General features: G+C 43.7%; 5 protein-coding genes across 8 annotated transcripts in view; 3 read left to right on the top strand and 2 right to left on the bottom strand.

Annotated features, from left to right (window-relative positions):
* BAD (BCL2 associated agonist of cell death) overlaps positions 1-4,599 on the bottom strand; it is a 6,959-nt gene extending 2,360 nt beyond the window's left edge. For both annotated transcript variants that reach the window (XM_072118400.1, XM_072118399.1), the window contains exons 1-3: positions 4,472-4,599; positions 2,981-3,125; positions 2,069-2,244 (exon numbers count right to left, since the gene is read on the bottom strand). In XM_072118400.1, the coding sequence (XP_071974501.1) occupies positions 2,069-2,244; positions 2,981-3,125 (321 nt within the window). In that variant the 5' untranslated portion in view covers positions 4,472-4,599. The remainder of the gene's footprint in view (positions 1-2,068; positions 2,245-2,980; positions 3,126-4,471) is intronic.
* A 43,352-nt stretch (positions 4,600-47,951) lies between these two features.
* KCNK4 (potassium two pore domain channel subfamily K member 4) lies at positions 47,952-84,933 on the top strand. 2 transcript variants are annotated; one of them, XM_072118394.1, is made up of 7 exons: positions 47,952-48,321; positions 50,540-50,859; positions 57,730-57,847; positions 59,247-59,407; positions 77,212-77,398; positions 81,335-81,474; positions 83,876-84,933. In XM_072118394.1, exons 2-7 carry the CDS (start codon positions 50,671-50,673, stop codon positions 84,401-84,403), a joined length of 1,323 nt encoding a protein of 440 aa, XP_071974495.1. In that variant the 5' UTR covers positions 47,952-48,321; positions 50,540-50,670; the 3' UTR covers positions 84,404-84,933. The 2 variants fall into 2 exon arrangements, with proteins under 2 accessions (XP_071974495.1, XP_071974496.1); XM_072118395.1 differs by lacking the exon at positions 47,952-48,321 and adding an exon at positions 48,392-48,693.
* Positions 84,934-112,075: 27,142 nt separating this feature from the next.
* On the top strand, positions 112,076-127,180 carry ESRRA (estrogen related receptor alpha). 2 transcript variants are annotated; one of them, XM_072118396.1, is made up of 8 exons: positions 112,078-112,316; positions 114,906-115,019; positions 117,392-117,706; positions 118,145-118,261; positions 118,359-118,487; positions 119,177-119,344; positions 121,325-121,594; positions 123,145-127,180. In XM_072118396.1, exons 3-8 carry the CDS (start codon positions 117,406-117,408, stop codon positions 123,390-123,392), a joined length of 1,233 nt encoding a protein of 410 aa, XP_071974497.1. In that variant the 5' UTR covers positions 112,078-112,316; positions 114,906-115,019; positions 117,392-117,405; the 3' UTR covers positions 123,393-127,180. The 2 variants fall into 2 exon arrangements, with proteins under 2 accessions (XP_071974498.1, XP_071974497.1); XM_072118397.1 differs by lacking the exon at positions 114,906-115,019 and having other exon boundaries at positions 112,076-112,316.
* A 2,272-nt stretch (positions 127,181-129,452) lies between these two features.
* Positions 129,453-134,438, bottom strand: TRMT112 (tRNA methyltransferase activator subunit 11-2). The gene is made up of 4 exons (XM_072118393.1): positions 134,249-134,438; positions 130,836-130,937; positions 129,725-129,817; positions 129,453-129,640 (listed from the first exon to the last, which is right to left on the bottom strand). Exons 1-4 carry the CDS (start codon positions 134,321-134,323, stop codon positions 129,539-129,541), a joined length of 372 nt encoding a protein of 123 aa, XP_071974494.1. The 5' UTR covers positions 134,324-134,438; the 3' UTR covers positions 129,453-129,538.
* Positions 134,439-134,472: 34 nt separating this feature from the next.
* Positions 134,473-143,791, top strand: PRDX5 (peroxiredoxin 5). The gene is made up of 6 exons (XM_072118392.1): positions 134,473-134,630; positions 136,238-136,372; positions 137,782-137,913; positions 141,169-141,207; positions 142,723-142,787; positions 143,517-143,791. Exons 1-6 carry the CDS (start codon positions 134,538-134,540, stop codon positions 143,620-143,622), a joined length of 570 nt encoding a protein of 189 aa, XP_071974493.1. The 5' UTR covers positions 134,473-134,537; the 3' UTR covers positions 143,623-143,791.
* The last annotated feature ends 388 nt before the right edge of the window (positions 143,792-144,179 follow it).

Raw genomic sequence — 144,179 nt, 5'->3', positions numbered from 1 at the left:
TGGAATATCTTTCTCAATAAATGATGGTGGGATGTTGCAAAGAAATTCACTGTGATATTACCAATATACTATTTCTGAGAAATTCTCAGTTTAATCCATATGCTAATGAATCAGTTGGTGCACCCAGGTTGTTTCCTTAGTAGCTGGAGCACTGCTGTTCCTCCCTTGATCACTACCCTCCCCATTAAATAGGAGATATGTCTTGTGAGAAGCATAGGGAGACACTGGGAGGAAAAGGACATCATTTAGGAAGGATAAGCAGTGCTCTGGGTGCTGAGGACCCATCCAAGGTGACCAAATGCCTAATTAGCATAAATATTAAAATGGGAATTTTTCAAAAATGGTTTAATAGACAGAAATTATAAAATGTACATTGAGCACAGCTTATAATGGTGAAGGTGGAAGTCCCTTTAATGGTGAAAATAACAGCCTGTGGTGATGGATGCCAAAGTATGGAGATTATCCATCAATGCAAATATGGATGTTAATGTGCTGGTGCCGCCCTGTAACAAATCAGGTTTGTCCAACTCAGGAGGTTTGAGACTGTTATGAGTGGTGTACCCCAGGGTTCTGTGCTTGGCCCACTACTATTTAATATATTTATTAATTATATAGAGGTAGGAATTAATAGCACTGTGTCTATTTTTGCAGATGACACCAAACTATGTAGTGTAATACAGTCTATGGAGGATGTTCACAGGCTGCAGGGTGACTTGGACAAACTGAATGTTTGGTCATCCACTTGGCAAATGAGGTTTAATGTGGATAAATGTAAGGTTATGCACCTGGGGGCCAATAATCCAAAGGCAAAATATGTACTTGGGGGAGTAAATCTGGGAGAGTCCCTTGTTGAGAAGGACCTGGGGGTACTAGTAGATCAGAAATTGAGTAACAGCATGCAATGTCAAGCAGCTGCCTCTAAAGCCAGTAGGGTTTTGTCATGTATCAAAAGTGGTATGGACTCTCGTGATAGGGATGTAATATTACCACTATACAAGGCACTGGTTCGGCCTCACCTGGAATATGCTGTCCAGTTCTGGGCACCGGTCCATAAAAAGGATGCCCTGGAGCTGGAGAGGGTTCAACGTAGAGCCACAAAAATGATAAGGGGTATGGAGGGTCTTAGTTATGAGGAAAGATTAAAACAACTAGATTTATTTAGTCTGGAAAAGAGACGACTACGAGGGGACATGATTAATTTATTTAAATATATGAATGGTCCATACAAAAAATATGGTGGTAAGTTGTTCCAGATTAAATCAAATCAAAAGACGAGGGGGCACTGTCTCCGTTTAGAGAAATCAAGGTTTAATCACCGGAGGCGACAGGGCTTTTTTACTATGAGAACTGTTAATCTGTGGAATAGCCTGCCTCAGGCGCTGGTCACAGCAGGGACAGCAGAGAGCTTCAAGAAGGGTCTAGATGCCTTTTTAAACCTAAATAACATTGATGGTTATGTTATATAGAATAGTTTCCCTTAAATCCCTTCCTCATCCAATACCTTCCTTGGTTGAACTTGATGGACACGTGTCTTTTTTCAACCATATAAACTATGAAACTATGTACGAGGCTGCAGGTGTATGCCTTGCATACTGCGCCATACCAGCTTAGTAAGGGACTGTATAGAGGATGGATCCCGTAATATGCTTATACAGTGGGACACTGTAAACGACTGTAAACGTATACGACCGTTTGTGACCCATTTCAGCACACGTTCATGTGCAAGTGTCCAATGATTGGCAGAAGCGGGTCTCGTAACCCCTGGTAACCTGCCATGAGCGCTATGGGACTTTTCAGAATTCCTGGAAACTCCCTTTAAATGATGTGTTTACATCAGGAGTTCCCCAGTGTATATACCTATGATGGAAGACACAACATTTACGTGTACCAAGTAAACACAGGCTTAGGATCAATGTTTTCCTCAGATTACCTGGACACTACTGCCTGAGGGGGCTCCAAGTACGGGGGGGGGGGGGGGGGGGGGGGGTAAGTAGCTTAAATTACACTCCTGTCTGTGTGCCTTTCAAAGCATAAACTCTGCATTTTGGATAAACAGATAAATAATTACCGTGAAGCTTTTGTCAAATTCATCGCTCATTCTCCTGAGCTCTCGGCCATAGCGAGCAGCGACCATAAGGGAAGATGGAGCAGAGCGGGAACGTGAACGGAACTGGTTCAGCTCGCCCACGTGATCCGTCTCCACGGCCTCTGAAGCGGATTCCGTCCGAGCGCGAGGTTCTTTTCCTGGAAAAGGAGGACAATGGTGTGACTATAATAACTGAAATATAGAACAAGATGTATAGGTAGGAGACCAGACAGTATACTGTATCCCTAACTGACAATGTCCATTGGATTGTAGGCGGTGGAAAAGGCTGGCCATATACATATCTCCCAAACCCACATATACAGACTGGGTATATGCCCCAATATCAAGAGGGGAGTTAGCCATTGCTAGAGAACAAAAGCATTGGGCCTGATCCTCATCTTTTCCAATATCAGTGGAGAATCAGGAATCTACTGCATAGCGGATGATACTGGAAGCAGGTGAGAGAAGCGGCCAGATGTTGGCCTCCCATCAAAATTTGTAACTCTCTACCTTCATAGAAGAATCCAACAGTAAGTTGGCCGTGTCTAGATCTACCCTGCATTTAAATTGCGTTTAGAAACACAATTCAAGCACAGCAGGAAAGAGACCTTCTCCCAATCACAGATACGTCCAGACTAAGGGTGCATTTTGGATGCGTCAGAACGCATGCATTTTTAAGTGTTACGTTGTTTTGCTGTAAGTGTAAGCAGCTGTGTAAACATTTTCACATCTGCTTACACTTTCAATGAAGAAAAACGCTTCCAGAGTATCCAAATGCATTGTAACATTTAAAAACGCATGCATTCTGATGCACGTTCCCTGATGGATGCGCCCAAAACGTCACGTCACCCTCGGGCTTAGATTATAGCAGGTTATATTACAGCGCAACGTTACCTCGGAGGCGTCTCAGGTTAGGAGAACTCCTGTTATCTTTTGCTCTTCTGTTGGATGGAGGATCTGTTCCTGGGAGAGCGGCTCCTTGTTCGTTCGGAGGAAACTCTGCTATGGAAAACATGGAGGATGGAGGAGAGTCTGCCATCTGTGTTACCAGAAACAAAACCAAAAATTTGGGGTGAAATATTTCCTTATAGGATACAGAAAGCTGGAACAGATCTGTGGGACATATAAATGTAATTGTTCAAGGATGAGGAGCATCATATGAGATATAGTTACCCCCCCCACACTCAGGTCCTACGTAACTTGCAGCTGATGGGCCGCAGTGCAAAGTCTGTGCCAGGCCCCCGGCTATAATGTATGGCAGGGGCGTAACTAGGAGAGACGGGGCCCCATAGCAGATTTCTGAATGGGGCCCCACTACCTCCTCAGAAAATATACATATCTGTATAGTCACACATACTCACATTTATATACTCTTACACGTGTTTATACACTCATGTGCACTGATATACACACTTACACAGATCTGTCCCTGTAGATGCTGACCTCATCAGGGAAGAGATCAGAGATCCCTAGTCCTGCTGTCCCCTTCCTCTCCCCCGACATTTCATGCTATATACTGGGGAGGCTGCAAACTGTTATATACATATTATGATGTACAATATGCAGCATAATATGTATATAATGGTGCACATTCTCCACTCTTTAGTGTGTCAGGCCCCCTATCACTGTGGGCCCCATAGCAGCCGCTATAGTTGCTACCCCTGTAGTTACACACCTGATGTATGGGTTATAGCACTAGTCTTATAATATAGGAAAGTGACAATTTACAGGCCCCCTAGGCCTCTTTGGCCCAGCTGCGACCGCACCAGCCTTTGCAGCCCCTATTCTCATGACGTCAGAGGCTAGAGGAAGCGCTGTCTAGCGCGAAACAGCCCTTCGCCTTGCCGCATGTGGGCGTCCAGTACCGCCTGTTTATGTATGAATAAATCTTGAAGAGTTCCCGGTGAGTGCTGCAGTCTTCTTTTCTTCACTTACCGTATTCTCATGCCCACTGGGGGTCCCCCACACCTTAAACTTGACCCTCATCTGCGATCCTGTGCATAAAATCAGTCCTGCACAATAGGATCTGGGGAGAATATAACAACGGTGATCTCTGCACTTAAAGGGATGGTCCAGGATTACAATAACACCATGGCTGTGGAGGAGTTGTGTACAGTATTATAGTCTTGGGCTGCAGTACTACACATGACCTGCGCACAGCGGGGCGCTGTGTTGTGGATAAAGCAGCCATGTTATTCTCACCCTTAGACAACCTCTCCTGTATAACCAATACATGATCAGCGCAGGGTTATGGCTCCTATAGACTAGTCCTGCGCTGTGAGGTACATATGTATGTAATACGGAGCGTCTGTCAGTCAGGAACCGTATTATCCCTGATTTTCTAGCAGGTGGTGACATCCAGTAATGGCTGCCCCGGGGTCGTACCTCCTGCGCTCCTGTTTTGCGGTGTCTCCGGTACCAGCACGGGCTCCCGGTCTCTCTCCGTCTAACTGTAGCTCCACCCACAATCCATGTTTACTTCCCCCCCCCCCCTTCCTTCCGGGTTCCTCGCGCTGGCCCCGCCCCCTGCCTCTGATTTTTTTTCTGCCTCAAACCAATCGCTGTTCGGAAATGGCATTAAGCGCCGCCCACAAGCTGCGCGTAGCCGTGACACGTGACAGGTAAACAGCCGGTCACTATGGGGACAGGGCAACGCGCGGAATGCAGACGGTTAAATGAGGTCATGTGATCAGAGCGGGACAGAATAACAGAGCGGAGACATGGAGGAGCGATCATTGTTGTCTATACACAGGATTGTCCAGTGCCAGCAAATAATGGATATTACTTGTGTAATGAAAAGTTCTACAATTCTACAATGTACTTTCTGGTTTCATGTTTTTCTAGATCTCTGCTTACTGTCAATCTATAGGAAGCAACATTGTTAATTAAAGTGGATAAAAACCATTCCCTTGTGATGTGATGTCACACAGGAGCACGGCTCGCTATATCCCTGGTCATGTGATGTCACACAGGTGCACGGCTCGCTATATCCCTGGCCATGTGATGTCACACAGGTGTACGGCTTGTTATATCCCCGGTCATGTGATGTCACACAGGTGCATGGCTCGTTTTATCCCTGGTCATGTGATGTCACACAGGTGCACGGCTCATTATATCCCTAACCATGTGATGTCATACAGTTGCATAGCTCATTATATCCCTGCTGATGTGATGTCACACAGGTACCTGGATTGTTGTATTCCTGGTCATGTGATGTCACACAGGAGCACGGCTCGTTATATCCCTGGTCTTGTAATGTCACACAGGTGCACAGCTTGTTATATCCCTGATTATGTGATGTTACAAAGGTTCACAAATGTTATGGCACACAGGTGCATGGCTTGTTTTATCCCTGGTCATGTGATTTCACACAGGTTCACGGTTGTGGATTCAGTCGATTACGTGTCTAATTGTCTCGACGGATTGTAGCCTCTCAGATTTGGGAGGTTGACACTTCCTTCTGACTTATGCAACATCAATTTTTTTGGCTGCTATCCAGGGTCTCTTCCCTCTCCATATGAAGGTCTGGAAGGCCTTCACCAGCTTATCTACATCTGTATGTTTCAACAGCACGAGTATGGTCTGTATCTGTATAACATTTTCGGGAAAGTAATCATTTTAATTAAATGGAATCTCTCGAGCATCATTTTTTTTATAAGGGGGGGGGATAGCAGGGTCGACTCCAGGTTTCAGGCGACAGAGCCTCAGTAGGCCCCTTTGCAGTAAACTCACGTGGCGGCGTTCACAATTCCTATTCGCTAGTTTATCCTACCAAACAGCCCCATCATGGTTATTTTATATGAAGCCCACCTCACACCATATGGATTGATTACATACAACCTTCCCTCACCCCCATGGATTCCTTATGTACAGATTTATGTGGGCCCCCCCAGCAGCTCTGGGCCCCGGAACTTGCCCAGGATGCCCAGTGTTGCAGCCGGCCCTGGGGGATAGTTTGGTGCATAAATTGATACTGGCTAGAAACCCATGTGAATACCTAGGTAAGTTAGATACAATGATAAATGTCGTATTTGCAAAGTCGAGAGAAGCCAAGCGGAGGTTCCTCTGCCAGGTCGAAGTTCTTAGCAGTTCACTCTTAGCAATGGTAATGCAAAAACCAGCAATGTCCCCAAAACCCCAATGCCGTCTAGGACCCCCATGAGATGCCGCTTAGGATTGGAGAGAAAAATAATGATGGGGTCAGCAAAAAGCACCATTCACCTCCTTATCTTCAACCTCATTGCCCTTTAACATTGTTGAGCCCTATACTGCCCTGGCTCGTGGTTTCGGAACCACGAGCCAAGGCATTAGAGGGCTCAACAATGAGGAGGATCAAAGAGGAGGGGCGATAGCGCACATCCTTAACGGGTACCTTTTTGCGTTTCAAACTGTTCGGACAAAACTGATGATGTTTTTAGGACGAACATTCAATATCTTGATGGATCTGTGGCCGTCACCTCACAGGCTAAGACATTGGGGCAGATTTACTAAGGGTCCGTCAGCCGCATTTCTGTCGGGTTTCCCAAATTTTTCCGTTTTGAACTAAATTTCCCCGGGTTTTTGGCGCACGCAATCAGATTGTGGCGCATCAACGCCGGCTTTCATGCCACACAAATCGGGGGGGGCGTGCCCATTGAAGAACCCGACTGATTCGTACAAACCGCAGAATTTAACCCCTAGGGGACTCAGCCTATTTTGGCCTAAAGGACGCGGCCCCATTTTTCAAATCTGTCCTGTGTCACTATAAGTGGTTATAGCTTTGGAACGCTATGAGATATCCAGGGGATTTTGAGATTGTTTTCTCGTGACACATTGTACTTCAAATTAGTTTAAAAATTTGGATGAAATCTTTTGCGTTTAGTTATGAAAAAAAAAAAAATTTGGCAAAAATTTTGAAAAATTCTTTATTTTCAACGTTCTAAATTCTCTACTTTTGATGCAGATAGTCATAGCACCCAAATAAATTCCTAACTTACATTTCCCAAATGTCTGCTTTATGTTGGCATGGTTTTTTAAGATTCCACATATTTTACTAGAATGTTATGAGGCTCAGAATTTGGGTGCCATTTTTCACATTTTTTGTAAAATCGCCAAAACCCGTACTTAGATGGACCTGCTCAACTTCTAATTGACACTGAGAGGCCTAAATAATAGCTAGACTCATAAATTACCCCATTTTGGAAACTACACCCCTCAACGTATGAAAAACTACTTTTAAGAAGTTTGTTAACCCTTTACGTGTTTTATAGGGGTTAAAACAAAATGAAGGTGCAGTTTGCAAATTGTAATATTTTTTCACAATACACTCATTTTGGGTGGAAAATTAAACATTTAAAATGGATTAAATGAAAAAAGGCTCCACAAAGTTTGATACCCAATTTCTCCCGAGTACACGGATACCCCATATGTGCTGGTAACCTGCTGTATGGGCGCACGGCCGGGCATAGAAGGGAAGGAGGCGCCATCCAGATCAGATTTGCTATGTCACATTGTACAGGCTATAATTTTTTTCTTTTTTTTATTGAGGATCTATAGGGGCTTATTTCTTTTGCCACATGAGATGCACTTTTCTAATACATAATTTTGGAGCCTCTATAGCTAATTGGTGAGATTTAATTAACTCTTTGTTGGTGGAGGAAATGAAAATCATCAATTTTTAGGAAAATTTTTATGTGTTTTTTTTTTTTGGCCGTTAACCATACCATAAAAATAGTATATTATTTTTATTCTATGGGTCGCCACGATTATGAAAATACCTCATTTATATATATTTTTAATTTTTTACCATTTTTACTGAATAAAAAGTAATTTGGCAAAATTGTTGTTAATTTTAGCATCACCGTCTTTCATATGTATAACTTTTTTATTTTTCACCTCACAAATCACTTTTTTTAGAGCATTTTTAAAGGGCATTAATAAAAAATCATCTTTTTCAGAGAGAGTTTTTTTAGGTTGTTTTTTACGGGGTTCACTTTGCGGATCTAATATCGATTCTGTTTTATTATACAGATTGTTACGGACGCAGGGATACCAAATATGTGGGGGTTTTGTGTATTTTATTCAATTGTACTGAATAAAAACTAATTTGGAGAAAATCTTATTCATTTTAGCATCACCATCTTTTTATATGCATAACTTTTTTTATTTTTTGGCTGACAAATCTTGTTAGGGGCTTATTTTTTGCGAGAACAGTTGTTCTTTTTAGTGGGCTTATTTTAGAGTGCATAAAATTTTTTAAATCACTTTTTAGAGCATTTTTTATAGGGTATTAATTAAAAATTATCTTTTTTCGGAACGTTTTTTGCGTTTTTTTCCTCCGGCGTTTACCGTGCGGGTCCATGCAGATTGTTACGGACGCGGCAATACCAAATATGCGGGGGTTTTTTGTGTTTTTATGTTTTTTATACTTTATTAAGTTTTTTTATGGGAAAGTGACATTTTAGGGGCTTATATTTTATGTATTTATTTTTTATTTATTATAATGTGTAGTGTTAACTGTTTTTGCATTTTTTTACTTATACATACTTGAACTTAAACCAGTGATGCTCTGATCACTGGTTTAAGTCCAATACACTGCTCTACAATACTATTTTATTGTAGAGCAGTGTAAACTGTCTGAGCAAGCTTGCGCATGCTCAGACAGTTTGCAGTCAGACCCGGAAGGGATCTGGCTGCCATGGAGACCGGGCAGCTCCGGGGCACATGCCAGTCCTCGGAGCTGCCCGGAAGAGGATCGGATCCCCCGGTAAGCGGCACGGGGGATCCGATCCACAGCAGGAACACCCTTACACGCCGCGGTCATGTTTGACCGATCGCGGCTGTTAGCGCAGGCTGTCAGCTGTACTAGACAGCTGACAGCCGCTGCTTCTGGTACCGTCTCCGTTTGTGAGCCGGTGCCAGAAGCAGGACGTTATAGAACGTCCCCGTGCGCTAAGCATCTAGCCCCGGGGACGTACTCTAACGTCCTGGTGCGCCTAGGGGTTAAAAATCGAATTGTGTCGCAAGATCAGCACTCACATGCATCGGGAAGAAGATGGTGAACTCCGGCGGACCTCAGCGGCTAAGCAACACATGCAGGAAATTGGACGCACGATCTTAGTGAATCGCGTCAGAGATTCGGGATCGGCGGCGTCAATGTGACGGGTAAGTAAATGTGCCCCATTACGTCCATCGATCACGTGGTCTGTTTGCAGTGCAGTGATTAAGGCTGAGCTACACTACAATAATCTCAGTAGATATTGTTGACCTATACTTCACTATTTTACTCCTCCAATAGGGTTGTCTGTGATTAGCAAATTTTCGGGCAGGGATTGTTGTTTTCACTTACCCCTCAGTCTAGTTCAGTCTTCAGACTATGTCTGTTTCGGTTTGTATGCAGACGCTGTAGTGGTGACGTCAGGTCACAGCAGAATACGGGAGGTAAATATAAGTTCCATTGTTGCTTCACAACACCTTCTGCTGCTGACCCAGAAATTTGTTGATCCCTCTAATGAGGACCTGTCACGATCTTCACACTTGCTAAACCATAGACAGCAACCATAGAGACCCAACAGCAAGTATGTAACATATCGGCTGGGAACAGGGGACAAGTCATAAGGGATCTCACTTCTGGCTTTTCCCCGTTTGGCTCTGCCAGGTAGATGGATCTCTTTGCATTGGTAAACACGTAAATGGTCGGCCATATATATAATAAAATGTTTACCAGGCTAAGTACAAAACCTTTTATACAGTGGGTACGGAAAGTATTCAGACCTCTTTACATTTTTCACTTGTTTCATTGTGACCAATTGATAAAATCAAAAATGTTTTTTTTGCTCAATAATCTGTACTCTGCACCCCAACTTCACAAAAAAATGAAATGTAGATATTTTTTGATAATTTATTAAACAAGAAAAGCTTTAATATCACATGGTGATAAGTATTCAGCCCCTCTGCTCAGTATTGAGTAGAAGCAGCTTTGGAGCTGGTGAAGCCAGGAGTTTTCTTGGGAATGATGATACAAGTTTTTCCCACCTGGATTTGGGGATCCTCTGCCTCTTCCTTGAAGATCCTCTCCAGTTCCCTCAGGTTGGATGGTGAACGTTGGTGGAAGTAATTTTCTCTCCAGAGTTGCACAGTTGGGTTTGGGTCCGGGCTCTGGCTGGGCCAGTCAGAGATTTCATATGTCTTGCACTGAGGAGAAGCTCCCTACAGCATCTCTGGGCCTCAGCCACAGTGATCTTAGGGTTCTTCTTTACCTCTCTCTTCCATTTAAAGGAAACCTACCTTCATTCCATGCATTATAAACCAAACATACCTTGAGGATGCTGTAGCTACACTGATGCAGAAACATATCTTGTTAGTCCATGTGCTGAGTGGTTTTGCTGAAAAAACAATTATGTTTTTTTTTCTTATGCTGATGGTGGGCGGCTGAACTTACCCTGGTAAAGCATTCTATATGTTGCCAATGCCTTTGAGCCAGCCTTTAAGAATAGTTAACCTATCTGGGACTGCCCACTTCATGGTGGCACTCATATAAACCCCAACACTTACATGGCATATTATGGACTTATACACAAACAGGAAGAGCATTTTAGTTTTATGGGGTTGGTGAGGAATAATGTGCTCCACAACCTTCTAGTTGTACTGTGTCATTTTTACTCTAAGCCATGATATCCTTAAAGGGGCAATATCACCATATTTTACCCCACTGAACTACTAGCCTTGTCAGGTCGGGTATGAAATGTCCTTTCTAGAATTCCTAGAATTTGTTTTTAGCTACATGTATCTCTGGTTTTGTAGCTCACAGAACCACAAACCTGATGTGAACTGAAAGCTGATATTTTTATGATTCTAGTTACTATGGAACTGAAGATAGAGGCGTCTGAACTGACCCTCCTGCAGCCTCTAAACGTGACTCAGATCTGGTAAAATATGACTCTTCTCTGCTCATTCTCTGACTTTTTTTTTATAGTTTCACATGAAAGAGGGAATTCTAGAAAGGACATTTCATCCCCTATGTGAGGGGGGATAGTAGTTTGATGAGGTAAAATCTGCTGACTGAGTAATGAAGACACAGTGCAGCTAGAAGGATGAGGCGCACACTATACCATTATATCATTTGTGACCATTAGTTCGGGCAGGGTTGCTAGGCAGCTCACATTTCTGATCTGCTTTATGGCGGCGACCATATAGTCCTGTTGTGTTAGCATCTCATACACTCGGAATGAAGACGAGATGATCATCAGACTTCCAGGATTTACATAAATTATGCTTTTAGCTACTGCTTGTCCCTTTGATGAAGACAGATCAGCCAGCCCCAAGGACTTTTAGTGGAAATCTGTGATAAGGAGAGTGTCAGCAGCATTTCACATCCATTGCAGCGGCGGAGCATGCAGCCCTGAAAATATGATTAATATATTGTTGTAGTAGCCAGGCGAAAAAGAGGTTATTTTGAGAGATACTGAGGCATCCATCATGATAAGATCCTGTGAACAGTTCAGTCACTCGGTAACATTATATCAATGCTTTTTTTATGGTGCTTTTATGGCAATGGCTGTCAGAAGTATACGTTGGGAGGATATCCTGACCAGGGGCGGCGGCAGTATCCGCCATACCTGGGCAAGTGCCAGGGCCCAGAGCCACTGGAGGGGACCACATAGCCCATTCTCAGTCCCCGGCAGACTATGTGGCTTGATATAAAATAAACCATGAGGGGGCTAATTTCTCCAAACATAGGTTTTGCGCGTGTATGCATCTCAAAGAGCTTGGTATTAGTCCAATATTGGAAAATATAGGAAAAAATCGTACAGATGGAGGCCTTAAGACCTAGACCTAGAATTGTTAAATGGTTTGGCCACCCATTGTACTGTGTAGGGGACAGGATATTAGGTAACAAATATACATTTCTTAAAAATTCTGTATGACATAGAAAAAAAAAAAAAAAAAGCCTCTTTAGTGCCTGGGTTAGTGGTGACCCCAACGCTATGCTTGGGTCTGCCAGACACGTCGATATGTCACCATGTTCTCTCCGGAAAGGATGGTAAGACGTGGTGCACCCCAATTTGAAGTAAGTCCAGAGAGTCGGGATCTGCAGAGAAGAAATTCAGGTTTAACCCCTTTCTGACATGTGACATAATAGTACATCCCACGTCGGGTGCATGAAGAGGGCTCAGGGGCTGAGCCCTCTACATAGCCGGTAAGTCTTTGCTGCATATCGGTTATCCCGTCGATCGCTGCCGGCTTAAAAAAAATGGCGATGCATCTTGGTGAGGATCGTAGCACCCCATGATGTCACCGGGGGGGGGGGGGGGGGAGGTTGTGGCGATCCGTTCTTTGGGTCTTCTCGTTTTAACCCTTTCATTACAATGTGCAATGTTTATAGGATGTCTGGATGTTGCTGACTGTCATTGGCCTATAGGTTTCTGACATGTGAGATTTGAGTAGGAATAAACTTTGCCCAGCAAGAGAGATCATAGTCAGAAAATTGGAAAGTATAATTGCTAAAAAAAAATGGCCGTAGTTTAAATCAGGGCTGTTTTTGTTATTTGTGAAAGTCATCATCTGAAAGGCAGAAAAATAGATATAGGAGCTCGATTGGGGATGTCACAGGATAGGAAATTGAAAAGCCTAGAAACAAAGTGGACCAGGAACTGGTGGGGTGAACCAGGGGTACAGTAAACAACAACCACTTGTAAGCAAAATTGGTAAGATTTGGTAAGATTCTCACGCCATGGACTTTAAAAGAAGGTAATAGAGCAGTGGTGGCGAACCTATGGCACGGTTGGGCACCCAAGCCATCAATATAGCACACGACATACAACTCAAAGAATCATCCTGCAGTCCCAGGCGACTCAAGAAATGCTGCTCTCAGTGCTATTTTAAAGCAACACATTCTTGATTGCTTGGGATTGCAGGAAGAGGTAGAACTCCTCTAGGCTTCTTCTTGTACAGGGCGACCATAGCAAGATGCTACAACAATAGTCCAAATTTGCCCTTCTTCTTTCAACTGTTTTGTTGTCCTCTAGAGGCTGATGTGATTAAAAGTTGTCGTAGAACAGGTAGCAATAAATAACTGCTTAAATTGCCGTGCTGGCACTTTGCAATAAATAAGTGGGTTTTGGTTGTAGTTTGGGCACCCGGTCTCTAAAAGGTTCTCCATCACTGTAATAGAGTATACTGGGTAATGATCTGGTAACTGTGATGTGGTGGTAGAAGTATACCTACCTCTCTACTCCATCTATACCCAAATCCAAACAACATATGCCAAAGCTTCTATTAGTTTCTGACAAGACCCTAAAAGTTTATCCAAAAATCTTTGATGATGTAGCTATCTCCATCTCTGTTAGGAACAGGTTGCTGTCAAGGCGAGCATCACCATGACCCTAACCTTATGTGAAAATCATCATGGCGTCAATGCTATGGAGGTTGGAAGTGTATGGACATGCTGGGGCAGATTTATCAAGTTGTCTGAAAGTCAGATTATTATTCTTTGCCCATGGCAACCAATCCCCTTTAAAATATTCATGAGCACTGGTAAAAATAAAGCTGAGCTGTAATATTAACAAAGAGTTAAACTGAGGTTCTCTCCTCGTGGTTTTCCAGTAAGGAATCGGAGAATGCAAAAAAAAAAATTGGTGTTCATAAGACGACTGCCAATAAAGTCAGTCACGTGTAACTGTTCTGCCTCCTGCCATAGTGGTAACATGATGGCCTACGGTTGCCAATCTACCGTGACACCAGAGCACCGTGCCATAGGAACAGGGAGGCGGAGGTAGATAAGTACTTTTCCCCATTCCTACGTACCTGTATGTTTGAGCTGTACAGAAATCCAAGTAAAATTGCCGATGAAATGGTAATTTCAGGGTGAAATACTGTAAAATGATGGATTATTCTACATTGTGTGCCTGACACTGAATAAGCTGCTCTTATGTGATGCCTCTAGGCTCCTCGGCTTTGTAGGTGTGTGTTTACATTGTACAATAAATTCTTTCACGGAATGACTCGCTGTAATGTTTTTGCAGTTCTTTCCATATTGCTGCCAACTCTTTGCTTTGTTTGATGCGGTCGTGTATAATCACTTCTCGTGTCAATTGTGGTAGCTGCCATTGCCGCTTGGCCAGGATAGCGTCTGCCGATTCCAAGTCAGTATGAATCATAATAAAACTTCAATCAGTTTCATAATGTGCAGTCCGGAGAGCTCCCCGAGCCATTCTCTTCTCAATTACTTGCTTATTTAGCACACATTGCACTATACATCATGTTGTGGTCCAGAATTTACAATACACAGAGTATAAGTCAGCCTGTCTGCTAATGCACATCCTGGGGCACATTTACTTACCCATCCCATCGCGATCCCAGAGGTACGTTGTCCGACGAGGATTCAGATTTCCTGCATGTGTCGCTTCCCCGCTCAGGTCCGCCGGAGTTCACCATCTTCTTCCTGGTACATGCAAGTGCATGGCTTATGACACAATTTTGAATGTTAAATCCCGCGCTTAGTGCGAATCAGTCTGGTTGTCCGATGGCCACGCCCCCCGATTTGTGTAGCATGAAAGTTTGCACCAAAATCTGATCACGTGTGCCAAAAGTAAATGTGCCCCCATGTTTCATATTCAGAGTTATGATATCACGTATAGAATGATAAGAACAATGAACAATACAAATAACGGATAAACATAAAGGGGTACCCAAAAGTCTTATGCTAAAGACTTGTCTTCACTGTTGGATTAATATCCTATCAGAGTTAATTCTTCTTACTCCAATTATCAGGCTCTTTTCTCCTCCTACCTTCAGCCTTAACTGATATTCATTTTAAAATCTCCGCTGAAATCTGTCTTGGTCTCCGTTAATCAAGAATTCTGTACCTCCTGGGAGAGCGGAGCCTGCGCAGCTGGGCGTAGAGCGGGCATGACAGGCTTGGCAGGGACATATAATACATGGGTGGAATTCTATTGGGGGAGGAGAATAACAGTGTTAGGGATAGGGGGAATTTAAAATGGGGGGTGGAGTTAGAGGTTATTTAGGCAGGGGCAGGAAGAGTTGGCCTCATTCCGGCCAGAAAAAATTGTCCCACCCACCCTCCCTTTAGTTTGTTTTGTATAGGGAACACATGTGTGTTTTTGGGGAGTTGGGATACAAGTAGCAAAAAGATTCTTGTAAGGGTCTTTTAGGTTAGGGAGTGAGGAGGCATGTTTTGTAAGGTGGCGGGTTCTTGGCAACAGCCAGTGGTACACTTAAAGTGTGGTTACGAAAAAGATAGCCACAAAGTATCAGTAAGGTGAGGTTATTGATGTGAGGTTGGTGGTTTTTTCCCCTTGGGATCGGTATCAAGGTGGAATGTTGGTTTTCATTGTCTCCGAGTTGGTTTGGTCTAGGGCCACATCTTCGTTTGCCATTTTGCTAGGAGGTTGGCAGCAAAGTGGAGCTGGGGGTGTGGTTCTCGTGCGCTGAGTGTGCATTTTTATGGTTTATGGAGACAATGAGGTAAAACGGTGGTTTTGGTTACGTTTTTATCTCATGCCAATTAGGGTTGTTGCCAAGAACTTTGCCGTCATTTTTTATGTTGATGTATTTTATTATTATGTTAACAAATGTTTCCTGTTTTTCAGATTGACATCCATTTGCAATAAAAGCTGTGACCATTCACCTTTCCAACTAATAAATGTGTCTGTGTTTTATTTGTAGCTAGGTGGTGGTCAGGCTAGGGGGTATTGTGGGTCCTTCCCTGGGTGCCGAACTCGGCCATTGCCTGGTCATGGATTTCATGGACCGACCACAGTGCAGTGATGTATGATGTTCAGAGACCCATCCTCTTCACTGTGGTTGCTCCATGATTCTCAGACCTATCATGGTCATGTGCAGTAAAGCTATGTTGGAAAGCCACATCCAGATTAGCCCTAATTAGGCATTATTTCTATGTGGATTGAGACATTATGGGAACTACTCTCCACCTACCTGCTCAGAGAGAACTGAACATGAGAGATAGATCCTTCAGGGGGAGATCTGATAAAAAATGCAGGATATAATCATGTATCTTAGTCATATAATGTCCAAAAGCATATTCTGGAAAGTCATCAGGTAAGGTATACTTTATTTTTCCTGCAGTCTAAAGTTTGCTCCTACAGGTCCTGTCTTTCCCTCTGGAGAGGTAGTGAAATGTAAGGAAACAGATGCTGGAACTGATCCCAGTTTATTTAGTAGGATACTTCTGTTCCATTAGTTTTGATGGTGGATTTTGCTCTGAGAGAAATGCATTGTGTGCAATGTTTTTATGTTCCGCTATAGACCTTACATGTTGCAAAGAGTTTACCAAAATGTTATTAGATATATCCAACAACAGACCTGACACGACTAGAGATGAGCGAGCACTAAAATGCTCGGGTACTCGTTATTCGAGACGAACTTTTCCCGATGCTCGAGTGCTCGTCTCGAATAACGAGCCCCATTGAAGTCAATGGGAGACTCGAGCATTTTTCAAGGGGACCAAGGCTCTGCACAGGGAAGCTTGGCCAAACACCTGGGAACCTCAGAAAAGGATGGAAACACCACGGAAATGGACAGGAAACAGCAGGGGCAGCATGCATGGATGCCTCTGAGGCTGCTTAATCGCACCATTATGCCAAAATTATGGGCAACAGCATGGCCATGACAGAGTGACCGAATGAGGCTAGATAGCATCTAAAACATCCAATAATTGACCCTGACACTATAGGGGACGGCATGCAGAGGCAGCGGCAGCAGTGGCAGGCTAGAGAGTCTCATGGCGACATACCCTAAATGGACTTAGGTTTCACCAAAGGAGGTGAAATGATTTCCTATGTGAACAAAAGGTTGACGGTATATTTAGTCGATAACACAGCATGGTGGCGACATAGTGACCAAGTTCCATAACGTATCTGGTGAAACACCCGAAAAATGAGCCTGACACAGCTCTTTTGATAAGGGGACGACATGTGGAGGCAGCCATGGAGACGACTTCCATGATTAAGAGCGACAGTATGGGGCATTCATATTGCGCTGCTATGATTGCAACTTCAGGTCTCCAGCATGGCGGCGACAGATGGGCCGAGTTCCACTATGTATCTGGTGAAACACCTGAAAATTCTGCCTGACACAGCTCGTTTGATAAGGGGATGATGTGCTGCATATCCTCTCGTGCTCCAGCGTCTGGGGTATAGAGAGTTGAAATGAGACATTGGTGGACGCTGTGGAGGATCGTGGAGGCAAAATGGACACGAAACAGCAGGGGCAGCATGCATGGATGCCTCTGAGGCTGCCTAATCTTGGGATGGAGCTGGCGGTCCACTGCCAGGCGAGCTTTCGCCTGTCCAAGCCCCTGTCTCTCGGCTCCTCCCCACCCAAAATGGGCCTGGGGGCCAGAAGCGTTTACTTTGAAAAAATTATAATTTTCAAATCAGGCCGGGTCGTTTGAAAATTTCACCTAGGAATAATGGAATAGCATAGTTGTTCTATTTTTAATTGTTTTTACGGAAATGGTTCCATGATTAAGAGCGACAGTATGGGGCATCCATATTGCGCTGCTATGATTGCAACTTCAGGTCTCCAGCATGGCGGCGACAGATGGGCCGAGTTCCACTATGTATCTGGTGAAACACCTGAAAATTCTGCCTGACACAGCTCGTTTGATAAGGGGACGATGTATGGAGGCAGTGAACTAGTAGTAGATTAACCCCTTAATGACCGCCCTATCGGGATTCTACGGCGGTCATTAAGGGTACTTCTTCTGACGCGACGCCTTTCTACGGCGCCGCGTCAGAAGAAGATTTCGGGACATCGGGTCAGTTTAGTGCCGGTGTCGGGCTGTGATATCACAGCCCAGACCCGGCACTAACACCCGGGATCGGAAAAACTCCGATCCCGGGTGTTTAACCCCTTACACGCCGCGGTCAAGCATGACCGCGGCGTGCAAGTGTGTCCCCCGTGGATCGGACCCCCCCGGTGTGCTTACCGGGGGATCCGATCCCTCCTGCCGCTGCCCCGGGTCCCGGCGAGTGACCCGAGGCTGTCGGCTCCTCTTCTCACCGGGTCCTGCCTTCCTGGCAGGACCCGGCTGTAAGTAACTGAGCATGCGCAGCATGCTCAGTTACTTACACTATACACTGCAATACAAGGTTATTGCAGTGTAGAGGCTTGAATAAGTGATCGGATGATCGCTTATTCAAGCCAAAATGTGGAAAATGTAAAAAAGTAAAAAAAAAAAAATTAAAACTTTTTATAATATAATTAAATAAATAAATAAAATAAAAGTCCCATAATCTCCCCAGTAACACATAAAATGCATATACAGTAAATAAAACACAAAAACATACATATTTGGTATCACCGCGTCCGTATTAATCTGTACAATAAATCTAAATCAATATTGAACCCGCTCGGTGAACTACGTAAAAAAAAAAACTCGGAAAACTTCCCATAATATAACATTTTTCATCAAACACCATCACAAAAAATGTTCAAAAAAAGTGATCAAAAAAAGTTACGTTCCCTAATATGATACGACTGAAAAGAACAACTGTTTTCGCAAAAAATAAGCCCTCAACCAGATCTGACAACAGAAAAATACAGAAGTTATGGCCCTAAAAAGTTGTCAATAGTAAAAACAATGCGATTTTCTCCAATATTGGTTTTGCTCAGGAAAATTAAGCAAAAATAAGAAAAACTATATAAATGAGGTATCACCGCAATCGTAGTGAACCAGAGAATAAAGATAAAATATTATTTTTACGTTACGGTGAGCGGGGGAAAAAATGCTAACAATCCAAAATAAAAATTGATGATTTTGTTTGTGTCCCCCTTGAAATAGTTAATAAAATCTCAAGAATAAGCTTTAGACTCCCAAAATAAATTATCTATACATTGTATCTCATCCCGTACATAATAAGCCCTCATATGTTTGTATTACCAAAAAAAATTTAAATTTATAGGTCGTACAATGTGACAATACAAATCTGCAGTGAATGGCGCCTCCATTCATTCTATACTCGGCCGTGCGCCCGTACAGCAGTTTACCACCACATATGGGGTATCAGTACACTCGGGAGGAATTGGGCATCAAGCGTTGCAGTGCGTTTCATCATTTAATTTATTCTGAAAATTTCAGTTTTGGCCTAAATGAATGTATTTTCCAAAAAAATTCAATAGTTTCTAAATCGCAGGTCCATATTTTTTAACCCATGTGAAACACTTAAAGGGTTAATAGACTTAATAGAAGTTGTTTTACATACGTTGAGGGGTGAAGTTTCTATAGTGAGGTAATTTATGGGGTTTTACTATTATTTAGGCCTCTCAAAGTCACTTGAAAGCTGAGTTGTCCCTCAAAATGTGAGTTTTGGCAATTTTCATGAAAATAAGAAAAATCGCACCTAAAGTTCTGCACCTCATAACATCCTAGAAAAATGACCGGAAGCATAAATTATCATCCCAACATAAAGCAGATATTCTGTAAATGTTAATTATCAAACTTTTTGGGTAGTTTTACATCTTGTCTGGAAACCAGAACATTTCAAACTTGGAAAATGAAGAATTTTTACAAACTTTTGCCAAATTTTCACTTTTTTTCAGAACGAAATGCAAAACTTATCACTTAAATTTTATAACTAACATGAAGTACAATGTGTCACGAGAAAACATTCTCAAAATCACCGGGATATGTTAAAGCGTTCCGAAGTTATAACCAATTATCGTGAGACTTGTCAGATTTGAAAAATCGAGTCTGGTCATTGAGCTGAAAACTAGTGTCGGTGATAAGGGGTTAAAGGTGCTGCAGTTAAAACTATGTTAGTTGGATCTTGAGATGGAGCTGGCGCTCCGCTGCCAGGCGAGCTTTCGCCAATCCAAGCCCCTGTCTCTAGGCTACTCCCCAAACAGCACTTCTAAGAACCTTTTGTATAAGATCAAGTGTAGTAGCGTTCTTATAAGTTTGGGATATGGTGGGTGAGGGGAATGTAAACAGATGCGCAAGAAGCACTGAAATAATATTGGTAAATGATAAAAGTTTGCCAGTATATTTTGTGGATTACACAGCAGGGTGGCGACAAAGTTAACAAGTTTGATGTGGAATCCATGAAAACAACCCAAAATTCTGCCTGACACAGTTCGTTTGATAAGGAGACAATGTATGGAGGCAGCTATATGGACGACTTTTGGAGGCAGCTATGGCGATGACGTGTGGAGGTAGCAATGGAGACAATGGGGCACATTTACTTACCCGGCCCATTCGCGATCCAGCGGCGCGTTCTCTGCACAGGATTCGGGTCCGGCTGGGATTTAAGATGGTAGTTCCTCCGCCGTCCACCAGGTGGTGCTGCAGCGCCGAAAATAATCTTAACGCCCCGGAATGCACCATCCCATAGAAGGTGAAGGTGAGCGCTCCCCAAGCGACACATTTTCGGTTTTTAAATGCGGCGTTTTTTCCGAATACGTCGGGTTTTCGTTCGGCCACGCCCCCCCGATTTCTGTCGCGCGCATGCCGGCCCCGATGCGCCACAATCCGATCGTGTGCGCCAAAAACCCGGGGCAATTCATGTACAAGCGGCGCAAATCGGAAATATTCGGGTAACACGTCGGGAAAACGCGAATCGGGCCCTTAGTAAATGACCCCCAATGTGTGGAGCCAGCTAAAAAGACGACATGTGGAGGCTGCTATGGAGACAATTTAATTTGGATAGTGCCTGTATGTGGCAGTCCAAAAAAGTTTTCAAACCAGAGGAGCAGGTAGGTGGTCCTCCAGAAAAATTAAATAAATTGAGTGCCTGTATGTGGCAGTCCAAAAAAGTTTTCAAACCAGAGGAGCAGGTAGGTGGTCCTCCAGAAAAATTAAATAGATTGAGTGCCTGTATGTGGCACTCCCAAAAATTGCTTAAAACAGAGGACCGGGTAGGTGGCCCTCCAGAAAAATTAAATACATAGAATAGCTAGAGCCAGTTGGCCCTGGCAAAAAATAGCCAGTTTCCTATGCTTTAGTGTACAAAGAGGAGGAGAAGGAGGACAATGAGGAGGAGGAGTGCATACATTATTCAGGTTGAGCTTCTTTCACCTGGTGGAGAATGAAAATCCGGAGAAATCACGGCTTTATTCATCTTGATAAGCGTCAGCCTGTCAGCGCTGTCAGTCGACAGGCGTGTACGCTTATCGGTGATGATGCCACCAGCTGCACTGAAAACCCGCTCGGACAACACGCTAGCGGCAGGGCAGGCAAGAACCTCCAAGGCAAACAGCGCCAGTTCGTGCCACATGTCCAGCTTTGAAACCCAGTAGTTGTAGGGAGCTGTGTGATCATTTAGGACGATGGTATGGTCAGCTACGTACTCCCTCACCATCTTTCTGTAAAGATCAGCCTTACTCTGCCGAGACTGGGGACAGGTGACAGTGTCTTGCTGGGGTGACATAAAACTGGCAAAGGCCTTGTAAAGCGTACCCTTGCCAGTGCTGGACAAGCTGCCTGCTCGCCTACTCTCCCTCGCTACTTGTCCCGCAGAACTACGCACTCTGCCGCTAGCGCTGTCAGAAGGGAAATACTGTTTCAGCTTGTGCACCAGGGCCTGCTGGTATTCATGTATTCTCACACTCCTTTCCTCTCCAGGGATGAGAGTGGAAAGATTTTGCTTGTACCGTGGGTCCAGGAGAGTGAATACCCAGTAATCCGTGCTGGAATAAATTCTTTGAACGCGAGGGTCACGGGATAGGCAGCCTAGCATGAAATCTGCCATATGTGCCAACGCGCAAGAATACACTCCCCTCACTGGCCTGACTGCCCATTTCCTCCTCCTCCAACTCCTCTTCTTCTGCCCATACACGCTGAACAGTGAAGGACTGAACAATGGTCCCCTCTTCTGTCTCGCCAACATTCTCCTCCTCTTCCTCCTCCTCCACCTCCTCCGATATGCGCTGAGAAGCAGACCTAAGGGTGCTTTGGCTATCAACAAGGGAATCTTCTTCCCCCGTCTCTTGTGACGAGCGCAAAGCTTCCGACTTCATGCTGACCAGAGAGTTTTTCAACAGGCCAAGCAGCGGGATGGTGAGGCTGATGATGGCGGCATCGCCACTGACCATCTGTGTTGACTCCTCAAAGTTACTCAGCACCTGACAGATATCAGACATCCACGTCCACTCCTCATTGTAGACTTGAGGAAGCTGACTGACCTGACTACCAGTTCTGGTGGAAGTTGACATCTGGCAGTCTACAATCGCTCTGCGCTGCTGGTAAACTCTGGATAACATGGTTAATGTTGAATTCCACCTCGTGGGCACGTCGCACAACAGTCGGTAAACGGGCAGTTGGAGGCGGCGCTGCGCTGCCCTGAGAGTGGCAGCATCTGTGCTGGACTTCCTGAAATGCGCAAATCAGACAGATTGGGGTATGTCTTGAGGAAACGCTGAACTATGAGATTTAACACATGGGCCAGGCATGGCACATGTGTCAGTCTGCCGAGTTGCAGAGCCGGCACCAGGTTACGACCATTGTCACACACAACCATGCCTGGCTTCAGGTTCAGCGGTGCCAGCCACAGATCAGTCTGCGCCGTGATGCCCTGTAATAGCTCTTGGGCGGTGTGCCTTTTATCGCCTAGGCTCAGCAGTTTGAGCACCGCCTGCTGTCGCTTAGCGATGGCACTGCTGCTGTGCCTAGAGCTACCGACTGATGGCGCCATGCCCACGGATGGTAATTCGGAGGAGGAGGAGATGGAGGAGGGGTGGGAGGAGGAGGAGACATAGTAGGCCTTTGAGACCTGGACCGAGGTAGGCCCCGCAATCCTCGGCGTCGGCAGTGTATGAGCAGCCCCAGGGTCAGACTCGGTCCCAGCCTCCACCAAGTTAACCCAATGTGCCGTCAGCGATATATAGTGGCCCTGCCCGGCAGCACTCTTCCACGTGTTCGTGGTCAGGTGGACCTTGTCAGAAACGGCGTTGGTCAGGGCACGGATGATGTTCTCTGACACGTGCTTGTGCAGGGCTGGGACGGCACATCGGGAAAAGTAGTGGCGGCTGGGGACCGAATACCGAGGGGCGGCCGCCGCCATGAGGTTTCGAAAGGCCTCGGTCTCTACCAGCCTATAGGGCAGCATCTCCAGGCTAAGCAACTTGGAGATGTGGACGTTGAGGGCTTGGGCGTGTGGGTGGGTTGCGCTATACTTCCTTTTGCGCTCCAGTGTCTGGGGTATGGAGAGCTGAATGCTGGTGGATGCTGTGGAGGATCGTGGAGGCGAAGATGGGGTTTTCGCACGGGAGGTGTTTGGGCCGTGGTGCTGGGCAGGGGGCTGACTAGCAGATGACACAGGGGAAGGAGCAGTGGTGTGCCCGGCCGGAGGTGAACGGGCTTGGTGCCATTGAGTGGGGTGTTTAGCATTCATATGCCTGCGCATACTGGTGGTAGTTAAGCTAGTAGTGGTGGAACCCCTGCTGATCCTGGTTTGGCAAAGGTTGCACACCACAGTCCGTCGGTCATCCGGTGTTTCTTCCTCCAGACTTCTGAAAATCTAGCCCTCGCCACGGGAGCTTGACTACGGGCAACATTTGGCGCTGATGCACCAGCTCTGGCCCTGCCTCTCCGTCTGGCCCCACCACTGCCTCTTCCAACCTGTTCTGCTATAGGACTCGCCTCCGTCTCAGAAGCACTGTGTTCACCCGGCCTATCAACCCAGCTTGGGTCTGTCACCTCATCATCCTCCGATCCCTCAGTCTGCTCCCCCCTCGGACTTCCTGCCCTGACAACAACTTCACCACTGTCTGACAACCGTGTCTCCTCATCATCCGACACCTCTTTACACACTTCTTCCACTACGTCAATAATGTCATCATCACCCACAGACTGCGACTGGTGGAAAACCTGGGCATCGGAAAATTGCTCAGCAGCAACCGGACAAGTGGTTTGTGACTGTGGGAAGGGTCCAGAAAACAGTTCCTCAGAGTATGCCGGTTCAAATGCCAAATTTTGCTGGGAGGGGGCAGACTGGGGGGAAGGAGGCTGAGGTGGAGGAGCCGGAGGAGTGCTGATTTCGGTGACATGGGTGGACTGCGTGGAAGACTGACTGGTGGACAAATGGCTAGAAGCATTGTCCGCAATCCACGACATCACCTCTTCACACTGTTCTGGCCTCAACAGTGCTCTACCACGAGTCCCAGTAACTTGAGACATGATGAACCTAGGGAGTGTAGCTCTGCGGCGTTCCCCTGCTCCCTCATCAGCAGGTGGTGTCTCACCCCGCCCAGGACCACGGCCTCTGACCCCTGCAGTAGTTGGACGCCCACGTCCACGCCCTCGTCCTCTACCCCTAGCCCTCGGGTTAAACATTTTCCAAATTAAAGTGTAAACTTTAAATTTTTTTTTATTTGTGTTTATTTTATTTTTTTTTTTAACAAAACGATGCTATCCTATTGCTATGGCTATTTTCTAACCTACACTGACAGCACACAACTGGATTTTGTGCTGTGCCTGATGACTTTGAGCTATAAAATGAAATAAAGGTAAAAATAAAATAAATCAGCAGACTCTGCCTAATTCTAATCAAACCCCTAATAAATTGTCCCACTTCGGTGTTTGAGGTGGATATGCGTGTCACTAAGAGCTAAACACAACGGTCGCAGGTCTCCCAGCAAATTCCTCACAATATGGTACTAGCTGCACTACTAATGCCAGCAACCCCAGCCACAAGCAAACAAAAAAAAGGAAAATATAACGCTATTGTAGGCCTAAGTAAGCCGTTGGGGTTCTCCTATGGCTATTTTGTTGCCTACATTGAGAGCACACTGCTTTGCAAGATGAGTTTGAGCTATAAAATGAAATAAAGGTAAAAAAAAATAAATCAGCAGACTCTGCCTAATTCTAATCAAACCCCTAATAAATTGTCCCACTTCGGTGTTTGAGGTGGATATGCATGTCACTAAGAGCTAAACACAACGGTCGCAGGTCTCCCAGCAAATTCCTCACAGTATGGTACTAGCTGCACTACTAGTGCCAGCAAGCCCAGCCACAAGCAAACAAAAAAAAAGAAAATATAACGCTATTGTAGGCCTAAGTAAGCCGTTGGGGTTCTCCTATGGCTATTTTGTAGCCTACAATGAGAGCACACTGCTTTGCAAGATGAGTTTGAGCTATAAAATGAAATAAAGGTAAAAAAAAAATAAATCAGCAGACTCTGCCTAATTCTAATCAAACCCCTAATAAATTGTCCCACTTTGGTGTTTGAGGTGGATATGTGTGTCACTAAGAGCTAAACACAACGGTAGCAAATCCCCCTGCAAATTCCTCACAATATGGTACTAGCTGCACTACTAGTGCCAGCAAGCCCAGCCACAAGCAAATTAAAAAAAAAATGTATAACGTTATTGTAGCCCTAAGAAGCGCTGTTGGGTTCTTGTAGAATCACTCCTGCCTAACACTATTCTAATAGAACAGCCTAACGCTTTCCCTGACCAGCAGCAGCTCTCTCCCTAGCGGCATCCAGACACAGAATGATCCGAGCAGCGCAGGCAGGGGCTAGTCTATTCCAGGGTCACCTGATCTGGCCAGCCAACCACTGCTATCGACGTGTAAGGGTACCACGTCATGCTGGGTGGAGTGCAGAGTCTCCTGGCTTGTGATTGGCCCTGTTTCTGGCCGCCAAAAAGCAAAACGGCGGGAGATGCCATTTTCTCGAGCGGGCGAAGTATTCGTCCGAGCAACGAGCAGTTTCGAGTACGCTAATGCTCGAACGAGCATCAAGCTCGGACGAGTATGTTCGCTCATCTCTAGACACGACAGATGTAAGGTCCAAATCTCCTGTTGGACTAGAACCAACTTGATTAGAGCCCTTTACAAGATCCGACTTTTACATCAAGAGCTGCTACACGGAAAAAAATCTCCCTAATGTTGCCCATCAACCTAGTATGCCCATATTGTGAAGCCCCCACTTACTAACTCAAAAGTTTCTTAAAGAGGACCTGTCACCCCAACCCGCCCCCTCATGAATACTTTGGACAGCTTTGCAAGCGGTCCGATGATAACATTGTACCCCACCGCAGTGTTTGATAGCGTTACCGGAGGTTTCCGGTAACGTTATCCTTCTAACACTGGGGCGTTTGTTCAAGCACTAGGAAGCAGCTCCTAGTGCCCAAAATTTGTGTGACAGGTCCTCTTTGAGCCTTAAAGATGTTGTCTGGGATTTTTGTTCATTTTTTTTATTAATTAGTGGCCTTTGTTGGGGGTAAGAAAATGAAATAACCAAATAAAACTAAATAACGAATATTTATCTCTTGTCTTCGTTTTGGTCCTGCATGGACTGAGAGGTAGGTATTGTTTTTTTTTTTACTGCACCAAATATCCTAGATCACTAACTTATGGCTGGGTCCCACAAAATGCTGAATCCTCCTCTACTCATACTACCGATGTCTGGATGGGCACACATAGGGAAGGAGCTATTACATATCCTAGTCTCCCTGCCCAGTCTTGTGGAAAGAAAGGATCTCAGGTCAGATTAGTTCCACCATCAGAATATGTTTTCCCAGCAATGTGAGAGCGCTCCATCAGCCAGGTCCAGGACTATGGGTAATAACACACGGGGGCTCGTGAAGCCGTGATACTAACATCCATGCATGACATTAAAGAGCATCCCTCCATTTACATATCAGGCGTGCCACCTTGCTGACAGCTCGTGTCTACTTCTTGCCAATCTCGGCCTTCAGCGTCCCTAGCTGGAGCTTGACAGGTTGGCGAAGCATGACTCCCCCATGCTGCAACGGCAGATCTACTTTTTTTTTCATACCCATTGTGCTAAAACTGCAGGACCGAGCACTAAAAAGTGTCACAAATCTTCTTTTCTCATATGATCGTAGATGTTAGGGGGTTATTAGTATACCTCTAATGTGCCGTCAGTATCACCCCTTCTACTGTATATACAAGTAGCGACCACCCAGGCCTGGATATTAAACACACAGCTTTACAGCTATGGAGCACCAATATATTTTCATATGTAGGATGTAAGTCTGTCTTACCCGTCTAAACTGTCATCAGTTGTGTCCAGCAAAAAAAAATGTTTACACACCTTCACAGAAGAAGCTTTCTATACTTAGGCTACATGCACACAAGACCACCTGTGCATTCTGTGGTGGATCTGTATTTGGCGGGCCATTCAGGGGTGTTAATACAGCTGCTATGGGGCCCGCAGTGTCAGGGGGCCTTGGAAACCCACCACACCAAAGAATGGAGGATATGCACCAATATATACATATTATGCTGCACATCTTACACAGAACTCAGTATGAATTGGCAGCTTATAAAAGAAATTACAGCAAAACGATAGGACTCTAATCTCTAATTTCTGCCGTCTACTTCCTCCATGCGGTCAGCAGCTACTGGGACAGATCTGTGTAAGTGTATAAATGTATAAATAGTGTATAAATGTGTAAGTATACAAATATGGATATTTTCTGAGGGGATAAGAGGGCCCCATTCAGAAGTCTGCTATGGGGCCCTGCCTCTCCTAGATGTGCCCCTAGGCTTCGGGCTCCTACTGCCCTACTGAGTTTTTCTCTTTTGCAACTGTTTATAATTCCACCATTTTAATGCCCTGTCTTTATTAGGTTTCATTTTCTTTGGGACCCCTCAAATTTTTTTTTGCTGTGAAAAAGTAAAAAAAAGAGAGAGTCATCTTTCCCAGTTCCACCACAGCAGTCTCCGCTGTAATCTTCTCTGGCGCTGCTATAGGCAGCTCTGAAGCTGATAGGGACAATGACATCATCTCATCACATCTGCCGCACGCAGCAGCTGCATTACATTCAGTACAGTTGTATATTGTATATAGTTGTACATAAATGGACTCGAAAATCTGGGGCTATCCGGCTCAACCAGGAATAATTGGTATGGAATTATTAAGAGGACCCTTACCCAGCCAGCAGTTATTTTCTATGCCGAATAGAACCCTTCACCCATGAATTCCTTGTACATCTGTTCCTGCACTCAATTACAGGACCTTTGTAGGTCATCCAAAGGTCCTGAAACCACAAATAGAAAGCAGCAGAAGGGTCACATCCTCCATTCCCCAAGAAGCTGATTCTAGTATGTAGGAAGTGATTCCAGACTTGTAGGGGCTATAATATTCATACAGGGTCCATGGTGGTCTTAAACCACCCCTGGTTCCCCCTTAACAACCCTCCACGCTCACATGGAGGTGGCATAAAGAGGGGAAAACCCCAATTACTGGTGGTTTCCTGGTAATTGCCATTGTTTCAGGGCTTACCGTATATACTTGAGTATAAGCCGACCCAAGTATAAGCCGAGGCCACTAATTTTACCACAAAAACCTGGTAAAACCTATATATTTTTTACTCGAGTATAAGCCGAGTTTGGGTTTTCAGCCTAGGAAAAACTAGACTTATACTCGAGTATATATCTATATATATATATGTATATATATATATATATATATATATATATATATATATATATCCTCCATAAAGTTTTGTGATGCTTTTTTAGCCAACCAAAAAAAAAAAGAAAAAGTATAAAGCAAAATCTAATACTTCCCTTTTCTTCTGCAAATATTCCTGCGTCGTTTTCAGTCTCTTCTTTTTCTTAAAATTTTCAGCAGCATTTCAGAATCATTTCAGGTCATATCCTACATTTTGTTGCATTTAGAAGAAAGTCGCTCCAGTACACCTTTAAGAGAGATTAAGTAGCTCATTTTCAGCTAAATTGGTTTTCATACATGTTTTATGTGAAAAACGGTGCCCCATTTATTAACCAATTATGTCCAGTGCCTGAGGGGAGGTAGTGGCGTCTTACTTATTCTGCATTGCAGCGCCATCTGCTGGCTAACAGTTGTGATAGTTCACATGTGAGCGAATGTGAATGATCCAATATTCCCGGGATTAATCAATTTTCCTTTTCTTTTCTCTCTCCAGTGATCCCTGAAGATTACTACATGGGACTGCAGACAAGATCCCTATAGGGTCTCTCTATACTAATATATGCTGTGTGATGTAGACAGCATTCTGCAGTGTCTGGTTATCCAAATCACTGAGTATCACATTATTACAACCTGAATGGCCTTTCATGTGACATGTAACCAGGAGCGGCTCCAGGTGTCAGTAGGCCCCTGGACGACAGAGCCTCAGTGGGCCCCTTTGCAGTGAATTCAAGTGGAGGCATTAAACATTCAGTGACTAGAACAGTCTCCTGTTCCCTAAAATATTCCATAGTTTATAATCCCAAACAGCCCCCTCACCCCATGGCTTCCCATGTACAGCCTTATGTCGACCCTCTCCATATGCTACACATAGGCCGTATTCACACAGTATTGAGGTTCTCTTTTAATAGGGACTTAAATAAAGATATGTGGATCCTCTATCACATCTTCCTGCAATTTCAGAAGATTTTAGACATTTATGTTTTTGGACTATTTTCACCATCTGGTTTTAGTTACAGAAAATATCTGGGCCCCTTTATTATTTAATATTGATATATGTAGAATGGGGCGGACAAGGCATTTTGGGGGCTGGACTGTGTAAGTCCAGCCTTGTTGTCTTGCTGACACACTCCCTATAACCATGATATAAAGTTGTACCTCACATCATGTTTCATAATATCATAGTTGATACGGTTGAAAAAAGACACCTGTCCATCAAGTTCAACCAAGGAAGGGAAGGGATTGGATGAGGAAGGGATTTAGGGGAAACAATTCTATATAACATAACTATCAATGTTATTTAGGTGTAAAAAGGCATCTAGACCCTTCTTGAAGCTCTCTGCTGTCCCTGCAGTGACCAGCGCGCCTGAGGCAGGCTATAGACATAGATTGACAGTTCTCATAGTAAAAGAGCCCTGTCGCCTCTGGTGATGAAACCTTGTTTTCTCCAGACGGAGACAGTGCCCCCTTGTCTTTTGATTTGATCTAATCTGAAACAATTTACCACCATATTTTTTGTATGGACCATTCATATATTTATATAAATTAATCATGTCCCCTCGTAGTCGTCTCTTTTCTTCACTTATCTATCATGAAACATTTGTAATGACCTGAGTCTGGATTACACTTGTACAATTCTTTTTTTAGGTCAGAACTAAATTAGAACAGAATAATCCAGGAATAATGTCATATTAGTCTTCCTCCCCAAAAATAGATTGAGGAGTTTGATTAAAATGGGATGTGCTACTAATGATACTTATCCCCAAATTTACTTTAAAATGTCCACATATTAGGCCACAACCTCAAAGGGGTAAATAACACGCTTGTTATTTGTAATGTGTATGTAAGATATTAGGTAATTTACCAATATACATCAATTACAAGTTTTGATCCTCTCTCTTGATATGTAAAGTGAAGCCTTCCATGTTCCCCTTTTTCAGAGGAGTTGGAAAACTGCCTAAAAATGGTCTAAAACTTTCTATAAATGAATTTCAGGTGCAAATTACTCAAGTTATCTGACATAGACAGATTGATACTGTGTGGGTTTGGAATCAATAGTAAGTAATGTTGATCAGGATGTAGATGCCTTTCAAAAATGTGTTTGTTAATTCAGGGAGCCAAATATAGCAGAGGATCAGTTAACGAGCGATGCACCTGTGTGACCTCACATGACCAGGGATATAACAAGACCTACACCTGTGTGATATTGCATGACCAGAGATTTAATGAGCCGTGCACCTGTGTGACATCACATGATTAGGGATATAACGACCCCTGCACCTGTGTTACACGACATCACATGAACAGGGATATAATGAGCCAGGTGCAACATCCCCCACCGGGGCCTAGTCTTTTCTCGGGGCTTGGGGGAAGCCAGGGCCCAGAATACCGGAGTGGCTGGCTATTGCGGCCTGGGGCGTGCTGATGTCATGGTGCCTGGTATGGGGACCGGGGGCTGTCCTACAGCCTGGCAGGTTTCCAGCAGGTGGTGTCTGCAAGAAATATGGAGGAAGAGGCTGATGTACTGTGGCAACCCCTAAGGTGTCTGTAGGATGAGTCCCTGGATAATGGATGGGGAGCCCGTGGTAGTAACAGCCAAATCCAGGGATCAGACGGAGGCAACGTTGTGCAAATCATTTCAAATTGTCATGCGGTTCTTTATTAAACAACAGGTAGCAGGCTACAGGCCAAAATGGTCAAACAGCAGATTCGGATTCTGGTACTGAAGTGGTCATGGAGATTGGTCAGCAGGAATAGCGCACCAGCCTGGTAGTAGATGCCAGCTGGGAGAATTGAGATGGAGCTGTGTCCAAACTGTGGAAGCTGCAGCTCTGGATTAGAGTCTCCTGACTCAGTTCCTGGGATTGGTTTCTGTGACAGCACTAAAGGTGTGCTCCACACTATAACTCTCTCTTCACTCAGTCCATGTGCTCTAAGACTCTGAAGACTGGACTAGCCCTTCTCCCTGCATTATCCTCTGTGTGAGTTGTGCAGGCTCACCAGATGGATCCTGACAGGTAGAGGGCCCTATTCGCAAATACCCCCTTTCCTATACATTGGCAGGGGTGTTACACATGTACCTGTGTGACATCACATGACCAGGAATCAGTGTTTAACCACAGGAAGTAAACAATGAAGCTTCCTATAAAATGACAGGAGAAACCATGAGGAACATATACAGAAAGTATAGAATGATAGAACTTTTCATTATACAAACAATAACAAATATTTAGGGAAAACTGGACAGCCCCTTTAAAACATAAGAAAACCTATATAAAAATGAGATCTCAGTGAATGCACTGACCCGAAGAATAAAGGGGATGTGTCATTTGAAGCCCTAAAAACACAGCCTATTTTCTGCTTCTTAGTAGATTGTGTCGATATTAAATGGTTCCATTACAAAGCAGAACTGTATATAAAAAAAAAGTTATAGTATATAATAAGATAGTATAAATTGCAATTTTTGCGTCCTTATTGGGATAAAAGTAAGACTCACTTATGTGTTGCGTATGTAACATAGAGAACGCACTTTTTCCATTTCATGCAGCTTTGATGTGTTTTTGACGGCACAGTCTGAATACGCGCTTAGGGTAAGCTCAGGACAAGGTGTATCTGTATAAGGAGTGCTGACAGATAAGCATTTAATGCATAATGTATCTCTCTCCACTTAGCCCTCAGACCCACACTATTACTTATAGGCAGAGTGTGCATGTTCTCTCTGATGGAAAACTGACCAAAGGGATTCTAGGGAGCGTTTATATGTTTGATCCAATATTTCATGTTACCTTACGCTGTTGGTAACATTCCTGGTGGTCTAGTGTAATTAAAACTTTGATGGTCTAGGGCAGTGGTGGCGAACCTATGGCACGGATGCCAGAGGTGGCACTCAGAGCCCTTTCTGTGGGCACCCATGACTTCACCCCAACACAGAGTTTGCCAGATATGACTCCTGTGGTCCAATACAGCCCAGGACGTGCCATGCTCCGCTCTATTTTAAAGCGGCATCCTTGGCTGCCAGGACTACAGGAGAAGCGAGAAGGTGTGGATATAGATGGATTGTCATTTGAGCTCCTGCTCTGGGTCCCCTGATTCTTCCTCTTCAGGGGACCCTGGAGGGAAGCTACAATCCAAATTTCTCCACCAACTTTCTATTGTATTGGTGAACTCAGGACGCCAATACGATTAAAACCTGTGATAGAGCAGGGATCAATAAGTTACTGCTTAAATTGTCATGTTGGCACTTTGCAACATACAAGTGGGTTTTGGTTTTAGCTTTGGCACTCTGTCTCCAAAAGGTTCACCCTCACTGGTCTAGGGTATTTAAGGGGGTAGTTGTTATTTGAGGTACAGTAGTATCTCACCTTTCTAGGTCTTCACAGCCTGTGCTATTACACTATACACTTTTTTTTACAATAAAATCCGCTGAGACACCTTATTGTGTTGTGATCAGCATAACCCAACTTTCCCAAAACTTCTACTATCAACCTAGATAAAATACTATCACAGTCAGTTTCCTGGTCCTGTTTAAGATCTTGCTTTCAAAGTAAAATAAACATTTTGGAGCATCATTTTTAGGAGGTTGATGTGTGTCACCCCCCTGTTATTCCTCCTGGAAAATGTATGATTGACAACTAGATGTTGCTATTCCACGGATCTATAGGGCGTGTCTGATAGTGTCCGCTTTGAATAATACTGTATAGGGAGCAATAATGAGGTATAATATAAGTGGTTTAGGGGGGGACCCGTGCCCCAAGTTTTTAGGGGGCCCAATGGCCATCCAAAACACCCACCACATTTTATACTGGGAATGAGCTTCACCCATGAAATCCTTATCTCAATACACATGTACACAAGAGCCACTTTATTAGGTACACCATGCTAGTAACGGGTTGGACCCCCTTTTGCCTTCAGAACTGCCTCAATTCTTCGTGGCATAGATTCAACAAGGTGCTGGAAGCTCCTCAGAGATTTTGGTCCATATTGACATGATGGCATCACACAGTTGCCGCAGATTTGTCGGCTGCACATCCATGATGCGAATCTCCCGTTCCACCACATCCCAAAGATGCTCTATTGGATTGAGATCTGGTGACTGTGGAGGCCATTTGAGTACAGTGACCTCATTGTCATGTTCAAGAAACCAGTCTGAGATGATTCCAGCTTTATGACATGGCGCATTATCCTGCTGAAAGTAGCCATCAGATGTTGTGTACATTGTGCTCATAAAGGGATGGACATGGTCAGCAACAATACTCAGGTAGGCTGTGGCGTTGCAATGATGCTCAATTGGTACCAAGAGGCCCAAAGAGTGCCAAGAAAATATTCCCCACACCACGACACCACCACCACCAGCCTGAACCGTTGATACAAGGCAGGATGGATCCATGCTTTCATGTTGTTGACGCCAAATTCTGACCCTACCATCCGAATGTCGCAGCAGAAATCGAGACTCATCAGACCAGGCAACGTTTTTCCAATCTTCTACTGTCCAATTTCGATGAGCTTGTGCAAATTGTAGCCTCAGTTTCCTGTTCTTAGCTGAAAGGAGTGGCACCCGGTGTGGTCTTCTGCTGCTGTAGCCCATCTGCCTCAAAGTTCGATGTACTGTGTGTTCAGAGATGCTCTTCTGCCTACCTTGGTTGTAACGGTGGCGATTTGAGTCACTGTTGCCTTTCTATCAGCTCAAACCAGTCTGCCCATTCTCCTCTGACCTCTGGCATCAACAAGGCATTTCCGCCCACAGAACTGCCGCACACTGGATGTTTTTTCTTTTTCGGACCATTCTCTGTAAACCCTAGAGATGGTTGTGTGTGAAAATCCCAGTAGATCAGCAGTTTCTGAAATACTCAGACCAGCCAGACTTGTAGGGGCTGTAATATCCATACAGCCCAGGGCCCATGGGAGTCTTACTCTGCCCCTGGTAGGGCCACACCCCTATGACAAGAGGAACAGTAATGCCCTGTAGCCAAACTATTTATGCACTTCCAGGAGGAATAACAGAGAGACAACACAGTAACAAATGTTAATTCACAAGACACCTCAGCAGAGGTGACAGCTCTTCTTTTATACCATTTTGACCACTCTCTGAGTCTTTGTCCGGAATATTTACTATCACTGATAATTTTCCCATAATTGATGAGTGTGATGATATATGGAGGCAGCCATAAGTAGCTGAATGCGTCTGCTCATCCTCTTCTTGTTCTCTCCTTCCTCTACAAGACGCTGACATCGTCCTTTAATGACACAAAGACAGATGAATCTGAAGGGATTGAAGAGATGAATCTGGTACAATGGATTCTGACCACATGTTCTCACTCTTAAGAGACAATTCATTTGCCCTGTAATAATGTTTTTTTTCTTTGCCCAAGAAAACCATCAACAAACAGAATTGGAATTTAAACGGTAGCTGCCAATTCTATTCTATTAGCGCCTTCTAGTGGTCTGAAATTAATTTACTAGCATACGTGACAGGATCAAGAGGAGCGGAGGTGAGTATTTTTAGGGTTTTTTGTTTATTTTTTTCAAATGGTTAAAAAGCAAGGTGCAATCTCCAAAAAAAAAACGAACGTTTTTTTCTTTCATTTTTCGCTCCCCACCTTTAAAACTTTCTTTAATTTTTCCGTGTGCATAACAAATTGCACTTCGCAGTGATGGTATTTATTATTCCATGCCTTGTACTGGGAAGCGGGAAAAAAACTTCCAATGCAGCGCAATCGGTGAAAAAATGCATTTGCACCATTTCCTTGTGGCTACGTTTTTTACGACTTTCACTGTGCATCACAAATAACACCTCTACTTTATTCTTTGGTTTGGTAAGATCACGGGGATACTACATTTATACAGGTTTTATTGTGTTAATACATTTTAAAAAAATAAAACCTTGTGTACAAAATTTTTTCATCTTCTGATGCTAATAACTTTTTCATACTTTGGTGTACGAAGCTGTGTAAGGCTACATTCACACGGCCGTTGGGGGACGTATATACAGCGGCCATATATACGTCCCCCATTGGCCGGCGATGGGCGCACGGTGCAGCACACATGCGCAGAGCGAGCATGCGCTACGTTACGGCGGGAACACCTTTGTGTGAATTCGTCCTTATGTGTTATTTTTTGTTGCCAAATGAGCTAAGATTTTCATTGCTACCATTTTGAGGATTGTGAGAAGTGGCATTTCGGACATTGGGACGCTATTTTCTGTTACGGGGTTCAACGCCAGGAATAACTATATTTTGATAGACCTGACATTTTGGAACATGGTGATACCTAACATGTTTATGTTTTATTTTTATATCAGTTCTAAGGAAAGGGGGTGATTTTAACTCTTAGGTTTTATTAATTTTTTTAACCTTTTGAAATTTTTTTTTTTTTTACTATTTTTCAGACCCCCCTACGGTGCTTTAACCCTAGATTTTCTTATTGATCCTGCCATATACTGCCATACTACAGTATAGAAGTATGTAGGGATTTTCCTCATCATCTATTACAATGTGCAAATTTTCTGAAGCCGGCGTGCGGCCTTGGAGACGGGGATGCGTGCGCTGGCTTCAGAAAATGTAAAGGGCCAGCGCTGGCCATTGCTATATAAACCAGCCACACCCTGCCGGAAGCTTTGTCTCATGCCCTACGCTGTTATTGTAATTTCCCATTGTGACCCCGGTTCTGTTCCTGACTACGCTCTTCTTCTCCCAGCCTTGACCTGATGCTACGTTCATGAACATTGTAATGATTCCATTATCAAACAGGAGCTTACCTCTACGCTAAAGAGAATCCTATTGGATATTATAGCGGGAGGATCGGGAATAGGAGAGGGGACAGGTAAGAGGCGCTGGCGGCTCGCTTGCGAATACTGAGGGGACAGGTGAGCACCCGTGAAAGTACCCCCCACCACCACCACTTTGGCCTCCCCCTCTGCTTGGGCTAGAGAATTCTCCGCAGGAGCTCATGGTCCAGGATATTGTCCTCAGGTTCTCAGGACCTCTCCTCCGAACTGAACTCCTTTCAGTCGACAAGATAGAGTCACTTCCCTCTGCCATCTTCATATTAAGGACTTCTTTCACCTCTAAGAAGTCAGTAGGATCTGCTTCAGGAGCAGGAGGAGATACTTGCTGGGAGAAGCGATTCAGGACAACAGGTTTCAGCAGGGAGACGTGGAAGGAATTTGGGATGCTAATGGTGGGCGGAAGACGGGGCTTGTAAGCCACAGGATTAATGCGTTTTAATACCTCGAACGGGCCCAGGAAGTGAGGACCGAGCTTGTAGCTGGGAATCTTCAGCCGGACATACTTGGATGACAGCCACACTTTATCCTCTGGAGAGAAAATCAAAGGGGTCCTGCGCTTTTTGGCGACCTGTGTTTTGGTTCGGGCAGACGCCTGAAGAAGGGAGAGACGAGTCTGTTCCCAGATAGACATAACATTGGAAGTCACCGACAGCGGTAAGGTGGACGAGGACGAGGAGACTGACCATAGACAACGAAGAAGGAGGCGGAGTCGGCAGATTAGGAATCCAAGGAATTATAGGAGAATTCTGACCAAGGCAACAGAGTAGACCAGTCGTCCTGACGGGCAGACACAAAATCATGGTGGTTACATCCCAGACGGTTATATGAATCAAGAAATTAAAACGTGAAAAGAAGAGTGACCAGCGGGCTTGCCGTGGGTTGAGGCGCTGAGCAGTCTGGAGGCTTTTATGATCTGTATACACACAGACCGGATGGTGAGTTCCATCCAGAAGATAACGCCATTCTTCTAGAGCAAGTTTAATGGCCAGTAGTTCTCTGTCTTCTATGGAGTAATTCCTCTCTACGGAGGAGAAAGTCTTAGAGAAAAACCTGCAAGTTAGAGTTCGACCTTTGGGCCCTTTCTGGGTAAGTACCAACCTAGCTACTACTGAGGAGGCATCAACTTCCAGTTGGAAAGGCTTCTCTGTACCAGGTTGTGAGAGAACTGGGGCCGAGGCTAAAGCAGACTTTAATTTAGAGAAGGCCTCTTCAGCTGGCTGAGGCCAGAGTCGGGATTGGCGCCCCTTCTTGGTGAGTGCCCAGAAACCTCTGTATTGCATGTAGTCGTACTGGGCAGGCCTTTGAAGAACCGCACTCAACTTGGCAGGATCCATCTGTAGACCCGTGTCAGAGATAATATAGCTGAGAAAGGGGAGACTGCTCTGATGGAGCTGGGACTTGCCGTCCGTGGGACTGGTGGGACTCAAGGTCCAGAGAGAGTGAGAGAGAGAGAGTGTATATACCCGACCCCGAGGAGAAGAAGGAGAAGCAGATCAACAGGGCAGTCGTAGGGGCGGTGCGGTGTCAAAGTCTCGGCTTGCTTCTTTGAAAAGACGTCTGCAAAGTCTTGATAGAAAGCTTTGAGACCCTCCAGAGGCTTGGAGACCACAGAAGAGACCATGACAGGTGGAGGAGGAGGAACCACCATGCAGCGAGACTGGCAACCCCCAACAAAGAATCTCCCCCATCTTCCAGTTAAGCACAGGTGCGTGTAGCTGCAACCACGGAAGACCCAACAGGAGGGAAGATGTGGACTGGGGTAGCACATAGAAAGACAGTCTCTCTTTGTGTAGTGCTCAAACTTGCAGGAACAAAGGCTCAGTGCGGTACCGGACTGGACTGAATTTACCAGAGGCTTCTCAAGGCGGACCACAGGGAAGTGCTGCATGGAGACCAGAGTAGCATCCACGAAGTTTCCTGCAAAACCGGAGTCCAAGAAGGCAGAAACCTGGAACTGAGCACCTGTCCATGAGCTGAGCAGAACGGGAAGGTTCAGACATTGAGAAGCTTTGTTCTCACCTAGGGACACTTCTCACAAGAACCCTAGGTGTGAGCGTTTCCCAGACGCTGAGGATGGCAGAGGTTCTCAAAGCGTCGCCTGGAACGTTCCTGAGAAGATAGCTGAGTTCTCTCCACCTGCATTGGTTCCTCTGCAACTGTCACGGCAGGAGGCTAAACCGGTCTTTGGAAGGCCGGAGCCAAGCGAGGCAACCGTCAAACCTGGACTTGTTCGCTTGTTCAAGATGTTGCTCCTCAGTGTGCTCCATTAAGCAGATATCAATCCGAGTGGCCAGAGAGATGAGCTTACTCAGAGTAGATGGCAGGTCACGTGCGCGTCTTTAACTTGTCCTGAAAGTCCCTTTTTAAAGGTCACAGTCAGGGCTGCATTGTTCCAGGCTAGCTCAGAGGCCAGAGTATGGAACCGAACCACATAGTCACCAACAGATGACACACCGGAATTCAGTGAAGAAGAGATCATGTCAGCTTTAACCGGGTCTTTTCTGTCCCAGCGAGGAGCAGCCCAAGCAAGGGCCTTCCCGGAGAGGAGGCTGATGATGAATGCCACCTTGGAGCGTTCCGTGATTAATTGAGTCTGCATGGAGCACTGCGTATCATCATACTTTGACAACATATAGAGCAATGGTGGCGAACCTATGGCACGGGTGCCAGAGGTGGCACTCGGATCCCTGCTGTGGGCACCCAGGCCATCACCAAAGAGGACACAAGGGATCTTTGTGGATTCCCATACAGCCCAGGACTTGCTGCGCTCAGCGCAGTCTTAAAGTGACAGTGCTGCCTGAGACTACAGGATGAATGGGAAGGTGTGGGTTGATGTGGATTATCATTGTAGCTTCAGCTCCAGGCCCGAAAATTCTTCCTATTCAGGGGAACCCAAATTTGTCACCCTTTCTTTCTACTGTATTGGTGTTCTTTGGTACTGATACAATTGAAAGCTATAACAGAGAAGGGAGCAAGAAGTTACTGCTTAAATTGTACTTAAAATGTTGACACTTTGGGATAAATAAGTGGGTTTTGGTTGTAGTCGGGGCACTCCGTGCCCAAAAGGTTCGCCATCACTGATATAGAGTCTCAGTCTAGGTTCAGTGGCAGGCAGGCTAACCAGATTAACAGGAGATGCCCCAGGCACTTGACGCTGTTGCTGAGTATCCATCAGTTGCTGCAACATGGCGGTGACTTAACCAAGCTGTTCACCTTGCGCGGCAATCTGCTGGGACTGCTGGACCTCATTGGTGGTAGGATAAGCCAGTTTTGACACTGTGACCTTGGTGGGGTCCATGGCCGGATCTTACTGTCAGGCTTCAGGGGTAGTGGACCCACTGGACCACCGCGGACGATGATGTAAGCCGTCACTTGGGACCGGAATCTAAGTCATACACGGTTTTCACCAGAGCCCGCCGTAAAGCGGGTTGCACTTGCTGTGGCGTGGTACCACCAGGTCGTTCCACAGGTGCGACTTTGTCTGCGGTGGCAACCAAGAGGAGTTACAGTGACGTTGAGCAGAATCATAGTCAGGGACAGGCAGGAGGTCAGGACAGGCAGGACGGGATCGGGTCGGGATCATAGCAATAGGTCAAGGCAGGCAGCAGAGAAGCGTAGTCAGGAACGGAACCGGGGCTACAACGGGAAATCTCAATAACAGCGCATGGCATCAGACAAAGCTTTCTCTAAGGCAAAGGGCACGAAGATCCGGCAGAATGTGCAGGGAGAGGCAGGTTTATACAGATTCTGGGAAATGGCCAGCGGCAATTAAAGGTGCGCTGCGCCTTGAAATTTTCTGAAGCCAGCGCGCGCTCTAGTAGACGGGGCCGTACTACGCGGCGGGAGGATCAGGCACAGGTAAGAGGCGCAGGCGGCGCACTTGCGAATATGGGGGGTCGTGTGACAGAGAAATAGAACTTGGTAGATTTCTAAATTGCGCCAAAAAAGGGTCTGAGAAACTGGAAGAACAGGAAAAGTGTTGGGATTCACAAGTTGCACCCAAATTGAATGACAAAAAATTTGTCATTGAATTGTGGCACCAACAAATAAATAAGGCAGACATGGTGCAGCAGCCAAAAAAAGTGGCCTAATCCACCTGGTGGATATATTTTCATAAATGACCCCCCCCCTGGAGGTGAAAACTTTCCCCTAGTAGTGTTAAGTTTTTATTTACATGATCTATTTACGTCTTAGGATCTATTATATGATGGACATCGGAGGCACCTGGGTCTGTGAATTGTTTATTGTGAATATGAACACCGCCAGAACATGATGGGGGACATTAATCATAGTGGGTCTCAGGTTCACCTATTTTTGCGCCTGGTTTGTTCTTTTTTTTTTTTTGGCTTGTGATTTATGATGTCTCTAGTTCTGCCTTAGTATATGCGTTTTGGAATTGTCGCATGTCCGATTCATTAGCGCCTAATTTTGAGTAAATTTGTCTCTTATTTTTACCCTACAAAGTAGATCTCATTTGAGAATAATAATGGAACAAGATTCAAAAAAGGTGAAAGAACGTTCAGGGCTTTATTTTTACACAAAACAGTCTCATTGTGATGCAAATGCAGGGACTAAAAGTTACAAATATGTTAAAAAAAAATTCTTGCTCAAATGAGTCTTTGCCTTTTTTATTATAATGTACAGGAAATGGAGTCTGATAATATTATCATATCTGTACAATAAGACAATAATCACTCACAGAGATGATCCTATTTTGTTTACCTATTTTAAAACTGCTCCGAAGTATTTTCCATGTTGCATAGAGATCAATTTTAATTTGGCAAACGAAAAACTTTGTTTTTAGTAATGAAAGTGAAGTTTTTTTGAACTGCTCAGAGTAGGTGCATTTTTACGCCTTTTTTGCAACTTTTTAGGTGCAAAATTAGTGATAGATGCTGTGCAAACATCTGTATAGCAGCCGCTCACTATGTCAGATAAGGCGCAGGGACTGAAACCACTAAGTGCTGAACCTTGACGTGTGCCTGAAAATGCCACAAAAATTCCCCAAATTAAATAACTGCACTGTGTTTTAGCGTAAAAAAAAACACCGAAAACACCAACAAACTATAATCAAAGTCCCCCGATAGGATCTTTAGTAGTTTCTGACCAAAGCATCTTGTAGTAGATTTAAATTCTAGAATATTCAATTTTTGACAAGTAGATTCAGATTTAAAAATTGGGCCTAATAAGGCTCAAAAATGGCTAGCATTTGACAAAGAGCCAAAACGACAAAGACAAATGAGGGCCACAAAATAGACTCACAAAAGGCGTTAAAAGAGCTCAGAGAAGGGGAAATAAGACAAATGAGACCCTATGTATACCATGGGCCACTGTTCCGCGTTTAAGTGCAGTTGTTGTGCCTTAATTCTGGTGCATTGTTGCGCCAGAATTATCACAAGCTACAACCATCTGTGACGAGTTGAGTTCCTGCCACTTATTATTAATCAGTTTACTTTAGGCGAAATCTTATATTTGGGCACTTACATAAGATCCTGCTACAAACTGCTCTCTGCTTCTCTCCTGCACCCTAGTGTGGAATAACCCTCACAGCAGAGCCCAGGTGTGTGGCACCCTGCACCCAGTGATCCTCCTCAGCAGGGGCTTCTCCTGGAGGGTATCCCTCAGTGCATATCTCCTGCTGCCCCCTGTAATTCTGGCCTGTATTTTCCTCAGACACCAGTGTGGTCATCCTGCTACACTTCTCTGTCCTGTCTGCAGCTCCCACTCACTTCTCTTCTGTCCTGCTCTGAGCTGCTGCTTTTGTAGATTGTTTGTAAATAGAAGGTAAACAGAGGCTGCAGGTAGTATCTGTAGTGTCTGCTGAGCTCTGTTGCTGGGGATACATGTCTCTGCACAAGAGCTCAGTGCTTGCTTCTCAGTTTACGCCACCTTCAGGCTGGAGTGTTTTTGTGCCTAAATTGGGCCTAAATGAACAAGTCTGGATTGGTAGGATAAATGAGGAAAACGTGTTTTTTTCTGCTGTGCGGCTAGTTTGGTGTTTAGTTGCAAAACTCAAAAATAGTGCGACAATATGAGAAGGCGCAAAAACAACAGAAAAAACAAGTAATACATCTATTTATGTTTTATTACCCATTTATCTATTGACTACATATCAATCTCATATCTATCCATCTATTGGATATCTATGCATACACACTCATCTCATATAAATCTATATAATATCCTATCTATCTACCTATCTATTATCTATCTATCAATCATCTATCCGTCTACTATTTCATATCTTCATATTTATCTACAACTCATATCTATTTGTCTTTCTATCTCCGTCGTAAGTACATGTGTAAATATCAGGAAAGTTAATCACCTGTATATTAAAGTATATCAATCTCCACTGATAATAAGGCTATTGATCTCTATTGACAGTGATCAATTATTTGTCTTTTTCTATCTACCATGTCATATCTATCCATTTCTCTAGCTGCAATGGGTGAATAAAGCCATCACTATATTTCACCATATTCATCTTCGTGGGTCTGCCTACTTCTATCTATATTTAGAGCTTATATCTTTCTATCTACTATCTGTCTATGTACCATATCTATCTCAAATCTATCTATCTGTCTCATATCTATCTATCTATCTATCTATCTATCTATCTCATATCTATCTATCTATCTATCTATCTATCTATCTATCTATCTATCTCATATCTATCTACAGTATCTATCTACAGTATCTATCTATCTATCTATCTATCTATCTATCTATCTATCTATCTATCTATCAGTGCATGTGTAAATATCAGGATATCTATGTAATAAAGTATATTGCCTGTCCCCAGACACTCCCTGCTGATAATATGGCTATTGATCGCTATTGACTGTGATCCTTTATCTGGAAACGCTGATGGGGCAGGGACGTGGGTTAACCCTCCAAATACCGCGGGTCAGCTGAGAACCGTCATTGGCGCTGCCTATTCTCTCGGTGAGCTGGGAGTAGATTTTGGGAAGTGGTATTGGTGAAGTTGGGCAGGACACTTTCACTATTGATCTACTTTTGCAGGATAGACTAGATCTGTATGGCCATGTGCAGAATGGAGTCCAGCAGGAGTGAGGTTAATCCAGTGAGCAGAGTACTCTCTATATAGACTAGGAAGATGTTTTAGGAATACGGTAAAGCCCTGCGCAGGTAGGAAAGGGGTTAAGGCTGCCCTCAGCACTATGATATTATATATTATGCTCTGTGTCTGTCCGTCTGTGTCCGAGAGAAAGCAGAGCATCGCAGAGAGTGCACAGCCTGCGGAGGGGACCGCACAGCAGCACAGAGCAAGTGAGCACTCCCTGTCACTCCCCTCCTCGCCTTTACTACCTCTTCCCACTCTAATTGATTAACTTTCTTGCTGACTTTCTTTCCCACCATTGTTTTCGCCTATCTCCTTTATTACACCTATAGACATAGCAGGGCTGAGTGTGTGAGATGTAGCGGCGCTGAGTGTGTCAGATGTAGCAGGGCTGAGCGTGTCAGATGTAGTAGGGCTGAGCGTGTCAGATGTAGCAGTGTTGAGTGTGTCAGATGTAGCAGGGCTGAGTTTACCCCTTTCATCTCATGATTTATAGGGTAAACCTTATGCATTATCTTATAAGTGTTATATTTTACAAAGAACCCCCAATGTGTGCATTAGCCGCTTCAGCTCTGCTACATCGGGGTACAGCTGTCAGCAAGAGCAAGCGTTGTAGACGCTACTATTTCTTGTATCTCCATGTAAAACAGATATTAGATCTATATGAGACATGATGTTTCATCCTAGTCGTCCTCCTTGACTCTTAGGAATGTTCAGGTTTTTGATGTCATATTATAACAGGGAAGAAGATATATTGGATCAGTGATATTTCTCCTCCTAATACTTTTTGGTTTTGGCTCCCAAAACTGCAACAAAAAAAATGAAATGTGGATATCCTCGAAATGGACAAGGGGGTTGGGAAGTATTGGGGTGGAGGTGTTCAGTAATGGTGTATATATGTTATATGGAGAGATCTATTCAGATTATTAGCAACACATCAAGGAACCGTCTCCAAAAGATCACTACTTTACGAATAATAATAATTCCTTATCTATATAGCGCCTACAGATTACGCAGCGCTGCACAGAGCTTGTCAAAGCGGTCCCTGTCCCCATGGGGCTCATAATCTAATCATACAACGCCATCAAATATTATGTATACAAGTGCTATGGATAAAAATTATCATAGTAGTTCATACGGTTGAAAAAAAGACACATGTCCATCAAGTTCAACCAAGGAAGGGAAGGGATTTAGGGGAGAGGAGGGGATTTAGGGGATAAAGAAATTAATTTTGGTTTATGGACATAAGGTGTGGCCACCCGGCACGAGCCATCCCCAACCGTGCCATATACTTATTCTGTACCATATATGGTGGAAACCACGTTAATTAGGATTGTTTTGTATCTTCATAGAACTGAGGAGCCTATGTTGCCTTTGTAGACTCCCATTATGACACCTTATAGGAAGTCTAGTAACTCACAATTAACCCCACAAGTAAAATAAGCATTATATAAGGCTCTTTATAAGCTTTCCGTAATCAATCTGTCAATTTAGAGAAAATTATGATTGCCTATTTATGCAAATTAGCTTCTCGGTGCACCAGGAGCGGAGTCATGTCCGCCGTCGTAACTGTTTTCTACTTTCTACGCCTTCTTTATGCAAAGAATAGAAATTATTCCAAAAAAAGCAGAAAACAGATGCACCCACTAGCCCCGTCCCGCCTATTGCATCTATAAGCTAATTTGCATAAAGATAAAAAACTGATGGTATGCCTGGAGAGCTTAGATAGTTCTCTGTACAATGTTACTTGTACTTGTTTTGGTGATTTGGTAGATGCTAGACCTTTAATAGAAACCTGATAGACTCAATGGGGTCCGTCTGATGACATAGGATTTCCTTTATCTTAAGGTTTATTTACTTTTTCCTGTAATTTCTATAATAGAAATGGAAGAGAATGGGACCTTACAGGAGCAGTGAATCTATATTATATTCTGTTTGATGTTTATGTGAATTTAAACAATTTACGCTATTGCTTCCTGTTATCAGCCAATCAGGGGAACCAATCTGTTTGTCGGTCTATCTATTTCACTAGAGCTTTGAGAAAGACTCAACACTAGAGCTGAACCGTTGCTGCTAACATGGAATAAATCTACCTGATCACTTTACATCCTTGGATTGCTACTATTTTTTATTTTTCTTAAATCTGGAGAACCTGTTGCCTGGCCTTCAATAATAAAAATAAAAATAATAATTCTTTATTTATATAGCGCAAACAGATTCCGTAGTGCTGCCCAAAGCATGACAAATTGGTCCCTGTCCCCATGGGGCTCACAATCTCACAATGGTGGTCATTTACTAAGGGCCCGTGCGATTCCGTCGGGTATTCCAATGATTTCCGATTTGCGCCGAATTCCGCCGGGATTTTGGCGCACGCGATCGGATTTCGGAGCCAGGTTGCATGCGACGGAAATCGGGGGCGTGGCCGTCGGAGAACCCGACGGATTCAGAAAAAACGCTGAATTTTTTTTTAAAAAAGCGCTGCTTGACACGCACTTACCTGCACCAAGTAATAAAAAAAGTGAACTCTGGTGAACTCCAGCGGACTTCAGCGCAGCAGCGACACCTGGTGGATATCGGCGCACGGACCCTAGTGAATCCCGGCAGAACTCGAATCAGCTTCGGAGAACCCACCGCTGGATCGCGAATGGACCAGGTAAGTAAATCTGCCCCAGTAAGTTTTGGAGTATGGGAGGAAACCGATTGACCCGGAGAAAACCCACGCAAACACGGAGAGAACAAACAAACTCTTTGCAGATGTTGATATATCGTGCACCTACCATTTTCTTGCATCTATTTGTGCTGGTGAAGATTTTTATTTTGTATTTTTTTCACTATCTATATATAAACTTTATCATCAAGTTTCTGAGGTAAAACTGTTCTAGTTGCCCATGGAAACCAATCAGAGCTCAGCTTTAATTTTATAAACAGCTGTTGGAAAATGAAAGCTGAGCTCTGATTGGTTGCCATGAACAACTAGAACAGTTCTGCTCTAATAGACTTATAATAAATCTTCCATTTCTCTAGTCAGCTCAAATCTATGCATACTATACCTATTAATCAATTCAAGAAAGGAAGCACACCCTCAGCAATCCACACTCAGTGGACACTTTAATGTTTCCTTAAAACCACTTTTCTTTATTCCGATATGCAAAAAGAGACAACAACATGATACACTGGCAGATCAGCGCTTTTCGACATTTCATGTCTTAATAATAATTCCTTTATTTATATAGCACACACACATTATGCAGCACTGCACAGAGCTTGTCAAATCACTCCCTGTTCCCAATGGGGCTCACAATCTAATCAACCTGCCAGTATGTTTTTGGAGTGTGGGAGGAAACCAGAGGACCCAGAGGAAACCCACACAAACACAGAGAGAACATACGTCTTATTCATGATCCTACATGTAAATGGAATACACAGACATTTAACTCTTCCGGGTAGATATAAATGTCAGTGTACGGAGGAGGCATGTAAGATGCTCAGCTTCTGGGATGACTCTATGGTTGTCCTCCAGTCACTGACATGTTCCTCCTGGGCCTCGTTTATCAGCTCCATGATTTTTGCTTTTGTCAACTGTGACTGGTCCATGTTTGTGTCTGGTTTGGTTTGGATTCCCAGGTTAACAGGGAGCCCCTGCTGCTGACAGGCTTTATGGTGGAAGGGCTGCTGCTCTGTGGGTGAGCCAGGAATAATAGCGCCCTCTTCTGGACTGTAATATGTAAAGGGAATTTGCACAGTTCTCCTCTTCAGGCGCTGTTGGAAGTGTTCCTATCTATAGATCGATCAATCTATCTCAAACTGTACTGTGTATACCTATTTATTGAGTGTAATTTTACATGCACATTAATCCTAAAGTATATTTCATCTATTCTGTGGATTTAAACATACTCTTATGCTCCCTGTTATCAGCCAGTCAAGTGGAAATGCTGACTGTAAAGATTAGGTTTATTTCCCATTACTTACACAATGGAAATGTATTCCTTAGTGCTGTACAAAGATATTTTTACTCTACCTTGACATTATATTGAGGAGAAAAATCCCCACATCATCCTATATATTTTCAGCTCTTAAAGGGAAACAGACATATCCGTGTTTGCGTGGGTTTCCTCCGGGTCCTCCGGTTTCCTCCCTCACTCCAAAAACATACTGGTAGGTTGATTAGATTGTGAGCCCCAATGGGGACCGGGACTGATTTGGTAAGCTCTGTGCATCACTGTGTAATATGTGTGCGCTATATAAATAACAGAATTATTATTATTGTGTGCTACACCTTGAGGGAGAATATGATGGCTTGTAAATTAGGTTTCATTCAGGGCTTCATCCCTTTGAAAAAATAAAAATTGCAATCATGTACTAAGATCATTGCATACATAGATAGGCATTGCCCCGGATGCTGCATTAAAGACATGAATTATATTCTACCAGAACTCTGCAGCACATACATCTCAATGTTTTGGGATACCCATCCTGTGAAAGGGTTAAGCAGTGAGGTTAAGTGGCAGGTAGTACTGGGAATGATCCTTATCGATTGCCATCATCATTTCTGTGTGCTGAGCTGCTAGGGTACAATGAAGCATTAACCCCCTCACTGCCAGAGTGGGAGGGGTGAGGTGACACTGCAGGTCTGGAGCTACGAGGATGCTATGAGGATTTTGGCAAGAATGGGTGGGGCTGTTATGCAACGCTGCCTAGTCTTAGTTGGTGATGCTTTGCAGTGGACGCAATCTATTTGATGCTATGGGGTTAAGAGAGGGGCTAAAGTTTTTTCGGGGGTCTACTCTTTTCATACATGGAGTAGTAGTGGCCCAGTCTGGCGGGATCATCTCCAATGATCTGCAGGGGTGGGGTGGCAAAAATGCTTTCAGAAGTGGAATTATGGTGGCTGAGCTATACATGGCGATGGTGGTCAATTAAGTGCTGGAAGGGTTAATCGATTGCCTTCGCTGCAAGTGCAGGGTAAGCGGAGATCTTCACGATTGTGGTAAGTTACACTGGCAAAGCACTGGTTAATGAGCCTGTACGCTTTTAGAGCATTATTGCACCCTCCTTCATTCTCCTCCGCTATATCTCTGTCTCGCTCATTGTTTTTCCATCTCCTCCAATCCCTCTACATCTCCATCCTCGTCTGTCTTCATCTTTTTCTCCTGATGTCTCGATGTCTGTGTTTTATTTCACTCCTTCTTCCCTTATTCACTCCCTCTTTCCACGCCCATGCAGTGTGTGGATAGGAGGGAGGATTCAGTGTGGGGATCACTTTCCTTTGGGCATCAGATAGAAGGGGTGAGCTGCGGGCCCCGCTGGTGAGGGGGTGAGGTAACTGAGTGTGCAGGTGTCTATTGGACTCTCCGTTCTGGTAAGACCCCGCACTTTGCTTACTTTTGCTGACGCTGCTGCTTGCGTGTATGTTTTGCTGGCTGGCTACATAGTTATCATTTATCTGTTCAATCTACATATTACTAAATATTGTATAATTCTGGCACCTTCTGACACCCACCTATACCGCACTTTCTCCTTAATATAACGAACCAATACTCACAATTGCTTCCATTTTATTACCCTGTAAATAAGCGACAATCGATATAGGTGACAGTTGGATTCTTAGCCTTCTTACTTCACTTAAAACTTGATTTACAAGTCACGGTATTTCAGTGATAAAGAAGGCGATGCTATCTATTAGGATCATTGCTCCCAAGGTGTAGTAATTAATTCAATGGATAATGGGATCTGCATGTTCCAAGTCAGAAAATTGTTGCATAGTCAGTGATATATCATATAAGATATATGAAGTTTGGAAAAGCTGGGTGTAACTTATACAGATTGAAACATAAATTTGGAATCTCCTGACTCCCTGTGTCTTACCATGACATTATAGTTTGGAAAAGGACTTGCCATATTCTTAGATGGGTTAGATGGGCACACTCCCTCTTCCCACGTCTTAAAGGAAAACCTACCACTTGTAGTGGCAGGTTTCTGATGGAAATACCGGGCACCAGCACAGGGTGAGCTGGTGCCGGAGCTTATTTTCGTTAGTGTTTTAAACCGCGGTATCGCGGTTTAAAACACTTTTTAAACTTTATAGCCGGCGCAGGCAGGTACGCGCTCGGCGCTTACCATGCGCGCGGCTACATAGGAAGTGAAGGAGAGCCGCGCACATGGTAAGCGCCGAGCGCGTACCTCCCTGCGCCGGCTATAAAGTTTAAAAAGTGTTTTAAACCGCGATACCGCGGTTTAAAACACTAACGAAAATAAGCTCCGGCACCAGCTCACCCTGAGCTGGTGCCCGGTATTTCCATCAGAAACCTGCCACTACAAGTGGTAGGTTTCCTTTAAGGTGTTCACACACATAAAGGAAAAATAATCCAAACTGGACAGTTTCGTCAGGACCAGTTCCTATCTTATGTTTGTGGGGCAATGAAGGGCTCTAGGTTAAAGAAAGATTGGGGATGTTTCTCCCTCAAACATCTGGCAGTGACCTATTTTCCTCTTATTATTAAAAAGACACGCTAGCTTGATCTGAGCATACATGTCTATGGGGGTGCTGAGAGGAATAGCTGTTAGCCAGAAGAACATTCCCCCAACAGCTATTGAAAGTGTATCAAGCCTCTAGTTGCCTCCTTACATAAGAGAAAGACACCTTGTGGTCTATACGATCACTCATGAATGTGTCTACTACTAGACACATAGGGGCACATTTACTTACCCGGTCCAGTCGCGATCCCATGGTGTGTTGTCCGACGAGGATTCGGGTCTGCCGGCATTCACTAAGATCGTGCGTCCGATATCCAACAGGTGTCACTGCTATGCCGAGGTCCGCCTGAGTTCACCTTCTTCTTCCCGGTGCATGTGAGTGCTTGATCATGCGACACAAATCGCTTTTTAAATTCTGCAGTTTTTCCGAATCCGTCGGGTTGTCCGATGGCCACGCTCCCCGATTTCTGTTGCGTGAAAGCCGGTGCGCCACAATCAAAGCCGGTGCGCCGGGCAAATCAGCACAAATCGGAAATATTCGGGAAACCAAACGAAAGTGCGGCGTCCGAACCCTTAGTAAATGAGCCCCATAGACTGTTACGCAGTATGATGTGACACACGGTTTGGCTATTGATCAGTAATCTGTAAGTAGTCATCCTCTCTACATTATTACTCTCTACATTATTACTTTCAGTACTAGAAGTTTGTTTCTGTCTCCCTCTTCTCTATAGTGTCTTGCCACTCTCCAGTAGGCGGTCTACCCGAAGGCTTTCTGTATCCACTGACTTGCTCTTCCCAAGATTCAATTCTTCTTGGAGACCAGGTCGGGGTTGAGGAGGAGGTAGTACAGAATAAAAACGTCATGAAGAAGAAGACTGTGTTGGCCTTGCTTGGTGTAGTCCTTGGCTACCTAGTGACTGGGGCAGTGGTCTTCCAGATGCTTGAGCAACCCTATGAGACTCAGCAACAGAACCTTCTGATGGAACAACGGAGAAGGTTCCTAGAGGAGAACATGTGTGTACAGGAGGATGTTCTCGACACCTTTGTGCTGGTGAGACCATACATACTTGAGTGAAGAGTGAAGAACAGACATAGGTTGTAAGAAAAAATCTAAGTACCAGATATTTGTTGTAATGAATTGTCTTGACTTATCACATTGAATACATTTTACCATAAATATTTCATAAAAGGTCTATTACATTGATATGTCTATAGAGGGAATAACAATTCTTACCCTCTCCACCAACTCTAACTATTTGCTTCCTTTAATGGGTGTCATCACACTTTTTTGCAACCTTTATTAAGGGTCACCACTGTTTCAGCACCTAATAAGGTTAGGCTCTTATCTGTGGGGTTGGCAGTTCCAGACTTCACCCCTGACAAAAGCAAACCTGAATATTATATTGGGTGCCAAAACTGATTACTTGTAGTCATCTGACTGTGATAGAAACCCCTTTCATATCCTGAAATTTAAATGTGGGATATTGGGGGTGAAATCTACTTTGACCCGCCCAACACCCAATTACTTGATAAAAAAGTATAATCTGCTGAAATTGTAGCCAACTCTAAATTTAGCAAGGAATACCCAGTGCCCTACAGGAACTTATTAGTGCGGGCCACATAGTGCCATAATGGTACAACTGATTGCAGAATTGTATATATTTCGCAACATTCTATTACCATGCAGGACAGGAAAGTGTTAACTGTCTGGACCACCCCAGATGTTACCATCATTCTCTTATAAATGCCCCGAGCTATGGTAAAATCATAGAAAACACAACAACTTCTATGCGGTGAATGAGGACATAGATTATGGATGAGATGTTCCATAGGAGTTAACATCTGTTACTTTATCAATTGTTACTTGTCATGTGATACATTGTGAATGATGTGATGTTTACAATGTATACAGGTAAATTATAGATGTTTTATTAATCACTCACCTGCTTACAATATACCGCTGTAGGAATAGAGTTTGTTCTGATCCCCAGAGGACTACAGACAGTTCAAGACTTAAGGATGACCCCTAGTTACAGACGGACCTCTGTGACCTCTGGTGAAGCAACCTCTGGATGTTACTTTAGTCCCAGACTGCAATGATCAGCTGTAAGGTGTCTGTAATGAAGTTTTATCGATAAATCCTTGTTACTGTGACAAAAAATAATGAAAATCCAGTTGGCACTGGGACAAAAAATACATTTTTCTGGAGTTACAATTATAAAATATACAGTTTCCATTTACATACAAACTTAACTTAATAACAAACCTAAAGAACCTATCTTGTACGTAACCTGGGGACAGCCTGTATATGGATATCTATAGGTAACTTAGTTGTAAAGAATCAGATCCGCTTATTAAAGTGTCTCTGGAACAAGAAAAAAGTTTATATTATGTAATGTAGATGCAGTACCATACATGGCCACTACACAACGTTTGGAGCTTTGTCTGGTTCCAGACAGCTATGATCCTGTAAACCAGTTTATCTAGCGTGGATGACTTAAAAACAGTAACTAGAGTTCTAGAAAACCCCTTAAAGGAAACCTACCACTGCTCGCATGATAAAATCATGCGAGCAGACCACCTGGTAGGCTATTTAATTCTGATGCCGGCACATACTTTAGTTAGGCACGGCGATCGTTATTTTATATAAAAAAATGTTTTACTTACATATGAAAATATTCCTCCGGTGCTACCCCTACGTCATCTTCGGAAGGGAGATGCCTTCCGATCTTTAATTATTCACGCCTCCTTCATTGCAGCTGTTTCCTTCGGGTGCCGAGAGCCGTGACGTCACCAAGCTCTCGGCACCTATCGCTGTCCGGCTGTGTGAGAGTTAGTATCTGCGCATGCGCGATAGGTGCCGAGAGCTTGGTGACGTCACGGCTCTCGGCACCCGAAGGAAACGGCTACAATGAAGGAGGCGTGAATAATTAAAGATCGGAAGGCATCTCCCTTCCGAAGATGACGTAGGGGTAGCAGCGGAGGAATATTTTCATATGTAAGTAAAACATTTTTTTATCTAAACTAACGATTGCCGTGCCTAACTAAAGTATGTGCCGGCATCAGAATTAAATAGCCTACCAGTTGTAAAGAATCAGATCCGCTTATTAAAGTGTCTCTGGAACAAGAAAAAAGTTTATATTATGTAATGTAGATGCAGTACCATACATGGCCACTACACAACGTTTGGAGCTTTGTCTGGTTCCAGACAGCTATGATCCTGTAAACCAGTTTATCTAGCGTGGATGACTTAAAAACAGTAACTAGAGTTCTAGAAAACCCCTTAAAGGAAACCTACCACTGCTCGCATGATAAAATCATGCGAGCAGACCACCTGGTAGGCTATTTAATTCTGATGCCGGCACATACTTTAGTTAGGCACGGCGATCGTTATTTTATATAAAAAAATGTTTTACTTACATATGAAAATATTCCTCCGGTGCTACCCCTACGTCATCTTCGGAAGGGAGATGCCTTCCGATCTTTAATTATTCACGCCTCCTTCATTGCAGCTGTTTCCTTCGGGTGCTGAGAGCCGTGACGTCGCCAAGCTCTCGGCACCTATCGCTGTCCGGCTGTGTGAGAGTTAGTATCTGCGCATGCGCGATAGGTGCCAAGAGCTTGGTGACGTCACGGCTCTCGGCACCCGAAGGAAACGGCTACAATGAAGGAGGCGTGAATAATTAAAGATCGGAAGGCATCTCCCTTCCGAAGATGACGTAGGGGTAGCAGCGGAGGAATATTTTCATATGTAAGTAAAACATTTTTTAATCTAAACTAACGATCGCCGTGCCTAACTAAAGTATGTACCGGCATCAGTATTAAATAGCCTACCGGGTGGTCTGCTCGCATGATTTTATCATGCGAGCAGTGGTAGGTTTCCTTTAAAGGGGCTTTGTCACCAGATTTCAACCCATTTAACTTCTAACCTCCTCAGGTATGCGATGAAATATCTTTTTATAGAATTTCCTCTTTTATGTGAAATCTCACTTATTTACCTACAAAAATCTCCTCCAAATTTACGTGACAATGAGCTGAGAAAGAGTTTAGAGACTGCAGAGGGAGGGTCACTTCAGACGCCCCTACCATTGGTTCTATAGTACCTAGAAACATAACTGGTGTCATAGTAAAGATAAGAATCTCATCTTTCAGATTGCACCAGGCCTGTGTTCTGTGATCTACAGAACCCTAGATACACTACCTGGTAGTTTAATGGGGTAAAATCTAGCGACCGTTTCCCTGTCAAGGAAATCTTCCATTGAAATCCATCATGATAAACCAGGGACACTTACTCAAAGATCGAGGCACTGTGACTGTGGTAATCTTCTTATATTTGTTATCCTTGACCTCCTTCCTTCTGAAATCAACTTTTAAAATTATGATAAAGATCCAGAAGTGCCATTTTGTTTTGTTACCATTTAAGATCGAGGCACTGTGACTGTGGTAATCTTCTTATATTTGTTATCCTTCACCTCCTTCCTTCTGAAATCAACTTTTAAAATTATGATAAAGATCCAGAAGTGCCATTTTGTTTTGTTACCATTTACAGTCTGTAGAAACTGTACTAAAGACAAAAAAACACACACAAAATGATGCTATATTATATTTAAATTTTCTTATAGAGATACTTCTGGAAATTCATCAGTTTAATGCTGCACTTAGACAGGAAGAGTTATTGTAGGATTATTACATTATTATATATAAAGTGCTGCTACACATGTTTCTGTAATATCAGACAACTCCTTACAAGGTCTGATCCAACAATAATGGTACACAGGGGGGGATTTGTTAGGGCTTGAATGCCAGTTTAGTTTATGCTTAATGATTGTCTATACATACACCACATCTTTCCTATTACACTGTTAACTGTTTATTACTAGTTCATAGATCGATCAGTCAAAATGTGGGACCATTACCAAGAACCATACAGTGTAAAGCAAGCATGATAGAATAGCCGAGCTCAGGTGCTCAGGTCACAGCAGGGACAGCAGAGAGCTTCAAGAAGGGCCTAGATGCATCAGTAACATTGATGGTTATGTTAAAATATAGAAATGTTTCCCTTACATCCATTCCTCATCCAATCCCTTCCCTTCCTTGGTTGAACTTGATGGACATGTGTCTTTTTTCAACCATATTAACTATGTAACTATGTCATGACCGCTATTTGGATCATTATTTAGCTAAAACTAAATAGACTGAGACTAGATGAACATGGCCACGTGCTAAATACGTTTGGCAAACAACGAGCTTTGTAATGTTGGTGTCCCGGCTGACACGGGAGGGGTGAGTTCATGTCCATGCAAAGTACCCAGGGAAAGGACTTACTGTATAATTTGTGGTGCTGCACGGTCACAGTGCTCTGATACAAGGCGGCCTCACTACGTCCTGCCCATGCATAATAGAAGTATAGAAGTCGATAGGGGCCGTGCACTAGCCACAATTTTTTGACACAATTTTGGCTCCCATTAACAGTTGTGTGCTTGCCTCATATAAGATAACACTTCCAATTTATTGGAGGTGTCTAAGAGCAAACAGAATTAAGTTGCTCGTGGCAACCAATAAGAACTCAGCTTTCATTTTAAAAACTGCAGTGAGAAAATTAAAGCTGAGCTCTGATTGGTTGTCATGAGCAACTTAAACAGTCTTGCTCTCAGACATATATACGGAAGGTATATACGGTAGTTATATATTTTATATAGTTTTTCTTGTCCCACAGTAGAACATTTAATTGCATATTCCTTACCCAGACTTCCTGGTTTTCAAGATTCTGCACACCTAAAAATGGCACTTGCAAAGGCTATCTTCATAGCTGAATGAATCCCTTTCTGACCTACGTCGATGGCCTCTCACCTAGCTGAACTAGTTTCCTATTCTTCACTCATGAGATGCAATGACACAGAAACATAGCTGTGTACAATTGGGTCTCTATTGATTTGGCTATTAAAGAGTAAAAAAATAAAACAGTATGAACCTGAACTTTGCGTTTCCAGCCCACTTTGGGATTAATCTTGAAAATTCTTTATGGAAACGATCTCGGTGCACCAGAGGAGTGGCCTATCCTGCAGGTGCACTTATATATTCAGGCCAGCACTGCATCCATGTGATAGATTTTCTTTAAGCACACCCAACTTTCAGACCTAGTACAACCCTAGTAACAAATGAACCTCCTGCCCACTGTGACCTCTGGTGAAGCTCTGAACTTTAGGCCCAAGCTGCAGTGATATACTGTAAGGTGTCTGCAATGAAGCTTTATTATTCATCCTTGTTTACATGTGGAACCAAATTGTTTTAAATCCAATTGTCACAGGGACAAAAATGGCTGGAGCTACACTTACTTAGTATGCATGGTCTGATTTAGATACAAATTCATTTTAACAAACCTATAGGGGGAGATTTACCAGAAGTCTCTTAGAGCAGAACCGGTCTAGTTGCCCATGGCAACCAATTAGAGCTCAGCTTTCATTTTCCCACAGCTGTTTATAAAATTAAAGCTGGGCTCTGATTGGTTTCCAAGGGCAATTAGACCAGTTTTACCTCAGAAACTTGATGATAAATCTCCCTCATATAATCTATCTGGTACATAACCCAGGGACCGCCTTCAACATACTGTAAATACTTACATTTTTATTCTTGGCTTAAAAACATCCAAAAATATCTTAGGAAGACCTGATGATGAACTGACTTTTTATATAATTTTTTTTAACACCTTAGCCACCAACCTCGATGATAAAGACAGTGGGGGTCATTTACTAAGGGCCTGATTCGCGTTTTCCCGACGTGTTACCCGAATATTTCCGATTTGCGGCGATTTCCCCTGTATTGCCCTGGGATTTTGGCGCACGCGATCGGATTGTGGCGCATTGGCGCCGGCATTCACGCGACGGAAATCGGGTGCCTGGCCGAGCGAAAACCCGACGGATTCGGAAAAACCGCCGCATTTAAAAAAAGAAATGTGTCGCTTGGGACGCGCTTACCTTCACTCAGCCCGAGCCGGTGAACTCCAACGCGTTCAGATGCTTTTCAGCGCAGCAGCGCCATCTGGTGGACGGCGGAGGAACTACCTTGATGAATCCCAGCCGGACCCGAATCCAGCGCAGAGAACGCGCCGCTGGATCGCGAACGGACCGGGTAAGTAAATCTGCCCCAGTCTGTTCCATCACATAACCAGAAAACTTAAAGGAAACCTACTATGATGAATCTGCATCAATTAGATGTGATGGTAGATTCCTCCTTTCTGACTCTGCCCTAATCTGTAATGTAATAATCCTGGAATGTAACCTAACTTGTTAAAAAACTTTATTTTAGTAATATGTAAATTATCTACAGAGGCTACTGGGGCGTGTACTAACCTGGCAAAGCACTGGGAGCTACGGTTAGTACACGCCCCAGTAGCCTCTGCAGTTAATTTACATATTACTAAAAACTTAGGTTCCAGGATTATTAAATTACAGATTAGGGCAGAGGCAGCAGGAGGAATCTACCATCACATCTACTTCTGATAGTAGATTCCTCGTGGTAGGTTTCCTTTAAGTAAAACCTGACAGACACCTTTCATCCCACTATGATGAAGTCCGTCATTTTATCTGATAAATTTGCAAAGTTTGCAGGATTTTGTTTTTATTTTAATAGATCTTCTCCCATTGGCGCCTCACAACATCTCCAATACATACATAAAACATAGAAGAATGTTACAAAATGGATAAAAATTTATGGCATTGGATTTTTTTCCATAGAAATGAATGGGATCCTTTGTATGATCTGCCACAAATAAGCTGCAAAAAAAAAAAAAGTGTGGACACAGTTCAGTTTCCCTGACAGTGTTCTATCACTAGTAGTGCCTATTACAGCAGAACTTCCCTACATTCAGCTTATGTTACATTATTATAATGAATGGAAACTAACTGTATCTCTGCCATTACAGCAGGTGAAGGAAGCCTTAGGTTCTGGGGCGGATATTGCAACCAATGGCACCAATGCCAGCACAAAGTGGGACATCGGGAGTTGCTTCTTTTTTGCAGGCACAGTCATCACTACAATCGGTAATGGTCTTCCTAATCTCTCTCCGGCTGGGGGTGGTAACCAAACTTTCTGTACTAGCATACCACTTCAAGGGGTTATCCACTTTCACTAAATAATTGCTATTGTTTGTGTAATGAAAAATTATACAATTTTCCAATATACTTTCTGTATCAATTCTTCACGGTTTTCTAGATTTCTGCTTTCTGTCATTTAAAGGGAACTTGTCAGTAGGAAAGTAATTTTTAGCTGGTAACAGATTCCAATAGCCTAAGCTATGCTGGTTTTAAATACTGAATACTACCACTACTTTATAAAACTTTTCTAGACATTACCTGGCTTGCTGCCAGCAGGGTGTGGTGATTTCTGGGAGGCTGAAGCTCCAACTCCCCCTCCCCCTTTTCTGTCGTGTGCATTGAGCAGGCAGGAGATTGTGTAGAGTAGAGGATGTATGCATGAGGAGACTGAGACACATGTATACAGGCTGCAGCTGCTCCTTATCCTTGCACTCACCTGCTGTTGTCAGGGTGCCAGGTAATGTGAAATACATTTTTGTAAAGTAGTGAAATGATTCAGAATGCTGACAAAAGCATTTTTAAAATCAGGATAGCATAGGATATTGGAACCTGTCACCAGTTAAAAATTACATTCCTGGTGACAGGTTCATTTTAACAGGAAGCTTCATTGTTTTCTTCCTGTGGATAAAACCTGGTCCCTGGTCATGTGATGTCACACAGGTGCACGACTCCATTGACATGGAAAGATTTTTATCCATATGAAGTAAACGATGAAGGTTCCTTTAAGATGACAGCAAGCAGAGATCTAGAAAACCCTGAGGAATCAAAACAGAAAGTATATTGGCAAAATGTATAACTGTTAATATTTGGGGAGTACCGTATTTTCCAGGCCATTAGGCGCACCGGAATATAAGGCGCATTAGTCCGATGGGCCTTATATATGTAATAATTCCATATATAAGGCGCATCGGACTATAAGGCGCAGGGTCGGGGGCATGGCGGAGGTCCGGGGGCGGAGCGAAGACCCGACGGGACGAGACGCGACGCGACGCCGAGACGCGGAACGCGGGGAAGGTGAGCGGGAGGTGGAGAATGGCATACTTACATAGGTCCCCGCTACCGGAGACAGCAGATCTCCAGTGGGAACTGCAGACCGACACGGCAGAAGTTGTTCGTGCCGCGTGGTCTGCAGTTCCCGCTGGAGATCTGCTGTCTCCGGTAGCGGGGACCTATGTAAGTAGGTCCGCTGCCCTCCTATAGGGCGCACCGGACTATAAGGCGCACTTTGGATTTCCAAGGAAATCCAAGGCTTTTATGTGCGCCTTATAGTCCGGAAAATACGGTAAGAAAGAAATGTCTGATATTGATATTATTTGAATACTCCTAACGATTTGATATATTACAGGATTTGGTAACAACGCTCCTAAAACAGAAGGTGGACGGATGTTCTGTATTTTCTACGCACTTTTTGGCATTCCTCTTTTTGGTATCCTATTGGCTGGAGTTGGTGACCATTTGGGATCTGCTCTGCGCAAGGGCATTGGGAAAGTGGAAATGATATTCTTGGTAAGAACACATATCTCTTATAATATTAATTATATATATGCTGTAGATATGACTTACAATCTTTAATAAACTTGTAAAGGATGAGGGTCGCACTCTTGCTTGTTAGTATCGAAAAACTTTAAGCTTTATTCTTGCATGGATACAGCGGTTACAACATAAAACAGTATCTGACGCGTTTCTGACCTTTACGGTCCTTAGTCATAGATAAAAAGTGAGTGTGGTGTGAGAGACACTTGTACTCTAGATACCGGAAATGGTAAGGTAATTCACAGGTGTGTGTGTCTCTGTCGCACCTCAGACACTATGTGTTTATACAATAAAAAACATCGTGGTATAAGACAAAACATCATAATGTATGACAGAAACACAAACAAAAGTTTGGGATTTAGTAATTGACTAACAAGTCACACATTGAATCCTCTAGGATATATACAATCCTTAGTGAGGATCCAAAATCCCTCCCGATTCAGAAGTTTTCTTCTGAGATCGCCACCCCTTCTATTCTGTTTAACCCTTTCCAAGCCACAGAAAATAAAACCCGATAAATCTCTATCATGATGGTTAATAAAGTGCCTGGCGGCATTGGATGGGTTTATATAATCAGGATTGGTGACACCATTGAGGTGTTCTCTTATGCGTTCTTATAATGCCCTGCTTGTACAACCTATATAATCTTTGTTGCAAAAAGTGCATGTAATGCAATAAACAACATTTTTTGTATTGCAGTTAATAAAATCGCGTATGGTAATTTCCGTATTTTTATTTTTGTCTAATGTTGTTTTGCAATTTCGTGCAAATTTGCAACTTTTACAGATTTTAGCCCCACACTTAAAAAATCCTTTGGTGTTTAGCCAAGACCTTGTATGAATGTTTCTGTTAGTGTCACTCGGAGACAGTATACTACCTATGGTTGGGGCTTTTCTGGTGGAAAAGGAGAAGCCCTCTTGTAAAATTTGCCGCAATGTATCATCCTGGTATAGCATAGGTATATATGTGCTAATTATGTTTTTTATAGCATTATGTTCTACACTATACGTGGTGACAAAAGTGGGTTACAATCTTTACATCTGAAACTGAGATTTACTAAAGTTAGATCTAAAGTGTTTAATGCTCAACAATAAATATTTTTAAATTTAGACCATATCTCTAGTTCTGTAGCTCACAAAACCATAAGTCTGATGCAGTTTGAAAGATGAGATTCTTATCTTTAATATGACACCATGTTTCTAGGCATTATAGAGCCACAGATAGAGAAGTCTGAAGTGACACTCCTTCTGTAGCTTCTAAAAGTGACTCATATCGAGCAAAATCTGACTTTTCTCTGCTCATTTTCACATGACTTTGGAGGAGACTTTTTATAGGTAAATGGGTGAAATGTCACACCCTACCTGAGGGGCTAGTAGTTAAGTGGGGTAAAATCTGGTGACACTGCAGATTTTGTACCAGACATTAGGATCCTCCACTGCAAATTCTGATCAATGAGAAAGTTTTTAATGTTGGATGTTTTTGGTCTGACACACGAAAGGCTGCCCAACAGATAGTGAAAGGGATATGTGACCCTGCTATGGGGGGTATATTTTGGGTTCTATTGCGTCAAGTCTGATGTGAACATTGGGGGAGATTTATCAGAAGTGTCTAAAACTGTTCTAGTTGCCTGTGGAAACCAATGAGAGCTCAGCTTTACTTCTATAAAAGGCTATGGAAAAATGAAAGCTGAGCTCTGATTGGTCGCCATAGGTAACTGGAACAGTTTTGCTCTCAGACACTTCTGATAAATCTCCCCCTATAGAGCTATATGTCTAGTCACTGCTGGATCCAATAGCGAACATTTTTAAAAACTGCATTGAGTTAAAAACTAAACTTTGTGTATACAAAAAAGTTGTAGGTGCCTTATAACTGTATCATAATTCCTAAAAAAACTAATTCCACTCTGCTTCATCTGTAAACAGAAGTACTGTGTGCAGTGTGAATGAGACAACCCAGACAGTCCATTTGCCCACTAGGCTCTTTCCAAAAAATTTTTATACCCTTATTGGTTTATAAGGGCAATCCCATATTCATCGGCCTCACAATCAATCCCTCTGTCTGAGTATCTCTGAATCATACCACTGCCAGTAATTCCCTATGATTCAGAGATACAGTACACCTGGCCGAAGGTGAGGGGACGAGCTCCACACTGCTCCTTCACCCTCCCGCTGTCTCCTGGGGTACTTCTATAGAGATACATTAACTCAACCTTGTCTCAGGAAGAGCTCCTCTATCGATCTGCAATGTGAAATTCAATTTTTTGTGCTTTTGAAATTAGATTTTGACTTGAGTTTGGTGCAGACAGAAAATCACATGAGACAAAGTGCAAGTAGTCTGTTAGTATATTAACTGACCAGAGCCATATTGGCTATAGAGACATAGAGCCGGAGACAGACAGATTATTCCATTTATGGCACAGAACTGTATACAGAATATTGTACACAGCATTATATGGTTTTCTCATAGTTTATTATTATTATTGACCATAAGATGACAGAAATAAGCCACTTGCCCCGGACTATTGCTGGATTGGCGGACGAACTAACCATGGCCACCCCCTGGCCAATCATAGTCATGGCTTGGTCGCTACAAGAGTCATTTTTCCATTTTTGGATGTTTGGCTGCCCATCCAGCAATACGTCCGGGACATGTAGCTGAACCCAAACTCCGAACCCGACCATTGGGTACACTCATCTCTATTCCTGGGTTCTGTTCCATAAAACCTAGGCTCCTCCTTCCTATACTGTTTTCATAGTTGAAATCCCTTTTCTTTGCTAGAACTGACAACTGGGTGAAACCACTATGCCGCTACACACTGCCAGCGTCCAGTCATCATGTAACATACGGTACAGCCTAAGATATCTGTAAAAAAATATCTTTGTAGGACGAGTTGCCCACAAACCGAGTGTCAAATAGACCGATTTTGATCAGAATTTAGTCAGAATTAGTCAATCCTTGTACAATTTGTCTAGTCCTAATCTCAACTTCAGAAATAGCCCAATCGAGGAGAAAACATTTTAAAAACTTGCAAGTTTGTATTTCCATATAAGCCTTCTTGATCCCATGCACTGGAGCATTGTGTGCCAGTGTATGATTAAATCATACCTCCCAACTTTTGGGCTCGAGAAAGTGGGTCAAAAAGCCCCTCTCTTTTTTTTTTTTTTTACTAAACCCCACCCATTGTCCGCCCCTTGTCTCACCTCCAAACATAGTATAATATCGACTTTAATGGCTCCCAATTAGTATAATGCCCTTCCTGTGGCCACCTATAACACCGGTGGCCCATATAACACTCCCTAATGCAACTCAACAACATATAATATTCTTGCTTTTATTTTATCTCCCCAAACTTATAATGCCCGAGCTTTCTGTACTCGGGCTCCCCTCCACTCTCTCCCTCATATTGCGGCATCCTGCCCTGCATCCTCTCATATATTGTAGACTCTTGTCCTCCATCTCCCTCATATTGTGGCCTCCTGTCCTCCATCCTCTCTCATATTGTAGCCTCTTGTCCTCCATCCTCTCACATATTATGGCCTTGTGTCCTCCATCCTTTCTCATATTGTGGCCTCCTATCCTCCATGCTCTCTCATATTATGACCTCCTGTTCTCCATACTCCTCATATTGTGGTCCCCTGTACTCCATCTCCCTCATATTGTGGTGCCCTGTCTTCCATCCCCCTCATATTGTGGCCATCTATCACTATCCTCCTTTTACTGTGGCCTTCTATTCTCCATCCAAAAAATACAGTTGCCTCCTGTATTCCTTGATCTCCCTCATATTGTAGCCTCCTGTCTTCCTTGATCCCTCTCATATTGTAGGCTCATGTCTTCCACAATCCCTCTCATATTGTGGCTCCCTACCCTCATATTGTGGCCCCCTGTCCTCCATCCCCCTCATACTGTGGCTTCCTGTACTCCATCTCCATCAAATTGTGGTCCCCTGTCCTCCGTCATTCTCATATTGTTTCCCCATGTTATCCACCTCCCTCTCTCGGGATTTCCTCTTTGTTTGGCCCATAAGGAGCCGTGACATCGACCTACTGTCCGACCTATGAGTTGTGCACAGATAAAGCAAAATAAAGCTGATATACACTCACCGGCCACTTTATTAGGTACACCTGTCCAACTGCTCGTTGACACTTAATTTCTAATCAGCCAATCACATGGCGGCAACTCAGTGCATTTAGGCATGTAGATATGGTAAAGACAATCTCCTGCAGTTCAAACCGAGCATCAGTATGGGGAAGAAAGGTGATTTGATGCCTTTGAACGTGGCATGGTTGTTGGTGCCAGAAGGGCTGGTCTGAGTATTTCAGAAACTGCTGATCTACTGGGATTTTCACGCACAACCATCTCTAGGGTTTACAGAGAATGGTCCGAAAAAGAAAAAACATCCAGTGAGCGGCAGTTCTGTGGGCGGAAATGCCTTGTTGATGCCACAGGTCTGAGGAGAATGGGCAGACTGGTTCGAGCTGATAGAAAGGCAAGAGTGACTCAAATCGCCACCCGTTACAACCAAGGTAGGCAAAAGAGCATCTCTGAACGCACAGTATGTCGAACTTTGAGGCAGATGGGCTACAGCAGCAGAAGACCACACCGGGTGCCACTCCTTTCAGCTAAGAACAGGAAACTAAGGCTACAATTTGCACAAGCTCATCGAAATTGGACAGTAGAAGATTGGAAAAACGTTGCCTGGTCTGATGAGTCTCAATTTGGTGGTGGTGATGTCATGGTGTGGGGAATATTTTCTTGGCACTCTTTGGGCCCCTTGGTACCAATTGAGCATCGTTGCAACGCCACAGCCTACCTGAGTATTGTTGCTGACCATGTCCATCCCTTTATGACCACAATGTACCCAACATCTGATGGCTACTTTCAGCAGGATAATGTGCCATGTCATAAAGCTGGAATCATCTCAGACTGGTTTCTTGAACATGACAATGAGGTCACTGTACTCAAATGGCCTCCACAGTCACCAGATCTCAATCCAATAGAGCATCTTTGGGATGTGGTGGAACGGGAGATTCGCATTATGGATGTGCAGCCGACAAATCTGCGGCAACTGTGTGATGCCATCATGTCAATATGGACCAAAATCTCTGAGGAGCTTCCAGCACCTTGTTGAATCTATGCCACGAAGAATTGAGGCAGTTCTGAAGGCAAAAGAGGGTCCAACCCGTTACTAGCATGGTGTACCTAATAAAGTGGCCGGTGAGTGTAAATTTCTAGCGTCATCCAAGTTGTGTCAGATTTTCGCACCAATAAGCTACTTCCTTAAAAATGTGAATAAAATTCTGCTGTAAAACAGCAGGGGGCACTATTTTGCAATCTCTATTCAAATCTAACTAAATTTATTTGTAGGACAACCCCTTTAGAACATTTTTAACAAATAACTATTGTACTCTTTCCATTAAAAGACTTGATACCTCTGTGAAATATGAGATTTTTACGATTTGACAGCAGAGAGTGTGATGTCGGACACAACTTTATATTAGATTGACACCATAGATGATTTGCATCTCCTCAGTCAAACTTGAGTTTAAGTGATGCTTTCGGATTGACAGGTTGCTGAAATGGAAGCGCGAATCACTGACGTATCACAGAGCCATTTCAGAGATAAGCAAACTTCAGGCCTGAAGAGATGGAGTCACATCCATCATATACATGGCTGGCGAGTCAATCACTGGCCTCACTGGAAGTGACAGATGAGGCCTGTGACTGGCTATGAGGTCACATGAATGATGGATGTGACATCATCACCAAGAACTGGACTTTAACTGGTGATGTAAGGTGATGTTTAGAAGATACTTACCTTGGCTGAGTGAAAATGAAAAATTAAAATAGCAGCTAGCCCCTTTAAAGGGAACCTATCACCAAATTTAACCCCACTTAAACTACCAGCCCCCTCAGATAGGGTATGAAATGTCCTTTCTAGAATTCCCTCTTTTATGTGAACTCTCACCCATTTACCTAAAAAAAATTCTCCTCTGAAGTCATGTAAAAATGAGCAGAGAAGAGTCAGATTTTTCCTAAGATGATTCAAGTTTAGAGGCTACAGGGGAATTTTTATTTCAGACGCCCCTATATTCAGTTCTATAGTACTTAGTAACATACTTTTGGTGTCATATTAATGAATTTTATGTTTGGAATCGGGCTTGTGGTTCTGTGATCTACAGAACTAGAAATATAGGCAGAAACTGGATCTCTAGCTTGCATTTCCAACTGTGTTTTTAAATTAAATCTACCATCAAAATACACTATGATAAACCAGGGGCACTTACTTAGATGCAAATAAGCCAGAAGGGTGCTGTTACCAGAGCCCCTTAGTACTGTAGCTTCACAGACTGTTACAATGAGCAGAGCAAGTCTCCCCTCCCCTTGAACTTCCTGTTGTTGCAGGATTACACAGGAGGAGATTAGAGGGAGAGAGAGGATCCCTGAGTGCAGTAGTTTCACAGGTTACTATTCATGTGCAGGAGCATGTCTCCCCCTCACTCTTGATCTTCTGAACTTCCCCCTCCATCTGCCTACTGTAATCTCACACAGTGGAAAATGGCGCAAATGCATTTTTTCACCAATTTCACTGCATTTGAAGGTTGGGAGGGAAAATGTAAACATAAAAACGAAAAAGAGCCAAGTCGTTAAAGGGTTAAGAATAGAGATGAGCGAACACTAAAATGCTCGGGTACTCGTTATTCGAGACGAACTTTTCCCGATGCTCGAGTGCTCGTCTCGAATAACGAACCCCATTGAAGTCAATGGGAGACTCGAGCATTTTTCAAGGGGACCAAGGCTCTGCACAGGGAAGCTTGGCCAAACACCTGGGAACCTCAGAAAAGGATGGAAACACCACGGAAATGGACAGGAAACAGCAGGCTGCCCCTGCATGGATGCCTCTGAGGCTGCATAATCGCAACATTATGCCAAAATTATGGGCAACAGCATGGCCATGACAGAGTGACAGAATGAAGCTAGATAGCATCTAAAACATCCAATAATTGACCCTGACACTATAGGGGACGGCATGCAGAGGCAGAGGCAGCAGGCTAGAGAGTGTCATGGCGACATACCCTAAATGGACTCAGGCTTCAAACCAATGGGTGTCAGAGAGGAACCAAAGGAGGTGAGCAAGAAGCGCTCAAATAATATCGGTACATGATAAAAGTTTGCCAGTATATTTTGTGGATTACACAGCAGGGTGGCGACAAAGTTAACATGGAAGCCATGAAAACAACCCAAAATTCTGCCTGACATAGCTCGTTTGATAAGGGGACCATGTATGGAGGCAGTGAACTAGTAGTAGATTAAAGGTGCTGCAGTTAAAACTATGTTAGTTGGATCTTGGCATGGAGCTGGCGCTCCGCTGCCAGGCGAGCTTTCGCCAATCCAAGCCCCTGTCTATAGGCTACTCCCCAAACAGCACTTCTAAGAACCTTTTGTATAAGATCAAGTGTAGTAGCGTTCTTATAAGTTTAGGATATGGCGGGTGAGGGGAATGTAAACAGCTGCGCAAGAAGCGCTGAAATAATATCGGTAAATGATAAAAGTTTGCCAGTATTTTTTGTGGATTACACAGCAGGGTGGCGACAAAGTTAACAAGTTTGTTGTGGAAGCCATGAAAACAACCCAAAATTCTGCCTGACACAGCTCGTTTGATAAGGGGACCATGTATGCTTACAGTTCATGCCAATCGCTGCACTGGCTGCCAGTCTCCTTTCGAATACAGTTTAAAATAATAATAACCCTCATCCATAAAGCTCTGTATAATGCTGCACCCCCCTACCTCTCCTCTCTTATCTCAGTCTATCGCCCAACCCGTGCTCTTAGATCCGCCAGTGATCTTAGATTAACCTCTACCCTAGTGCGGACCTCCCACTCGCGTCTCCAAGACTTCTCTAGAGCTGCACCAATTCTATGGAATGCTCTGCCCCGGACTATCAGACTAATACCTAACCTCCAAAGTTTCAAACGTGCTCTTAAAACCCATTTCTTTAGGCAAGCCTATAACACTCATTAACTGCATGAAGTTTTAACTCTTCTACTAACCCGTCCTGTGTCGTCCTCCCATCTGTTATCCAGCAACCAACAGGCACCAGACTTCTCTGCAGTCCCATTCACCCTGGACCTGGTATATAAGATGACGGCTGAGTGGTTCAAGCGACAGCAATTCCATTTATTATATTTTTTTCTATTCCCTAAGAAGAATGGCTTGACCATTAAATATTCTTTTACCTCGTGTTACCCCATCATCTTCATAAACCGTAAGCTCTGGCGAGCAGGGACCTCACTCCTGTTGTTCCATACAAATGTTGTGCTCTGTTACATTACATTTGTATTTGTTTCCTATGATTTGTAAAGCGCTACAGAATATGATGACGCTATATAAATAAAGATTATTATTATTATTATTATGGAGGCAGTGAACTAGTAGTAGATTAAAGGTGCTGCAACTATGTTAGTTGGATCTTGGGATGGAGCTGGCGCTCTGCAGCCAGGCGAGCTTTCGCCAATCCAAGCCCCTGTCTCTAGGCTACTCCCCAAACAGCACTTCTAAGAACCTTTTGTATAAGATCAAGTGTAGTAGCGTTCTTATAAGTTTAGGATATGGCGGGTGAGGGGAATGTAAACAGATGCGCAAGAAGCGCTGAAATAATATCCCTAAATGGTAAAAGTTTGCAAGTATATTTTGTGGATTACACAGCAGGGTGGCGACAAAGTTAACAACTTTGATGTGGAATGCCCTGTAATAGCTCTTGGGCGGTGTGCCTTTTATCGCCTAGGCTCAGCAGTTTCAGCACCGCCTGCTGTCGCTTAGCGACGGCACTGCTGCTGTGCCTAGAGCTACCGACTGATGGCGCCATGCCCACGGATGGTAATTCGGAGGAGGAGGAGGTGGAGGAGGGGTGGGAGGAGGTATAGTAGGCCTTTGAGACCTGGACCGAGGTAGGCCCCGCAATTCTCTGCGTCGGCAGTATATGACCAGCCCCAGGGTCAGACTCGGTCCCAGCCTGCACCAAGTTAAGTGTAGTAGCGTTCTTATAAGTTTGGGATATGGCGGGTGAGGGGAATGTAAACAGATGCGCAAGAAGCGCATGATGCGCATGGAGCTGGCGCTCCGCTGCCAGGCGAGCTTTCGCCAATCCAAGCCCCTGTCTCTAGGCTACTCCCCAAACAGCACTTCTAAGAACCTTTTGTATAAGATCAAGTGTAGTAGCGTTCTTATAAGTTTAGGATATGCCGGGTGAGGGGAATGTAAACAGATGCGCAAGAAGCGCTGAAATAATATCCCTAAATGGTAAAAGTTTGCCAGTACATTTTGTGGATAACACAGCAGGGTGGCGACAAAGTTAACAACTTTGATGTGGAATCCATGAAAACAACCCAAATTTCTGCCTGACACACCTCGTTTGATAAAGGGACGATGTATGGAGGCAGCTATATGGACGACTTTTGGAGGTAGCAATGGAGACAACGTGTGGAGGCTGCTATGGAGACAATTTAATTTGGATAGTGCCTGTATGTGGCAGTCCCAAACATTTTTCAAACCAGAGGAGCAGGTAGGTGGCCCTCCAGTAAAATGGAATAGATTGAGTGCCTGTATGTGGCAGTCCCAAAAATTTTTCAAACCAGAGGAGCAGGTAGGTGGCCCTCCAGTAAAATGGAATAGATTGAGTGCCTGTATGTGGCAGTCCCAAAAATTTTTTAAAACAGAGGACCGGGTAGGTGGCCCTCCAGTAAAATGGAATAGATTGAGTGCCTGTATGTGGCAGTCCCAAAAATTTTTCAAACCAGAGGAGCAGGTAGGTGGCCCTCCAGTAAAATGGAATAGATTGAGTGCCTGTATGTGGCAGTCCCAAAAATGTTTCAAACCAGAGGAGCAGGTAGGTGGCCCTGCAGTAAAATGGAATAGATTGAGTGCCTGTATGTGGCAGTCCCAAAAATTTTTCAAACCAGAGGAGCAGGTAGGTGGCCCTCCAGTAAAATGGAATAGATTGAGTGCCTGTATGTGGCAGTCCCAAAAATGTTTCAAACCAGAGGAGCAGGTAGGTGGCCCTGCAGTAAAATGGAATAGATTGAGTGCCTGTATGTGGCAGTCCCAAAAATTTTTCAAACCAGAGGAGCAGGTAGGTGGCCCTCCAGTAAAATGGAATAGATTGAGTGCCTGTATGTGGCAGTCCCAAAAATGTTTCAAACCAGAGGAGCAGGTAGGTGGCCCTGCAGTAAAATGGAATAGATTGAGTGCCTGTATGTGGCAGTCCCAAAAATTTTTCAAACCAGAGGAGCAGGTAGGTGGCCCTCCAGTAAAATGGAATAGATTGAGTGCCTGTATGTGGCACTCACAAAAATTGTTTCAAACAGAGGACCGGGTAGGTGGCCCTCCAGAAAAATTAAATGCATGAAGTACTATAGCAAGAGCCAGTGGGCCCTGTCAAAAAATAGCCATTTTCCTCTGCTTTACTGTACAAAGAGGAGGAGAAGGAGGAAAATGAGGAGGAGGAGGAGTGGATCAATTATTCAGGTTGAGCTTCCTTCACCTGGTGGAGATTGGAAATTCTGAGAAATCCAGCCTTTATTCATTTTAATAAGCGTCAGCCTGTCAGCGCTGTCAGTCGACAGGCGTGTACGCTTATCGGTGATGATGCCACCAGCTGCACTGAAAACCCGCTCGGACAAGACGCTAGCGGCAGGGCAGGCAAGAACCTCCAAGGCGTACAGCGCCAGTTCGTGCCACATGTCCAGCTTTGAAACCCAGTAGTTGTAGGGAGCTGTGTGATCATTTAGGACGATGGTATGGTCAGCTACGTACTCCCTCACCATCTTTCTGTAAAGATCAGCCCTACTCTGCCGAGACTGGGGACAGGTGACAGTGTCTTGCTGGGGTGACATAAAGCTGGCAAAAGCCTTGTAAAGCGTACCCTTGCCAGTGCTGGACAAGCTGCCTGCTCGCCTACTCTCCCTCGCTACTTGTCCCGCAGAACTACGCACTCTGCCGCTAGCGCTGTCAGAAGGGAAATACTGTTTCAGCTTGTGCACCAGGGCCTGCTGGTATTCATGCATTCTCACACTCCTTTCCTCTGCAGGGATGAGAGTGGGAAGATTTTGCTTGTACCGTGGGTCCAGGAGAGTGAACACCCAGTAATCGGTGCTGGAATAAATTCTTTGAACGCGAGGGTCACGGGATAGGCAGCCTAGCATGAAATCTGCCATATGCGCCAGAGTACCAACGCGTAAGAATTCACTCCCCTCACTGGCCTGACTGTCCATTTCCTCCTCCTCCAACTCCTCCAACTCCTCTTCTTCTGCCCATACACGCTGAACAGTGAAGGACTCAACAATGGTCCCCTCTTGTGTCTCGCCAACATTCTCCTCCTCTTCCTCCTCATCCTCCTCCACCTCCACCTCCTCCGATATGCGCTGAGAAACAGACCTGAGGGTGCTTTGGCTATCAACAAGGGAATATTCTTCCCCTGTCTCTTGTGACGAGCGCAAAGCTTCCGACTTCATGCTGACCAGAGAGTTTTTCAACAGGCCAAGCAGCGGGATGGTGAGGCTGATGATGGCGGCATCGCCACTGACCATCTGTGTTGACTCCTCAAAGTTACTCAGCACCTGACAGATATCAGACATCCACGTCCACTCCTCATTGTAGACTTGAGGAAGCTGACTGACCTGACTACCAGTTCTGGTGGAAGTTGACATCTGGCAGTCTACAATCGCTCTGCGCTGCTGGTAAACTCTGGATAACATGGTCAGTGTTGAATTCCACCTCGTGGGCACGTCGCACAACAGTCGGTGAGCGGGCAGTTGGAGGCGGCGCTGCGCTGCCCTGAGAGTGGCAGCATCTGGGCTGGACTTCCTGAAATGCGCACAGATGCGGCGCACCTTCGTGAGCAAATCAGACAGATTGGGGTATGTCTTGAGGAAACGCTGAACTATCAGATTTAACACATGGGCCAGGCATGGCACATGTGTCAGTCTGCCGAGTTGCAGAGCCGCCACCAGGTTACGGCCGTTGTCACACACAACCATTCCCGGCTTGAGGTTCAGCGGTGCCAGCCACAGATCAGTCTGCGCCGTGATGCCCTGTAATAGCTCTTGGGCGGTGTGCCTTTTGTCGCCTAGGCTCAGCAGTTTGAGCACCGCCTGCTGTCGCTTAGCGACGGCACTGCTGCTGTGCCTAGAGCTACCGACTGATGGCGCCGTGCCCACGGATGGTAGTTCGGAGGAGGAGGTGGAGGAGGGGTGGGAGGAGGAGGAGGCATAGTAGGCCTGAAACACCTGGACCGAGGTAGGCCCCGCAATCCTCGGCGTCGGCAGTATATGAGCAGCCCCAGGGTCAGACTCGGTCCCAGCCTCCACCAAGTTAACCCAATGTGCCGTCAGCGATATATAGTGGCCCTGCCCGGCAGCACTCGTCCACGTGTCCGTGGTCAGGTGGACCTTGTCAGAAACGGCGTTGGTCAGGGCACGGATGATGTTGTCTGACACGTGCTGGTGCAGGGCTGGGACGGCACATCGGGAAAAGTAGTGGCGGCTGGGGACCGAATACCGAGGGGCGGCCGCCGCCATGAGGTTGCGAAAGGCCTCGGTCTCTACTAGCCTATAGGGCAGCATCTCCAGGCTAAGCAATCTGGAGATGTGCACATTAAGGGCTTGGGCGTGCGGGTGGGTTGCACTATATTTGCGTTTCCGCTCCAGCGTCTGGGGTATGGAGAGCTGAACGCTGGTGGATGCTGTGGAGGATCGTGGAGGCGACGATGGGGTTTTTGTGGCAGGGTCCTGGGCAGGGGGCTGACTAGCAGCTGACACAGGGGAAGGAGCAGTGGTGTGCACGGCCGGAGGTGAACGGGCTTGTTGCCACTGAGTGGGGTGTTTAGCATTCATATGCCTGCGCATACTGGTGGTAGTTAAGCTAGTAGTGGTGGAACCCCTGCTGAGCCTGGTTTGGCAAATGTTGCACACCACAGTCCGTCGGTCATCCGGTGTTTCCTTAAAGAACCTCCAGACTTCTGAAGATCTAGCCCTCGCCGCAAGAGCCCTCGCCACGGGAGCTTCACTAGTTGACACATTTGGCGCTGATGCACCAGCTCTGGCCCTGCCTCTCCGTCTGGCCCCACCACTGCCTCTTCCAACCTGTTCTGGTCGAGGACTCTCCTCCGTCTCAGAAGCACTGTGTTCACCCGGCCTCTCAACCCAGCTTGGGTCTGTCACCTCATCATCCTCCGATCCCTCAGTCTGCTCCCCCCTCGGACTTCCTGCCCTGACAACAACTTCCCCACTGTCTGACAACCGTGTCTCCTCATCGTCGGACACCTCTTTACACACTTCCACTACGTCAAGAAGGTCATCATCACCCACAGACTGTGACTGGTGGAAAACCTGGGCATCGGAAAATTGCTCAGCAGCAACCGGACAAGTGGTTTGTGACTGTGGGAAGGGTCCAGAAAACAGTTCCTCAGAGTATGCCGGTTCAAATGCCAAATTTTCCTGGGAGGGGGCAGACTGGGGGGGAGGAGGCTGAGGTGCAGGAGCTGGAGGAGTGGCGATTTCGGTGACATGGGTGGACTGCGTGGAAGACTGACTGGTGGTGGACAAATTGCTCGAAGCATTGTCAGCAATCCACGACATCACCTGTTCGCACTGTTCTGGCCTCAACAGTGCTCTACCACGAGTCCCAGTAACTTCAGACATGAACCTAGGGAGTGTAGCTCTGCGGCGTTCCCCTGCTCCCTCATCAGCAGGTGGTGTCTCACCCCGCCCAGGACCACGGCCTCTGACCCCTGCAGTAGTTGGACGCCCACGTCCCCGCCCTCGTCCTCTACCCCTAGCCCTCGGGTTAAACATTTTTAAAATGAGAGTTATAACTTTATTTTTTTTTTAACTTTTTTTTGTTTTTTTTTGTGTTTTTTGTTTTTTTTTGTGTTTTTTGTTTTTTTTTGAGTTTTTAAAACCAAACAATGCTATCCTATTGCTATGGCTATTTTCTAGCCAAGTATCAAAGCACACTACTATGCCAGATGAGATGACACTGAGTTAGTGCCTAATTGAAATCCAACCCCTACTAAATTTTCCCACTTCGGTCTTTGCTATGGATATGTGCGTCACTAAGCGCAGAACACAGCGGTCGCAAGTCTCACTACAAATTGCTCAGAATTGGCTAGTACATGCACTGCAGAAAGTACAGCCACCAGCAGATCAACCAGAAATCAAATATATAGAACGCTACTGTAGGCGTAAGTAAGCTCTTTGTATTCTCCTATGGCTATTTTCTAGCCAAGTATCAAAGCACACTACTATGCCAGATGAGATGACACTGAGTTAGTGCCTAATTGAAATCCAACCCCTACTAAATTTTCCCACTTCGGTCTTTGCTATGGATATGTGCGTCACTAAGCGCAGAACACAGCGGTCGCAAGTCTCACTACAAATTGCTCAGAATTGGCTAGTACATGCACTGCAGAAAGTACAGCCACCAGCAGATCAACCAGAAATCAAATATATAGAACGCTACTGTAGGCGTAAGTAAGCTCTTTGTATTCTCCTATGGCTATTTTCTAGCCAAGTATCAAAGCACACTACTATGCCAGATGAGATGACACTGAGTTAGTGCCTAATTGAAATCCAACCCCTACTAAATTTTCCCACTTCGGTCTTTGCTATGGATATGTGCGTCACTAAGCGCAGAACACAGCGGTCGCAAGTCTCACTACAAATTGCTCAGAATTGGCTAGTACATGCACTGCAGAAAGTACAGCCACCAGCAGATCAACCAGAAATCAAATATATAGAACGCTACTGTAGGCGTAAGCAAGCTGTTTGTATTCTCCTATGGCTATTTTCTAGCCAAGTATCAAAGCACACTACTATGCCAGATGAGATGACACTGAGTTAGTGCCTAATTGAAATCCAACCCCTACTAAATTTTCCCACTTCGGTCTTTGCTATGGATATGTGTGCCACTAAGAGCTAAACACAACGGTAGCAAGTCCCCCTGCTAATTCCTCACAAAATGGTACTAGATGCAAATTAAAATAAAAAAAGTAGAACGTTATTGTAGCCCTAAGAAGGGCTGTTGGGTTCTTTGAGAATCACTCCTGCCTAACAGTAAGCTAATAGAACACCCTAACGCTTTCCCTGACCAGCAGCAGCTCTCTCCCTAGCGGCATCCAGACACAGAATGATCCGAGCAGCGCGGGCAGCGGCTAGTCTATCCCAGGGTCACCTGATCTGGCCAGCCAACCACTGCTATCGACGTGTAAGGGTACCAGGTCATGCTGGGTGGAGTGCAGAGTCTCCTGGCTTGTGATTGGCTCTGTTTCTGGCCGCCAAAAAGCAAAACGGCGGGAGCTGCCATTTTCTCGAGCGGGCGAAGTATTCGTCCGAGCAACGAGCAGTTTCGAGTACCCTAATGCTCGACCGAGCATCAAGCTCGGACGAGCATGTTCGCTCATCTCTAGTTAAGAACTAGTAGCTTACAATTAAAACTTTTAGGAAACAGATATTATTCTTAATGTCCCTTGTATGTTACCTGACCATAGTAAAAGGAAGGCAGGACTTATATGGTCTGGTGACCTAAAACCAGTTTGGGAACCTTAAAGGGAACCTGTCAGAAGAAATAGACCTAATAAACCACTACCAGTATTTTTCCAACCATCTGAACAGCTTCCAGATCATGTTACTTTCATTACTCTATGTGATGACATCATTCAGAAAATCAACTTTGAAGTGAGACGTAAATTGGTTGTATAAAGTCAAGGAGGCGAAGACTAAAGTCAAGCTCTCTCTTCCCCAGAAACCGCCTTCTCTGTAATTTATGGTCCTGCATCCAGAGAAATTACTAACCAGATCTACTGAAGTCTGATGCATGATCACAGAGGAGGAGGCATTCAGTGCTCTCCACCTTGACTTCAGTGTTAAACTCTCCGCCTCCTTGACTTTATAAAAAGTGGATTTTCTCACTTCAAAGTGGATTTTCTGGATGATGCCACCACTCTGGGCCATGAAAGAAACATAAACTAGAAGGTGTTACACTGTTTGACAATATACTGGTAGTGGTTTATTAGGCCACTTACTGATGACAGGTTCCCTCTAATACCTGCACAGATCTGACATAAGGGTCGAAAGTATGCTTTATTTCTATACTTCATCAATTACTGCTTGAAAATTTATTTTTGCCTAAAAGCGAAAACCCCTTTAAAATGAAGACAGATTCTGTTCGGTCTTTTTTCATTAAATAAAATAACATACACCCCAACACATGTAAAAAAAAAAAAAAAGACTACAATCTACTAAACAGTGTTTTTGGACACGTTGGTGATTCCATAAATGAGGCTCTTCTAGAAGCAATGTGAACATAGCCTTACATGTATACAGAGCACTGAGTACATTGTATGCTATAATCAATGGAACGTTCTTTATACATAATTCTAATACAATGGGGCAGATTTACTTACAGGGTCCATTCGCGATCCAGCGGCGCGTTCTGTGTGGAGGATTCGGGTCTTCCGGCGATTCACTAAGGCAGTTCCTCCGACGTGCGCTGCGCTGAAGTTCATCGGAATGCACTGAACTTCACCAAGCCTGGCCGGGTGCAGGTAAGCGCATGTCCAGTGACACTTTTTTTTAATGCGGCGTTTTTTCCGTATCCGTCGAGTTTTCATACGGCCACGTCCCGGCCACGGAAAAATTAAATTAAATCGCTGTAAAAACGTGATTCAGGCCCTTAGTAAATGACCCCCAATGTATCTTGCTGATGTTCTTCACACGTGGAAATATCTTCACAAATAATTAATCAAGTATTTTGGTTTAGCTGACCGGGCGATATCTGCTTTGATGAGACATAAATCTTTCCTGTAGAAGTAGAGTGAGCTGCAGATATTCATTCCTCAGTGACTCAGTTGGATTTGCGCAGTCATTGGTAATACGGATCTATAACCTCATGACACACAGTGATGTACATGTTTGGCTCAGTGATTGCTCTGCAATAACACGTGATGCACGTGCCAAAAACGACCCGAATTTTGGTGCATTTGGTCAGCACAGCTGTTATGGTAAAGTTATCACTGTGTTCTACATGTACAGCATATGGCACGGCCCCTTGGTGCTAAGTCATGTCCCCTATTGTAATACTGGTCAAAAGGGGCTTAAATCCAAAATTCGGTTATAAATAGATTGGTGGATCTGTTTCACCATGTTGTGGATGTCCACACAGGGATTGCTCCTTATGGAGGTTTGTGATGTAAAGAAGGGTCGGCTCCAGGTTTCAGTAGGCCCCTGGGCGACAGAGTCTCAGGAGGTCCCTTTGCAGTGACCTCACATGGGGGTATTGAAAATTCAGAAACTAAAACAGTTTCCTGTTCTGAAATATTCCCTAGTTTATCATGCCGTACAGCCCCCTCATGGTTATTTTATATACAGCCCCCTCATGGTTATTTTATATAAGCCCCCTTCACACCCTATGGATTCATTGGATACAGCCCCTCTCAACCCCTTGGATTCCTTATGTACAGCCTTATGAGCCCCCCCCCCCCCAGAAGCTCTGGGCCCTGGCACTTGCCCAGGTATGCCCAGTGCTGATGCCGGCCCTGATGTGAAGGATCATCATCATTTTGGCTTGAGTTGATCCGATAAGTTATTATTATGGTGAAATTGGAAAGTAGAGTTGTCCTTTAACATTACTCAAAAATTCTGATTAGGTAATGGCTGCAGTTAGTGAATAAAGAGAAATCTCACCCGATTCCAATATGTCATCCCGGTTTGTTTTGTGTCCTCAGAAGTGGCGTGTCTCACCGACCATTGTGCGGGTTATCTCAGCTGTACTCTTCATCCTGGTTGGGTGCCTACTCTTCGTCCTCATACCCACCTTAGTCTTCCAAGAAATCGAGGAGTGGACATTGCTAGAGGCCATTTACTTTGTGGTCATCACCCTTACCACCATTGGCTTTGGTGACTATGTGGCAGGTAGATCATGATTTTATTGTGTTATTTACATCTGAAATGTTTCTAAATCATTTCTTAAAGGGGTTGTCCAATACTTGGTATGTCATAAATGAAAAAGAAGTCATGTTTAACTTATCAATTACATGCCTTTCCCGTTCCAACACAGTCCACGAGTAGTCCTTGTAGTTCCCACTCCAGCAAGAATGTCCCAACAAAGACATGTGACTGCTGCATCCATTCGCTGACCACAGCCTTGTCTTTAGGGTTATTGTCTGCCTCAGCCAGTGATCGATGGTGCAGTCAAATGTCCATGTTGTACTGATGGGTCGTTTGCTAGGAGCCGACTCCTTATGGTGAACAACATGAATTGGCTCTTATTTTCCAGCTGCTCCTTCCGTGTCAAAAGTTAACTACAGGAATATGGAAATAAGGCTGAAGTGCTTTGGGGAGCATAAGCAGAGCACCTCAGGGCTTCGGCTCCACAGCAATTACAACGTCCCCTCCAGGACCCGCTGTCATGCTTTCTCCTTCAACTTCGTCATTTATGGGTGCAGAGAGATGTGGTTCTGGAGTTCTGCTAATGCATTTCAGCTTAATTTGCTTTCTACTAAAGTGAAATTTTGGCATAGGGGGAGTCGCTTGACAATAAAGATACGGGTGGCATATGGGTGGCATCTGTATCCATATCCCTACATAAATCATTTTGATGGAGTCCCTTTACAGAGTCACACTAAGCTGCCTGGGTCCATTATCTTGTGCTTGAATGGAAATCTACACAGCTCTGGCAGTACTACACTTCCTCTCCCTCTACCGGCCTGGCACAACCCTTCCTATTCTTGTGTATAGCCTCTCGAGACAAGGTTCTGGCACTATCCACTGGCCTGGGGACATTGAATGTTTGGAATGTTCTAATTTTGCTTTCTGAACATATGCCTATTCATAGAAAGCTTAAAGGGAAACTGTCATCAAGATTTTTCATTTGGACCTTATGACAGGTTCCCATAGGCTTTTTAACACTAATTCCCAATCTTCTTTCATAATTTCACATTTTTAGTTTCTTTTCATTTTAAAGGTATGTAAAACTATACCTTGCTCCCTGCCAGCAAAGAGGGCTTGAGGTGTCTAATATAATCATGTGGCATCACAGCTCTGCCTCCCTGCCTTTCCCTCCAACTCCCTCCTCCCCCATCCCTCATGTAGATATCAGCTGACCCTGTGAGATGTGCAAGCAAATCTAAGTTCACTTATGTCTGCATGAGGGAGTGGGGAGGAAGGAAAGCAGGAAGGAAGCAAAAGGAGGGAGAGCTGGCAGAGCTGTAACACAAAAGATTAGTAATTAGTATAAAAAGCCTATGGAAGGGAACCTGTCATTAGGTCAAAATGTGAAATCCTGATGACTGGCTCCTGCCACAGACTGATAATTGGATCTACACCTCTGGGACAAAGGATATTCTATTTTGCTTTTCAATTTCCTGCGTTATGTATTATATAACTATAGATGTGCAGTACATAATTAAGATTTAAACCCATTTTCTGGTCAAACAGTGGTCGATTAATAAAATTTCACATCAGTTAATCTTCCTAAAAAGGTATTTACTTTGTTGGCTATTTATGGGGTCAGGGTTGGATGAAATGTGATGTCTTTTTATCAATCTTACTATGGTTTTAATGGAAATGAGAATGCATCTTCCAAGTGCCGGCTTGTGGCTTGGCATGCAACGCTTTCCATCCAGAAGAAGACTTTAGTATAACAGCGTAGGACAGTTTCAAAAGCATTTTTTCCATTTAACAAATCCAGAGATAATACATGCAGCGATTCAGTCCAACACGGCTAATCCAGTGTTCCCCAATGTTTACAGGTCTGTAGGTAAGTATTATACAGGCGGTACCCTACTTAAGAACACCTGACTTACATACGACCTCTAGTTACAAACGGACCTCTGGATTTTGGTAATTTGCTGTACTTTAGTCCTAGGCTACAATAAACAGTTATCACAGGTGTCTGTAATTAAGATTTATTGTTAATCCTGGTCCTTATGACAACTCAACATTTTTAAAATCCAATTGTCACAGAGACCAAAAAAATTTTGACTGGGGTTACAATAATAAAGTATACAGTTCCAACTTACATACAAACTCAACTTAAGAACAAACCTACAGAACCTATCTTGTATGTAACCCTGTACTTGCCAACATCGCTGGGCCATTACCACAGGAAGTCGGTAGGAGCCATGGACCATAAGACCAATGCATGATGATATTAGTACCAGATTTTTTTACGACTTTACCTTCTCTTTAGACCTAAAATAAAACGTTAATAAAGTCAACTAATAGCCATGGAGATGTTACTGGGTTGTCACCGGATAACTATAAGGTGTTGTTCCTGTACTCTTCTTCTCTTCTGGGTCTTATCTTTAATTGAATTATATGGTCCGTTTATGGCTTTTACCTTATCACCACTCCTTATCTTTTCTCTGTCAATGTTCTTCTTCTTGACTTGGCCAATGAAACCCACCAAGGACATTTCTCTCCAAAGATCAAGTATGAATAAGTAGCTTCATCTTTTCACTGCCCAAAACTAGAAGACTTTGGGACAACACTGTAAACATGCCAAGACAGGGGCAAAGCTATAGGGAGGGCATAGGTAGTAATCTCTACGTGATTTTGGAGTCTGTAGAGTCCCAAGATTCTTCGGCATCATAATATGAAACCAACATTATAAATAGGACATGGTAGTTGAAGGTCCCACTACAATTAATTTAGGACCCAGGAGCGTGATGATACACCCCTACGGGCCCAGGCAAGTGGGTTTGGTAAACCAGTAAAGGCAGTCCCCAGGTTACATACAAGAAAGTGTTCTTTAGATTTGTTCTTATGTTGAATTTGTATATTTTACAATTGTAGATCCAGACAAAAATTTTTGTGTCCCAGTGACAATTGTATTTTCTACATTTTTTTCTATAATGGGACCAAGGATTATCAATACAACTTTTTTGCAGTCTGGGACTATAGTAAGATCCAGAGAGCTTCACCAGAGGTCACAGGGGGCAGAGAGGTCTGTCTGTAACTAGGGGTCATCTGTAAGTTGGGTGACCTTAAGTAGGGGACCACGTGTACACATTTATGTGCTGTTATTTTGTGAATTTTGACTTTCAATGTTTCTCTTTAGTACCTTATATACTCGAGTATAAGCCTAGTTTTTCAGCACAAAAAATGTGCTGAAAAAAACCCAAACTCGGCTTATACTCGAGTCAAAAAAATAGATAAATCAAAACTCGCCTTTCTGGCGGCACCCGTAGATCTTCTGTGCGATCCATCCGGTATTGTTGTGCTGCACGACGGGGAAGGGGGGGGGGCTATATACACTGGGGCAGGGGCTTTCAGGCTATATACACTGGGGCAGGGGCTGGCAGGCTATATACACTGGGGCAGGGGCTGGCAAGCTACAACACTGGGGCAGGGGCTGGCAAGCTATATACACTGGGGCAGGGGCTGGTAAGCTATATACACAGGGGCAGGGGCTGGCAAGCTATATACACTGGGGCAGGGGCTGGCTGGCTATATACCCTGGGGCAGGGGCTGGCTGGCTATATACACAGGGGCAGGGGCTGGCAAGCTATATACACTGGGGCAGGGGCTGGCTGGCTATATACACTGGGGCAGGGGCTGGCTGGCTATATACACTGGGGCAGGGGCTGGCTGACTATATACACTGGGGCAGGGGCTGGCTGGCTACATACTGGAGAGGCTGTGACCAATGCATTTCCCACCCTCGGCTTATACTCGAGTCAATAGGTTTTTCCAGTTTTTTGTGGTAAAATTAGGGGCCTCGGCTTATACTCGGGTCGGCTTATACTCGAGTATATACGGTAGTTATTATATGGGTAGTACTGATGTAAATGACAATAATTCCATTATATCCCATCGGGATTACTCATCTCTCCTGCTGTCTTCTAGGTGATAGTGCTGGAAATGAGCACACCTGGTATAAGCCGCTGGTCTGGTTCTGGATATTGCTTGGCCTGGCCTACTTTGCTTCCATTCTCACAATGATCGGAAACTGGTTGAGAGTTCTGTCGAGAAAAACCAGAGCAGAGGTAAGTCACAAAGCTTAACTATTAGGACTGATACAAAATTAATCTCCACGATCAAACCGAATAAGACCTGGAGCTAACGTTCTGGTGAATGTCCAACTATTGGTCTTAGGTATTCATATACATTAGCCTAAAGTTCATCAAAAGTCATAATTTGAGAAAAAATGAATGACAAGCAATGACTGGCAATGAAGAAAAGGCTCCCGATCCTTCCTAGAAAATCCCTTATAAAACATGTAAGAATAACTGAAAAAAAGGCACAATAATTTGGTGATTTATACTTCTCAAAAGCTTCTCCCTGAATTCAAAACCCTGTGAAATGTCAGTGACTAATATTTTGGGGAAATTTTTAGCACTGTTCTGAAAAATGATACGTTCCAGATGATATGATTACAGCCATATGATGCTGATGATCATTTCTGGGATCACGGCAGATGATGAAGTCTTTTTTACGTCTTGGCAACATATTGAATGACATAGTGAAAATAAGACTACGACAGTATAATGTAAAAACTACAGGAATTCTACAAATTAATTCTGGCCCAGGTGCTAGAAATATAACACTTAGTAATACTATTGGCTTTGTTAGACTCCAAATTTTTGGCTACAATTTGAGTTTGAGTTTTCCAGGTTCAAAAACTTGATGCCAGTCTGTGTGGGTCTGACCCCTGGCACTCCAAGGCTGTGGTAAAGTTGTGATATCATACACCGATACTACTATGTTGATGGTGATTATGTAGTATTAAAGGGATTTTCCATAGGATAGGGTCTAACTTGCTCATTGGTGGGGGTCCCAGAGATCATAAAAATGAGGGGTCTGATGGGGTCCCACGTACCTAAGTCGGACCCCTTGTCACTCCATCAGATTAAAGGAGCAGATGGCCGCACATGACCGTCCTGCTCCATTAATCTCTATGGAGCTGACAGAAATTGCCGAGTGCCACGCTCACCGATCTCCATCAGCTCCATTGAGATTAAGGGAGCGGAAATGGCATGCTCGGCCGCCTGTTCCATTACTCTCATGGAGCGACGAGGTGTCCGATGGAGGTACGTGGGACCCCATTGGAGACACTGAGACCCCCACCAATCAGCAAGTTATTCCCTATCCTGTGGATAGGGTTTGACTTTTGTTGGTGGGAAAACCCCTTTAATTGTGTGATCCCTAAAAGAGCTCATTAGCAGGATAGCAGTTGTCAGACCTCCAACATTTTATAAATGACCTATCCTGAGAAGAGTCCATCAACAGTTTGAATCAGAAAACCTTTTTAAAGGGGTTGACCAGAGGTCGACTCTCCTTGACTCCTTTCTTTTACATCTGCTCTCCTCACCATGAGTAGTGTCTGATATTGCAACTAAGCTCCATTCATCTCTACACAGCTGAGCTGCAATACCGGCACTAACCATGGACAGGAGAGGAGCTGTTATCACACTCCAGTCAACCCCTTTAAGCAGAAGGATGATGAAACAGGCTGAGTCAAAAGTTCCTGGAACATTTTAATACACAGCAAGTAATGGTTGAGGTGGTCTATTGTCTAAGATATGTCTGGACCATGGCCACCATCTTAAATGCCACCAAATTGCATAAAGGGCAAGTTTTTCCAATGGGAGGAAGGTTATGTACCATATGAAGCTTTTGAACCACTAAAGATATTACAAATCTGATAGCAGCAATCAATTTCTAAGACAAGTCTGGTCTTCTTTGATAGGCTACGTGACCATTTTCCTATTGGAAAAACATATCCATTATGGTGGCATTTAAGATGGCAGCCACGTTCCAAACATTGCCTAAATGGCCCCTCCCCCCATTCATTCGGATAGGCCATTCCCTTTCAGATCTGAAATAAAGAGGTGTCCTGGGACTTTTGATTCCTCCTGTTTATCTCTACTTTTTTGAAAAATATTATCAAGTGGGCCAGTATATTTTTGTATATTGTTTTGTTCAGATTTGTTTCTTCTATATGTGTTTTTTTTAAGTACATGTCTCAGCTATTATCCCATAATTGCCATATACCTACATGATCACTTTGGGTTCTAATGCCAAACCAACTGAAACCCCCCACTCATAACTAAAAATGGGGTCTTAATTCCCCAGTTCTATTACACTACTTGACATCATTGAGGAGGTTTTGGAATGGAACACTGACCTTGGAGGTGCCAAAAATACCTTCAGATGCTGAAACCTTTGCTACAAACTGGTAGTAGGGGATAATGGTAAAGATATTGGAATACGCCAGTTTTTTTTTTACTTTGTTAAGAGACAACTCTTAGTTTAACACTAGGTGCTCCCACCAATCTCCCACCATTCCTATCTGGGTTCCCACTATTTTCTTTTTCCAGATCCCATCACAACATACAGGAAATTCCTGTTCATCCAATAACACAGCTTTTATTGCCTTCTTTACAGATGGGTGGTCTGACTGCTCATGCGGCAAACTGGACGGCAAGCATGACCGCAGACATGAAGCTTCCTCACAGGGGGCTAAGCCTAAACTTCCAAGAACGAATGCAGCGACCTAAAGGTGGATTAGAAACTTCAGACGGACAGCCACACGATGAAGATGAGGTGGAAGTAGACATGGAAAATGAGGATCGAGGACAAGAGGAGAGAACAGAAGACGAAGATGAAGAAAATGAAGAACCTCAAACAATCCCAACGTCAATCCCCACCATCGCTCCACAGACACCACCACCTACTCCTTTCAAAGTGGACGATCCTGCAAAACGAATCATGGAGTGGGGAGAGAATATGGCTTTTATTGACGAATCTTCAGATAATCAGAGCGAGTTGGGTGGGGGAGAGGGCGAGACAGATGAAAAGGGGGAAAAGGGAAAGGTTCCTAGGAGCAAAAGGAAGAAGAGGACAGGAGGAAGAAGTGGTAGGAGAGAGGCCCTTCCAACTCCCCGGAATCGGGATAAGGGCGAAAGTGGGTAGCAAAATTATGCACCTATATCTTACAACTTTGCTTAACTAAATATCAACACTACCAAAGTGCCACTCCCCTCCCATCACTGCCAACCCTTCCATTGAATCCTACGGGCAGACTGATGTCTCTGAACATTAGTCACGTGGCTAGTTTTATACACATTATCCAGAATATTTTGAATGGCACATGACATGACGATTTTCTATGTTCACAATACAATATGCTATGCAAGAGCCATCGCACAGACAAGTGTGACTATGGCAGTGCCACGACTCGTGACCACAGAGTATAATTTGGCTCACGGTTTCCTTCACCCTTCTCCGCATGTCATATAATGCCAGATCTCAATCATATACAACTGTTATTGGCTATGAATATAATCCCATCTCCTAGACGTCATCGGATCATGCTTTTGTATGTGAGCGAGCAGTCACTATGATCGCCGTCATCTGAATGGCTTGTGTATGTGATCCATGTGGGTGGGGGAGGAAAGTGTGATTAATAAATGGCCTGTAATAAAGAGGTTTAATGAGCTGTCTGTGCGGCTGCAGATTAAATGTTGTTCTTCTCATGTGCTGCCAAGACTGGAGCGACGCTCTGCAATCTCTCTGCTGCAGACTCTGCTCTGTCTTACATTATGTCTCTCCCAGTAGCATCGTAAGGAAAGATGGAATATTTCCAGGTGTTCTTTCCCCGGATTCTTCATACATCTTTGCTCATCACCCGGTCAATTTGTGATTGTCTTCACAATGATCTCCCTCCAGACTGGTCCTCCGCTTGTCCTCAGGTACCCCTACTACAATCCTGGGGGGGTCACTACATTGAAAAACTCACTCTTAATAGGAAGCAGGATTATTTGGAAAGATTATCTAGAGTCTGCCACCTCTGAATTAACTCCGGAGGTAAAATCAATAGTGCTCAGGATTCTTTTAGCTTCCCAGACGTACAGAGTGTAACAAAAAGGTTAGTACAATGGAATATCTTGCAAAATACACAATGGAGGTTATTTATCATTAGACCAGCTCATTGGGACAGTTGTAGGTCTATTTTTGGAGCTATGCTGCCCATCAGATTAATTAAAGTGGCTGGCCCTTTAAAGGGAACCTGTCATCAGGAGCCCTTTTTCTGGGTCCCCCATGTTCCCACAGAGAATAGTGTGCACATTGCCAAATAATAATATAATGATTCCTTAATTTATATAGCACTCAAAAGAGTTTTTTAATAAAACTGTCTTTTTACGATAAATTAGAGATTCTGGGGCTCATTTACTTACCCGTCCCGTTGACGCTGACGATCCGGAATGTCCGACGAGGATTCGGAGCTGCCGAATTCACTGTCGGATTCACTAAGATCGTGCGTCCAATTTCCTGCATGTGTCGCTTCCCTGCTGAGTTCCGCCGGAGTTCACCTTCTTCTTCCCGGTGCATGTAAGTGCTGATATTGCAACACAATTTGGTTTTTAAATTCCGTGATTTGTCCGAATCAGTTGAGTTGTCCGACGTCCATGGCCCTCAATTTGTGTCGCATGTAAGCCGGCGCTGATGTGCCACAATCCGATCGCGTGCAAAACGGAAAAAGTCGGGAAACCCGACGAAAATGTGCCCCTCTGTGTGCAGAGCTGTATCCCTAGTCCCCTGGGAGTGGCCAGTGAGGAGTGGGGCAGGCCTGTATGACGTCCTGAGGGGGAGCAGATATGCGGGACATGGGAGTTTTTTAAAATTTTAAATCAATGCATGATGGAGCCGTTTCCTGAAGGTAAGGGGGGAAACCACTCCTCACTGGTCCCTCCCAGGGGACTAGGGACACAGCTCTGCTTTTTTCTGAAAAAAAGCCAGTTTTACTATAAAAACTCTTTGGCAATGTGTACACTATTCTCTATGTGGACATAGGGAATCTAGAAAAAGCGCTCCTGATGACAGGTTCCCTTTAATAAATGTTCTTATAGACTACTTTTTGTCTGGGATTTTTTCTCAAAAAGTCCCATAAAAGTCTAAAAATCCATAAAAAAATTCTCAGCACACAGACCAGCAGGGGACTGGAGAAACTTTGAGACTTTTTTATGAGTCATGAATCTGGCTTTGCATGGTGCTGCACTAGCAGTAGTTCTATGTTTACATCAGATTAATGAAGAGGTGCAAATAATCTTGGGAAACCTCAATGTGACTTTTTTGAAACTTTTCTTACACCAAACAGCCCAGGAAAACCAATGATAAATAACCCCCTTTGGATCGAAAAACCAAAACTATGGGGGCTCTAGGTCTAATTTTGGAGCTCTGCTGCCAGATTCAATCAAGTGTCTTTAGTCTGTGATTTTTTTTTCAAAAAGTCTCAAAATGCATAAAAACTCTCAGCATATAGACCAGCAGGGGACTGGAGTAAGTCTGAGACTTTTTATGAGACTTTTTGCAAAAGTCTCAAGACATGAATCTGGCTTTGCACGGTGTTGCACTAACAGTAGTTCTAAGTTTAGGCCAGATTAATAAAGATGTGTATATGGTCCTGAAAATTTTTAGCAGTGAATAGTCTCAAACACCCTCAATGTGACTATTTTGAGACATTTTTACGCCGAAAAAGACCAGGTAAACCAATCGAAATGTGTGCAAAAACTTTGCAAAAAGGGAATTTACGATAAAATGCACATCAAATCCAAAATCTTAAAATAGTTATATGCAATATTTTTTATTATTATAAATTAATAATATCAAGACAAAAAAGAAGTTTAGTGCAGCTCACCTCTTCCAAACAATCTCTCCCGCGCACGGAGCAGCAACAGCCCCATGGACCTAGGGCATACGAATCCAAACGAAAAAGAAATGGCACCAGCGCTTCAGGAGATGTGTAGTATAAAATCTTCTTTATTCAAACCAAGTAAAAATAAAACACGGCTTGGTACATAGGTAGGTGGACCAACAGGTTAAAACCAACGCATTTCGCCCCTTGCGGGCTTAGTCATGGTTAAACATGTTTAACCATGACTAAGCCCGCAAGGGGCGAAACGCGTTGGTTTTAACCTGTTGGTCCACCTACCTATGTACCAAGCCGTGTGTTATTTTTACTTGGTTTGAATAAAGAAGATTTTATACTACACATCTCCTGAAGCGCTGGTGCCATTTCTTTTTCGTTTAAATTAATAATATATATTGTTATTTAAAAGCGATGCAATATTACCAAAGCACTTAACCCCTTCGTGACCCAGCCTTAAGAGTCTTTAATGACCGAAGCATTATTAACTTATTTTCATAATTATTGCTTTAAGGGCCATAACTTTCTTTTTTCAGCAGTCCTTTTTTTTCGTAACACAAAGGGATAGTTAAAAATAAGAAAAAGACACCTTTTTCCCATATTTAACTTTTACAAAAACTGGAGAAAAATATTTTTAAAGTATCATATATAATAAAAAAGAAAGTTGAGCTGTAATTGGTTGCCAAGGGCAACTAAGAACATTCTTACCCACGAGCATCTTGATAAATCTCCCCCATTGTGCGATCGGGATTTAGTTCATTTTGTCGTCAACGAGAAAAATCCCCATCTTCAGAGGGAGGAGACTTAAGTTAATCAGGCTCAGGGTCAACTTTAGTATCGTTGGATAGATTTTTAATAAATATTCGTCACATGCTGTATTTTTATGTTTTGTTTTATCCGATACGTATTTCTCGAGATATCACCATTTTTGAACAATTTTGGGTTTTGGTGATTACAGCACCGTCTGCCAATGAAAAATGACTTGAATAGTAGATTGGATCAATGTCATGTTTCCAGGGGAATCAAAAGTGCCCCCCATAATTTGGTATAATTGGATAGATTTCTCGATGTAATGTGTATTTCCTGAGATATTCCACCATCCCAACCTTTTTGTTACACCCTGTCTAATATTTTCCAGAGATTGTCACTTTTATCTTCATGCATGTGCAATGGGGGACTGGCCGTGCCTGGTGCACCCAATTTACAATACTCAGCACTCTTCTCCCACATGCCCACATCATGCCCACATCACCTTTTTAGAGTTATTTATATAACCCCTAGAAGAAGGGGATATGAATGGGTGCACCTTGGGGGCTGATTATGCCCCCAGTAACTCATTATTATGTGTCAGGACCTGGACTGCCAAGAAACTCCTTTAGAAATTACATAGGCCACACCAACCCTGTTGGCGTAAATAACTTCTAAGGGCCAGTTCACATCTCTGTTCGGTCTTAAGTTATTTCCTTCTGGTGTTTTTTAGCCAAAACCAGGGGTGGTGGAACACAAAGAACAGGTACAGATCTATCCATTATATCTTACCTCTTTACAGTCACTGGAAAGACTTGCACCTGATCTTGGCTTAAAATAACTGAAGGAAATAATTGAAGACTTACATGGGGTATTCTCACTTGGTCATTAAAATTTTATTTAATTCATCTTCCATATACCAACATTTCTTCAATTGGATATAATAAAAAAAAAAATTACCTGTGTGAAGATAATTTATCATAAATAAAGTCATTTGGCTTCATAGAAATGAGATTGCTGTCCTTGTATATGACCACCGCTGCTAGAGGGACTGCACCAAGAAAGAAATAGGAGGAAATGTATCAATGTATGTCCCACAACTGAATCCAGATGGTCGGGCGCCTCAATATCAGATGCGTGGCCATCGCTGTCAGGGGAAAGGGGTCATATCCAAGGACAGCTATTTTGTTTCTAAGATACAACATGGCTACATTTACAGAAAATTAGCTTTACATAGGTATTTTTTTTATAACATCCAATTAAAGAAATGTTGATTGCAAAGAAAAGAAATGGTGAGAAGAAGGGCATAATAGGGAGGGGGACAAAGAAAAAGGTAATAATGGGGGAGGTACTACCAAAAGAGGCGGAAAGCTACACAAATGGGAGAATAAGTTAGGGGGCTACGGAAAGGGGAGCATACATTGGGGGCCACACGAAAAGGTCCTACATGAAGTTGGGCTACACAGAGATGGGGGTATTATGGGTGTTGATGGCTACACAAAAGAAAAATTATAAGGAGGAGACTACTGAAAGGGGGCACTTAAGTGGGAGTTTAAGTAAGGGGCATTAGGCAGTGTGGGGTCGACTAAGAGGGGCATCATACTTTGTGGGCAAACTATGAGTTAGGGCACAAAATATAATTCCATGGTGCGGTAATTGTATGTCATGGTGGCTAGTATGATCACACAACACAGCATACAGCCAAAAGAGAACCCCAAATCCTTTTTAGCTACACCCCTAGGCATTCACAACAGTCGTTTCTCTAGATTTTACTTCTGTGGGATGGTGCTCGGCCGAAAAACATTAACTCATCTCTACCAGGGATAATGCTGAACCATAAAACCACAACTCAACTTTATTTCTTGCTTTTGGAACCTCTTCCTTAAAGGGGTTGTCCACTTTCAGCAAATAATTGATATGGGTTGTGTAAAGAAAAAAGCCAATATGCTTTCCATATCAATTCCTCATGGTTTTCAGCATCTCTGCTTGCTCCCCTTTCGGCTTGTGTATCTGCATGTCCATCACACACCATGGACAGATCTCTATCCACTGGAAGTAAACATAAAAAAGTTGTGCCTATATCAAACCTCATGACATCAAGGGAACATTGAAGATGTGGTGTGATTAGAATGTAAGAAAGGAAAAAGAGAAGAAATACATTCAAGGACAACTCCTTCACAGTCTCACATCATTACAGCGGACTAATGAATATGTCTGACCTTGAATGTCCACAGCATAGGCACCGTCTGCAGACTAATGCAGAAAATTGTTTTGTGTCTCATTTAAGTAATATATAACAATATTATGGCCTGGACATGAACATCATTATTCCCTATATATAATAATATTCATGTTATTTAACCCATTGAAAACAAAGCATTATTATGCTGCCAGCGCCTAAAAGAAGCAGACAGGGGCCAACAGAAGGTAAGTGGTTTTCTTTTTTTAAGGTGGGGGGACTAAAATAATAAACACAAGTATTCTGTATATTGATATATACTTTATATACAGACGGATAGATAGACAAGATATAATTCAGTATAATTTTATAATGTATGTTGAGGAACAACACTTGTATATAATAAATTTAATAGGGGCAGTATTATAACTCATAATAATATGTATGTTATATTATGATTATAAGTCAGGAGTCCTGTGATTGATCATTTTATTAGAGGGCACTGCATATAGTGAAAGTTTTTATGAGACACAATATATAATTCATTTGGGGGGGGGGGGGGGTTTAGAAATGTATTTGCGGGGGCACAGCTCGGTTGGTTACGATGTGAGGTGTAAGTAATATTTAGGTGCACAGTATTGTTATGTGTACAAGACTGTGATATTTTTAGTTGTGCGGTGTGGAAATGTGTGGTGATGCACAGAGCATGAAGACATCTGCGGGCAGGGCCGCCGATAGGGCAGTACAACTGGTACTGCCCTACGGGGCCCGGACTCTAAGACACTAGGGGGGGGGGGGGCCCGGGGGCCCGGCCGGTGGGCCGCAGACTGTGCGGTCTGTGCTGCACACAGAGCCGGATCATCATTGGCACTCTTGGAGCGCCAGCGCCGGGCCCCCGGATGCAAATTTATTGATTGGGGGCCCCCGGGCTGGCGCTCCAATGATCCGGCTCCTGCTGTGGCCCCCGGCAGGCCTCGACCATCGGCAGTCGGGCAGGGGCCTCCGTCCGTCCGGACCGGAAGCTCCTGCCCGTCACTATATAGTGCTCGATGCGGCCATTTCCGGCCGCTCGAGCACTATTACTGGAGTGATGTGGCCGGAAGACAACCCCGGCGCACATCGCTCCATGAACTGGGATGCGCGGCCGCGTGATGACGTCACCACGCGGCCGCGCACCCCTTCCTTCCCGGACGCGGCAAGACGAAGCAAGACACGGGACCTGAGGTGAGTAAAATGTTTTTTTTTTTATCAAACAGTATTAAAAGATGGTGGGGGCATAAATATCTAAATTAATTAATTTGTCGTGGGCAGCACATTAAATAGTTAATTGTGTGGGGGGGGGCAGCAGCATATTAAATAGTTTATTATGGGGGGGCAGCATATTAAATAGTTTATTATGGGGGGGCAGCATATTAAATAGTTAATTGTGTGTGTGTGTGGGGGGGGGTAGAATATTAATTCCCTCACGCTCTGAGGTTTACATGTATGGCACAGAGGTGCGGCGCCACCATCTTTATTCCTATCATTGGTTGCCATAATAGCCTTGGGTCTTCATCAGACCCAAGGCTGCATGGCATCTGCAGTTTCGTTACAATGTACCAGTGGCTCATTGTAATGAATACTTTATAAAAATGCCATAAACTGCAATACATATACAGTAGTATTGTAGTATATGGTAGGAATGATAACACCATCTAGGGTTAAAGTACTCTAAAAAGTAGTAAAAAAAAAGTATAAAAAATAAATCCCCCCCTTCCCTAGAACTGATATTAAATTTAATAAACAGTAAAAATCACAAACACATTAGGTATCGCCGCATCTCAAAATATCTGATCTATCAAAATATAAAAACGGTTATTGCTGGTGTTGAACCACATTACTGAAAATAGCGCCCAAATATCCGAAACGCAACTTTTACACAATTTTACATAACATAAAAAATGTAATAAAAACTGATCAAAATGTCGCACAGCCCTCAAAATGGTAGCAATGAAGACGTCAGCTCATAACTCCTCACACATCTCAGTACCTTATACACTCAAGTATAAGCCAACCTGATATAGCCTTCCTCCTGCCCCGTATACAGCCAGCCAGCCCCCATATATACCCAGCACCTGCCCCCGATATAGCCTGCCTCTGCCTCCGTATATAGCCAGCTCCTGCCATTGTATAGCCTTCCTCCTGCCCCGTATATATATAACCAGATCCTGCCCTTGTATAGCCTTCCTCCTGCCCGTACATATAACCAGATCCTTCCCCCGTTTAGCCTTCCTCCTGCCCCTATAAAGCCTTCCTCCTGCCCCTATAAATCCTTCCTCCTGCCCCGTATATAGCCTTCCTCCTGCCCCGTATATAGCCTTCCTCCTGCCCCCGTATATAGCCTTCCTCCTGCCCCCGTATATAGCCTTCCTCCTGCCCCCGTATATAGCCTTCCTCCTGCCCCTGTATATAGCCTTCCTCCTGCCCCCGTATATAGCCTTCCTCCTGCCCCCGTATATAGCCTTCCTCCTGCCCCTGTATATAGCCTTCCTCCTGCCCCCGTATATAGCCAGCTCCTGCCCCCGTATATAGCCAGCTCCTGCCCCCGAATATAGCCAGCTCCTGCCCCCGAATATAGCCAGCTCCTGCCCCCGTATATATAGCCAGCTCCTGCCCCCGAATATAGCCAGCTCCTGCCCCTTGTAGCACTCAAAAAAAGAAAGTCAAAACGCACCTGCCGCAGGAAAGGTGGGTTTTGACTTTCTTTTTTTTTTATTGACTCGAGTATAAGCTGAGTTTGAGGTTTTAGCACATTTTTTGTGCTGAAAAACTTGGCTTATACTCGTGATGAGGTTTTAATTTTTTAAGATGTATTAAAATTCAATAAAACCTGTATAAATGTAGTTTCCCTGTGATCTTACTGAACCAAAGAGTAAAGTGTACAAAATTCATTTGGGGGTCCAGTATACTGCATAATTAATGGAGGGGGCAGAATATAAAATAGTTTAGAGGAAGCCAGTGTATGAAATTTATTGGGGGTGAGGCCCAGTATGTAAAATAGTTCACAGGGTGGGGTGAGGGGGCAGTATATTAAATAATTAAATTAGAGGGTCCAGTCTCTAAAATTCATGTGGCGCCCCAGTATATCAGAAAGGGCCATAAGTCGGTAAATTAATTCATTAAAGGGGGCAATATATAAATGAAGTCATGGGGGAACCATATATTGTGTAATTGGGGGGTGACATATAATTAGGGGTACAGTATTACTCAGGGTCTGTAGTATAGTAATATATGCAGGGAACACAGAGGTTTTATTGTGGGGTATATTTGGGGGGGCATATTTCTGTTAATCAGGTGACATTATACTGTGAGTAACTGTGGTATTTTTAGGTGAACAGTGTGGGGTATGCGCTGCAAAAGACATCTGGTGGAAGATTCTTTAGCCATAGGTTACGTCGATTCTGGCCCTGAAGTAGAAGAAGTAGAAGTCACCTGTGAGGTACTAGACGCCACTTCTGCAGTACCGGTAATGTATTAACTGACTAACCTTCTAGTGTGAGACATCTCTGAGCTTGTACTGTACATGTCCTGTTATATTCCTAGTGTCTATAGTGAGCCAGCATTGTGGTGTGGGGTTATTGTCATCAGTTATTGTTATGGTTTTCAGCGTTTTCTTATTTATCAAGCTTGATAAAGGTTCCCTGTGAGCCAAAACATCGCTCTACTTTATTGTACTCTTGCTTAAACATGGAATAAAGAAGACTACTTGTTTCACCTTACATTGGATATTTTGGAGTGTGTGTGAGGGGTATATATGATATATGTGGGAGCACAGTGTGGTCAGTTGTGGTGTGAGGGGTATATATGATATATGTGGGGGGCACAGTGTGATCAGTTGTGGTGTGAGGGGTATATATGATATATGTGGGGGAACAGTGTGGTCAGTTGTAGTGTGAGGGGTATATATGATATATGTGGGGTACAGTGTGGTCAGTTGTGGTGTGATGGGTATATATGATATATGTGGGGGGCACAGTGTGATCAGTTGTGGTGTGAGGGGTATATATGATATATGTGGGGGAACAGTGTGGTCAGTTGTAGTGTGAGGGGTATATACTCTTCCTGCAGTGGGATAATACACACAGAGATGTCACTGTACAGGGATAATAAACACAGTGATGTCACTGTACAGGGATAATAAACACAGTGATGTCACTGTACAGGGATAACAAACACAGTGATGTCACAGTACAGGAATAATACACACAGCGATGTCACTGTACAGAGATAATAAACACAATGATGCGACTTGTTAAAATGTGGCACTATACACAGAGGGCATATAGCAGGAGGCTTGTTCGGTTTTGGGGTGTGTTGGGGCCCAGACACTTTTGCTGTATGGGGCCCCGAATTTCCTGATGGCTGCCCTGTCTGCGGGAGAATACATCAGAGATACATCTTAGCTGGAAAAGTCAACAAGTTCCGTACACAAAGGCACAGATTGTCACCTATAAGCAACTATAAGCAACTTTTTTTCTGTGCCTGATCCTTTATGTAGTCCCTGACTAACCTCCTAATATGCGAGAAACATTTCCACTTTGGGTTTTTGGTTATTCTCTTCCACTATGGAGGAGAATAATGGAAATCAATACTTACAGTAAATGGAAGCACTAACTTTTACTGTCATTCACAATAAACGTGTACACTTTGAAGGCTAGACTGCAACATTATTTTTTTTTATTTATGACAAACCTTTCATTTATGCAAGTGGGGGTGTTATAAATATTGCCCCCGGGGCCCAGAAGACTCTAGTTACACCACTGCAAGCCATGTGTGTCATAAGGAGTGGGTGAGCTATGCTGAGCACAAACAAAAATAGCTTTTCTCTATTTGAATTGCTTTAAAGTGAAGGTTTTAACAAGAAAATGTATACGGTAATTTTTAACAAAAGTATTTTTTCTCAATATTTTTTAATATCACCTCACTCATTGCTAACTTGGTTTCATACAAGACAGACATTTATCCAAAGGCATTAGAGCAGTTGTTTCATCAGTATTGCAGTATATTACACTGAACAAGTGATCAAATGATCACTTGTTCATGTCCCACACTGGGACAACATAAAAAAAGTTAACATCACCACAAAAACACTACATATTGGCTATTGACATTTCCATGACAATTCATGCAATAAAATACTTTTTTTTTTTTTTACAAAGTTTTAAAAAGTACAGCTTGTCTTAGAACCTGGCAATGAAAAAATAACCATAAAAAAGTATATAAATGGGGTAGCACAATAATCGTGATGACCCATAGAATAAAGATAACATATTATTTTAAGGTACAGTAATTGACCAAAAATAAAATCTCAGCAATTAACCATAGATGCACCAAAATGATTTACCTAAAAAGTGGATCTTATGCTGCAAAAAACAAGTCCCTATATTTCCACATTACAAAAAAAAAAAACATTTTATAGCCTGTTAAATGTGACAATGCAAATCTGCTCTGGATGGCACCTCCTTCCATTCTATTCTGGCCGTGCGCCCATAAAGCAGTTTACCACCACATATGGAGTATCTATCCACTAGGGGGCATCAAACTTTGTGGAGCATTTAATCCATTGTGAATGTTTATTTTTTCTGGACCAAAATGAATTTACTGTCTAAAATGTTCATATTTTTGATTTTCATAAAAATGTCAAAAATTGCACCCAAAATTCTAAGCCTCATAACATCCTAGAAAGATAATAGGATGTATATAGAATATGTCAATATAAAGCAGATATTTGATAAATTTTGGTTATGAAGTTATTGGAGTGGCATGACTATCTGCCTGAAAAGCAGAGAATTTAGAACGTTTGTTTCAGAAATCTCTGAAATTAAACACAAAAGATATCATCCAAATTTTTAACTATTATGAAGTACAATGTGCCACGAGAAAACAATCAAAATCCCCTGGATATGTTTAAGAGTTATAACTACGCATAGTGACAAATGGCAGATCAGATTTCAAAAATTGGGCTTGGTCCATAATAGTCCTGAAGGGATTTAATGGGAATTTACATCACTGGAGAAAATTCAAGAGCATATGCTCAGTGGAGGCCGGGGACAGACGCCATAAAGGTGCATCCGCTGCCAATCTGCTATTATGGCCTCTGCTGAGCATGTACGTCGCTCGTCAGCAGCTGGATGGAAAAACACATCCTGCTTCATTTTTTCTTCTAGAGTTTCTTGCTGGGTCAAGGTATACTTTGCAGACGAATGGAATAAAGGAAGCCTCTGTCTGCCAGTAAAGTCTCTTGACATAGCACAAACACTAGGAGCCTACCTGGCATATACATTGAACGTTTCCAAAAACTGGAATGTGAATGTAGCCTTAGCTGCCGTACCAGCCCGCTACATTGAATGTTCCTAAAAATCTAAATAAAAAGCTTTGGCTTTGAACATGCCAACACAACTCTCTAGTGCTTTCCTGTCATTGTAGGTTATAGCCCTACCGAGGCAGACCCCCTTACCCAATTAGTGCTGCCCTTTAACTATTAAGAGACTGATTGTACTGACTGGCAGCAACAGTTGGGGCGGCCTACATGCCCATACCGCAAAAGAAGCTGCTGGAAACACAGGGAATGCTATATGGGGGCATGGTATTCAGCACTTGTATGTGGAACCTGTGTGTCATTACCATGTAAGCACTGTATATAGCACTATTCTGTGGAAGCTATCCATAACCCTATCCTGTTGGCACTGTGTGGGGCAGTATATTGTGTGTACTATGAAGTCATGGTGTACAGATATAGGTAGTGCACGGCAGCTTATTATGGGCCCATAATAAAAACTATCCATGTGTGCAAAATATTAGCTATACACTTCAATTAATGGAAAAATTATCCTATAAAAATAGCCACTAATTTGGGGCAAGGGTGGCTGGCATGCCGTACGCTTAAAAAATTTAAAACCTTCTTATACGTCAGAATACAGAGCTGTGTAAGGTGTTGTTTTTGCAGGACCAGCTCGTGTTTTATTTATGTAGGGTTACATTTGACGCTTTGATCACCTTTTATTAAAATGTTTATGGATGGAGTAAAAATTTTTTCACTTACAGGATTCACCATGTAGGATTTTTACATTATATTTGATACCTAATAATTAAATAAGAATAATAGAACTTTAAGCTGTTAAATTTTTTTTTTACTATTTTTACTATGTAAACACTAGGGGGGTCTGATTGTGCATACAACTATAGCCATTAAAAGTGGTTGTCCGCTTTGAGCAAATAATTGATGCTGTGTATTGTGAAATAATTGATATTGTGTAATGATAAGTTATACAATTTTCTAATATACTTTCTTTATCGATTCCTTGTGGTTTTGTAGGAAGCTTCATTGTTTACTTCCTGTGGATAGAAATCCGTCCCTGGTCATGTGATGTCACACAGGTGCGCAGCATGTTATATCCCTGGTCATGTGATGTCACACAGGTGCACGGCTCATTATATCCCTGGTCATGTGATGTCACGCAGGTGCACGGCTCATTATATCCCTGGTTATGTGATGTCACGCAGGTGCACGGTTCATTATATCCCTGGTCATGTGATGTCACACAGCTGCACGGATTGTTATATCACACATAGTAATGATAGCTTTGTGATATGAATGGATCATGCACCAAGTAGTGGATTATGCATTATAACAATGATGGACAGCCTTTTGAGCTTGGCGTGTCAAAATTGGCCAAAAAACCGAGCATAACACGGGTGGTGTGTCACCTTTAGAAAACTAATTTTGTGATATTTAGAGTTTAAATAACAAATATGTATAATTATTTAACTGCTTAGTAATCGTATTGACCCATAGAAAAAAAAAAAGTTCCTACATTTTCAACAATAGGAGATACCAACCCCAAAATGGTAACACTGGAAAATGCATCTCATCCCGCAAAAAAAAAATGCCGTCACATGGCCCAAATAACCCAAAAGCTAAAATATTATAGCCTACAAAAGGGGCCAATGAGGAAAATCCTGGCAGCTGCAGGGCGCTCCTTCCCTTCGGCACCTCGCTGTGCCCCCATAAAACAAGTAACGGCCACATGTCTCTGTACTTGGGAGAAATGATAGAACAAATTGTATGGTGGGTTTTCTCTTTTTATCTATTGGAAATATGTAAATTTTAGGCTAAATGAACGTATAACCGGCACAATTTGACCCCCTCAATAAATTAACTTACACAGGCTCCAACGACACCTCGGGCCTCTGTTACTCCTTGTGTGCAGATGTTCCCGCGCAGGCACAGCACAGGTTGCCGAGGCTGCTCTGTCTCCACGCTCTGATGTCAGTGTGCGGCCTCCGCAGAGCAGGATGGGAGAACTGGAGCAGCGCTGTATCAACGAGCACCCGCCCGACCGCAGACACGACCAGACGAGCGGCCACCGACAAGCACGACCAGTCCGACCCTGCAATTTTTCTCCAGCGGCCGCGTGTCAGCGAAAATGACTACATGTGTCAGTGCTGACACGCGTGTCATAGGTTCGCCATCACTGCATTATAATATAGGCAGTTTGGACAGTATCCTAAGGGCCCAAGCCCTCTGGGGGATCCATGGCCACCCAAACCTCCAACCAAATTTTATACCGAGAAGGGTCTTCATCCATGAAATTCTCGTACGTCTGTTCCGGCTCTCAATACACATGTGCAAAAGGGCCATTTCATGACCTTTAAAGGTCCTTTAAGGGTACTTAAGCTGCAAATTGATGATAGGCAGAAGGGACACATCCTCCATTCCCCAATAAGCTTGATTCTAGAACCATATGTAGGAATCCGGGACTTATAGGGGATATAATATTCATACAGCCCAGGGCCCATGGTAGTCTTAATCCGTTCCTACGTGCACCTACCTGTCCATCACAAGACCATGGACAGATTTCTTTTCTTCTACAATCATATTTTTAGGTATCATTATGTTTTCATTGCGTTCGCAGGAGGGGATTTTGTGTTCAAATGCCACTTACATCGATCATACACTCACCTGGGGAATGGCAGACGCTGCTGACATTTACAGACTGAAGCCATGAATGTTCCATAAAGCAATCGTGCTATCACCTCTCCGTGTCCCGTTACAGCGGAGCTCTGCAGGATATCACTTCTGTGATTTCTATTTCCACTGATATATTACAGCTGAGTTATTATAACATGATGTACATAAATATGTGATACATGGGGCTAACACACTCCTCTTTTCTATTTTTTGCCTTTCTTTGTTTCTGAATTCCTTTCCGTGTTTCCTCAAGGACATCTTGAAGGTCACTCAGTAACTACAGGTGTCATGTGATTCTTCCTCTACAAGGTTGTACCCTGATCTATGGTAATAAACACTGAACTCTTTATGTGCTTTACATAACAGCTGGTGGTTGCACATGTTTGTGAATTTTATTTCAGGTTATTTATGCTGTATATATATATATATATATATATATATACAGGCAGTCCCCGGGTTACTCTTAAGTTGAATTCGTATGTACGAAACTGTATATTTTATAATTGTATATCCAGACAAAAAGATTTTTGGTCCCAGTGACAATTGAAGTTTAAACATTTTTTGCTGTAATGGGATCAAGGATTATCCATAAATAGTAAAGCATTCAGAGAGCTTCACCAGAGGTCAGAGGGGTCTGTCTGTAACTATGGGTTGTCTGTAAGTCAGGTGTCCTTAAGTAGGGGACCGCCTGTATATATATATATATATATATATATATATATATATATATATATGGAGATAAGAAACAACAATTAGGTATTACCTCTTTTTCCTCACAGTGTTCCAGCACTGCAGCTCTGGTCCGCCAGTCTCCGCTTGCAGTACACCAGTGACACATCCTCACATTGGTAGTCAGTTACATCATCAGTCAAAAAGACTGGCGCAGTGTTTGTCCTGAGGACCCATTTAATACTTGCCACTTTTGAGAAGATTGTGTTATTATCTGGTAGATCTAAAAAGTGGAACAAAAAGGAGCATGCTCCCTGCTTCACATACAATGTTCAGGCTTAAAGCGAACCTGTCACAAGGAATAATACAGCGTTCCCCAAACTACGGCCCGCGGACCGTTTCGATCCGGCCCCTGACGTTTGCCGCGGCAGCGCCGGGACCTCGCGGCCTGCGACAGTCGGGCAGGAGCCTCCGTCCGTCCGGACAGGAAGCTCCTGCCCGTCACTGTATAGTGCTCGGTGCGGCCGGAAACGGCTGCTCGAGCACTATTACTGGAGCGATGTGGCCGGAATACAACCCCGGCGCACATAGCTCCATGAACTAGGTTGCGCGGTGAGTACAGGGTTTTTATTTTTTTATTAAAAAGAGCAGTAAAAAGATTGTGGTGGCCGGGGGCCAATAGTTAGTTATGAGGGGCAGCTTAGGAAATAATTAGTATGAGGGGCAGCATAGGAAATAATTAATGGTGGAGGGGCAGTATAGGAAATAATTAATTATGAGGGGCAGTATAGGAAATAATTAATGGTGGGGGCAGTATAGGAAATAATTAATTATGAGGGTCAGTATAGGAAATAATTAATGGTGAGGGGCAGTATAGGAAATAATTAATGGTGAGGGGCAGTATAGGAAATAATTAATGGTGAGGGGCAGTATAGGAAATAATTAATTATTTCCTATACTGCCCCTCACCATTAATTATTTCCTATGCTGCCCCTCCACCATTAATTATTTCCTATACTGCCCCTCACCATTAATTATTTCCTATACTGCCCCTCATAATTAATTATTCCCTATGCTGCCCCTCATAATTATTTCCTATACTGCCCCTCCACCATTAATTATTTCCTATACTGCCCCTCCACCATTAATTATTTCCTATACTGCCCCTCATAATTAATTATTTCCTATACTGCCCCTCACCATTAATTATAAGGGGCAGTATAGGAAATAATTAATGGTGAGGGGCAGTATAGGAAATAATTAATGGTGAGGGGCAGTATAGGAAATAATTAATTATGAGGGGCAGTATAGGAAATAATTAATGGTGGAGGGGCAGTATAAGAAATAATTAATGGTGAGGGGCAGTATAGGAAATAATTAATTATGAGGGGCAGTATAGGAAATAATTCATGGTGGAGGGGCAGTATAGGAAATAATTAATTATGAGGGGCAGTATAGGAAATAATTAATTATGAGGGGCAGTATAGGAAATAATTAATGGTGGAGGGGCAGTATAGGAAATAATTAATGGTGGAGGGGCAGTATAGGGAATAATTAATTATGAGGGGCAGTATAGGAAATAATTAATGGTAAAGGGGCAGTATGGGAAATAATTAATTATGAAGGGCAGTATAGGAAATCATTAATTTGAGGGGCAGTATAGAAAATAATTAATTATGAGGGGCAGCATAGGAAATAATTAATTTGAGGGGCAGTATAGAAAATAATTAATTATGAGGGGCAGCATAGGGAATAATTAATGGTGGGGGGCAGCATAAGAAATAATTAATGGTGGAGGGGCAGTATAGGGAATAATTAATGGTGGGGAAGCATAGGAAATAATTAACGGTGGGGGGAAGCATAAGACATAATTAATGGGGGAGGGTCAGCATAGCAAATAATTAATGGTGGTGGTGTAGGAAATAATTAATTATGAGCGGCAGTCTAGTAATGAATGGGGGGAGGCATATTCAATAATTAATGGAGAGAGGTCCCAGTATATTAATTAATTAATTGGGCCAATATATATAAAATATTTCTTAAGGGGGGTGCAGTATATTAAATAATTAATTTAGTGTATTATGGATGCGGTCACCGTTATGTACCGCTATTTATTTTTAAACTTAAGTCCGGCCCTCCAACGGTCTGAGGGGGACAGTGAACGTCCCCCTACGTAAAAAGTTTGGGGACCCCTGGAATAATAGGTTCCATTGGTTTATGATGTGTTATGAATCATTTCAGTACTTTATAAAACTTTAATTCACATTACATGGCTCCCTGCCAGCAGTGTGTGGTGATTCCTGGGGAGGAGGGCATCTGCAGCCTGCATGTGCCTGTGTCTCCTCATGCACTCTTCCTCTCCTCCACACGAATCCCCTCTATGCCAATGACAGGATGTGGGGAGAGGCAGAGGGAGTTGGATGAAATAAAGTTTTATTAAGATCAAATTTTTTCAGAATGTTGATACTAATATTTTTTAAATCAGCGTAACATAGACTATTGGAACCTGTCACCATCTAAAAATCACATTCCTAGTGACAGGTTTGCTTTAAAGCTGAACACTAAAACATCCTAACCAGGAGCCATGGCACTAGCAAAGAGTGTAGAAAGCTTTTATATTTTACAGCCCCTCCTACAGCTGGGAAAACATTTCCTTTTTAGATGCAGACCACAGCCAGAAATTATAAATACGGCAGTGGAGGGCTAAATATAACCTCAAAAACCAAACAAATAACTAATACAGACCCCAGACCAGACAGTAAACAATACAGTGCCAAGACCAGACAATAAATAATAATAGAAACCCAGGACCAGTGAATGATAAAACAGACAATAGAGCAGACAAAAATAATGGAGACACCAGGAACCAGGATGGTAAAAATGGAGACGTGGGGTTACACAACAGATGTCATTGCGGATAGTTGCGGAGTATGGTCTCCCTGACAAGAGTTCTCCTATGCCCAGATTACCACTTTCTGCTCCTGGTGAGCGAAATATCAGACAATACCTTTGACAGGATGATAGGGAGCCCTACTAACGCACAATCAAAGTTGCTGTACCTACTACTACTTAGTAACAAAGAACCGCTGAGGTCTCTCCATATTGGGAAAAGAATCTTAGAACCAATGATATATCACAACATATATTACACGGATGGGTAGCAGCACGTAGGTATATTCTAAGTGCAAAGTGGAGAGAGTTACTTTTCAAATTGATGCATGGAGCCATATATGTGTACAACATTCCCGCAACAGAATCCAGGCCGGACAGGATAACTAGGTGCTCAAAGTGTAAAGCAGTGTTCCCCAACCACCAGGCCGCAGCCCAAGACCGGACCATGGAGCACCTGGTCTAGGGCCGCGATCGAACTATGTAAAAAAAAAATCCAATACTTATCTTCCCCTTTCCCCCACAGCAGTCCTCTTTTCCTTTACTTCATTTCCGTGTTAATACACTGCTCTATTGCCGGCGTGCGTGATGATATCATCACATTGCGTCTGCCAACATTAGAACCATAGATTAATGCAGGAGAGAAGTGAAGAAAAGACTGCAGTGGGGGAACTGGGTAGTTAATAATTGGATTTTCTTTTTTTGACAGAGAAAGCGGAGAAGGGGGGTATGCTGTAGGAAAGGGGACATTAGAAGGAGGTATTCAACAGAAAAGGGTACCGTATTTTCCGGACTATAAGGCGCACATAAAAGCCTTGGATTTCCTTGGAAATCCAAAGTGCGCCTTATAGTCCGGTGCGCCCTATGTATGGCGCAGGGCAGCGGACCATACTTACATAGGTCCCCGCTACCGGAGACAGCAGATCTCCAGCGGGAACTGCAGACCACGCGGCACGAACAACTTCTGCCGCGTCGGTCTGCAGTTCCCGCTGGAGATCTGCTGTCTCCGGTAGCGGGGACCTATGTAAGTATGGTCCGCTGCCCTCCTCCACCTCCCCCTCACCTTCCCCGCGTCGCCGCGTCGCGTCGGGTCTCGTCTTCGTCTCGGCGGCGTGTCTCTTCTCCGCTCCGCCCCCGGACCTCCGCCACGCCCCCGGACCCTGCGCCTTATAGTCCGATGTGCCTTATATATGGAATTATTACATATATAAGGCGCATCGGACTCATGCGCCTTATATTCCGGTGCGCCTAATGGCCCGGAAAATACGGTACATTAAAGTGGGGCATGCTACAAGGAAACGGACATTGAAGGGGGGAATGCTGCAGGGAAGTTTGCATTGAAGGTGGACATGCTGTTGGAAAAGGGACATTAGACGGTGGCATACTACAAGATGGAACATTGGAGGGGGGTATGCTGCAAGAAAGGGAACAATGTAAGTCGGGGGGGGGGGCGCTTCTTCAGGAAACGGGACAATATAAGCTGGGCACACAGAGAGTTACGGTGGGGTGAACAGACATACATTTTTGGCTACGAAACAATGACACCAAACCCCATCTCCCCGCCCATTTGGCCCTGGAAAAAAATGTATGCTCAAGCCGGTCCCTGGGCAAAAAAGGTTGGGGACCGAAGGTTGACCCATACCATTCCATATGGATGTATCCCATAATCCAACTAATAATCCAACTAATCCAATAATGTAACTGAGAAGAAATACTAAACATATGATGCTGGTAAATGCTTTTCATGGCAAAGGTAGTGGAAATATAATGCCATTGACATAGATGATATTGTTGTGGTGTTGGAAATATGGGTCTCCTCAACTCTATATCCTGGTACCTCCTCTACCTATGCCCTCCTCCCGATGTTCTATTAGGTTTTTGTTGTCCACTCAAAACCTCAAACGGTCACTACTCAGAACTCTTACGACCACTGTAAGCTTTTAAGCGCAGAATTTGCAATCTCTGTATAATGTATTTTGAGTATTGAATGTATGACATTGGGGCACATTTACTTACCTGTCCGTGGAGTTGTTCCGACGATAATACACTGTGCCGCAAGTCACTAAGATTGTGTGCCCGATATCCTGCATGTGTCACTTCCCCGCTCAGGTCTGACAGAGTTCACCTTCTTTTTTCCCGTTGCATGTAAGTGCATTGTCTTGCACAATTTTAAAGTTAAATCCCGCGCTCAGTCTGAATCCGTCGGACAGCACGCCCCCCAATTTCTGTTGCATGAAAGCCGGCGTGATTGCGCCAAAATCCGATCACGTTCGACACAATCCCCTTCTAAATACCTGTCCCAGATGCACAATCCCCGAAAAAGTTGGTAAGTCCGATGGAAAGGTGATCCACAGACCCTTAGTAAATAAGCCCCATTGTTTCTACCCAATAAATATCTTTTCCAAAAAAATAGCTTCTCCAGGATCTTCTGGTGCATATGCGACGTGTAAACGAAACGGAGAGCCATCACATAGATTCATCTGAAATAATTTTTCCTAATGTTCTCCATTTAATTATTTACTTATCTGTTATAGTCTGTGCACTTAGATGCTGGTAGAGTACGGTATATATCTATGGAATGTGGTGAAACCTCACTTTTCTTAACAAACCTAGTTTTTACAACCTGTAACTGGTCTGTACTGACAATCAAAGGAATCCTGATTCAGTTCAGCCTTAAAGTTCAACCTTAAATCAGAGATCCTCCCGTGCCGTTGTGTATCGTATACACAGTGAGAAGGTTTACAGTATACAATCTATGCTAATAAGAGACACAGTGCTGGACCCCCCATAGATGTGACTGTCAGTCAAAGGAGCATTCACATGGCAAGGACAATCTTCGATTTTTACATAGGTAACAGAACTGGCACTCTAATTCAGCTGCCGCACAGGGACTCCTTGCTTCATATTTCTGTATGATGCAAGGACTCATGTCCTCTGCAATCTGTTCAGTCGGTGGGATCTGACCTGCACATGCATATGATTCGACGGGTAGAACACATTTGTATGAAACCGGCCTAAGCCATTCACACGTTATGTTTTGGTTGCATTTTAAAACGCATTAAGGAAAAATGCATCCCATAAAAACATCTGTGTTTTCACCAAAATGCATGTTTCCCATTGCGTTTGCAGTTCATTTCAGAATGCAATGCAAAAGGAGAAGCTGAAAAGGTTATTACTTTAGGTTGGGGTCACACGTTCTGCGTCATAACGCAACACTAAAGCACAGGGGGCGGGTCTCGGCCCGATCGCATATGCGTTTCCAGAGAAACGCATGTGATCGGGTTATCGGTCGCATGTGTTTCCCTGGAACTTGTGACCGTGGCCTTAATGAAATGTGTTTTTTGCTTTTTGACCTAGTGTTAGCCATTATCCCCATGTATTTCCATGGGGTCAGCTGTGGTTTCCTAGGCCCTTGTATGAGCAGAATGCCTGAGCTGCAAATGCTTCAATACCTGAGATCAGGTAACAACAGGAGTCCTTCAAGCTAATTAGCATAATTTTTAAAGTTGATTTTAGAAGGAAGGAGGCCATGGATAAAAAATATAAAAAGATTACCGGATCTATAGGTAAGTGTCTTTATCATTACGGTGATTTATTGTGCTGTATTGCACAACCCATTAAAATAACAGCTTTTGGCAGAGATCCATCAAAAGGTAATGCATTTACTGCACCCGTGTGCCTTTCGTTCTACAAATGGACGACACACAGCTGATTTTCACTTAATGGGGCAGATTTACTTACCCGGTCCAGACGCGATCCAGCGGCGGGTTCTCCGACGCTGATTCGGGTCCGGCGGGGATTCACTAAGGTAGTGCGCCCGATGTCCTCCAGGTCCGCTGGAGTTCACCAAAGTTCACTGTCCTATCCTGGGTGCAGGTAAGCGCGTGTCAAGCGACACATTTTTTTAATTCCGCGTTTTTTCCGAATCCGTTGGGTTTTACGACGGCCACGCCCCCGATTTCGCGTGCATGCCGGCGCCGATGCGCCACAATCCGATCGCATGCGCCAAATACCCAGGCCAATTCAGGGGAAAATGGCGCAAATCAGTAATATTCTGGAAACCCGGCGAAAAATAGCGATTTAGGCCCTTAGTAAATGACCCCCTTTGTGTTCATCTGCCATTAGGCTGTATAAAGAGGGCTCATGAGCCAAGTCCTCTCCATACAGGGTGTCTGCTGTATTATAAGGAAGACACCTTCCACTATTAGCTGCAATTGTCACCAGCCATTAACCTGCCCTGGTCAAACCTGAACATGCTGATGAGTTACCATTGCTGTCAGGAGCATAACAGGCCTGCCATAGCAGAATCTCATAATATTCACAATATGCTGCAGTACAGAAGCAGTGGAGTATACTTTATGAGCGATCAGACCCCCAATGGTTCAAAAATGTAGGAAAAACAAAATTTGAAAAACAAAAAATATTAAAAACTTAAATCAAACTTCTTTCCCTGGAAAGGCTACGGTCAAAGGTATGGTTTTGAACCCGTTTTTGAGCAGTCCCTTAAAAAAAGCATGCATTAAAAAAAAACGGAAAACTGATCCGTTTTTAATCAATTTTAATTAAGATAATGGAGAAAAACAGACAAAACGGACTGCTTAAAAATGGGCCAAAAACGGGTTCAAAACGCCATGTGTGACCGCACCCTAAGGCATACTTGTATGCAAAAATTCCAGATCCATTAAAATATAAAAACAGATATCCCATATGGTATAAAAATGTTAAAGAAGTCCAAATATCCAAATCAATGCTTTTTGCAATTCATAAAAATTGGAATAGAAAGTGATTAAAAGGCCATATTTTTCCCCAAATGGTATCTACGAAACCATGCTTGCCCCCCTGGGTCACACAGCCATGGGGCTATTCTAGATACCTTACTTATAGTTGAAAACTTGGGGGAAAAAAACAATAAAGAATAAAAATGCTACCCTGGGGTCTTTTATAACCACCTGAGTGAAGTTGGCCCCCCCACCTTGTTCAAATCAAACAAAATTGGTGTCAAACGTTTGTGCTACGTTTGTGCAGCAGAAATTTTTGTTTGTGCCGCTATTGTTTTTGAGATTTTAATGAAAGTTTCCAGAGGTCATCAGAGGTCAACCAGCCCCCCCACATTGCCCAAATCAAACAAAACTGGTGCCGTACAATTCTGCTACGTTTGTGCTGGTTTGTGCTGCGCAAATTTTTGTTTGTGCTGCTTTTGTTTTGAATATATGAACAAAAAATGAAAGTTCAAAAGTTCAAGCAGCCCCCCCCCACATTAACGGAATCAAACAAAACTGGTGTCAAACGTTAGTGCTACGTTTGTGCTGCAAAAATTTTTGTTTGTGCTGCTATAATTTTTAAGGTATGTCCAGGTGTTTGAGGTGTTTAGGATGAACTGGTAAAAAACAAACCTAGTGACACTTCCCTGATTTGATCACCAGGGGGAGCTAGCAAACACATTGTACTTTGGAAGAAATGAACTCTGATGACCTCTGCAAAAAAGTATGAATATATTAAAAATGATAGCGGCACAAACGAAAATTTTTGCTGCACAAACCAGCACAAACGTAGCACTAACGCTTGACACCAGTTTTGTTTGATTCGGTTAATGTGGGGGGGCTGGCTGAACTTTTGAACTTTCATTTTTTGTTCACATATTCAAAACAAAAGCAGCACAAACAAAAATTTGAGCAGCACAAACCAGCACAAACGTAGCAGAATTGTTCGGTCCCAGTTTTGTTTCATTTGGGCAATGTGGGGGGGCTGGTTGACCTCTGATGACCTCTGGAAACTTTCATTAAAATCTTAAAAACGATAGCGGCACAAATGAAAATTTCTGCTGCACAAACCAGCACAAACGTAGCACAAACGTTTGACACCAATTTTGTTTGATTTGAACAAGGTGGGGGGGCCAACTTCACTCAGGTTTTATAACCTCTTGGGGGACATATAAAGTAAGAAAAACACAAACACAATATTTAAATTAAAAAATATAGAAATACATATTAATATTTCTCGACAAATTAATAAACAGTACACCCACACACACACAATAAGCAACACATTGCCTCATTCGCTCCACATATACATGACTATACACATTGGGGCACATTTACTAAGGGTCCTAACGCCACATTTTCGTTGGATTTCGCGCTTTTTTCCGTTTTGCGCTGAATTGCCCCGGGATTTTGGCGCACGCAATCGGATTGTGGCGCATCGGCTTGCATGCGACACAAATCGAGGGGCTTGGCCAGCGGACAACCCGGCTGATTCGCACAAACTGCAGAATTTAAAAAGCAAAGTGTGTCGCAAGATCAGCACTTACATGCACCGGAAAGAAGAAGGTGAAATCCGGCGGACCTCAGCGGGGAAGCGACAAATGCAGGAAATTTGACACATGATCTTAGTGAATCGCGGCAGCTCCGAATCCTCGTCGTACAACGCACGGCAGGGATCGCGACAGGACGGGTAAGTAAATGTGCCCCATTATATATCAAACTGATTGTCACCCAATAAGGAATTCATTTACAGTCATTTTCAGTTAATTAGATTTTTACAATACCTTAAAAATAGGCTTTGTATTTACAATTTCCAACAATAACAAAATAAAACTATAAATTAAAAGAATATATATATTAGCTTAAAAAAGTTTGGCGCCAAAAAAGAAAAGATATCACGTCTCAAAAGTCCCCATACACCAAGATATAAAGTTGTGATATTAAAAAATGTTATTAAAAGTTTTAAAAAGTTGCACAGTCCCCAAAATTGTAGCAAACAAAATGTCAGCTCATCCCGCAAAAGATGACATCTTACACAGTATGAAAAAGTTATTAGCATCAGAACATGGCAAAATGAAGAAATCTATAAAATGAAGATACCATAAATTTAGTGTCCCTGTGATTGTGAGGTGAGGTGTCATTTGGAGGGCACAGTGAAAGCTGTAAAAACCAAACCGACAACAATGTGGTACAAATGTATTTTTTCACCAATTTCACCGCATTTTTTCCCCACTTCCTACACAGCATAGAATATTAAAGGGCATCTACCATCAGTTTGACTGATGTCCAGCATTACGTGGCAGTTTCTTTAAGCACTAAGTGGAACTGCTGTGCATAAAGAAAGGACACTTTTGTAGATTAAAGAATTTTTACCAAATATGTAAATGAGCTGGAAGTGCTCAGGCTTGTCCTCTCCCAGGCTAATCTCCATTTGCCATGCTTCCTGGTAACCATTGGACACCGTATTGGACGAAAGGAGGCTTGTTGGGAGGAGCAGTAGTAGAGGAGTGCAAGAAAATAGGATTCTGGTTGATCATCACATGCTTCAGGTCGTCCAATTACAAAAATGCTGCCCTGATTCATGTGAAAGCCCACTTCAGGAATGGCTGAATATGATTTTATAAGAAGTTCTGATAGATATACCAGGCTGTACCTAAGGCTAGGAAAAAGCTTGATATAGTTGCAACACCCCTGTCAACGCATAAGCAAGGTGGTAGTTGCGAATAGCGCCCTCTCCATGTCAGCATCTATCTGGTGAGCCTGCGCAACTCATTCAGAAGATAATGCTAGGAGAATTTAGTGTAATTACAGTGTTAGATACTGCCTGGTATGGCAATAGTTAACTGGTGTACGTAATTATCCAATGATGTGTCTGTTACACAAGCTGGAAGCTGATTGGAGAAGTGCTACCACCTGACCAGGGGAGCATATAAACCCCCTACTGGGTGAGAGCACATGGACTGTTCAGTCTTCAAGCTCAGTCAGTTAGTCAGGAGCCAGAGGGAGCAGCACACCTTCAGTTCTTCCACAGCCATAAATCCCAGGAACTTCTAGTGCCTCAGGCCTGCTGCCTGGCACACAGGGCAAGTCTGGAGAATTAAGCCCAGAACTGAAGCTTCCACCACTTGGACTCAGTTCTATCTGAACCAGCCCAGCCTGCATCTACTACCAGGCTGTGCGCACTTTTCCAGCGATTCAATTCTCCATGACCTTTCCAGCTTACAGAATCTGCTGTTCATCATTTGGCCATTGCTTGCTGTTGAATAAAGAACTGATTTGCACAACGTTGCCTCCGTCTGATCCCTGGATATGGCTGTTACCACCACAGGCTTCCCCATCCATTACCCAGGGACTCATCCTACAAACACCTCAGGGGTTGACCCAGGGAGAATCAGTACATCAGCCTCTCCCTCCATATTTCTTGCACACACCACCTGCTGGAGACCTGCCAGGCTGTAGGACAGCCCTCCGGTCCCAATACCAAGCATGGTGACTACAGTGTGCCCAAGGCCACACTATCCACTATCCAGGTCGAACGGAGGTACCTGGGACCCCATCGAACCCCTCGTTCTTGCGATCTGTGGATAGGGCCCAACTTGCTTGGTAGGAAAACCCCTTTAAACCAGTATTGAGTTCGTAGGGGGTCATTTATGATCACATTTTTGGTGTACAAAAAAGGGCAAACCCCTGGTTGCTGCCTTTTTCTAATCAAGTTTTCCACAAAATACATTTTTGCCTTACTTGCCAGTTCCTATAAAGGATGCATGGAAATATTCGCCAGATTTATCAACAATCTCACTAGGACTGCCCCTCCTCCTATATTTTTCACACTGCACATTGGTGAGGGGGGCATCAAGAACAGCACAATAAATGCCCCCTCAATGACTAATTTTCTTTTTCTGTGGAAGTGGAATTTTTTCCAGCCTCCAAATATATTGCACAGGATATGAAATGTTTCCGCCGGGAAGTATATGTCCCTGCATCAAAATATTTGGAATGTGAGCAATAAAAGAAACGCAGAAAAAAAGGAGGAGGGCCTGGTACTGAATGGGTTAAACACACATCCAATTTCGCCCCTTCACACGGTCTACTCTCAATTTGCACTAATAGGGCGTCTTCCGCAGAAGTAAGAGCGTTGGCTACGAATTTCTTGAAATTTGATGCAAATGATGTGTCAACTCTGAACCTGAAGGTGTGAACATCCTCTAAGAATAGAAGAAAATGACAGAAATTGTCCAGTTGATTTTTTAGGAAGGTAGGGGGGGATGTGTAACCGGCCTATAGGGCAGCTGGGGGTCCCTGATCTGATTTTGTCATGAGGGGAGGATCTTGTGGGTAGAGGTCATTTGAAGGACATGGTCCTTGCCTGCCTGCCTGCAATGCTGTGTCTGCAGCACATAATCCAATGTCTGCCCGACACACACAGGAGGGATCAGCCGCTCAAGGTCACTGCTAAAACTTGTGACCACACTGAGGCACAGGAGGAGTTACACGACCTGCAAAGTGACTTCAAGGTCGCACACAAGGTCAGAGCCGCATGGAGCGTGCACAGGCCCTGTGTGTGCGCGTGCACCGGCGCTGCCTGCACGTGCACGCGCACAGGCTCGTGTCCCTGCGGGTGATACAAGCACCGGACATGGAATATGTAATAAAGCCGCGGAGCAGCCACAGATATACATACACACATAGCACTAGTGCAGGCAGTGCGGCTGCGGCTGCTGAGCATGCGAGGCCCCGCCCAGTCCCGGCCGGGGGGAGGGGTCAGTGTAGGAAGTGTTGCCTGCCAGTGTATGTGTGAGTGTGTGACACCGGAGTGTGAGTGTGTGTGTCCTCTGCCGTGTCCTACACATATGCCTATACCGGGGGAGCACCGGAGTGTGCAAGAGCCTGGCCCAGCACCGGAGCAAGGACAACACCCGCCTGATGTGAGTCTACTACCGGGTGTGAGTGTGTATACACAAGTATATACAGACTGAGCCGGGAAACTACAACTCCCAGCATGCCCCTGTCCTGGCAAAGCCGACGTTTGTAGTTTTCCAGGACTAATTACTGGCCTGTCATGGCAGTGCTGGGAGTTGTAGTTTTCCAGGACTAATTACTGACCTGTCATGGCAATGCTGAGAGTTGTAGTTTTCCAGGACTAATTACTGACATGTCATGGCAATGCTGGGAGTTGTAGTTTCCCAGCACTGATTACTGTTTTGTCATGGCAATGCTGGGAATTGTAGTTCCCCAGGACTCATTACTGACCTGTCATGGCAATGCTTGGAGTTGTAGTTTCCCAGCACTAGTTACTGTTCTGTCATGGAAATGCTGGGAGTTGTAGTTCATCAGGACTCAATACTGACCTGCCAAGGCAATGTTGGGAGTTGTAGTTTTCTAGGACTAATTACTGACCTTTCATGGCATTGCTGAGAGTTGTAGATCCCCAGGAATAATTACTGACCTGCCATAGCAATGCTGGGAGTTGTAGCTTCCCACCACCTGACCATATATATGACATGACTAGTGTATACTATATAACATACATGCAGCCGGTGCTGATATGTTTAGATCATTCTAACCCCGCGCTAAACTTTTTTGCAAGGTTCAGTCACAGGGCACCCATAGACGTAGCAAATTTTTTTGGGGGGAATTAACCGCAGTATAATATCTGTATGGCAGAGGCTGAGATATTTCTAGGTATGGGAAATGTATAAATGTGTGGGGGAAAAGCTAAAATGTAAGGAATTTATTTGCATATTAAATGTATTTATATAATAGATATGTATGTAATTATCTACTATGTGCACATAGGTGTGTGTATATATCATACATATTTGTAGGTATTTACATACATTATAATATGTATGTGTGTATATATATATATATATATATATATATATATATATATATATATATATATACTATATGTGTGTATGGAAATGTTATATACTATATAGATGTAAGTATTTATAATTAGCTATACTATATGTATATGTGTTTGTGTGTGTATATATATATATATATATATATATATATATATATATATATACACACAATATATGTGTGTTAAATTATATGTATTTATGCGGTTATATACATTATGTGTATATAAAATATATATTATATCACTCTAATAAATTGTAAGACTGCAGCAGTTTCCTTCCACCTTCTTACCTCGTGTCCGCACCGATCCCCTATAGCAGCACATGATCCCCATGTTATCGGTGTATTACAACACTCGCTCTCTCTCCTCATAGGAATATGCTCATATGACTTTGAGCCAAGGTCATTGGGATTTTGTAGACGTGGGTCACTGTACGTGGCTGCAGCACAGAGCAGCTCTATGTGTCCTATACAGATGCTCTGGAGGTTTAGCTATAATTGTTATCATCATAATTTCTCTAGATGTGACTTTTCAGATGCGTCGTTTTCATACTTGTTCATGGAAATAGCACCGACGCTGTGACAAATCTGTGACGTTGCAGATCATTAACCTCTGAAGTCCCACTATTAATAGAAATCTTCTTAATTATTTAATTCCTGGGAAAGTTGGGTGACTATTTAGGGACTGCATTGGTTGTCAATGAATAGGATTCTGTGAGTTTCTCTTGTTATATATACTTCATCTGCAGTGTCAATCAGGGATATGAGAAAGCTGGGTCACCCCTCACCCAGTTTTTTTTTAGGCCGCGTTCACACACTGGGGCATATTTACTTACCCGTCCTGTCACGTTCCACGAGTGTGCATTGTCCAACCGGAATGTCCCTGCCGAGATTCAATAAGATTGTGTGCCCGATATCCTGCATGTGTCGCTTTCCCGCTCAGGTCCGCCGGCGTTCACCCTCTTTCCGAATTGCAAAATTTACACTCGGCAGCGCCAAGTGTGCATGTGTGTGGTATTAAGACGTTGCCTGCTCTATTGTGGGTGTATGGAGGTCTTACCACTTTAGACCCCTGCACAGGCCTTCGTTTCCACGACATAGCACACGGCCCATTTATTTCTTACATGGTTTCCATGAGCCTTTTCTTAATTTCATTGCTGCGTGAATGCACCTCACATGCCGACACGTTGGCCGCAAAAAAATTTGGTCACAGATTTTAATGGGAACATTGATTATGTGGAGCTGCCCTTAAAGGAAACCCTGTGAAATCCAAGTCCTGATCCCCATGTCTGATTCCAGGATTACGCGGACCTGCTTCGGCCATTCACCTTAGATCACGGGACGCTACTTCCTTGCCACATGTGACGTCCCGTGGCCTGAGAAGGACCATTGATTGTCCGTAGGTTCAGTTTTTCAGATGCAGTTTTTGATTGCCAAACCTGGAGTGAAGTGAAATAAAGAGGAAGACCGGCACCTCTCAATAATATGTTCTCATCCCTTATTATGATCCACACCCGCTTTTGGCTTTGAAAACTGCATCTAAAAACTGAATGTGTGAACGCAACCCAACGTGGTGGGAATTGGTGATTCCTATAAAACCCCTAAGCCTCTCATTTATTCATACTTCTGTGTTCCTCTAATTACAGATGAATCGTCTCTAGTTACATCCATCAGCCAAGAATACACAGACCACCTGTCCGCATAGGGTGTAAGACCCCCAACGTCAGGAGTGGGAGTGTTGCCTTCATGTGTATCTCCTTGTAAGTGTCCACCTTCTTCTTCTTTGTCTTCTTTATTCATATACGATAAAGGTAAATGCAATTTAAGGTTTATGGACTCTGGGATCTACGCTCAGTGATCCTATATACTGTAGAGGAAGGGGGGAGGGTCACAGGTCAAAGGTTAAACTGACCACTTGCCAATGTTCTCTGGATTTGAGTTTTATTGCTGTTTTTCTTTTATTATACTATGACATCAGCTTATCATATGCTATGTATCCGGCATGTCGTCCCCCTTCCCCTCCGGCCCTTTACCCCCTTGTTTTATGAAAACAGATCCCGGTCGTACTTAGTCCAGGCTGTCCCGATCTCACTCTTGTATAAAGCGTCAACATAGTTGTGTTGCTACAACGCTGCTACTGTTGTCTGTCCTTTACACCCTCGGGTTATTGCTAAACCAGTCTAACTAAAGCATGAGGCTAAACGGGAGCAAAGGTCACTATCTCTCCTCCTCTCCTTTCTATTTCCTCGCCAGGACTAGAAGCAGAGACCTTAATTTTTGCATTGTCTCCGTGACCTGCCCCTGTATAGTAAGTGTCCGTTCTACCTACCCCAGACAATGTACAATGCACATTCCTCTACAACCGGCCGCTACCGGACTGCCGCTTTCTTCAGTTTCCATAGTCGCGGGTTCGCTTTACTTTATGGGAAAATCCTTTTACCACCTTAGTAAAAGACATATATAGCATATCGGGTGCATGCACCAAACTTTTCTCTAAAATTAGTTTACACCCTGACCCTGTCCTTCTCACCCCCTGTCACCACTGACCATCAAATCCTTACTCTCAAGTTACGGAAACAGCTGAGTACTCTGAAAACCTGGTCAAAAATCTTGTGCTCGAACATAAAGGGGTTTGCCCATGAAAGAAAGTTTTTAAATTCTAATCCCTTAGTGATTTTTATAAAATAAAGATAATTTTTAACCCCTTACTTACAATTATTGCTGTTTTAGCTCCTATCACTCAGTGATGGTCAGTGTAATATTCCAGAGTGTGGGCAGGGGACTCTCTTAGCAGACACCTTATGATTCCTCTAATGCTGTAAATACTGTGTGCTGACCATGTGCTTAGATTATCAGGGTACAGGTTTATATACACTTTTATTTAGCTTCTGAACATTGTACTAGTATCTGACACATAGAAAGAGAGATGAGACAGATCGGAGATGAGAATTGATGAGATCAATGAGATGCATATAAAACACAATGACACTTTTCAGCTCTGCTCCCTCACCCATAACACACACACACAGTCAGTTCTGCTGTATGCTTTCCTCCCCCCTCCTCTGGATAAAGACCTTATCTGTCTGTAGCTTGTAGATTGTCTCTGCATGCTGCTGCTTGGCAGCAGGAAGTGCCTGTGTCTGAGCTGGTCTTGTTAAGCAGGGGAAGGGGCAGGAGACAGAGGGCACTGCAGTGTGCAGACAAGAAAAGCTATTCATGAGAAGATGCACGGTCGGATCCCGGAGCAACCAAATTGTAAACAGCAGGACTTATAGAGACAGGTTGGAATTATATCTGTGAAATGTTGTAATTTTGTTAATAACAGTGAATTAGAGAATGTGTTATTTTGTTATACTGAGTATATTTAAGAATCTTGTCTTTATGGGAATATCCCTTTAAAGGAAATCTACCACCAAAATACATCATGATAAACCAGGGACACCTACTCATAGATCCAGGCACCATGACTGTGGTTATCCTCTTATATTTGTTATCCATGGCCTCCTTCCTTCTAAAATCAACTTTTAAAATTGTGATAATAAGCCTGAAGGGTTCCTGGGAGTGTTACCAGAGCCCTTCCGTGCTCTAGCATCAGAGACTTTTATACTGTCTCCTCCTGCTTCCTCAGCTCTTTTCACATTGTAGGACCGAGGTCATGGATAACAAATATAAGAAGATTGCCACAGTCAGGGTGCCTGGATCTAAGGGTAGTTGTTTATTATGCTTGATTTTGATGGTACATTTCCTTAAACCAAATAAACATCTACAAACACATGAAGGCGTTATCCAACTGGCAGCTACCTGTAAAAATGTTATACCAAGTATTTAAGTTATCTATCAGATCAGTGAGGATCCGACCGCTGGGACCCAAGTAAACCAGAGAATGCGGTCCTGGGTACCACCTTGATGGAGCGGCAGGTCAAACATGTGTCCTAACGCTACATTCAATTGAATGGTAGTGTCAAAAATAACAAGCGCAGCCCTAGGGAATATCCATGACTCCCATACTGTATATGAGCGCTTTGCTCAGCAATTTCTGAAACTTCCATACTACCACAAAAATTACTATTACAATCCGTTTAATTTCCGAATATTAAACAAATATGCTTTTTTTTTTTTTTTCTTTTTGCAGAACGCTTCTTCATCATGTCTTCTCGTGACAGACGCCCTGATCTCTGCATCAAGGCAGAACCAGGGACCCCAGAAAGCATTGGACGCCGGAGTCCTAGCGGATCTAGTGATAGTAGTGGACACGGACCTGAACCACAGGGTCCACGCTGCTGCAGGGGTGATGATGAACCAGAAGATACGCCTGGAAGGGGCAAATATGTCCTAAACTCCATCCCTAAAAGGCTTTGCCTGGTGTGTGGTGATGTGGCGTCGGGATACCACTATGGCGTGGCTTCCTGTGAAGCATGTAAAGCTTTCTTCAAACGTACAATACAAGGTGAGGCCACTTCTTTAAAGGGGAAATAGAACTCTTACCGTTGCGTTACTGAATGTTTGTTCTAAATTTGAAGTCTGCAATCTCTCTTGAGGTTCTCCTTAGAAGCAGATAAAAAAAAACGACTCCATCTAACGCCTTTATCATTGTGTCTCTAAACTTCAGATAGCTGTGCATCACAGCTTTCTATCTTGAACCACAAGAGACATTACAGATCTAATAGTGGCAATCAATTTCAGAGTCTACTTTGATCTGCTACATTCCTGTTGGGAAAATTTGCCCTTGAGCCAATATGGCGGCTTTCAAGATGGCGACCATGTTCCGACGTGGCCTAAAAGATAGGCCTCCTCAGCCATTACTTGGGGTATCAGATGGGGCATCCCTTCACACAATTGCTGAGACATGGATATATTACAATCTGATTTGCTCTTCCAATCATAGGCAATATCGAGTACAGCTGTCCTGCTACCAACGAGTGTGAAATTACCAAGCGAAGACGGAAGGCATGCCAGGCTTGTCGATTTACAAAGTGCCTACGGGTGGGCATGCTGAAAGAAGGTAGGTGGAGAGATCCAGTTCTATTATAACCTCCAATTCTCTCAGTTTCTATATACAGTTCTACATAAGGCCTACATATTTTTATATTGACTTGCAGGGGTGCGCTTAGACCGTGTAAGAGGAGGTCGACAGAAATATAAGAGGAGGCCAGAAGGAGACATCTTGCAGTATACAGCGGGAGGACAGCAATCCCAGCAAAGCACAACAACTGTAGTCAAGAAACAAGGTAAGAACTTTTATCCTTTACACAGGATGGGGGATAAATATCTGATTGTTGGGGGTGTCCGACTGCCAGGACGCCTGTGGTATGCAGAAGTGGGAACTGCAAATCTCCTTTTTATGACAACTTATGGCATCGGCTCATCCTCTGGGAAGCCCTATAGAAGTTAATGGTGCAGAGGATGAGTTGTACTTAAAGGACATCTACCACCAGGATGAAGGATTGTAAACCAAGCACACTGACATACTGGAGTCCCCCCTCTGGCAGTATTTGCTCCTACTTAAGCTTCTTATGCCGTTGTTTTTATGGGAAAAAATGCAAAGGGGACACACACCAGTATTTCAGTGTGCTTGGCTTACAATATTTCATCCTGGTGGTAGATGTCCTTTTATAGAGGACCAGGCTCCTTTTCACAACGGTCAACAAAAGAGCAACAAATCTTTATTGTTAAACCTGACAGCCCAAAATTATGAAAAGCCTATTGTCACAGGGCAAAAAAAATATTTTGCCTGAAGTAACATTTACAAAATATTCCTGTTCCAACTTACATACAAATTCAATTTTAGAAAACACCTACAGAACCAATCCTGTAGGTAACCCGGGGACTGTCTGTACTGTAATACTACCATGATATGACTAGATCTGTTGTACGTCCAGTCGATTGACTTTCCTATTTGTATTTCTTTCCTCTTTAGCTCCAGTGAACACTGTGGTGTCACATCTTCTAGTGGCTGAGCCTGACAAGCTGTTTGCTATGCCAGACCCGTCACTCCCCGATGGCTACTTGAAGTCCATGAGTACGTTGTGTGACCTTGCAGATCGAGAGATTGTCATTATTATCAGCTGGGCCAAGAATATCCCAGGTCAGTATGTAGTGTAGTCTCAAGATCTTGGAACACCTGATGCTTTACTTCACATTCACATTACACATTCAAGGCAAAGACTTAGGCCGCCAGCACACGTGGCGTTTTGAATCAGTTTTTGGGACGTTTTTAAGCAGTCCGTTAAAAAACGCATGCGTTTTTTGAAAACGCATCCGGTTTTGACGAGTCTTACCAATTATTTTAATGTGCGTTTTTCAATGGACTGATTAAAAATGGGCCAAAAACGGGTTCAAAACGCTACGTGTGGCGCCGGCCTTAGGGACGCGTTCACATGTTGCGTTTTGAGACACATTCCAAAAGCTGAGGAGAGGTGATTTGCCTAATTACATTGCTGTTAACATTTGCGTTATTAAACGTGATGTTACCGCATGTGTTAATGTGTTAACAAATGTAAACTGTAATGTAATTCGGCAAATCAACCTCTCCTCATCTGTTGTAATGTGTTTCAAAATGCAATTAAAACGCAACCAAAATGCAATGTGTGAATGCGCCCTAAGTCTTTGCCATGAGGGTTCATCCTTTCCCCAATTCTGAGTTTGTGTGCCCCTTTTAGTTAGAGATTGGTGGGGTTTTATTAACTGGACGCAGAGATCAGCTACTAACATTGTGTTAACGCAAGCGTTTTGTAAACACCATGTTAACAGCTATGTAATCAGGCAAAATCTCCTCTTCTCATGCCTTACTCCCCCCGTTTAAACGCACCCTAAAATACATGCAGGGAAATAGCCATGTGCATCCTCTCTGCATGTCCGTGTCTACAGATCACTGGTAACAGTCATCTAGTGGACTGTACCATTAGATCACTGCTACATGTCCCAGGTAAAAGTAATAAATAGTCAAAAGTAAATGAAAAAAAAAAACATTATATTAAAAAAGCCTGGTCTGCATAAATAGCCATTTATTACCATTTTAAACTCCTGTGGAGTGTGTATATTACTGACAATATCATACTCACTCCTCTTGGCTGAAAGTACTCCTCAAAAATGGAAAGAGGAGTATTATTACTGTACTGGAAAAAAATGACTGGACCCATGCAATTCACGTGAATGCGGCAGAACAGATTTTAGCTCTACATGTCCACAGGTAAAATCTGCAACATTTGTATGTTATCCCTTATCTATAGGGGGCAACAACCTTATATGTGAGGATCTGACTGCTGGGACCCCCAGGGATCTGGAGAAAGAGCGTCTTGTTCTTACTAATGGAGGAAGCAGCAGGTCAAGCATGTGTCCTGTGCTCCATGCAATAGTATGGATGTGTTGAAAATTGTTGAGTACAGCACTCTGGTATCTCTGTCTTTAAAGGGGTTTTCCCACGAAGACAAGTTTTGTGATCTGAGACCACCGCAGATCACAAAAACGAGAGGTCCGACCAACCCCTGTTCTTCTCCATTAATCTCTATGGAGCTGACGGAGATTGGTGAGCGCGGTGGTCGGCAATTTCCGTCAGTTCCATAGAGATTAGAGTCGTCGGCCCCTTCGTTTTCGCAATCTGCAGAGGGTCTCATCACTGAGACTCCCACTGATCAGCAAGTTGGGCCCTATCCCTTGGATAGGTTCTAACTTGTCTTTGTGGGAAAATCCCTTTAAGAGTGCCAGAGATTATGGAGCGACAAGATGCATGTGTATACATTAGCAAGAATACCCCCATTCTCCAGATTGTCGAAGGTCCATTCTCATAATGTTTGGGGCTCCCAGCAGTCCAACCCTCGCTGATTAGTTTGGTATTCCCAAACTTATAATGGTTGATTATGGTACAACCCCTTGTGGGGATATTCTGACGTTTAGGAAAATCTTTACTTGTGCTTGGATTGAAATAAATGATTGCACATGGTCACATTTCGGTTGGGTCCATGTTTCAGCCAAATTTACAGCACCCAATACATTACAGCTGTACTGTACTAGACCCTCAGGATATGTTGCACGTATAGCAGCTAAGTGGAAATCTTCTATTTTACAGGTTTTTCTTCCCTCTCTTTATCGGACCAGATGAGTCTCTTGCAGAGTGTCTGGATGGAGGTTCTCCTTTTGGGAGTTGTGTTCCGTTCTCTTCCATATGAAGATGAGGTTGTGTTTGCTGAGGATTTTGTGTTGGATGAGGAGTCCTCACATTCTGCCCGGCTGTCGGACCTCTGCTCCTGCATTCTTCATCTGGTGCGCAAGTATCGGGCCTTACGTGTGGAGAGAGAGGAATACGTCATGTTAAAAGCCCTCACCCTAACAAATTCAGGTGGGTTGTGACTACAGTATAGTATTGGACCATGCTGTGAATGTTGTGTGAATAGGTCATTAAAAATTTAATGTCCCCTACTGACCACTGGCAACCCGCCCATTGTAAGTTTTTTATTTAATTTACTTTTATTTGGGAGCGGATGGGATAGGTCTGTTTTGTTTTTGTTTTTTAATATTTTTTTAAAATAAAAATTATTCAACTTAGTAGGGAACACATTATATATGTGACACCTGCTGCTGAATACAGATTACCGATAACTGTGGTAACATCCCATCCAAAATCAGACATGCACAGAGGATGTCCCCATGGGCCTCACAATCTAATCGACCTACCAGTATGTTTTGGAGTGTGGGAGTAACCAGAGGACCCAGGGAAACCCACACAAACAGAGAGAACATACAAACTTTTTGCAGATGTTGACTTCATGTTGAAGCCCTCTGAAGTCACTGGATCCCCCTACAGGCACACCGCTGAGTATGAGTGCTGTATTTGGTGGCAAGTGTGACAGCAGAACGATAATATCGGGCCCCTATCACAGTACAGGATTGGGCTATCGGACTGACTGCTGAATCCTGCCAATGGCTTTGTGTGCAGGAGCGCACACTACCATATGGGCGGGCAGAGCTAATTCCCTAGCCCTGTAAAAGATCAGGTGACCGGAGATCTGAGCTACGGTTATGTGACCTTATGTTGGGCTGCAAGCTGCAGCAGTCAAGAAAAAGGAAGTGGAACTGCTGCTCACGGCTGGGCAGAGAGAAGGGAAAATGGTCAGATGCTGATTTATCAGTATTGGACTATTTTTGAGGGGTAGAACTGCCTGTACAAGTGTTATAAGATATTTGTGCAGTTGTTATCGTGACCTATGGAGGACATACATCATACCTTGCATGTCCCTATCTTCAGTTCTCTATCACAAGCCCTATGTGATCTGAAAGATGAGATTCTTGTCTTGAATATGACACCAGCATTATGTTTTTAGGATACTATAGAACCAAAGATAGGGGCGTCTGAAGTGACACTCTCCAAGCAAACCCTAAATTTGACTTATCTCAGGCAAAATAAAACTTCTTTTCTCATTTTCACTTTGGAGGAGATTTTTTAATAGGTAAAAGGGCGATATTTCACATAAAATAACCATTTCAAGAAAGGACATTTCATCCTTTACCTGAGGGGGCTGGTAGTTGTGGGGTAAATGGTATCGTGACACTGTCTCTTTAAAAAATGTAAAATTTGAAACCCTGGCCAGCACATTGCACCAACCTTAATAAATCTCCCCCAATGTCTATAGGACGGACAGCTCAGTATTTTCATTTACTATTATTTACATTTGTCAGAAGTGTCTGAGAGTAGGACTGTTCTAGTTGAGAACCAATGAGAGCTCAGTTTTCATTTTCCCACAGCTGTTTATAAAATTAAAGCTGAGCTCTGATTGGTTTCAATGGGCAACTAGAACAGTTTTACCACAGAAACTTCTGATAAATCTCCCCCAAGTTGAATTTAAATACAGTTCTATAAAAGTTTCTTTTTTTCTCTCCTCTTCCTTGTAGACTCTGTGCACATTGAAGACCCGGATGCAGTTTTACGCCTCCGCGACGCCCTACAAGAGGCGCTCAGCGAATACGAATCGAACCGGCACCCCGAGGAACCCTGCCGCGACGGCAAATTGCTTCTTACACTCCCCTTACTCCGCCAGACGGCTGGCAGAGTCCTGCAACACTTCCACGCCCTACGAGAAGAAGGGACGGTCCCTATGCACAAGCTTTTCTTAGAGATGCTGGAAGCCATGATGGATTAAGGCGGATAAAACCCTTGCAGCTGAAATGTCATGTACTTGGCTGTGTGACCCAGGAGATGCAAGCTGGGGACTACATTATGAATGTATAGGACAATGTTACTTTGATGCGCACATCCTTCCTTCATTGCGTTAGAGACTGATAAGGAAGACTTGAGCGATGCGGCGCAGGCGTGTATGCAATATATCATGGACGGACATGGAAAGTAGACTTGCTACATGACATCAGAGCGTTAGATCCCTTTTTATTTAATTTAGCAACGCGCTGAAATCCTATGGTAGGATAAGCCATAGGACGAAAAACTCTTGAGTCCTTCCATCCCTTGAGCCATAAGCTAGCAATAGTAACCGGAGGATGACTCTGTGCCACGTGTTCCGCTTTTTCTCTTACTCTTCATTGTTGTGTATGGCTTTACACAGGTCCGTTGATTTTTCCTGTATAGAGTCTGCCCAAGTGACAATCTCATTAGGGTTTATTTTTTGGATTTATAGTCCATCTTAGGGAGTTTTAATGTTAATTGAATAATTCTAGTTTTAAGACACTATATTGTCCAAGTCGGTGCTGTCTAAGGGGGATGTCCGATATGGTGCACTTTTATTTTCGAAGGCGAACGCTGGTTTGCTGATGTGTAATGCTTCATACGATAAGTACTGTACACGGCCCCATACATAGTGGTGCGTTCCTGACTGAATCTGTACAAGTGGGTGTTCGGTGGCCATTGTAATGTCACAAGGGGGGAGAGTTATCGTCAAGTTTCTGAGGTAAAACTGTGCTAGTAGCCCATGGAAACCAATCAGTGCTCAGCTTTCATTTTATAAACAGCTGTAGGAAAATGAAAGCTGAGCTCTGATTGGTTCCATTGGGCAACTAGAACAGTTCTGCTCTGAGAGACTTATAAATCTCCCCCAATGTCTCTATATGTCCAAAAGTGGTCACCCTTCCAGGCCCTTAGTTTTATACTCATGAATACTATCACAGGGTCCTGGCAGGCTGATTTTTCAGACTGCTAGAGATCACATGACCCTCCTTCTGCGGCTATATTATGGTCAGAAATTGCTGGCTGAGGTAAAAAAAAAAAAACAGAAAACTTAACTTTACATATCAAGAAAGTGGAGCAGAAATTTGAATAGATGTAAATTGGTAAATTACCCAATATCCTGCCCCTCACACTTGGACACGTTACAAAAATCATGAGGTAAAGTGGCCAACCCCTTTAAGACGCTTATAAATGGCATCAATATGACTGCAATGATTTCCTTCAGGGTAAAGAAAAAAAATTCCTAGACTGCAAAATGTCAATGGTGATGGAGATAATTATCTCAAGTTTTTTCTCTGTTTAGGTTGAGCCACTCATGTGCAACCAAATGTTCCCTTACAGTCCATCTACTGAGGTTTATCTTTCGGTTACCCCTCCCCAAATTAAAGGGAACAAAGAAGATCGTAATCAAAGTCCTATCCTTATGTAAGGTCACCAGTGTGTGTGATTGCTGGGGTGTGACCGCAGTGCGGTGACCTTAGGATAGGCCATTGTGTCCTTTATAGTGTTACATCATGGTGCACCCAAGCCAAACGCTCTAGTTATCTGCAAAGTGGTTGTGACACATCAGGATATGGGGAAGGCTTCCTATAATAACTGCTGTCACTTTGTAGGGTCAGTGTTACCTGGCTGTGCCCTAGTTTAGGAATATGGTATTGAGTAACTGCTATGATTCACAACCTTGCTTCCATATCAGGTCATTAGACCCATATACTACATAGTCTCAATGCTTTATGGCCTCCTGAATGTGACCCAGTGCACATTGCGGTGTGTCTGTACACCAATCTGTATTGAGAGTACGGTGTAGCTCACACCATAACTTTTCCAGCATGTAGTATTTTAGTCTCCCACAACCTCCTTTTGACAATGGGTATGATCTATCTTTAGGTGGGTAGCAACATATCTGCTTCTACTATAGCCAGGATTGTATTTCAGCCCCAGACCCCAAGTGGTTGTTAGGGGTGGTCCATCAGTGGAATTACAGTATTTTATCTCAGATCCCTAGATGTAATAAGATTCTTCCCATTTGTGCGGTGTACACGTGCATTGTTCATGGAAAATGCTGCTAATTTATTCAATAAGTTTCCAAAAGTTGCTTGAAAATGTATTGGTAATTTTAATCAGGAAAAGCTGATGCCACCATATAAGAAAGGGTAAAAGAAGGCCTGTCACCACATCACGGACATACAAAGGTGTAGGGGCTGCTACATTGATTCAGGGGCATTCCCAATTTTTCTTTCTAGCCCCCACGGTTGCTGAGATATCATTCTCTGTAGCCGACCATTATAATCCTCTCCTCTGTCGAAGAGGAGGAGTTGGAGCATAGGAGGGGTTATGATAATCTTCTCTGGAACTGATACACAGAAGAAAATCATAGCACTCTCCTCCGTTCCTACGACTCCTGTCTGATAGCATATGCTGAAAAAACTTACAATGACCCATGTCGCCCTCCCCTGCTCCTCCTCTCTGACAGTGGAGAGGATTAAAATTGATGGATACTGGGACTGATATCTCTGCAACCGTGGGGGCTAAAAAGAAAATTCAAAGTGCCCCTGAATTTGTGTAGCAGTCCCTACAGAATTGTATATTAATCTCTACATTTGTGTACGGACCTCTTTAAGCAGTCTTGTGCTGCCGTATATACTGTACTGGCAATGGGGCAATAGAGATAATGCCATTCAACTCTATATGCCTGTCAAGGATAGCCGCTTATAGCACTTTGCTACTTTGGACAGTCATGGAGCCACAGCTGTAGTCAAAATTGGGGTGGGGGGGTCACAGGACCCAGGCAACCTAATATAACAATCCCGTGGATAGGAGGCAAATGTTTGTGCAAAGATTAGAAATAAAACTAGATCTAGAATTGGTTTCTGCAGCATTAACTCCATTGTATCCAATGTTACATCTGTGACCCGACAGCGAGTCCCGAACACAGATCACATCACAGCAGAGCAGGATACATCAACAATCTTAAAAAGGCCAAATGATCCCCAAATTTTCCCTTAAAAGAGAATCCAGTCCCCTCTTCTGACATGTCACTTTATGGAAAAATCTATTCTGTGGGATCTTTGCTTAAAACTCTTTCTTTTGTGCTGTTCCTCCGTTATCCCTACATAAGGTTATAACCACTCACTTTGTTGAAGCGGTCCATGCACTCTCTGTTAGGGTTGGACAGGTGTCCATTCATATTATTGTAGTAGGAATAACAGAGGAACGGAAAAAAAATTTGATTCCAGAGTTGTTTTGCACTACACGGACTGTTCTCTCTATATTACGGTAAAATACCACTTAGTGTATATAAGTATTGGATTATGTCCAGTACAGGGAGATAGGGAGTCTAGTGGCCGCTCCGATATCCTGGCACATAAATCCCACTTTTTACTTGACTTGTTCTATGTAGATCAGTTGTTGAGGGGTATTCACACTCTGCAGTTCTGATAGGCCGTGGTCTTTTCATTGTACGTTACATCGTCTTCCATAGAAGTTACACTATGTCCTGCTCGTCTACTACTCTCCCGTATCACCGCTGTTTATGTCTCCACGTTGCTCCATCGTCCGTGTTGTTATACCTTTGTATTTGCTTTGCAGTTTGTTACCCAATTAATTGTGGGTGCCCTCCGCCTCTGTATATAGCCTATAGAATAATGTGCATATGTAATATACCTCATTGCTTCTATACATATATATACAGGCCATTGTATACTATTAAGGCTCCGATGGGCCTGAACTGCAATAAACATCAGGGAGATTTCACGTTGTGCTGATCCTTTATGCGTATCCATCTCTACATTCCTTAAATGGGTTGTACAAAGCTTGATTGTTATCCCCCTATCCTGTGTAATCCAATCAGTCGGGGTCCCATTCTTACTAACTGATGGAGGTAAGTATCAAACATGTGTCAATACAAGGAGAGTGTCAGATATTGCAGAGCACAGCGCTGTGGTATCTCCTGAATTCTGACAGTTAATAGCAGGGGAGTGGAGTCAGAGTCATGATAAAATTGACCGACTCGACAAACATAATAAATTATTAAAATGTTGGTTCTTTCCCTGATCAAAGGATTTAGGTCAGGGGTGAGCAACATTTATTGTTCCAAGGATGAAATGAAAGCTTCCATCAGTTATGTAAGTGCTAGGTTCAGTCCACAATTCATGGCTTGAGAGGCTGCCTGTGACCTGTCGGCGTGGGTTGTGCACTCCTGATCCCCTTTTTAGTTGAGATGAATGTGGCTGCACTTTGTGTACATGCTCAGCAGTGAAGCTCTTCTGCTCTCACCACTGCTCAGGAAACAGGACTGTGTGACCATTTTGGTGGAAATAAAGTTTGGGAATTGAAGAGTCTGACGATCGGCTTACCGACTCCACAGCCCTGGTTATAGGAGTGTTGTTGATACCTGAGCACTGCGCTATTTCTCATCCACCCAAAGAATAGAATGGCAGCATCCATACACAACCTGCTGCTCCATTAATTCATATGTATGGGACCCCCGTTCTTGTGATTCCAGAATTTGGACCCCCAATGATCAGAATATTCTTATCTTATGTCTGCACACTGAACGTCAAGGGGTACTATGCCGACGTCACCGAAGAAATATGTAGGTAGCAGGAGAACTAGAGAGTCTGATCCGACTTCTCAAACCCAACACGTGTATATGCTGGTCCAATCCCACTGAACACATTGCACAGGAAGGGAGTACATGATGCAAGGAGCCTGAACTTCAGCGAAGGTACTGTAAGAACTGTTACAGTGTCAGGGACTCCTTGCATCACAATTCTTTATGATGCAAGGGCTCTCATCCTGTACTCTGTGGCATCAGACCATTTCCATGGGGTGAATGTGTTCGTCTGCAGCCCCGGCCTAACCAATACAGCCATAGGCTACATTCACACGGACGTATAAAAACGGCCGTATACGTACCGATTTTTTACGGGTTACATACGGCCACATTAATTTCAATGGACAATACGTCCAACCATTTATATTGCCGTTTTTGACACTGGAGTGTACGGACTGTATACTGGCCGTATAAAAATATAGAGCATGTCCTATTTTCTCCCGTATTTCAGTTCTGTATGCCCTTTTAAAGTCTATGGGCATGTATAAAATACGGGTTAAATACGTGCTGCATACGGATGAAAAACGTCACGTATTTATACAGAAATACAGCCTGTAGATACAGGACTGGAGAAATACATGTCCGTGTGAATGCAGCCATAGACTGAGGTGATACAGGGCCATTTGGGAAACTAAGCCCTCTGGTCTATAAGGACCTGAGGGTGGTTTCGTGTCCCAAATCTCCTTGACAGATAGAATTCCTTTAAAGTCTACCATGATAAACCTGGGACACTTACTCATAGATCCAGGCACCCTCACTGTTACCATCTTCCTTCTAAAATCAACTTTTAAAATAGGGCGTTTGCAGCGCCCTTCAGTGCTGTAGATTCACAAGCTGTTACAGTGAACAAAACACATATCACACAGCCCCCTGCTTCCTCCCTCCTCCTGTGTAATCTAGCAGCAGCAGGCAGTACAGGGGGAGGCGGACCACCAGTGCCCTTCAGCCTCATAAGTATAGTTATAAAAGTTTATTTTAGAAGGAAGGAGGCCATGTATAACAAATATAAAAAGATGATCACAGTCAAAGTGCCTGGATTATCACCTGGTAATCTCTTATCTATTTTGCCTGTTTATAAGTGCAACCATGGTGGTCCCCTCACCAGCAAGTGCTTAGGCCTCACATGACACCCCTCTCCCCCTGCTGATTGAAAGCTCAGGTTTCTAACATCACTACTGTCCTCATTCGGATCAGACTGTAGTCCAGCACATATGTGGGTCAGTACCATCCTGGAGCTGCAGCCTTCAGCAGTATAGAAATTTCTATAAAGACAGTGATGATGCTGGTCACTAGGGAAGGTGTTAGGCAGGACTTAGGAACGGGGATCAATTTCTCTATATGTATAGGGGGTCAGGAGGTAGTGTATGGTCCACCGTGGTTTGAGGCCAGTTCCAAATAGGAAGCAAAAGGTAAACAAGAACAAGCGTTTAATAAGAACAGAAAGGTTAACGTGTGATGGGGTTAAATATTTACAGGCTGGGGAATTGAGGGGCGGGTTAGGACTCCTCCTCGTTGATGAGCATGTTGGGGATTCCTCTGTTGATGGGAAATTCTGTGCCGGATTCTGGACATTGCAAGGCGCCCTCCATGACTTCCACCTGACAGGGGATAAACATTATCAGAGCTCTGATATAACACAGAACCCGTCCTCTCCTCCCCCGCATGTAATCGCAGCGTCTTACCTCCAGTAACACATGGTGAACTTTCTTCAAGAACTCCTCGTCGTTTTCATACCCGGAGGCGAGCTCTCGCGGGAGGTCCGAGCCGTGTCCCAGCTGATAGAAGAAGAAGCAGAGACGTGAGGCATTACTCACAAGCGCTCAGAAGTAGGGCAATGCATTGTATGGCATCTGCGGACCCGGTGGCAGAACTATTCATTCTCACTGAGACAGTACAGAAAGATGGAGCCCATGTTCCTGGAGAGCAGCTCGAATGGGGTCAAGCTGCAATGTGCATCACTCGTGAGCAGGATCGACCGAATATTTTTGTATGTTTTGTAGGAGTTAAAGCACCAATACACACAAGAAAAGTCAACAGAACCGGACCATTCCATCAGGGCTAGGTAACCATCTTATGTGTGTTTGGATCTACTTAGGAGACTATCCCAATAAATCATATCTGGAAATGTAACTTTAGGGCATGATACATTATATCAAAGGTTTAACAAAGGATTGTGCATGATAAACCATTCAAAAAGCATTTTATAGAGCAGGAGGAGCTGAGCAGATTGTACATATTGTCCTATGAACAGGCAGTATGTTTTAGAGCAGGAGGAGCTGAGCAGATTGTACATATTGCCCAATCTGCATGCAGCATGTTATAGAGCAGGAGGAGCTGAGCTGATTGTACATAGTGTCCTATAAACATGCAGTATGTTATAGAGCAGGAAGCGCTGAGCAGATTGTACATATTGCCCAATCTGCAGGCAGCATGTTATATAGCAGGAGGAGCTGAGCATTTTGTACATAGTGTCCTATATGCAGACAGCATGTAATAGAGCAGGAGGAACTGAGCAGTTTGTACATAGTGTCCTATATGCAGTACAGAGTCTCCTACTTTCTTGGCTCCTGTATAGTGTATAAGACCCTGCCCTGCTGCTTATATTGTGATCCTTATAAACTTTTCAACATACTGAATACAGGATCTCGGCGCGTGGTACATGCAAAAGGAACTCTATCCTAATTTTTTTATTTTTTTTAAACAAGGAAAAAAAATAGTAGAACAATCTGATGAAATATTACAGATGCTGCTATATAGGTAAATGACACAGGTACATACATAAGTGATACTCACACTCTCCGCAGACTGCACCAGCGCCTCCCATTCCAGCTTAGGGATCATACGGGCCACAAACTCACGGTTGAAGTCCACAGAGTTAAGTTTCACCTCATCGGCCTAGAAACAAAGAAGACAAGACATGAGATAGGACACCATGCAGACTGGAGCTGTGACTCCCCGTGTACTGATCTACAGCGCCACCTAGTGTATGGATGTAGCAGTATCAAGTGAGTGGATGGATGAATGTAGCACAAATAGTGTTTTTCCAGGAGGAAGCAGGATGATATAGAGCAATGTACTTGCTGCTGGATGTTTATAACATCCCAAGGACAGAAGGAAGACGAATTTGGAACACACCTAGAGGTCACACCTAACCTGACCATTTTTTGTGGGGTGCAGAAGAGGAAGAAGTAAAAACTGTTGTGCAAAACTAAAAGTCATCTTGTCTCAACTTAAAGGGGTACGTGATCACCTCTCCTTTTGGATGAATGTCCACCACTATCAAATTGGCAACAGTCTGACAACCCCGCGATCAGCTGCGTGAAGTTACAGACTCTTCATAGTGCTGTACACTGTATAGTGGCAGTGCTTGGTATTAAATCCTCCTCATAGTCTACTAAGGACAGCGCTGTACACTGTATAGTGGCAGTGCTTGGTATTAGAACCTCCTTATAGTCTACTAAGCACATATACAGAGCAGACAAAAGGCCAGAATGAGGCCTCCACCTGCTAGCACAAGTCTTTGGATACATTTTGTATACCGTATTTTTCAGACTATAAGGGGCACAAAAAATCCTTTGATTTTCTCAGAAATCAAAAGGTGCGCCTTATAGTCCAGTGCGCCTTATATATGAACCGTACTTACAGACAACAGCTGCCTTGAACTGTGCACAGGTCTGCCACCTGCTGGTCATTCATCCTTATAATCCGGTGTGCCTTATAGTCCAAAAAATACGGTATATACACTGCAATAGGTGATGATGTCCAAATATAAATAAATAAAATGAGACATCACAGAAATGGTAAAGTAAAAAATCCCTTTAATAGATTAAAAAAGGGTCCAGGGGAAGCTGTAACTGGAAAATAACTTTTACTCTTCTTGCTTCTACATTCCGTTACAGCATAACCGCTCCCAATAATGGGATGGAGGGGAGAAGAATAATAACTTTATTGTCATATATAATAGGATGGTATTACTACACAGAAGGCAGCTATGGTCAAGTACAGAATCAGACCGTGTTCACATCTGGCGTGTACAATGTGTCTCAAAACATAATGCAAACGCCAAGTGTGAAAACAGCCTTAGGCTACATTCACACGATGTATGCCCACCGTACCGTAGTACGGCGAGCATACATCGGCGCTGCGGAGAGGAGCAGGGGATGAGCGCAGCTCACCCCCACCCCTCTCCATAGGGAGATACAGCGCACGGCGCCGTATCACGGGAAAAGATAGGACATGTCCTATCTTTTCCCGTGCTACGGAGCAGTACGGTGCCGCATGTGTTCTGCACCGTACCGCTCCCGTACAGGGCCGTGAGCCCATAGGAGTGTATGGGGGACGTATATAGGCCGTATATACGTCCCCCTTACATTTGTGTGAATGTAGCCTTACAGATAGTATTCTTGAAGGTTACCATAAAATATACTTTGAGTTATCCTCAGGTATCGCCTGAATTATTCTACAGGTAGTCAGATACAGGCAGTCCCCCGGTTACATACAAGATAGGGTCTGTAGGTTTGTTCTGAAGTTGAATTTGTATGTAAGTCGGAACTGTATATTTTATCATTGTAATCCCAGACAGAACTTTTTTGGTCTCTGTGACAATTGGATTTTTAAAATGTTGGGTTGTCATAAGAATCAGGATTAACACTAAAGCTTCATTGCAGACACATTTGATAACTGTTATAGCTGTTTATTGTAGCCTAGGACCAATATCCAGAAGGCCGTTTGTAACTAGGGGTCGTATGTAAGTCGAGTGTTCTTAAGTAGGAGACCGCCTGTACATTACATTGGACAATATAGCTGCTTCATATCCAATAATCCCACCAAGCCTGTACCCCCTGGGTCTTGTAAACCCCAGGATGATAATGAAAACTGATACAAATTAAGACCATCCGTCATCCTTAGGATACAACGTTAAAAAAAATTGGATGGAAAGGAGTACAAAAAGCAGTTCATATCCGACTATCCATTCAAATAACGGAACCTTTACAAGTCCATTGAAAACAATGGGGAAAAAAACATATCCATTATTAAAGGGAACCTGTCACCTGTAGGCGCTTTTTTATGGTTTCTGCACAGACGCTATCCTGAAAAATAATAGTTATATTCGTGAACAGTAACCTGTCAGGGGGGCAGGGTTTGGGGAACAGTCGTCCACCCTCCTGGCCACCTCATTAGGTAACTCCCGCCTCCTTACCAGCGTGGAGCTGGTATCAGCCCAGCCTCCTTGATCTTGGTCTCCTCCCTATCTCAAAACTTGCGCATGCGCGGTGTGCTTTTCTTCCTCCGGGTTTGTGCAGGGCCGGAGGGGAGATAACGTGCGCACTGCAATTATTGCAACTATGCCACCTCCACACCATGTGGGCATGGTGGGGGCACGTGCCCTGTTCCTGTGTAATTTGATGCTGCACTTTTATAGCGGCATCACTCAGCTGATCACTTGACCCGACGACAGACTCGTAGATCTTACTGTAGGCGACAAATGTTTGTCAGGGACTTGTAATGTCGGTCAATTATAATGTTTGGACAGGTGAGATAAAGGGGTCATTATTTGACCCCCCCCCCCCTTAAAACTACAGACATTTCTGTGTTCAGGAGGGAAAATCAGTGGTTAGTCATGCTGGCTAGAGACCTCTGGATGTATCTGGCAGGATGCAGGGGCAACGTGGGCACTATCAAACTTTGGCGCTAATTCTCATCTTAGTGTTTCCCCTGGTCCATGGATGCCACTCATTGGATGATTCGAGTCCAGTGACCCCCTGGAATATCTGAATGGACAAATACTCCCAAGAATGGAAGTACCAGAGTGATACAGGAACTATAAACGAGGAAAGTACAAATTATTACCTCCCACCCTGGCCAGTGAGGGTTTTTTTATATATTCCTGGAAAACCCCATTAAAATCAAGAAAGAAAAAAACATTTTTGACCTAATTAAAAAAACACACAGCACAGGTCAAGGGGTTGGGTCATGGCAGAGATCACACAACAGATTTTGAGACCCTGTTATTGTAAACACTGGGGTCCCCGCACCCCCATGGCTGACTACAGGATCACAGGTTCTAAATATGTCATAAACAACGATTGGGGACGGGCAATAATTTAAGGGACGCTAGTAACCCATAATGATGCTCGGTGACAGTTCACACATGATGCAGTATCAGCAGAGAAACCACACATTACATACAACCCTCAGAAATATACCCGGATAATGAGCGGGAAGCCTCGGGTCACTCCGCTAACGTGGCTGCGCAACATATTATGAGTTAAAAGCTTCATCCTCCGGTACCGGCACCCACGTGGTTCACAATGCGACTACTTCCGGGGACTTCGACTCACTAAGCAACCCTGCAAGGAAAAGCTCTAAGCGCATGCGTTGTACCGAACGGGAACACGCATGCGCATTGCATACAGCAAGGAGCTTACTTAAGATGGGCGTGTCCTCCAGCAATGTCATGCCACCACCCCCTTACTGGTCCTGCCCTTAATTGTCATGGCCCTTCGATTCCCCGTATCATTCCTCCTCCTGTCACCGCTGCGTCTGGCTGCACAGAGCGGAGTCCGGAGCAGAGCCATGTCCATCAAGGTAACGTCATGTCTGTGCATTGCTTATATAATGTAGGCGGATACTGATGCTGCACTTTTATAGCGGCATCACTCAGCTGATCACTTGACCCGACGACAGACTCGTAGATCTTACTGTAGGCGACAAATGTTTGTCAGGGACTTGTAATGTCGGTCAATTATAATGTTTGGACAGGTGAGATAAAGGGGTCATTATTTGCCCCCCCCCCCTTAAAACTACAGACATTTCTGTGTTCAGGAGGGAAAATCAGTGGTTAGTCATGCTGGCTATGTTACCAAGGAATACTCCTTTAAGTGCCCAGTGCACTCTAGTGTCTTAAAATTGGGGTGTCTATTCAGAGGAAAGGAACTGGGATGTTTAAAGCATTGCTCTAATTGGCCCGTCTCCTGGGCACTTACTAGCATTACAACATGTAACGCTAGTATAACGCTGTGATGAGACTGTTATACCAAGCACTGCCACAATACAGTGTATAGCACTGTGCTTGGTAGACTATGAATAGGATCTAATGCCAAGCACTGCCACTACAGTGTACAGCACTGTGCATAGTAGACTATGAAGAGGATGTAGTACCAAGCACTGCCACTATACAGTGTATAGCACAGTGCATAGTAGACTATGAAGAGGATGTAGTACCAAACAATGCCACTATACAGTGCACAGCATTATGCTTAATAGACCATGAGGAAGATGTAGTACTAAGCACTGCCACTATACAGTGTACAGCACTGTGCTTACTACACTATAAAGAGTCTGTAACACTCATCCAAAAGTTTGGTCTCGTGACAGCTACTGGTGAGCACCCATCCAAAGCAAGAGGTGATCATGGAGTATCCCTTTAAGTCAAGACAAGATGACTTTTCAATGAGTTTAGTTTTGAACAACAGTTTTTACTTCCTCCTCTTCTGTGCCCCACAGCCTGTTTCCCAAAAAGTGGTCAGAAGGGGTTTTCCATGTTTTCCCGGTTAGGTGTGTCCTTTAGGTGTGTTCCTAATTTTGTCTTCCTTGTTTAGTTGGGATGTTGTAAACTTTTTATTGCATCTTCTGTTTTTGCAATACTGGTATTTCTCACAATGTACCAGTTCAGGAGCATATTTTATCTTTACTTCCCTGTGCCATTCCCCTGTGGGATGTAGAGGTTGTAGGGTTTTAGTGTCTGAAAACACTCCCCTCCACTGGTAATACCCAGATATCAATGTTACTGATGAATTTCTAGGTGTAATAACAGAGGAACAGCGCAACAATGGGAACATCATCTAAGTGCGATCAAACAGAGTATTCTGATCAACACGATGCAAAACCAACATCCAGAACATTTGTTCTCTTTACTCTGGATGCGCGATTCCTCGGTTATTCCTCCTTGAAATGTATAAATAAATTGGCAACTGGGCGTGTCATAATAAGTCTGAAACCAACAGCAATAATTGGAATAGTAGCGATCTGCTCAACTAGTAACAGTTGTCCCTTTTATTTATACATTTCTAGTAGGAATAACAGAGGAACAGCACAACTACTGATCCAATCCGTACACCAATCATTGCCTCCCATGTGGAGCAGGATGAGGCCCAACTAGACCCATCACTGATCTCTCTGGATTTCTCTTTAAGATTGGAGACGCGCTGCCAAATGTGGAGGTTTTTATTGGAGGTCCTGGAAAGAAGGCGAGTATCAAGGATGTGTTTGGTGACAAGAAGGGAGTGCTGTTTGGCGTTCCGGGGGCTTTTACGCCAGGATGTTCTAAGGTAAGACAAAAGTCGCCCTAGAATCTGCTCTGCTCCACCTGCTCTATAAAATGCTGCCTGCAGATATTACACAATGTACAAGCTACTCAGCTCCTCCTACTCTATTACATGCTACTTGTAGATAGGACACTGTGCAATATGCTCAGCTCCTCCTGCTCTATAACATACTGCCTGCAGCTTGTACATAGTGTCCTATCTGCTCAACTCCTCCTGCTCTATAACATACTGCCTGCAGTTAGGACACTATGTAAAATCTGATTAGCTCCTCCTGCTCTATTACATAATGCCTGCAGTAAGCACACTATGTACAAGCTACTCAGTTCCTCCGCTTCTTCAACATCCTCCCTGCATATTGTACACCATTTATAATCTGCTCGGCTCCTCCTGCTCTATAACATGCTGCCTGCAGATGTACACTATGTACATTCGTCTCTGCTCTATAACAGGTTCTCTGCCTAGTTTGCTCCAATAGTTTTTATGTGACCATTAAATGGCAGAGGTTTTATTGCCAAACAAGTTATCGGAAGAGTCTTTCATAACTGATGTGGTAACCATGACATCGGGAAAGAAATGGTTTTACGAAATAAATCTTGTTGTTTGGTCACCAGCTCTTAAATTGCAGCATTTGAGTAGAAGGAAAACTTTATACTAGTACAGGCTCTTTAGGATAGACCATTAGTATATTTAATATTGGTGGGAGTCTAGCACCCTTGCATATCATCTCCGCAGCTGATAGACAAGAAGTAGACAGTGCCCTTTTTTGTGTAGTGGTGGAACCTGGTACTGCAGCATAGCTGCTATTTAAGTGAATGGAAGCTTATCTGTAGTAACCTAGTCTGAACACTACACAGAGAACGGTGCTGTCTGCTTCCTATTACACACTGGGGCAGACTTACTTACCCGGTCCATTCGCGATCCAGCGGCGCGTTCTCTGCGCTGGATTCGGGTTCGGCCGGGATTCGTTAAGGTAGTTCCTCCGCCGTCCACCAGGTGGCACTGCTGCGCTGAAAAGCATCGGAACGCACTGGAGTTCACCAAGTCGGGCTCAGTGGAGGTAAGTGCAAGCTCCGCGACAGATTATTATTATTTTTTTAAATGCGGCGGTTTTTCCGAATCCGTCGGGTTTTCGTTCGGCCACGCCCCACGATTTCCGTCGCGTGCATGCCAGCGCCGATGTGCCACAATCTGATCACGTGCGCCAAATCGGAAATATTCGGGTAACACGTCGGGAAACCGTGAATCGGGCCCTTAGTAAATGACCCCCACTGTGTTGATCAGTGGGGTGGCGATTTTGGGGACCTATTCTAGGGATGAGTTATCAAGATCTTCAGCCTAGAAACCTCCTTTAACCTTGCATGAAGAAATCCACGCCGCTTATTGTGTTTACCCGCTTTCCTTTGTTTCCCCAGACGCACTTACCTGGATACGTAAAAGAAGCCGACAATCTGAAATCCGCTGGGGTGGAAGTCCTTGCCTGCATCTCAGTCAATGACGCCTTTGTCATGAGCGAGTGGGGAAAGGCGCATGAAGCAGAAGGGAAGGTAAAAAATAACACAATTTTTGGTTTTATTGTCTGTTTCGGGAATATTAAGCAGAACTATATGACCTATGTATGCACAGGGGTAATTAACTAGTTGTTTACTGGTGTCGAATAATATACAGGGTGGAGCAGTTTCTGTGCCCACGGTCATGTGACCCCCTCGGCAGCAGGACTCTTGACTTCCTGTGACGTCCCGTTTCTTATTGGCTTCTGACACTTGGAGGAGACCGTGCAGTTACTATTGTATGCTCACTCCCTCAGTCATAAGCACCCCACATTAGTGGTTGGGAAGGCGTACATACCTTAATGACTGCAAGGACCCCCTTCATCTGCCAGAAGGCCACAGGAAATTCTGTGTCCTGCTGCCCTGGGGTTGCATGACCCAGTGCTCCTGCGGTCTACCGAGAAAATGTAGTAGGCAGAATTTCTTATAAGTGGCCAACCCCTTTAAGTGTAACAGAGAAAAAGGGATACAGATTGCTTTACACATGGGATATATAGATGTTTATCCGTGTAAATAAGAACATTGCTATTGAGGTTTTTAGGCCAATAAAATTTGCCCTTTGATTTGGGCTTGCGTCACTGGTCCCTGCCCTTGACACTGAGAGAATAGAGTTCAAATCTCGTACGGTAAAATTAAGAACATTGTTTTCACCATATCCTTTAAAATTATATGATCATTTGATCAGTGGGGGTCCACTGATGGAACGGCATTGCTGCTCCACACAATATTATGGGAACACCAATGAGGTTGTTATCCCCTATTCTGTAGACTTGGTAAAACCCCTTTAAATTGGAAGACGGTCACCTTTGAGCACTCTTGGCGCTGCTCCTGAGATGCTGGAAATATTTGATTCAATTTTTATGCTGGAGGAGGAATTTGAACTCCACACTGCCATTGTCAAGGGCAAAGGTAAGTCATAGTGAGGTAAGCCAATCAGAGGGAGGATTTAATTAGCCGGAAAAACTCAATAGGAATGTTCTTTGATTGTCATGCCCTAACCACACATATAATAGAAGATCACAATCAAAAGGGAAGAGGCGGATCATTTCCACCAGTACTGGAGAGAAAATTGGATTTTCATTAAATATTCTGCCTTTTTTAAAAAAAAATTTTTATGCAAGATGTCAAACATTTTGATCATATTAGAGGGGTCAATCATTTAAAGCACAGAGTAAGCAGCGCTTTGTGATATTACGAACCGCACACCTGTGTCACATTACAAAACCAGGGATATAACAAGCTGTGCACCTGTGTGACATCACATGACCAGGGATTATACGAGCAGTGCGCCTATATGACATTACATAACCAGGGGTATAACAAGCTCTGCACCTGTGTGATGGCACATGACCAGGGATATAAAGAGCCATGCACCTGTATGATATCACATGACCAGGGATATAAAGAGCCATGCACCTGTGTGACATCACATGACCAGGGATATAATGAGACGCGCACCTGTGTGACATCGCATGACCAGAGATGGATTCTTATCCACAAGACGTAAAAACTGAAGCTTCCTATAGAAAGACAGCAAGCAGAGATCTAGAAAACAGTCAGGAATTATTACAGAAAGTATATTGTAAAAATTGTATAACTTTTCATTACAAAAAACAGTACCAATTATTAAACCCCTTTAACAACCCCTTTAACTTTATAATCTAGCCAGTAGGAGGGCTCAGATGCAGACCTGCATTGGGCATAGCTCATACTATACTGCATCCCCTCAGTACCAATGCATAGCATGGCTTACACTAGTCAGGCTTCTGGGACGGTTTGCAGTATTAGGGAAAGCCTCAGTAGGCATTTTTGGAATAGTGCCCTATACTCTGTCGAGTTTCCAGGCTGCCACTCCCTCCATCATGTCCTGTCCTGCTGCCAGAAGCTTTGTAGAGGGATTTGTATGTGAGGTTTCTGCATTGCAATAGTTAACCCTGTGCTGTGCGGGCCTTGTGTAACTCCGACACTTGGCCGCCTTCCATGGCTCGGGTTGTGTAACATCAGTGAGCTGGAAGCTTCTGCCTCCAAACTGTCCTGGAAATACATAGTAACAGATAAATGCTCCCTCACGTATTATGTGGTAAGAGAAACACCTTGAGCATCGTGTGGCGACATTTCACAGTATAACTTTACATAGTGTTAAGTAACTTTCTGTACAGCACCAGGAAACTAATACATTCCAGATTATGAAATCGATTGGGTCATATGGCGTATAAAACAAATTTCATTGTCCCGCTTCATCATAGGAGCAGAACAATGAAATTTCTGAAATTCTGGATCCCTAAAATAATTGACACCCAGCATATCCTATATGGTACAATAGTGCTCTGTATGACTGCATTGAGGGTTCTGCTAAAAGCAATCCATTAATGATGAGTCTTATCGGAGGAGTCACATTCATTATTATCTTGAGAGATTCTAGATGACCATTGCAAAATGTTAGATAAAAACTTTGAGGGAGATTTATCAGAAGTGTCTGAGGTAAAACTGTTCTAGTTGGTCATGGCAACCAATTAGAGGTCAGCTTTAATTTTATAAACTGCTGTTGGAAAATGAAAGCTGAGCTTTGATTGGTTGCCATGGGCAGCTAGAATAGTTCTGCTCTCAGGCACTTGATATATCTCCCCCCAATATTATATTTTAAAAGGGTAGGACCTGGTTTCACTGGTATCTCCTATACACAGGGTAGGGAATAATAATATGGTGAGAGTCAGACTGCTGGGATCCCCACCATCACGAGAACGGGATCCCCCCAGCAATACAAAGAATGGGGGGGTGAAGGGGGGCCTGTTCTCACTGAGTAAGCGGTAGGTTAAGCGCGTGTCCTTCAAAGCTATGATATTGTTGGATATTGCTGAGCACAGTGCATAAGTATCTCCAGCAATACCATTCAGTCTATAAGTATAGCAGATATCTGAACGCTGTGCTCTGCAATAGCCGACACTACCATAGCTTTGAATGGAGTGGCAGGACACATGCTAAACCTACAGCTTCATCAATTAGTGAGAACCGGTGGAGGACCCAGTATTTGAACCCTCCCTGATATCAAAAAATTAGGTACAATTCCATCATATAGATATATGGTTTGCCTAAACACAACATATTTTCTCAAATACATATGTTGTCACTTTGGGGTGTACCAGCGAGGTCCATTCATGCTGATGACCATAGAAGAGACTGCACTGGAAGTAATAGGACCTGTAATCGTAAAGATTTCTGCATCCGCTGATTGATTATATCATTCTGTCCTAGATCCAGATGTTGGCTGATCCCTGTGGAGACTTTGCCAAGGTAAGTGCCACGAATCTCGAATTCCGGCCTATAAATAGTGTCTGTAGCAATGTTCGCTATCTAAGCAGCTGCCCTGCGTACAGTATGTAATGGAGGCCGGAGCTTTTGACCTTTTACCCCATTTAATTACTAGTCCCCTCAAGTAAGTTATAAAAATATCCTTTCTAGAATCGCATCTTTTATGTGAAAATGAGTCATATTTGCGTGAGATGAGTCAAGTTTAGAGGCTGCCGGAGAAAAGGGGAGGGGCATCACTTCAGACGCCCCTATTTTTGGTTCTATAATATCTAGAAACGGGTGTAATAATCTAAAATGTTAATTATTTAAATATCCCCTGGGTTATGATGATATCCATAGAGTAGGTCTTCATTTTCACATTGGAGTCCATCACCCATCTTCTCCACAGTTCAGCAGCTAATGACAGAGAATGGAAAGGGAAGCAGACTGCTCCGTTCTCTGTGTAGTGGTCAGACCTGGTTACTGCACCAGTTCTTATTCATTGGAATGGAAGCAACGCTGCAGTGACTCAGTTTAACCACTACACTGCGAATGGAGCGGTTTTCCTATCCCATTCTCCGTTTATCAGCCATATGATCTGTGAGGGTGCTTGTGGTTGGGCTTCAACCAATATCATATTGAGGACCTAGTCTATAGCTATTTTTTTCCATATTTTATTTAAAGGACACCTGTCATCATTAATACATTAATCCTTATAAAATCATCATTTCTTTATTATGTAAATGAGGCTGTCACATGATGTCACCCCTGTTTCCCCTCTCCTCCCCCTGCTCATGTCTGTGTGTAATGTATAGAAAAACATTGCTGGTGTCTGTGCTTTATCTGCTGACATGCTGCATCCTCCTAATATACAGAGACACAGACATCAGCTACACAAGTGCCTGACATGTTCTGCTATAACATGTCCACCTGTAGCTGTTGTATCTCTCCTATACAAACACACAGGCTGCAGGGGATGTGGCCGCCAACATGGAGGAGACATTACACCATTATACCTCACACCATTATACCTCACACCATTATACAGACTGTCAGTCATGTGTATAGGAGTATCTCATACACACACAGGCTGCAGGGGCCCCAGCACCAGTAAGCACACGGAGGAGTCATTAACGTGTGTGAAAAGGACTCAGGACTGAGCTCTATCTTTTCTATGGCTGTGTGAAAAATGCATTGCATTTGCACTGCTCGCGAGTGCAATGCGTTTTTGATGCGTCTCCATAGACTTGAATGGGGCGTGAAAAAAACTCAAGTAAGGACAAGCCCAGTGGAACAATGGGACAGAGTGCAATGCAAAGTTCTGCGCGTCAAAAGCACGGGTAGAACTCGCGCGTGAAAAACGCAAGTGTGGAAGGGGCCTAAGATCTACGTCTTCTGTTAACATTGCAAACACACATACGTTAATGGCAGGGCATGTTATCTTGCATTGACTTGTGTCTATCCACAATGGTGGGAGCTGGGCCTGTCACTGATGGTCACTGTATATCTTGTCCTCAGGCTGCTGGATTACTGCTGGACAAAAAAGAACTTGAAGGTCTCTTTGGAAATAGGCGTTGCAGACGGTGAGTCTAACCAGAGTTTGAGAAAAATCTCCCTCAAAAGATGGAGAATATTCTGGGGAGAATGAGGAGGGTTAATCCACAAGGAGTAACAATGCTCTTCCCCCTATAATTCATCAATCCTATGCTGCACCAAGCTATTGCTCTATACTGATGACACTGATCCCCCTACTTCTGACTTCATCTCACTTTCTAATCCCTCTGTGCCCCGTATCTTGTTCCCACATCTTTCTATTGGCCTCTAACTTATTCTTTTTATCTACATACTCTCTATCTTCCCCACACATTGATTAACAGTGAGAGTCCTGACTATCCCACCCACGCATAGATATTAAATGGCATCTACCGTCAGGGTGAAGGACTGTATGCAAATGAGCCTGAAGGGCTCCAGGCTCCATAGGTGCTAATGGAACCTGGAGCCCCTCTGGCTCATTTGCATACAGTCTTTCATCCTGGTGGTAGATGCCCTTTAAGCGTGTGAGTACTGATTACCGCGCCCACACACATCCGTTATCTCTCCATCTTTTCCACACAGCGCTTGACAGGGAGTTGGTTAGTTGGGAGTCTTTCCAGTGCCTATACTTGGGCAATGTATAATGAAAAGACTTCTACTTCTGTGTGTCCACCAAGCCTGGTTTTGGCTCACAATAACTGATGCAAAGAACAATAACATGCTGCATCTGAATTGCATTTAGTACCACTAAAGCTCGTTTTCCTTTCTTCCTACTTTAGGTTTTCTCTGGTTGTTGAAGGTGGGAAGGTGAAGGCATTGAATGTAGAAGAAGACGGGACAGGTCTTACGTGCAGTCTGGCTGGAAATATTTCGTCTCAGCTGTGAGATGGAATTACACTGGTGTTTTGCCCGATTTAGGCACTTGGTGTTGAATACTGTATAACATTAGGCACGTAGTGTGTAATTCTATATAACATTACACACAATGACCAGGATCTTCATTAATGGTGTAACATACAATAATACACAATAAAGTCAAAGCTCTTACATGGAATGTACCGTCCCTTGTGGTATTTATATCGGATGTTCTCCAACAAGGGGGTGCAGAATTCCTGAAATAAAGCAAAACAACTTTTCAATTCCCTAGTGAATTCCTCCAGTCTACCAATTCCCTAGTGAATTCCTCCAGTCTACCATCGCTTTTGAACTGAATACATGATATAATTGCAGCAGCTGTGTAAAGCAAAGACTGGTGGAAAGGTCCAGAGTGACGGCAACAGTGGAGGGATTTGTTAGGTGAATTGTAAACATATCTTGTTTAATCCCTGAACCGAGTGGTTCTGCTCAAAAGACAACATTCAAAACTCAGGAACTTGGGGAAAGCTGGGGGATGGTGCAGCAATCAGGGACAACACAGTGCTGGGCCGGACAAGGGAGGGAGC

The sequence above is a fragment of the Engystomops pustulosus genome, chromosome 7 (genome assembly GCF_040894005.1).
Source record: "Engystomops pustulosus chromosome 7, aEngPut4.maternal, whole genome shotgun sequence".
NCBI lineage: Eukaryota > Metazoa > Chordata > Amphibia > Anura > Leptodactylidae > Engystomops > Engystomops pustulosus.
Note: the sequence above shows the minus strand (reverse complement) of the source record. Positions and strands in the feature narration are given on the sequence as shown.

What these genes read in the sequence shown, in the direction of transcription:
- KCNK4 (XM_072118394.1), top strand. Translation starts at nt 50,671, where the DNA reads ATGAAGAAGAAGACTGTGTTGGCCTTGCTTGGTGTAGTCCTTGGCTAC. An exon ending in AAGTGGAAATGATATTCTTG is followed by an intron (nt 59,408 to 77,211) that starts GTAAGAACACAT and finishes TTGTGTCCTCAG; the next exon opens with AAGTGGCGTGTCTCACCGAC. An exon ending in CTTTGGTGACTATGTGGCAG is followed by an intron (nt 77,399 to 81,334) that starts GTAGATCATGAT and finishes GCTGTCTTCTAG; the next exon opens with GTGATAGTGCTGGAAATGAG.
- ESRRA (XM_072118397.1), top strand. Translation starts at nt 117,406, where the DNA reads ATGTCTTCTCGTGACAGACGCCCTGATCTCTGCATCAAGGCAGAACCA. An exon ending in CTTCAAACGTACAATACAAG is followed by an intron (nt 117,707 to 118,144) that starts GTGAGGCCACTT and finishes TTCCAATCATAG; the next exon opens with GCAATATCGAGTACAGCTGT. An exon ending in AACTGTAGTCAAGAAACAAG is followed by an intron (nt 118,488 to 119,176) that starts GTAAGAACTTTT and finishes TTTCCTCTTTAG; the next exon opens with CTCCAGTGAACACTGTGGTG.
- TRMT112 (XM_072118393.1), bottom strand. Translation starts at nt 134,323, where the DNA reads ATGAAGCTTTTAACTCATAATATGTTGCGCAGCCACGTTAGCGGAGTG. An exon ending in GCTTCCCGCTCATTATCCGG is followed by an intron (nt 130,938 to 134,248) that starts GTATATTTCTGA and finishes CTTTGTTTCTAG; the next exon opens with GCCGATGAGGTGAAACTTAA. An exon ending in TTCACCATGTGTTACTGGAG is followed by an intron (nt 129,641 to 129,724) that starts GTAAGACGCTGC and finishes ATCCCCTGTCAG; the next exon opens with GTGGAAGTCATGGAGGGCGC.
- PRDX5 (XM_072118392.1), top strand. Translation starts at nt 134,538, where the DNA reads ATGGCCCTTCGATTCCCCGTATCATTCCTCCTCCTGTCACCGCTGCGT. An exon ending in GCAGAGCCATGTCCATCAAG is followed by an intron (nt 134,631 to 136,237) that starts GTAACGTCATGT and finishes TTTCTCTTTAAG; the next exon opens with ATTGGAGACGCGCTGCCAAA. An exon ending in CGCATGAAGCAGAAGGGAAG is followed by an intron (nt 137,914 to 141,168) that starts GTAAAAAATAAC and finishes ATTCTGTCCTAG; the next exon opens with ATCCAGATGTTGGCTGATCC.